The 144,179-nt window shown below is 38.9% G+C and overlaps 5 protein-coding genes and 2 long non-coding RNA genes across 12 annotated transcripts; 4 read left to right on the top strand and 3 right to left on the bottom strand.

The window, feature by feature from the left end:
• Positions 1–27,052: 27,052 nt before the first annotated feature.
• LOC115926606 lies at positions 27,053–40,925 on the bottom strand. Of its 3 annotated transcripts, XR_004065157.1 has the most exons (5): positions 40,069–40,919; positions 37,348–37,472; positions 32,470–32,507; positions 30,467–30,651; positions 27,053–28,943 (listed from the first exon to the last, which is right to left on the bottom strand). It is a non-coding gene; the product is annotated as an uncharacterized LOC115926606 (long non-coding RNA). The 3 variants fall into 3 exon arrangements; XR_004065156.1 differs by lacking the exon at positions 27,053–28,943 and having other exon boundaries at positions 29,151–30,651; positions 40,069–40,925; XR_004065158.1 differs by lacking the exons at positions 27,053–28,943; positions 37,348–37,472; positions 40,069–40,919 and adding an exon at positions 36,386–36,420 and having other exon boundaries at positions 29,151–30,651.
• A 14,670-nt stretch (positions 40,926–55,595) lies between these two features.
• Positions 55,596–61,380, top strand: LOC115918815 (probable peptide chain release factor C12orf65 homolog, mitochondrial; the record flags this gene model as incomplete). The annotated part of the gene is made up of 3 exons (XM_030991468.1): positions 55,596–55,711; positions 59,051–59,384; positions 59,841–61,380. Coding segments are annotated over 3 exons (708 nt in total), but the record flags the coding sequence as incomplete, so codon positions are not given.
• Positions 61,381–62,291: 911 nt separating this feature from the next.
• Positions 62,292–77,741, bottom strand: LOC590648 (cyclin-dependent kinase 2-associated protein 1). 3 transcript variants are annotated; one of them, XM_790245.5, is made up of 5 exons: positions 77,658–77,741; positions 71,320–71,746; positions 69,976–70,011; positions 67,988–68,149; positions 62,292–67,041 (listed from the first exon to the last, which is right to left on the bottom strand). In XM_790245.5, the coding sequence occupies exons 1-5, from the start codon at positions 77,658–77,660 to the stop codon at positions 66,974–66,976; spliced, it is 696 nt and encodes a 231-aa protein (XP_795338.1). In that variant the 5' UTR covers positions 77,661–77,741; the 3' UTR covers positions 62,292–66,973. The 3 variants fall into 3 exon arrangements, with proteins under 3 accessions (XP_795338.1, XP_011662478.1, XP_003728157.1); XM_011664176.2 differs by lacking the exon at positions 69,976–70,011 and having other exon boundaries at positions 71,353–71,746; XM_003728109.3 differs by lacking the exon at positions 69,976–70,011 and having other exon boundaries at positions 77,658–77,740.
• Positions 77,742–79,880: 2,139 nt separating this feature from the next.
• LOC100893775 (nudix hydrolase 8-like) lies at positions 79,881–87,037 on the top strand. The gene is made up of 7 exons (XM_011664177.2): positions 79,881–79,984; positions 81,239–81,413; positions 81,666–81,757; positions 83,218–83,323; positions 83,985–84,089; positions 84,849–85,051; positions 85,843–87,037. Exons 2-7 carry the CDS (start codon positions 81,287–81,289, stop codon positions 86,083–86,085), a joined length of 876 nt encoding a protein of 291 aa, XP_011662479.2. The 5' UTR covers positions 79,881–79,984; positions 81,239–81,286; the 3' UTR covers positions 86,086–87,037.
• A 794-nt stretch (positions 87,038–87,831) lies between these two features.
• On the bottom strand, positions 87,832–91,034 carry LOC115926605. The gene is made up of 4 exons (XR_004065154.1): positions 90,954–91,034; positions 90,349–90,498; positions 88,326–88,427; positions 87,832–88,053 (listed from the first exon to the last, which is right to left on the bottom strand). It is a non-coding gene; the product is annotated as an uncharacterized LOC115926605 (long non-coding RNA).
• Positions 91,035–99,837: 8,803 nt separating this feature from the next.
• LOC115918813 (xanthine dehydrogenase/oxidase-like) lies at positions 99,838–133,458 on the top strand. 2 transcript variants are annotated; one of them, XM_030991464.1, is made up of 31 exons: positions 99,838–99,991; positions 101,694–101,751; positions 104,429–104,525; positions 105,366–105,474; positions 105,944–106,132; positions 106,713–106,778; positions 107,043–107,111; positions 107,466–107,607; positions 108,134–108,378; positions 108,952–109,048; positions 109,950–110,059; positions 111,169–111,353; positions 111,706–111,871; positions 112,268–112,363; positions 113,175–113,292; positions 113,754–113,805; positions 114,597–114,714; positions 115,488–115,610; positions 118,617–118,844; positions 120,293–120,423; positions 120,850–121,024; positions 122,003–122,194; positions 123,077–123,225; positions 124,192–124,276; positions 125,230–125,325; positions 125,986–126,114; positions 127,027–127,101; positions 127,482–127,534; positions 128,821–129,001; positions 129,991–130,182; positions 131,161–133,458. In XM_030991464.1, exons 1-31 carry the CDS (start codon positions 99,953–99,955, stop codon positions 131,329–131,331), a joined length of 3,936 nt encoding a protein of 1,311 aa, XP_030847324.1. In that variant the 5' UTR covers positions 99,838–99,952; the 3' UTR covers positions 131,332–133,458. The 2 variants fall into 2 exon arrangements, with proteins under 2 accessions (XP_030847324.1, XP_030847325.1); XM_030991465.1 differs by lacking the exons at positions 101,694–101,751; positions 104,429–104,525 and having other exon boundaries at positions 99,858–99,991.
• Positions 133,459–136,460: 3,002 nt separating this feature from the next.
• Positions 136,461–138,661, top strand: LOC115918814. The gene is made up of 2 exons (XM_030991466.1): positions 136,461–136,572; positions 137,543–138,661. The coding sequence occupies exon 2, from the start codon at positions 137,613–137,615 to the stop codon at positions 138,537–138,539; it is 927 nt and encodes a 308-aa protein (XP_030847326.1). The 5' UTR covers positions 136,461–136,572; positions 137,543–137,612; the 3' UTR covers positions 138,540–138,661.
• Positions 138,662–144,179: the final 5,518 nt, after the last annotated feature.

Below are 144,179 nucleotides of genomic sequence, written 5' to 3'. Positions count from 1 at the left end.
CTGGAATGAGCATGTGTCAGAGCTCGTAAATTGCAGGGTAAAAGTTATTATGAATTTTGGAAAGAAATTAAATGTGTTAATAATAGTAAAGCGCCTCTTCCAACTAATATTGAAGGTATCTCTGGTGATGAAAAAATAAGTGAATTGTGGTGTAGCCATTATAAGGTTGTTTAATTGTGTACAGAGTACGGTGCAGGATGTTACTAATGTTGACTTTGATGTAAATATGGTTATCTCTCCTGAGGAGGTTAAAGAAGCTATTAGAAAATTAGATGACAATAAGTCATGTGGTCTTGATAACAGCTCAACATTTAAAGTGTGCAAGTCCGAAACTCATGCCCTTGCTTGCAATGTGCATTTCCGGATTTTTTGATTCATGGTATCTTACCAGATAGTATGATTTCCGTTGTTTTGGTGCCGGTGTGACCGCGTAGAATGTTACCCGCACCGATCGTCCGCCTATTAGAGATCGATCGAGAGCGGACGATCGGTGCGGATTTTATCCGCGCAGAATGTCCGTGTCGGACATTCCGTGCGCGCCTCAAATGTCCGACGGACAATCTGTGCGGAAGAGGTCTCGCACCAATAGTCCGCCTGCCGCACCGAATGTCCGTACTCTAGTCAATACAAGTATAAATATATGAAACGACTGGATAACCCATATTCAGCTTTGCCAGCTAGCTAGGGATGACACTACAGGTCTTCTCGGCGCGGATCAAGGGGGGGGGGGGAGGGCCTTGACCCCCAACCGCCAACAAAAAATGAAGAGAGAGAGAGGGAGAAGGTAAAGCGGAGAGTAAGGGAAAGGAAGAAGAGGAAGAAGAAAAGAAAAGGGGGGAACAAAGGAGATCGGGGGCGAAAGGCCTTCGCCACCCCCCCCCCCCCCCCTCAGCAAAAGAGAGAGAGAGAGAGAGAGAGAGAGAGAGAGAGAGAGAGAAGGAAGGAAAATAAGAGACAAAGGGAAAGGAAGAAGAAGAAGAAAAAGGGGAAAGAAGAAGATCGGGGGGGGCGAAAGGGCTTTGCCTCCCAGGCTGTTGCCCCCCCCCCCCCCCCCAGCAAAAAGAAAGAGAGAAGGAAGAGAAGGGAAAGAAAAAGGGGAAAAGACGAGATAAAGGGAAGAAAAGAAAAGAAGGAAGATATCAGTTGCAGTTTACCCGCCAACAAGTTGGGGATTGGGGGGGGGGGCAAATGGCCCTTGTCCCCCCCCCCCCTTCTACAGCAAACTTAAAAGAGAGAGAAAAGAAGAGAAGGGGAAGGGGAAAAAAAGAAAGGTACGGAGATCAATTGTGATTTTTCCCACCAACGCGGTGTGGATCGGGGGCGAAAGGCCTTCGCCTGCCCTCCCCTGGCCCCTCAGCAAACAAAAAGAGAGAGAGAGAGAGAGAAGGAAGGAAAAGAAGGGAAAGGGAAAGAAGAGAGAAGAGGAAAGGAAGAAGAAAAGAAAAAGGGGTCCGACAGGGCCTTGCCGCCCATGCTGTTGCCTCCCCCCCCCCCCCCCCCGCAAAACAAGAGAAGGAAGGAAAGGGAAAGAAACAAAAGAAGAAAAGAAAAGAAGGGATATCAGTTGCAATTTTCCTGCAAACAAGATGTGGATCGCGGAGAAAGGCCTTTCCCTCTGCCCCCCCCCCCCTCCCCGACCACCCCCACCCCCTCCCCGCCAAAAAAAAAAGAGAGAAAGAATGGAAAGGGAAAGAGGAGAGCCAAAATGGAACACAAAAGAGGAAGAAGAAAAGAAAAGGGTGAAAAGAGGCAGAGATCAGTTGCGATTAATCCCACTAACATCGTGTGGATCGGGGGGAGGGGGCGAAAGGCCCCTGCCTCCCTCAGCAAACTTAAATGAGAGAGAGAGAGAGCGAAGTAAGGGAAGGGAAAGGGGAGGGGGAAAGAGGAAGAAGAAAGGTAGGGGAGATCAGTTGCAATTTGTCCCGATTTGTACCCCTACCCCCCCCCCCCCCCCCCTCAGCAAAGAGAGAGAGAGAGAGAGAGAGAGAGAGAGAGAGAGAGAAGGAGAAGGGAGGTGAAAGGGAAAGAGGAGAGAAAGGGACAGGGAGCAAGAAGCGCAAAAATGATCATGCATTAAATTTTGCATGTACATGTAAGTGTATCATTAATATCATTCGTATTGTTTAATTACATCTTGTGAAATAGTATGCATTCAAGCTTTTGGGATTTGTTGTTGGTGTATTTGTATGAAAGAAAGCATTTTGAGCTTGTAATGCACATGTTGCAATTTCAGGTGCAACTTAGCGTTCAAATATGGGTTACGCACGGCCAGGCATTAGTGTAGGAAATCTTCAAATGTTAATCAGGTATATGACTAAATTACTTGTCTGTTGCCTTACGAAAAAAATTATATCTAGTCAGGCCTGAATTGAGTCGCAAAAAAATCATTGTGTTAAAAGGAAAAAAACATATTTGAAGACATTCGAAATTCCCAAATAACCAATACGATTGGAGAGCGAGTACTCGTTTTGTTTTTCTTCAAACATTACTCAACTATAAATAGCTGGCCCGGATACTTGAGCCTCTCACAAAACGCAAGTATAGGCCTGATGTGTCGTCAGGGGCGTCGCTAGACCTTTTTCAGTGGGGGGGGGGGGGGGGGGTGGTATAGAGGCCAACGATTACCGACAAAACAAGCCACCAATTACCGACAAAATTAAATGTCCCAATATCTACAAATGTAACCCTATAAACCCGAGGCCAAAGGCTAAATTGTTATGCGCAAATGGTCATTTTCGTCGACGACATAAATATACAAATTATTTCGTCAACTTAGTAAGCATCATAGCTTTATATTTTAATGCAGGCGCGTAGGTAGGATCTTATTTAAGGGAGGGGCGGTATTGGGCAAGCGAATCACTTAAAGAGCACGCAAAGCGCTCCCTAGGTGGGGTAGGGGGTGGGTGAAAGGCCTCCCGCGCGAAGCGCGGTAGCTTAGACGTTTCATTAAATTATTATGAAAAGAAGACGATTTGTTGTACCGTTCTCGACTCTTAATCCTTGTCTGAATTCAGTTTCCCCGTCCCACGCGAAGCGCGGAAGCTTAGACGTTTCATTAAGATATTATAGAAAGAAGACGATTTGTTGTATACCGTTCTCTATACTCTTAACCCTAAGTGTCTGAATTCAGTTTTCCCCCTCTCGCGCGAAGCGCGGGAGCTTCGACGTTTCATTAAATTATTAGAAAAAGAAGACGATTCATTGTACCGACTCTAAATCATTGTGTGAATTTTCAAAAATGTTTCTTTGTCCGATAAAAAGTCACAGTTCGAAGGGGAAAAAATTGCTGGCCGACCGACATAAAAAAAATCCCACCGGCTTCAACCTCACACCCCCCCCCCCCCCTTTAGCGACGCCCCTGAATGTAGGGTGGCCTGAGCGGGTAGGCGTGGTTCTAAACTTACAGAGACACTTTGATAAAGACACCCTTATTTCATGATTGCGTGTGTTGAACTGCCCTGGGCTTTACAACTTTAAACCTCCAGGGTTTATTTTGCATAAATAGGTATTTACATGTTCATTTATATAATAAAAGGAAATAATGAATATTCAAATATCATAGGTAGCAAATAAAGGATGACTAACAGAGGAATGACAACAAACAGATAGGAGAGGATGATCAAGCATAATGATGTGCACCAATCTATAAATGTGAATTACTAAGTAGCCTGTTCACACTACAGCTCTACAGTAACAAAGCATTTGTAGCCTTAATTTTAAGCAGTTGAAGAAATTAATAAAAGTAGGCCTACTTGAAGAAATCGTTAAATTGTAAGATATTCAGTTTATTTTTATTAAGTAAGACAAAGTACTAGGTGTTAAAATAACACACATTTAACACCTTTGGAAAAAATAATACCCCAGGAACGTGAAAAACAAAACTTTTATTGTAATGCCTATAAACGGACATATTTAAAAACTGAAATGTGGCACCACCCAAAAAATATACTTCTTTAATTTGCACCTGTAAATAAATTCTTTGTTCCTCGTCTATGTCATCGCGGCGAAAAATTTCAGACTTTTCTTCTTTTGAGGTGCACATGCAGCCTCAGACAAATGTGCCAAAGAAGTTTTGTCTTCTTGTGTTCCTGGAAACAAAGTTTTGGGCAATATTTTTCAAGTCCAGTTTATCTGTACGAGATTTATATATGAGTAATATTAAGCTTTGGTTGAGCTTTCTTTGGGTCATTGTACTTATCAGATAAGTTTTGACCCCTTTCAAGACAGAGAATGTTCTCTCGCAAGTTGCCGTTGTAACCGGGATGGTAAGGTAAATGAGAAGAAGAATGTGTACTTCTGAGAATGATCTCTTTTTAGATTGGACCGTTGTTGAAAATCTCACAGATTGTTTTAATGTATTTGATAGGTTTCCTCTCATCGTCATACACGTCTTGGAGGTTTGTTAGCTGCCGAGTTAATGCTACAAAGTCAATATCTCCGGCATACACTTCCCTCAACTCATCAGCACGAACAAAATATTGGGGAGGGGGGGGGGGGGCTCATGATAACCGAGCCCGGCCGAAATATTGGGGGGGGGGGGCTCAATGATATCTGAGCCCCTCAATATATATTTTTTTTTGGGGGGGGGGGGCTGTGCCCCCAAGCACCCCCGGTTCCTAAGCCTATGTACAGGTCAATGAAGTCTACTTTTTTAAACTTAAAGGGATTGGGTGACTTTGTCTCAGGTTCTGAAACAAAATCCTGGAATGATAGTTAGGGCTAGTTCTGATCGGAAAACGACCCAAATATCGGAGTATGGCTAGCTGCCCCAGGGCCTTGTCCTATATACGGATCAGGGAAAAAATACTTTAAAAATTTCGGGGGCTACTTGTATGACTTTCGGGGGCTCTTTTTGGCATTTCGGGGGCTGATTCACCCCGAGCCCCCTGATACGGATAAGTGAGCGCCTTGATTGGTCCACTTCTAACTCGTGTTTTTAGCCCTTCTTTCTTTTCTTTTTCCTTTCCTTTCTTTTTCTTTCCTTTCCTTTCTTTTTTTTTCAAAGAGGGGGGGGGGCGGGTCCGTCGCCCCCCGTATGTCCGCGCCTGAGTGACACCCACATAAACTAACCTTATTTATTACCGAACAAAAATAAAGAAAGAGCCCCTCGACACCATAGGTCTAAGTAATCAGCCAGTTGCTACCCCCCCCCCCCCCCACCAAAATAAACTTTAAAAGTGAATTTTTTGTTCTAATTTGATGCCAGTGATTTACAGATGCTGCTGAAACGGTCTAATTTTCCGGGATTTTTCCACACTTTTTAGTAAATTATACTTTTTATGCGTTTGTGGGAGAATGACAAATTTCAAAATTTACAGTCAGGCAAGAAATGTGCTTATTTACTATTTAGAGGCCTACTACGGCGGGCTTGGGGGCTCGAGCCCCCCCCCCCCCCCCCCACACACACACTTTTGAAAAAGTATATTAAAGAGAATTAAATAGAAAGAAATAGAAAAGAAAGTATGCTCATGTGACCGTAATTAAATGCCCATACCCCTGTGCTTCCGGGGGCTCTGCCCCCTGGACCCCACCTTGGGACCTAAGGCTGGCTCCTGGATGCTAATCTGACCTTAATTTTAATGCCTAAAACCCCTGCGCTTCCGGGGACTTCGCCCCTTGGACCATACGCCAATTAGTGACCTGCCAGTGTTATGAATAAGGTATTAAAATATGCTCATCTGACCGTAATTAAATGCCCCTACCCCCTGAGCATCCGCCAATTTGTGCTACGCTCTACCTTATCTTAAATACTCTAGCCTCCCCCACTCACTTTCAACCCCATTTGTAATCACTTTTATTTCCCATTTAACTCCTTCATTAAACCTCGAAACGCCCCCAAATACTTGGAGCTGGGCCTGTATCACGAGTATATACTAGTAGTGAGTTGGTTGATGTCCGAAGCCACGTACAAACGTATAATCGATTACAACAGTTGTGGGGCCGATATCACGAGTATGCCTTCATAAAACAAAGGTTTTAAAGAAAATATTCACATCTACTTTCAAAAGGACTGGCCCATTTGCTTTAAAAAAATTGTAGAGTTATTATTATGTAATTTCTAGAAAAAATGTCAACCACATCATTTACAATGAGTCTAAATACATTGATTTGCCGAGTTGCTTCCTTTTATCAAATATACACGTAAAACAATGGGGGGGACAAAATGTGTGGATAGCAAACCGCACGGATCGTCCGAGGCGAGCAGAAAACCCGCATATTATGTCCGACGGACAAACGAAACTGGTAGGACAAACGGCGCGGTCACACCGGCCGACCGACATAATCCATCTCACCGACTTCAAACTTCTGCATTGATATAGTACACGAGGATCGAGTAAGAATACCGACACAGCGGACCCTTTCTTGCCCCCTCAACGTGGTGACTCCACCCAACATCCCTCTCTCTCTCTCTCTCTCTCTCTCTCTCTTACTCTCACCCCTCTTCTCCCAGGCTCTGAACCCCCCTCTCTCTCTCTCTCCTCTCTTTCATCCCCCGTTTCTCTCGTTTCCCTTTTACCTTCTTTTTTCATTTCCTTTTCTCCCTTTTTTTTTTCTTCTCCTTTCCCTCTCTCCTTCCTCTTTTTCTTTTTTCTCTTTCTTTCTTCTCTTCTCTTTCCTTTCTGTCCTTTCTTTTTCTTTTATTCTTTTCTTTTCTTTCCCTTTCCTTCTCATTTTCCCCCACAGCAGAGCAATTTTACCGACAATATCCTAACAGGTGAGGGTGCGTGTCTCATCCCCCCCCCCACACCCCCCTTTAGCGACGCACCTGGTTGTTATCACAATATTCCTTTTAAATAAAAGAAAGGCAATTCCTCATGCTTTCGCACCTCTCTTCTATCTTCATTTACTTCTCTTTCATTTTTCCCGTTCTCCTTTAACTCAAATTTTTTTTCTCTTTCCCCCTTTTTTTCCATCTTTTTCTTTTGTTCTTCTTGTGCTTTTTTTTTTTTTTTTTTTTTTTTTTTGGGGGGGGGGGGCTACACGCCTGACAAGAGGGAGCTTATATTATGCACACTGCAAAATTGCGTGCCCCCCCCCCGCCCTTTTCCCGGCAAAAAAACACCTTCTTATAATATCATCTCCCTTTCTTTCTTTTTCATTTCTCATTATTTTCCTCCTCCCTCCCCCCCCCCTTTTCCCTCCTCCGTCTCCTTCTCCTTTCTTCCTTTTCCACTTTTTCTCTCCTCTCGCTTCTCTTTCTTCCTTTCCTCCTCCTTTTCCTCCTCTCCCCTTTTCTCTCTTCCCTCTTTTCTTCTTCTTTCTCTCTTCCCTTTTGTTTTTTCCCCTCCTTTTTCTTTCCCACTCCTTTTTCTCCCTTTGTCTTTTTTCCCTCCTTTTTCTCTCCCTCCCTTTTCTCCCTTTTTTGTACCGGGGGGGGGGGCACGTGCCCCCTGTGCCCCCCTGCATCCACCACTGAGAATGATTTCAAAAAGTACACACAAACCTCACAGGTTTCATTGTTCATGTTATTTTGTCTGATCCGAGCTCTAGCTGATATAGGTTCATTTGGGTAGGCTATGCCCCCCCCCCCCTCCCCGATCTACACCTTGTTGGCGGGAAAAATCGCAACTGATCCCCCTACCTTTCTTATTTCTCTTTTTTTTCCCCTTTCTCTCCTCTTTTCCTTTCCTTTCCCTTCCTTCTCTCTGTTTTAAGTTTGATGAGGGGAGGCAAGGGCCTTCCGACCCCTTCCGATCTACACGTTTTTGGCGGGATTAATCGCAACTGTTCCCCCTTCACTTCACCCTTTTCTTTTCTTTTCTTCTTTCTGTTTTTGTTCCTTTTAGCTTTCCTCTTTCCCTCCCCCTCCCTCCCCCCTTGTTTTTTTCGGGGGGGGGGGGCAGGAGGGGGGGGGCGGGGGCAGAGAGGGGGGAGGCAAGGGCAACTTGTTGGCGTGAAAATAACAACTGATATCCCCCTTCTTTTCTTCTCTTCTTCCTCTTTTTTCCTTCCCTTTATCTCCTCTTTTTCTTTCCCTTTCCTACCTTCTCTCTTATTTTTTGACGGAGGGAGTGGGGGGGGGGTAGGTAACAGCTGGGGGAGGCAAGGCCCTTTCGCCCCCCCCCCCCGATCTTCTTCTTTTCCCCCTTTTTCTTTTTTTATTCCTCTTCTTTCTTTCCCTTTCTCTCCTCTTTCCCTTTCCCTTCTCTCTTTTTATCTCTTGTTTGCGGGGGGGGGCGCTGCCCCCTAGATCCGCGCCTGCTTACACATGCAAACCTCTCTCTGCATATGATATTTCAGTCGACCCATCCATTTCTTTTTTATCTAAAATTACTTACTGGCCTCTGTCATGACTGTTTTTTTCCTGCTCTTATCACTGATACAGTAGGAACTTAAAAATGAATACCTTTTGTAGTCTTGTTGGACAGAAATCCACAAGGCCATTAGGCAATTACCTGATCAATATGCTAATTAGGTTAATTATGCTAGCAAGGCTAATTATTTTTCATTCAACATGAATTACCTCTGAGATAAATATTGGTTGTCATAACGAAAATACACATAAAAAAATTGTCATTCCCGATTTTTCTGGATAAAACTAGACCTATATCAATATATGCAAATATGTTAATTAGGCTAATTGTACTACGTCTAAATAGAATATCTTCTCATGAATGAATGTGTTGTCTTTAAAAAGTGATTTACAATGTTGCATTGCACCATTTTCAGGCTTTCTAGATAAACAATGAGAATGAAGTACACATGAATCAGCTCATTATGCTAATCAGCTACTTAAGACGATAATAAATCAATTGTAATATGAACTGAATATTAGCCTTCCTCTCATCACGGTCTTGGGTGGTTGACTTTCAAATCATGTTATCAAAATTTGTTCCTGTGTTGCCCATTCATAGAAGACATATTTCATTTCTCAACATTATATTTATGCATGTGAGGGGAAAGGAAACTTAGCCCTTTGACCTTCAGCCATCTTCTCGCAATGTTACTGATCAGAATGTGGAGGTGTAGTACTACTATGCATAGCTTGCGACTCACTCTCCTACATAGGGTCTCTATTTTAACATCCTATCCAAGGTACAGGGTGTTTTCCACTGTAACATCATGTTCATATAGGGACAATAAGTGTCTATTTTCCATTCTCATAAGTGCCCTTTTAAATTTTTAGTAAATGCCCCTTTTTACTTTTGATATTAAGTGCCCCCTTCGCCTCTGATAATTGCCCTATTCAAATCTGGGAGGTGCCGCTTTTACTTTGACAAGTGCCCCTTTGCCTTTGTAAGAAGCGCCCTTCCCCTTTTAAATTTGATAAGAGCACCGTATATTTTACATGTGCCCCTTCCCTTCCTGATAAGTGCTCTTTTCATCTCTGATGAATGTCCCTTAGTAGCTCTGATAACTGCCCCTTTTCTTTTTAATTCATCCTCTTTTTCCTCCTTATAAGTCCCCCTTCTCATTATTACCCCTTTTCATCACAGATAGGGGCCCCTTTTAATTCAACATGTGCCTCTTTTTCTATTTAATAAGAGCCACTTCCACCCCTTCTCATAAAAGCCCCATTTCACCTCTGATAAATGCCCCGATTAAAATCTGATCGGTGCCCCTTTTCTTTCAACTAATGCACATTTTCCTTTATTCTCTTAAGTGCCCCTTTTCACCTCTGATAATTTCCCTTTTAACAATAATACGTGCCCTTTTACTTTCTAACAAGGGACCTATCCATCCCCTTTAAAATGCTCCCTTTCACCTCTTAAAAATGCCCCTATCAAAATTTGATCGGTGCCCATTTTCCGTCGACAAATTCCCAATTCCCATTTTCATAAGTGCAAGAAGTGCCCAATTATCACCTCTGTTAATTGCCCTGTGTACTTTGACACTGCTCCTTTTCTTTCCTAATAAGTGTCTTATCCCTTATTCAATTGTTACCCACTATTTCTGTATTGTTTGACGTTTTTCATCTGTTTTTACCTTTTGTAATTATTGTGCAGTGATTTTTTTTAATGATTATTGTTATCATGATGTATGTACGAACAAGAGAGAAAGAAAGTGTCCCCTATTAATGTGCCCCTAATTTCAAGCGACTAAGAGCGATTTTCCCCAAAAGCTCTCTCGCTCGCATTCATAGATGATATTATATATTATGTTACTTATGACATCTTATGAATTTAGACGGAAAAAACTCATCCTGATGGGGGTGTAAAAGACATTTTTTCGCACTGCGACCTCACAAATCTTGTTTCCATCCCAATACCTCTCCGGACAGTAACTAGGCTTATGGTCTGGTCCAACTACGTTTGTTTTCGGTGTTCTGAAAGTTTCAGAAAATCAAGATTGTTAATCAATATGAGTATTCTGATGTATGATAATTCCTGTGAAAACAAAAAACTTTAAAACTCTGGAGATGTCATCTATTGAAATGTCCCTCTCAATGTGTCTCAATTTTCTCTGTATGTTTTTTTTCATTTGCTCTCTCTCTCTCTCTCCCCCCTTCTCTCAATCTCACAATTGAACTCTGTTCCCTCTCCTTTCAATTTGCTTCCCTCTCGCTTTATGGCTCTCTACTCTGTTTCCGCTCCCTTTCTAACTCTATAATTGTGTTTTATTTTTATTCGAAATGTCAAAATTAAAAAAAGCATTCCCAAAATATTGGTAATTTTACTTGTTTTGTAAATAGTCTATGTGTATTTTGAAATTTTATAATGAAGTCCCTCTGAAGAGGTAAAGAGAAAAAAAAACCTCTATAACTGTGTTGCAGCATGCATGCACCCTTGCAATGTTAATGCAAAAAAGGGATTTGTTCGTATTTCAGCAAATATTTATTTTGCTCTTGAAAATAATAAGATGTGAGACCATTTGATAACATCTTTTATTTTGAATTATTCAATCAATCAACAGAATCATAAGGCCTAAAATATGAGCTCTTTTTCCAATTCAATTGTTCGTTACACGCAATCAATAGGCATAAAACACGAGCTTTTTTTTTATAACATTTCATTTTCAATTTAAAGCCATAAAAAAGCTCATTTTATAACACTTATTTTCAATTCAATCATTCATTGAGCAAAATCAATAGGCGTAAAATATGAGCTCATTTGTTAACATTTCATTTTCAATTCAATCATTACACAGTCACACAATCTATAGGCATAAAGCACGAACTCATTTGATTACATTTTGTATCCAATTAAATCACTCTCAACTTCTAGGAAATTTTTGAAATGTCAACAATTATGCTAACTGATAGTACATGATAGTACATACATGGAAGTCTGAAATAAGAAGGAAAGTAGACATCAAAACCGTGTGAACTTAACATTTGTGAAAATGACCTGGAATATAACAGATTCATATGCTTCAAGCCTTTTTTTTTTACACATCTTTCAAACAAATGTGTTTGTTTTAAAGATTGTATGACAGCTGGAATCCAACATGATGATTTAAGCGAAAGTCATACATATTTCATTGTGATTTTAATTTTGACAGAAAATAATGTATCAGACTTCAAAGGTTAAGGAACATTATTAAACATGACACTAATTTAACAATCCATAGATAAGTAATTGGCAGCCTTAATTGTCATATCAATGTAGATTCCACTCATTCCACATTATGTCACACCAAGGAGTTATAACACTCCTTGGTTATACAGTATGCATTCATCTCAAGAACAGTAAATAAATAGTATCATATTGTAAGCTCGGATTTGATTCAATTCAAGACTTTATTCCAGACTCAGCTGCAAGGGCAGAGGTCCATATAACATATTTACATGTAGATATTACAATTCACAATCATAACGTGACTCTTTTTCGCATTATATTTAACATCATTGTCTTAAACATTTAGCAAGCTCTGTGAACCTGCAGTTGATGGACTAAAACTAACAAGATCATCAGCAAATAATAAATGATTTACTTTGGTACTACCAACAAAACAGCCAGTACCACAGTTATTAAATTTTACATATAAATCATCCATATAAAGTATGTATTATCTTAATAACAGTACATAAATAACACTACATAAAGAGTATCATATTGTAAGGTTTTGGTACAATATACAGCATGTATTCGTCTCAATAACACTACATAAATAGTATAATTTGTAAGGTTTGAGTGACACATATTATTTCCTTTCATACATCTCGTGGGCAATTTATTACTAAAATTATCCTATTGTAATGTTTGGAGTATGAACACAATATGATTGGATGGGGAACAGAGTGATATATAATTATAAAGACTACATGACAAGAAAACATATACAACACATGGGCAATGTATCATACGGAACATATTTATTGTCAGGTTTGATTTATACATGTTCTATGAATACTTTCTAAACTAATGTGAAAAGCATTTAGTACATAGAAAATCACATTGTAAGGTTTGAGTTATATATCGAATATAACATTCATTCATCTTTCATACTGTGTTACTGAAAATATAACATTACTAAGGATTGAGTTTCAAATATAAAAGTTTCATACATCTCAGGAGCAATGTGTTACACAGGAATATTGTAAGGTGAGCAATGTATCATAAAGAAGTGGCAACAAATACATCACATAAACAATGTATCATAAAGTAGTGGCAACAAATACATCACATGAACAAGGTATCATAAAGAAGTGGCAACAAATACATCACGTAAAACAATGTATCATAAAGAAGTGGCAACAAATACATCACATAAACAATGTGTCATAAAGAAGTGCAAACATATACATCACATAAACAATATATCATAAAGAAGTGGCAACAAATACATCACATAAACAATGTGTCATAAAGAAGTGGAAACATATACATCACATAAACAATGTATCATAAAGAAGTGGCAACAAATACATCACATGAACGATGTCTCATAAAAAAGTGGCAACAAATACATCACATGAACAATGTATCATAAAGAAGTGGCAACAAATACATCACATAAACAATGTATCAAAAAGAAGTGGCAACAAATACATCACATGAACAATGTATCATAAGGAAGTGGAAAATATACATCACATGAGCAATGTATTTTAAGGAATCAGAAAAATATACATCACATGAGCAATGTATTATAAGGACTCAGAAAAATATACATCACATAAGCAACGTATTATAAGGAAGTGGAAACATACATCACATGACTATTGTATTATAAGGTATTGGAAAAATAAACATCACATAAGCAATGTATCATAAGGAAGTGGAAACATATACATCACATGACTATTGTATTATAAGGTATTGGAAAAATATACATCACATGAGGAATGTATGATACGGAACAACATATTTATTGTAAGGTATGTAGGTATGTACGTATACACAATATCAAAGAGGAGGGGCAAAGTGACTTGAATTGTAGGAAAAAAGATGTGGAGGAAGTGGCAACAAATACAACACATGAACAATGTATCATAATGAAGTGGAAAAATATACATCACATGAACAATGTATTATAAGGAATCGGAAAAATATACATCACATGAGCAATGTATTATAAGGACTCAGAAAAATATACATCACATGCACGCAATGCATTATAAGGAATCGGAAAAATATACATCACATGAGCAATGTATTATAAGGAATCGGAAAAATATACATCACATGAGCAATGTATTGTAAGGACTCAGAAAAATATACATCACATGCACGCAATGCATTATAAGGAATCGGAAACATATACATCACATGAGGAATGTATGATACGGAACAACATATTTATTGTAAGGTATGTAGGTATGTACGTATACACAATATCAATGAGAAGGGGCAAAGTGACTTTAATTGTAGGAAAAAAGATGTGGAGGAAGTGGCAACAAATACAACACATGAACAATGTATCATAATGAAGTGGAAAAATATACATCACATGAGGAATGTATTGTAAGGAATCAGAAAAATATACATAACATGAGCAATGTATTATAAGGAATCGGTATAAAGAGCAGTTTGGAGAGGAAGGAGGAGTACAAACATATCTAGGACTTTATTTCTCCATCAAGAGCTTGGTTAGAAGGGCAAAGGACATATCACTGCAAGTATTCCACCATATAAAGAGCAGTTTGGAGAGGAAGGAGGAGTACAAACATATCTAGGACTTTATTTCTCCATCAAGAGCTTGGTTAGAAGTGCAAAGGACATATCACTGCAAGTATTCCACGATATAAAGAGCAGTTCGGAGAGGAAGGAGGAGTACAAACATATCTAGGACTTTATTTCTCCATCAAGAGCTTGGTTAGAAGGGCAAAGGACATATCACTGCAAGTATTCCACCATATAAAGAGCAGTTTGGAGAGGAAGGAGGAGTACAAACATATCTAGGACTTTATTTCTCCATCAAGAGCTTGGTTAGAAGGGCAAAGGACATATCACTGCAAGTATTCCACCATATAAAGAGCAGTTTGGAGAGGAAGGAGGAGTACAAACATATCTAGGACTTTATTTCTCCATCAAGAGCTTGGTTAGAAGTGCAAAGGACATATCACTGCAAGTATTCCACCATATAAAGAGCAGTTTGGAGAGGAAGGAGGAGTACAAACATATCTAGGACTTTATTTCTCCATCAAGAGCTTGGTTAGAAGTGCAAAGGACATATCACTGCAAGTATTCCACCATATAAAGAGCAGTTTGGAGAGGAAGGAGGAGTACAAACATATCTAGGACTTTATTTCTCCATCAAGAGCTTGGTTAGAAGGGCAAAGGACATATCACTGCAAGTATTCCACGATATAAAGAGCAGTTTGGAGAGGAAGGAGGAGTACAAACATATCTAGGACTTTATTTCTCCATCAAGAGCTTGGTTAGAAGGGCAAAGGACATATCACTGCAAGTATTCCACCATATAAAGAGCAGTTTGGAGAGGAAGGAGGAGTACAAACATATCTAGGACTTTATTTCTCCATCAAGAGCTTGGTTAGAAGTGCAAAGGACATATCACTGCAAGTATTCCACGATATAAAGAGCAGTTCGGAGAGGAAGGAGGAGTACAAACATATCTAGGACTTTATTTCTCCATCAAGAGCTTGGTTAGAAGGGCAAAGGACATATCACTGCAAGTATTCCACCATATAAAGAGCAGTTTGGAGAGGAAGGAGGAGTACAAACATATCTAGGACTTTATTTCTCCATCAAGAGCTTGGTTAGGAGGGCGAAGGAAATATTACTGCAAGTATTCCACCATATGGAGAGCAGTTTGACCCTATTTCTCCATCACGAGCATGGTTATGGGGCGTTCACACATAAAATCCGGGGCCCTTATGGTCAGTAAAACAGACATTTTGGGAATTTCTCTCGTACAGTTCCTATGGTGCTAGGATATTTCTCACCAGCCGTAAGGGTGTTGTGGTGCTGAATTGGCTGCTCCCAATTCTCCTGGCGTTTTAATCTGACCGTTAGGGCGTAGAAGGCTCGAAAAGGGCCTGTGGGCCCCTCAGGCTTTATTCTGTCAATTCTTAATGTAGAATGCAGCTTTCAATACAGGAGACGTAGATGTCAGAGGACACGTAGTTCAGTGCACCGCACGGCACCCAGTCGGGCGCCTTGAAGACCCTGGCTGGGCCCCGGGAGCCATGGGGTGCATCTGTTCATGGGACGGAGCCTGTAAGCTTACTGGCCGGCATCCGGCCGGCACCATTATGGGAGCCTTGCATTTTCACTCGACCAATGTTCACCGGGCACCTCCTTGGGGCCGCAGAATATGTGACCACACATGCCGTAGAAATGAAAATCAGAAGAATCCAGTATAGTCTATAAGATCCAAAGCAAGCTGCCGGGTAGGGAAAAGTCATATGGGGTCAGGTGCAAATTTATGACCTAGGCATAAAGAGGGCCACGAACATATCACTGCAAGTATTCAGCCATATAGAGAGCAGTTAAAAGAGGAAGGATTGAGGAGTATAAACATTTGGAACATACAGAACATATACAGGGGGTGAACATTCTCGACAATATTTGTTCCCCACCTGTGATAGAAATGGGAAAGGGAAGTGGGGTCAAAAAACAATGTATCCCATAATCACTAGCCATTGTTGAATGAATAGGGGAACTAAGGCATGTAATACAATCTGTGCTCCTAACGTTGCCCACTTGCGACAGAAATAAAGGAGGAATACGTCATACAATTTTCATTCCTTTACTATGTGGAAAGAGCAGCCAAGGAATGAATCACACAATTTCATTCCTTCACTACTGTTGTTGGACAGGGCAGAAGAATATATCATATAACCTTTTTCCCACTATAATAATGGAAAGAGGAGAACATCACAAAAACTTTATCAGCTCACTGCTGATGGAAATTAGAGCCTATCACAATCTTTATTCCACCATTGTGAACAGAGCAGAGGAACACATCAAACAATTTTTATTCCTCCAATGTTGCTGAAAGGTAGATCAGAGGAACGCATCACACAATGTTTATTCCTCCAATGTTGCTGAAAGAGCAGAGGAACGCATCACGCAATTTGTATTCCTCCAATGTTGATGGAAAGACTAACGCTTCATCCAATTTTTATTCCTCCAATGTTGCTAATAGAGCAGAGGAACGCATCACACAATTTTCATTCCTCTGCTGTTGATGGTTAAGATGGGAGAAGCACATCATACGATTTTTATTCCTCCATTGTTGGTGGAAAGAACAGACGAATGCACCACACAATCTTAAATCCCCCACTGTCGATGCAAAGAGGCCAAGAATGCATCATACATTTTTTTTTATCTTTACCCTGTTGATGAAAAGGGCAAGGAACGCATCACACAATCTTTATTCCCCACTTTTGATGTAAAGAGCATTGGAACTCATCACAAAATTTTCCTTTCTCCACTGTTAATGCAAAGAGAGGAGGAATCCAAGCATACAATTGTTATTTCTCCATTGTTGCAGAAAGAGCAGATCAAGGAATGCATCACACAATCTATATTTAGGAAGAGGGGAGGAAAGCACAACAACGTTTTACTTCCTCAACCGTTGATAGAAAGAGGGCAGGAATATATCACACAATTTTTATTTCTCCATTGGTGGTGGAGGGGTAGACGAACGCATCATACAATTTTTTTTCCTCCATTTTTTATGTAAAGGGGGAGGAATGCATCATATAATCTTTATTCTTTCTCTGCTGAAAAACTGGAGGAACATACAACACAATCTTTATTCCCCCACTGTGAACAGAGCAGAGAAAGACATCATACAATTTTTATAACTCCTTTGTGGCTGAAAGAGCAGAGGAATGCATCACACAATTTGAATTTTCATTCCTTACGTGTTGCGGAACGAGCAGAGGAACGCATCTCACAATCTTTATTCTCCCAATTTTTGTTGGAAGGGGGGAAGAATGCATCACATAATCTTTATTCTTTCTCTGCTCAAAGAGTGGAGAAACATACAACACAATCTTTATTTCCCCACTGTGAACAGGGTAGAGGAACACATCAAACAATTTTTATTCCTCCAATGTTGCTGAAAGAGCAGAGGAATGCATCACACAATTTTTATTCCTCCAATGTTGCCGAAAGAGCAGAGGAATATAGCACACAATTTTTATTTCTCCAATGTTAATGGAAAGACTAACGCTTCATCCAATTTTTATTCCTCCACTATTGCTGAAAGAGCAGAGGAACGCATCACACAAATTGTATTCCTCCAATGTTGCTAATAGAGCAGAGGAACGCATCATACAATTTTCATTCCTCTGCTGTTGATGGTTAAGATGGGAGACGCGCATCATACAATTTTTATTTCTCCATTGTTGGTGGAAAGAACAGACGAATGCACCACAAAATCTTAAATCCCCACTGTTGATGCAAAGAGTCCAAGAATGCTTCATACATTTTTTGTTTACATCTTTACTCTGTTGATGGAAAGATAGGAGGAACATATCACACAAACTTTATTATTATTATACAATTTTATTTGTATTCCTCCTCCATAGATGAAAAGAGCAAGGAACGCATCACACAATCTTTATTCCCCACCTTTGATGTGAAGAGCATCGGAACGCATCACAAAATTTTCCTTTCTCCACTGTTAATGCAAAGAGAGAAGGAATCCAAGCATACAATTTTTATTTCTCCATTGTTGAAGAAAGAGCAGATCAAGGAATGCATCACACAATCTATATTTAGGAAGAGGGGAGGAACGCACCACAACATTTTACTTCCTCAACCGTTGAGAGAAAGAAGGCAGGAATATATCACACAATTTTTATTCCTCTATCGTTGGTGAAAAGAGTAGACCAACGCATCATACAATTTTTATTCACCCATTTTTTTATGTGACGGGGGAGGAATGCATCATATAATCTTTATTATTTTTCTACTGAAAGAGTTGTTACATACAACACAATCTTTATTCCCCCGCTGTGAACAGGGCAGAGAAACACATCATACAATTTTTATAACTCCTTTGTGGCTGAAAAAGCAGAGGAATGCATCACACAATTTGAATTTTCATTCCTCACGTGTTGCGGAACGAGCAGAGGAACGCATCTCACAATCTTTATTCTCCCATTTTTTGATGGAAGGGGGGAAGAATGCATCACATAATCTTTATTCTTTCTCTGTTCAAAGAGTGGAGAAACATACAACACAATCTTTATTTCCCCACTGTGAACAGGGTAGAGGAACACATCAAACAATTTTTATTCCTCCAATGTTGCTGAAAGAGCAGAGGAATGCATCACACAATCTTATTCCTCCAATGTTGCTGAAAGAGCAGAGGAATGCATCACACAATTTTTATTCCTTTCAATGTTGCTGAAAGAGCAGAGGAACGCATCACACAATTTTTATTCCTCCAATGTTGCGAAAAGAGCAGAGGAATATATCACACAATTTTTATTTCTCCAATGTTAATGGAAAGACTAACGCTTCATCCAATTTTTATTCCTCCAATGTTGCTGAAAGAGCAGAGGAACGCATCATGATTTTTTTGTATTCCTCCAATGTTGCTGAAAAAGCAGAGGAACGCATCACACAAATTTTATTCCTCCAATGTTGCGAAAAGAGCAGAGGAACATATTACATAATTTTTATTTCTCCACTGTTAATGGAAAGACTAATGCTTCATCCAATTTTTATTCCTCCAATGTTGCTGAAAGAGCAGAGAAACGCATCACACAAATTGTATTCCTCCAATGTTGCTGAAAGAGCAGAGGAACGATCACACAAATTGTATTCCTCCAATGTTGCTAATAGAGCAGAGGAACGCATCACACAATTTTCATTCCTCTGCTAGCTGTTGATGGTTAAGATGGGAGAAGCGCATCATACAATTTTTATTTCTCCATTGTTGGTGGAAAGAACAGACGAATGCACCACAAAATCTTAAATCCCCCACTGTTGATGCAAAGAGGCCAAGAATGCATCATACAATTTTTTTTTATCTTTACCCTGTTGATGGAAAGATAGGAGGAACTTATCACACAAACTTTATTATTATTATACAATTTTATTTGTATTCCTCCTCCATAGATGAAAAGAGCAAGGAACGCATCACACAATCTTTATTCCCCACCTTTGATGTGAAGAGCATCGGAACGCATCACAAAATTTTCCTTTCTCCACTGTTAATGCAAAGAGAGAAGGAATCCAAGCATACAATTTTTATTTCTCAATTGTTGCAGAAATAGCAATCTCCACTTTTGATGGGAAGAGGCTAGGGGAGGGACACATCACAACATTTTCTTCCACTCCGCTGTTGAATGAAAGCAGGGAAGAACGCATCATACAGTTTTCATTCCGCTACTGATGAAGGAGTGGAGGAGCATATCAAACAAATTATATTACTTCACTGTTAATTGAAAGAGCACGGGAATGTATTACAATCTTTATTCCTCCATTGTTGCATGAAGAGCAGAAGAACGCATCACACAATCTTTAGTACGTTCAACATTTGTTAAGGGAAAAAGGGTGGAACGCATCATAATAATGATGGGAAGAGGGGAGGAACACATTACAATTTATTATTCCTCCGCTGTTGATGGAAAGAGAGGAGGAACGCATCATACAATTTTCCTCCCTCCACTGTTGGCGGAAAGAGCAAACTAATATATCTCAATCTTTTTTCCCCCATTTTTTATGTGAAGGGGGATCACATCACAAAATCTTTATTCTTTCTCTGCTGAAAGAGTGGAGGAACATACAACACAATCTTTATTCCCCAACTGTTAACAGGGCAGAGGAACACATCATACATTTTATATTCCTCCATTGTTGACAGAAAGAGCAGAGGAACGCATTGTACAACTTATATTCCCATACTCTTGATGGAAAGAGTAGTAATGCATCATATAATCTTTATTCCGTCACCGATGATGTAAAGAGCAGAGTAACATATCACAAATTTGTTGTTCCTCCATTGTTAGTGGAAAGAGCAGAGGAATGCATCATACAATCATTATTCTTTCCATGTAGATGGAAAGAGAGCATATTACACAGTTTGTATTTATCCACTAGTACAGGGAGAGGAGGAATACATCACACAATCTTTATTTCCCAACTGTTGGCACAGAGAGAGAGAGAGAGAGGAGGGAATGCCACACACAATTTTTTTCTTCAACATATTCCTCCATTGTTGATGCATGGATATGCCCCTGTGTACATTTCAGACTCATTGCTTATTTATCACCCTCAAACTAATTTGCAATCATGCAGGTAAATACCTGCTTGAGAGTCCACGAACATGCTCTCTTCTAGGTGATCAATCTTTTACTGCCTCTGCATCAAGATTGCGGAATGGTCTTCCCAAATCCTTCGGTCTTGTCACCAGTTATTCACTGTTAGAACACAACTAAAGACATACCTATTTCGGATTGCTTACAATTATAGTCACTGCTTTTTTGTCTTTCCCAGTTAGAATCATGAACAGACATTTTTGGTAGTTTTTCAGTCTCATCAGTGCCTTTGATTAGGCAACTAGATATTGGCGCTTTATAAATTCCTGGATTAGATTGATGCAAAGAGGAGAGAAATGCACCACACAATCTTTAGTCCCCGACTGTTAATGGAAATAGTGGAAGAAGCATCACACAATCCGGGATGAAGGGGAACAAATCATTGCAAAGACAGGTATACATTTTCTTGTCACCATACAATTTCACAGATTATAAGAATAATAATAACAACGAATGAAGAGATTGAGGAAGGATTAACGTAATGACATTACAAGGATTCACAACAGCAGAGTGAGGAGAGAGAAAACTCTGGTTTTAGGACTGGACTATGCTTGATTCACAACCAAGTTGGTGCTTTTTGCAATCGGTCTATTTGGAAAACTCCAATTGTAAACATTGGCAAGAAGGAAACATGAAACTTTTCAAAAAAAATTTATCACGGAAGGCCGGTGGATGAAAAACAAAACATTGAATCAGTAATCTTTGCTGCCATGGCAATGTTTGGGAATGGGCAATGACGAGAAACATAGGGGAGCGATGGCATAGTTGAAAGAGTGAGCAATGGTAATGGAATAATTTTGCTATTCTCCAAGATGTATGAAGGAGAAGGACGATGGATTGCAAAACCCAGCAATTGTTTACGTAATTGCAAGTGGAAGGTTTGGAGTACGTGTACAATGAAGTGTCAATAGGGTAGTAGTAGGGTGATCCTCAGTTCAAAACAAAGTTAATGCACTGAAGCCCTTTCAAAAGGTTCATAGCCATGCAATATTTCTTTGGTGGAAGAAAAATATACATGTACTGTATGTATATGTAACATTGCATATCACCGCGATTGTATCGGTGGTGGATGGGAAGAGAACCTTGCAGGGATAAGAGGAGAGGAGTTGGTTACATAACGAGGACATAGAAGCGGCATGGCTTCCAAGAGGAGTGAAAGCCTACTTCTGGCCTTGGAGGTTTGTAATGCACCGAAGGAGGAGGAGGTTATGTAAGACCTCGAAGGAGGAGGAGGCTCTGTAAGGCCTCGGAAGAGGAGGAGGAGGCTCTGTTAGTCCTCGAAGGAGGAGGAGGAGACTCTGTAAGGCCTCGAAGGAGGAGGAGACTCTGCAAGGACTCTGAGGAGGAGGAGGCTCTGTAATGCCTCGGAGGAGGAGGAGGCTCTGTAAGGCCTCGGAGGAGGAGGCTCTGGAAGGCCTCGGAGGAGAAGGAGGCTCTGAAAGGCCTCGGAGGAGGAGGAGGAGGCTCTGTAAGGCCTCGGAGGAGGAGGAGGAGGCTCTGGAAGGCCTCGGAGGAGGAGGAGGCTCTGTAAGGCCTCGGAGGAGGAGGAGAAGACTCTGTAAGCCCTCGGAGGAGGAGGAGGCTCTGTAAGGCCTCGGAGGAGGAGGAGGAGACTCTGTTAGTCCTCGAAGGAGGAGGAGGAGACTCTGTAAGGCCTCGAAGGAGGAGGAGACTCTGCAAGGACTCTGAGGAGGAGGAGGCTCTGTAATGCCTCGGAGGAGGAGGAGGCTCTGTAAGGCCTCGGAGGAGGAGGCTCTGGAAGGCCTCAGAGGAGGAGGAGGAGGCTCTGAAAGGCCTCGGAGGAGGGGGAGGAGGCTCTGGAAGGCCTCGGAGGAGGAGGAGGCTCTGTAAGGCCTCGGAGGAGGAGGAGACTCTGTAAGCCCTCGGAGGAGGAGGAGGCTCTGTAAGGCCTCGGAGGAGGAGGAGACTCTGTAAGCCCTTGGAGGAGGAGGAGGCTCTGAAAGGCCTTGGAGGAGGAGGAGGCTCTGTTAGTCCTCTAAGGAGGAGGAGGAGACTCTGTAAGGCCTCGAAGGAGGAGGAGACTCTGCAAGGCCTCGGAGGAGGAGGAGGCTCTGTAATGCCTTGGAGGAGGAGGAGGCTCTGTAAGGCCTCGAAGGAGGAGGAGGAGACTCTGTAAGGCCTCGGAGGAGGAGGAGGCTCTGGAAGGCCTCGGAGGAGGAGGAGGAAGCTCTGTTAGTCCTCGAAGGAGGAGGAGGAGACTCTATAAGGCCTCAAAGGAGGAGGAGACCCTGCCAGGCCTCCGAGGAGGAGGAGGAAGAGGCTCTGTCAGGCCTCGGAGGAGGAGGAGGCTCCGGAAGGCCTCGTCGGAGGAGGAGGAGGCTCCTGAAGGCCTCCAAGGAGGAGGAGGAGGCTCTGGAAGGCCTGGGAGGAGGAGGAGGAGGAGGCTCCGGAAGGCCTGGGAGGAGGATGAGGAGGCACCGGAAGGCCTCGGAAGTGGAGGAGGAAGCTCCGGAAGGCCTCGGAGGAGGCTCCAGAAGGCCGAGGAGGAGGAGTCTCCGGAAGGCCTCGGAGGAGGAGGAGAAGGAGTCTCCGGAAGGCCGAGGAGGAGGAGTCTCCGGAAGACCGAGGAGGAGGAGGAGGAGTCTCCGGAAGGCCGAGGAGGACGAGGAGTCTCCGGAAGGCCGAGGAGGAGGAGGAGTCTCCAGAAGGCCGAGGAGGAGGAGGAGGAGTCTCCGGAAGGCCGAGGAGGAGAAGTCTCCGGAAGGCCGAGGAGGAGAAGGAGGAGTCTCCGGAAGGTCGAGGAGGAGGAGGAGAAGGGGTCTCCGGAAGGCCGAGGAGGAGTCTCCGGAAGGCCGAGGAGGAGCTGGAGTCTCCGGAAGGCCAAGGAGGAGGAGGAGGAGTCTCCGGAAGGCCGAGGAGGAGGAGGAGGAGTCTCCGGAAGGCCGAGGAGGAGGAGGAGGAGTCTCCGGAAGGCCAGGAGGAGGAGGAGTCTCCAGAAGGCCGAGGAGGAGGAGGAGGAGTCTCCGGAAGGCCGAGGAGGAGAAGTCTCCGGAAGGCCGAGGAGGAGGAGGAGGAGTCTCCGGAAGACCGAGGAGGAGGAGGAGTCTCCGGAAGGCCGAGGAGGAGGAGGAGGAGAAGGGGTCTCCGGAAGGCCGAGGAGGAGGAGGAGGAGTCTCCGGAAGGCCGAGGAGGAGGAGGAGGAGTCTCCGAAAGGCCGAGGAGGAGGAGGAGGAGGAGGAGTCTCCGGAAGGCCGAGGAGGAGGAGGAGTCTCCGGAAGGCCAGGAGGAGGAGGAGTCTCCGGAAGGCCGAGGAGGAGGAGGAGGAGTCTCCGGAAGGCCGAGGAGGAGGAGGAGGAGTCTCCGGAAGGCTGAGGAGGAGGAGGAGGAGTCTCCGGAAGGCCTCTATGGAGGAGGAGGCTTTTTAATGCTGTTGTTTATAAAATAGTTTTTTTTAATTTCAAATAGAGGAGATTGAAAAATGGCTATTCTAATCTTGAGGGAGGGGTGTAACAAATGATGAAGTTGGAAAGATGGGGTTCCTATCAAGAGGCTAAAATGACATACATCTCTCATACTGGTAGTTAGATTGCACTCACCCATCTGTTCCTAATGTTCTGTCCCCTAGGAATGCCTCTCCCATAAGAGTGATCCATGATCCAATGATGCAGTCAGAAGTCTCTGCTTGAATCCATCAACATCTCTCCTGAATCCTGCTTGACATCTAAACTGATCAGACTCAAACAACAAGTTAGACACTGAATAGATGATGCAGGTTTCAAAGAGCCAACTAGGATGGACAGTCATCTTTCATTAGCATTTAATTGCCATCAATGCACCATTTTCTCTTTCCCTAAAATAACCAAAATGTTTCCATACCCCCGTGTAACACCCAAAACCCCCTGTTACCCCCATGTTACCCCTGCTACCCCCGTGTTACCCCCAATACCGTTTTTACCCCCCAATACCACATGTTACCCCCAATACCCCTGTGTAACCTCAATACCCTAGCCCTCAATCCCCCTGTTACCCCCATGTTACTCCTATGTTACAACCAATCCCCATGTTACCCCCAATGCCCCTGTTACCCCCATGTTACCCCAATCCCCGTTACCCCCATGTTACTCCTATGTTACAACCAATCCCCATGTTACCCCCAATGCCCCTGTTACCCCCATGTTACTCCAATCCCCCTGTTACCCCCATGTTACCCCAATCACCCTGTTACCCCCATGTTACCCAAATACCCCCTGTTACCCCCCCCCCCCACGTTACTCCATGTCACCCCCTTGTTACCCCAGTCCCCCAGTTACCCCCTTCCATAACACAAACCCATCACATGTTTGACAAGTCTGATTACTAAAACCTTGGGAGAATTGTGTTTGGATATATACAAATTACTTTAATGCTATGTCTGAGAAAATACTTGTATGGTTGGGAATATCTACTATTTGAAGAAAAAGATTAGCATATATAAGAGAGAAAAGATGAAAGGATGGATGGAAATAACCTAGATGGAAATGAAAATATATTATAAACAGAAATCAGACCCCACCCAGCCCCCCCCCCCCCAAAAAAAAAACACAACAACAACATGATCTTCTAAATGAATACCTCCAAGAAGGGAACATTGATCTATTTCTAACTCTAGTGACTATTGTTCCAATTTTGTTTCAAATTTTTGTTGATAAAAAAAAAATATGTATATCAATTATAGCACTTTCTGTAGATATAATAGCACAACACAATCACTATTATTGTGCACTACACAATGTATGCACCATCTCTGCTCCCTTGGGAGTGTTTGATATGCATGACAGAAAGGAGCTCCATGTATGTTAAAGAGCTAGTGCTATTAAAATATTCCATCTTATAATTATTATCATCATTGCTGTTTATGAGGAGGCGCGATAGCTCTGTTGGGCCGAGCAGTGCATGGTCTCGTAATCTGGTGACCCGGGTTCAAAATCAATTTGATGCGCTAAAGTGCCCTCTGGTATTGGTAAGGCATTAACCCTCATTACCAGGTCCCTCGGAGTGGACCTAAAGCCGTCAGTCCTCTGGTTGCTTACTAACAAGCATTTATGCTTTCTTAGCAGTCAGGTAAAATAACCACCACTGAACTAAATTATGCGCACACTGGTGAGGGGTAATCAAAACATTACATTTGGTGTAGTCCACATATAGCTGGCTACTACTTGGCATGGGTGAAATTACCTCATGCCAGTTGCATGCTGTACAGCCAAATTTGGAAGTACTGTAATGTCAATGACCATTCCTTATTCTTTTCTGCAAGTCAAACTTGATTGGGGTAAAACACTTAATCTATGTAGCTTTGCAGGAAGGTGTTTCTGGCATGAAGGTGTTTCTGGCATGCAGGCATGCGGCCATGTTTGCTTTGAACAGGCAACCTCATCCAAATTGATGAAGCATTCTATATAGCATCTTTGAAACCTCAGAAAGATGCTTATAATCATCACCTCTCAAATTCCAGAAAGAAGTTTTTTCCTGAAACAATATGGGACCTAGCTCTTAATCAACATCATTTGGATATTAAGATCTGATTCTTAATCAGCAAAGTAAACATTAACCTCAATTTGGGGTTATGCCCTGCCAGTCATAAGATTGTCTAGTCATACAGATGAAAGGTTACAGGGTACGCTGGTCCTAACTGTCATTATTCATAAAAATGTGTTAAGAATTCAAATAATTTATCCTTGAAACTAATCACAAAATTGTCCTTCCAGAGAACATCAAGGAATTTTCCCACAAAAATCAGCAAAGTCTGAATGAGAAAAAAACCTGAGAATATTCCTGAGTGAAATAGCTGTGAGTCAAGAACATGGGAGTATTATGTGAATCAGAGGTCAAATAATCTCTCAGACAATGCATAATTGCACTGTCTTCTAAAACTCCTGTTTTACTTCAGAGACTAGACAAAGACAAGAAAGTTTTGTTTTTGCAAAAACAGTAGGAGCTGTAAAAATGCTGACCTAGATGACAATGACGGTCGATGTACGTATCATACATAATATTCATCACAATGAAGTTGGAATGATGTGGCAGGAGAGTCAGTCACATTGATGTGATTAAAAAATGACAAGAAGGAATTACTGTGCTTCTAATAGCTCCCATTTATTATTATTATTATCATTAAGTATTTTGCGTCACCTGTGCCTGGGAGGCGAAAAGCGAACTGAATCACTGTAACCCTCGGATCTCTCCTCCTGGTATAACCGATTGGGGTGTGCAGGTGGATCACTACACCGGGGTTTTCCCCTACTCTTATACGAATAGTGCAGTGGGTTCTTAACGTGCAAAGGTGGTGATTCTCCTCTACACAGGGGCTCCATTTAACGTCCTATCTGAGGGACAGAGTGTTTTCCACTTAACACAGCAACAATGGGAGGGGCACGTTAACACACAATGCAGGCTTCAGTCATCCGCCTGGGTTGGATTTGAACCCAAGATCTTTGGTTCGACAGGCAGACACTGTACCGACTGAGCCAACTCGCCTCCTTGGGGGAACATATCAAGCATATATGACCCATCCTATTTTGAAGCTTTTGTCAGAATAACATATATATTTCAGTCAAGCATTATGAACAAATTGAAATTAATATTAAAAAAATTGCAATGTGGATGCTTTTGATAGAGGAAGAAAAAGTGGGAGTTCTATCTATTAAATGCCATTTCTGTTGGCATAAATCATTGCAATAGAAAAGGCAGTGGTTTCAGACTGGTCTCCTAGCATACATGCATTACAGATTGTTGGTATCAATGACCACTAAACATCATGTACAACAATGTCCTTTGGCAAGACATTGATCTACATTTGCCACACTCAGCCCATGTGATGTAAATGGGTACCTGGAAGGAATTAATTCCTTGAAATGCTAGAGCGTTGTAATGGCAGCCGTGCTAAAGCCAGGGTAATAGTCTCCCTCTGTGCCTTAGAATAGTTTACTAGATTGATGGCGCATAACAAATGCTGTAGTATTATTATACCAGCTCAGGGTAAACTGAAAGTTCAGACATGACGTCAGACGTGATTTACAAGGTGCAACTAAATGACAGCCATACTTCTGATATGATTCTGATATACTCCATCATCGCTTGGCATCAAATACTCAAGCATGAATTGCCCTGAACTGATGAGGTAGCCAAGATTACCATGACAACTGGTACCAATAATAATGATAATTCTTGATAAAGATTTATACATGTATATCAATACAGTCAAATTCATCATCCCTCTTTCATCAAGAGTAAAAAAAATGATGGTGAACTCTTCTAAGATGTTCTACATGTATATGTTACATCTTATAAAGGAGGTGTGGCAAAACTTGGAGGATAGCTGAATATGAAAATGCTACATCTTTGTGCAAACCAGACTGCATAAAGCAATTGCTTTCATGCCAATCTGGGCTACAGTTCCCACCGCTCCGGGATGGGAGGTCAAACGGAGGGCCAGTACACGAAGGAGCCTTTCTCATGAATTTGTACATGACTTTGTCCATGACTTTGTCCATGACTCTCTGCATTTTGAATCAAGGGTACACATGTAATGCCCTCTATGATTTGGATTCCTTCCACATAGTGACTTAGACACTCTGAAACCAATTAAAAATCCTCTGTGGAATGGAGGAACCAGTAGGGAATTTGGATCAATCTGCCCTTGTTTGGGATATTTATTTTGATCATGGACTTTATTATCATTTTATCCCGTTTTGCTTATTTTCTTAGGTTTAGTTTCTGCCTATATACAAATTGCATTGTTAGAATATAGAATGTTGAATTACAATTATATCAAGAAATGTAGGAATGAAATGTAGAAATGAAATGTAGGAATGACATGACATGAAATGAAATGGTCTGACCTTTGTCATTATAACTAGTCTGGAAAATAGGTAAGAACTTCAACCCCCTCCTATCTTACCCATCATGTTTTACTAATCCTGCTAAACTGTGTCCAATGTGTAATCTATATATTCTAAATATTTCTTATAATTTTGTTCAATTGATAGAGGAAATGTGATCCCATTAAACCCTCCTGTTTTAACTCTCTTCCAATCGTGTCCAATGTGTAATATATAAATCCCAAATAATTTTTTTTTGTACCACTGATAGAGAAAATGTCATTGCATTTGCAGGCATTAATGCTACATAAAAGTATGACTTCCTTACCTCCCGTTGACTCTAAGAACCTGCTTATCATCTACCCAGTGCCAACCTGTTGCGTGAATCATCACAGTTCAGGTGTCAGGTAGGACCCAGAAGAGTAGTTGGTGACTTCAAACACAGACTTCTTTCTGCATCATCATCACATGGATCACACCATGGAAGAGACAACCTTGGAGGAGCAGAAACATGAGGAAGAGATGGGTTTGTGCAATCCTTCTACCAGCAAAGACATGTGTGACCCCTTGGTCTCTAGATAGGATAGGGGTGAGAGAGGGAACGAGGAGGTGTGCCATACGATTGGAAGGGATGAAGGGGGAGGGGGGTCTGGTATGGGAGGAGCAGGAGAGTGTGGTTAGGGAGAGGTTATGGGATCATGTTCTTGTAAAGGCACTATATAAATACCAATATGTATGTATGTACAGGTGTATGTATGAATGTATGTATTCATTATAAAGAAAAGAAAAGTTATGGGAGGAATATAAGAATCATGTTCTTGTAAAGGCACTATAGAAATACCAATATGTATGTATGTACAGGTGTATGTATGAATGTATGTATTCATTATAAAGAAAAGAAAAGTTATGGGAGGAATATAAGAATCATGTTCTTGTAAAGGCACTATATAAATACCAATATGTATGTATGTACAGGTGTATGTATGAATGTATGTATTCATTATAAAGAAAAGAAAAGGGCCCATTGGGTAGCCAATAATGGCTGCACTTGTGAATCCACATGTATTATGCAAAAGGGGAAAAAGAATTTAAAGCATGAGGCTCTCTAGAAAAAAAATTAAAGTATAGTCACTTTGCCCATATTCATTTCACCAAAAAAGTGTAAAACGATATGTTTCTAATGATTAAAGTTAAACAAATCATGGGATATAAAAATTAAGTTTCCATTACAATGTGTGAGTCAGTTAAAGTAACACAAAAAAAAGTTAAACAAAACCCAGCAGTAGACATGTCCATGCTTTATCCCATCACTGTAAGCTCCCATTTTTTTTACATTTCTTTTATTTTGATATTTTTTTGTATTTTCTGTTAATATCCCACAATGTATAATAATAATAAATCAGTGAAAGGCTATCCATGGTGTTTCCCACAGATAGGGCCAGTATTCCATCACAACGTTTATTGAAATGAGGTCTTGCACATATACTTTTTTTTTATAAAGACAACATTTCAATAAATACTCATTCAGTCATCACAAAAAGGATGTGAAATAATGATATATACATACAATATATACTGTTAAACAAATGATGGGAACAGTTAACATTGCAAGAGAAAAAAAATGTGTGAGTGTATATAATGATTAATGAAGTATAACAAGCAAAAAGTGAACTATAGGATATTGGAAAATATTTTTTTTTTAACCTAATGCACACTTTGCTAAATATGAAAAAGTTCTCTCTTCAATAAAAAAAGAGATACACTGTACATAAACGTGCACCATGTAGTATCAGAGATGCATATATATAAATATGCATGTATATGGAATACTGGCCCCTAAGAAGACACTTGACCCATGCCAAGTTATACCAAAAAAATCATAACAGTGAATATGAAGGAGGCTAGAGCACGGTCCGGAGGCTACGGCCAAGAGGTCATAGTGTAAAAGAACTAAAAAAATCTGTGGGAAACACCATGAATAAACAACATTATCAAATAGAATGAAACGTAAGCTTACATAATAATGATGAATGCTGAGATGAAGTAGTTCTATGTTGATGGTGATGTTGGTGATGGCGACTATGATGACTGGATATGTAGATGTCTGTGTAGATGGCGAAGATGTGTAGATGAAGGTGTAGTGGCGAAGAAGAAGACTGGAGATGACGAGAGGAAAGACTGGAAAAGCTCACGATTCAGACGCTGTGAAAGATAAGACATAATTGGAATCAAATTTCAATTCAATACTTTTGACATACTGTACATTTTCTGTTTATACAGTGCGTCCCAGAAAAAACGAAACCGAGAAGTATCGATGTTCTATCATAACTTAATCACAACTATAATTAATGAATGATACATATTTGGAAAGCTTAGGGTCTCCTCTCTCATGTGATGCTACTCAGATGATGCATATTTCACGCATGAGTGATTAAAAGCAATTTGAAGGAAGGAAACCAAAAAGACATTTGGCGGGCAGTATCTGAATTTCGAAGAAAAAATCACATTTCTAGAAAGTTGAGTTTCTGCCCTTTCATATGACACCTCAATCAGGAAAAATGAGCCAGGAATGACAAAGTTCTGTTTGTTTAAAGTAGTTGTTTTCATAATTTTATTAAACGAATTCGTTTTCACTGGCTGCCTGCCGTATCAATAAACGAAATTAACAAAAGACTTAACTCCGTTTCGTTGACAATCAGCCGTAGACGAGAGTCTTCATGCATGGCTGATTGTCAACAAAACGGAGTTAAGTCTTTTGTCAAATCTGCTTTTTGCTACGGCAGGCAACCAGTGAAAACGAATTCGTTTGTTAAAATTATGAAAATGTAAGGGCTACTTTAAACAAACAGAACTTAGTTATTTTTCGCTAATTTTTCCTGATTGAGGTGTCATATGAAAGGGCAGAAACTCAACTTTCTAGAAATGTGAATTTTTCTTCGAAATTCAGATACCGCCCGCCAAATGTCTTTTTGGTTTCCTTCCTTCCTTCAAATTGCTTTTAATCACTCATGCGTGAAATATGCATCTTCTGAGTAGCATCAACTGAAAGAGGAGACTCTAAGCTTTCCAAATATGTATCATTCATTAATTATGGTTGTGATTAAGTTATGATAAAACATTGATACTTCTCGGTTTCGTTTTTTCTGGGACGCACTGTATAAACAGAAAAAAGTCATAGTAAAGTTATACCAGTAGGTAGATTATATGATTATTTAATGTAATTTCATGAATCACAACCTTTCTATTACATGTACATGTAGTTTTTATAGAATATTATACAAGTTTTGACCCCAAAACACCCACATTCTCTCAATATCTACATTAAAGATAAAGACTAGTTATGGTCATGCGATTGCATTGTGAAAGAAACGTTGTGGAATCGATCAGAAAAGGTTGATCATCTAGCATATATGTGTACTGCAAGGTTCTGGAATCATCAAACTGATAAGAAATTTGGCCCAGTCTTCGTAAAGTTACAAGCACTGTACACAGAAAGATGTATATGGGACTACGCACACGTGCACGACACATGCGTTTATCTCTCACAGTCCAATAGATAAACTAATTTACCAAATATATCAATTAGTAGGCGGTTTCCCGGCAATTTTTTTATTATCATGTATTATTCAAAACATATTCTTTCACATGATTGGTAATAAAGAGCTTCCATTTCATTTTTTGAAATTGGGGCATTTCCAATACTGGTCTTTATCTTTAACAGAATCCCTGACCCTGTCTAAAAGCTGCATTACAATGATTTCAAGTTAACAGTTGTTAATCAAGCCTTGTAAAATCAAGAATATTGGGCTATTTTAAGAGAAATTGTTCCACATTGGAATTGGAATTAAAAGAATGAGAGAGCTCGTAAATCTTTTTTCACTTCTACCCCAATTCAGTCTTCTCTCATGTTCCTGAAGCTATCAATAAATTAAATTCAATCATCTTCAGACTATTATCCCTTTTACAATAAAATGACAAGCTGATTGTTTTAGTTTAAGCATGATGGAGAGATTTACTCACGTGACCACCGGATCATATGGCAGCCTGTTGTATGAGATCTGTATAAATAAAAAGAGATATAAGTAACATGTGATATTTGAATCTATATCAAACATATTTATGAAAAGTTAGTGTGCAATCAGTAGCATATGTAGCTAAGGCATCTGGGCATGAACCCCAAAATTGTATGTTGCCCCAGGTGCCCCCCCCCCCCCCATTTGAAATTTTGAAATTTTGTAAGATCGCAATATAACATAATTATCATAATGCGAAGGAAAACTTCAATTCAATTTGATAAATTTTAATTGACAAAAAAACACATTTAATTAAGACATTAAACAGAAAGTAAATATAAAATGGACCGATCATATACAAAGTAGCTAGCATTTGATTAGATAACAAATAAAGTTTCAAGGTGTTTATTGTAATTATTTTTCCACTGTTCTCCGAGTCAATGATGTTGTGTACCATACCATAACAAAAATCAAAGAGCATTGTACCGCTAGAAATCATGCACATGCAAGGAAGGACGGTATTAAATAAAACCAACATTTTTCATAAAATTTTGCAAAATGTAAATGTAAATATTTATAATTTTCTAAATAAATATTTATCAGTTGTTCCTCAAAATTGTCAATTTCACTTGTCACTTTATAAATTCTCATTTTATTTCTACTCATCAAAAATATCAGGGTGGATTTTCCCATTTTATTTCCGTAAGCTTCAATTAGTTTCTGATATTGATGATTGTTCCAAAGAGACTATGTCAGGCTCCACTGACTGCCTCTACACAGAGACTGAAGTCTTGATTGTACTGGTTAGTGAGGGGAGGTTACGCAATGCAGTTTCTGTGTGATTGCCGATATCATTGTGCGCAGTAGCTTCAAGAGAATTACATAATGTACTTGTAGGTTACGTGAAATTAAGTCCTTATATTTTGATGTTTTACAAATATTTTGGATGTAATTTTATAGAACAGTATTTGAAAATAAGATCTACTTTCTTTCCAATCATTATTTTTTTTCTAAATCAAGCTACATTTAAGTCTAGAAAAACATAAAGCAAACTTGTCACCGGATTCTGGCAAAAAGTGCGGCAAGGTTACCCTTTATGTATGGGGATCAGTTTTATTACACACTTCCGGATCGATCCCCATACCAGACAATCATTTCTGTCCACTTATATTTAGACTATAAATTTTTGTCTCTTTTTGTTCGTTAGCCTCTAATTTGGGTAAGGTCGGCTCCTCTCTTTAATTTTCGGTCTACTTTACATTGATCGAGTTCAGAATTTTCAGATCAAAACAAAATCAACACAGCTATTAATCACACATAGGTGCATTACTATCCTGGCTGTGTAGTAAAAGCTGTGCTTTTGATTCTCAACATTTTAAACACCACTGTACAAAACTCAACTGATTTCACTCAAAATTGGTACTTTAGTGACAATTGATGACATGACTGTGTAGAGTCTATGCAATAATGTGTGGTGTGTATATTTGTGTATAGGTATAATAATACCCGCCTCACAGCAAGCATGCAGTGCTAGAGGTCAATACACATTAGCATCGACTCTCTTAGACTGAAGTACGGCCTATGCCGTACTAGTGGAACAAATGGTTCGGTTCGGCAGGACCGCGATGAATGAGATATGCAACAAGATTTTCACTCTTTACATCCTCATAAATGCACTTTTGCTGCAATATTACAATAGGCTAATAAAACTATAAAAAATAACAAACAAATATGGCTTTGACTTACGATAGCTTGCTCATTTATATCCTAAATTAAAGGTAATACAAAGTTTTGGTATGGGGTCATGAATTTGGTTCAAATGAACATATTAGAAGCATATGCAATCCTACAATATACAGTGATCATTGTCGCGGTCGAAATCAAGTCTAAAATAATAAAATTGTAAATAATAAACTCTTTATGTTGTATACTGTAGCTCCCTCTCAAGGTCAAGATATTAATAAAACTATAAAACGATGTTTCTTGACCAAAATCGACCGATTAGCTATTCCCATTTGAAAATTATATATCACAACTACATATTCTGAGATTTTCATAGTCGCAGCTACCATTGTACGGCCGTAGGCGCTATTTGAAATTTATCACAATTTACCGGGAGCATCAGTAAATTTTTATATTTGATTTTTCTCGAAGGCAGAAGTGTTTTAGGGGCTAAATTTTCTAGTGCTTATAATACATCCACATAGGCATCCAAATACATCAAAATTGTAAAGAATCACTATCCACCCAATTTTTAAAAATTCCCAAAACTTTGTATTACCTTTAATGATTAATCCGAGAAAGTCTCATAGTCGACATGATTCGTTGTCATCCATCTTTAACGGTTTTAATTAATGAATATTATTTTTTTCTTTTCGAACGTCCAATAGCTACGTACTAGTCAACCTAGTGATATATGAATATTCATAAACCCAATACGAAACGAGTGCTCTGATTGGCCATTCGCTTTGTTTTGGTAGGTACGACCCGGAAATATATCGGCCGGGTGATGTCATAGATTACTAATTTGAATGGATGAACGGTACGTTTCACGGTTCGGAGAAAAAAATTGGAAAAATCATATAAGTAAGTCCAAAAATTTCGCATTTGTATGATAGGTCAATTATTATTACTTAGTGTAAATAGGAGTACAATACATAGATCTATAGACCCTAGACCTACTTAATTTATATCTGATTTATAAATCAGAAAATCTAAATCTAAATAGTGAAAATCATATCACCATAATTAGGTGGCAGCTGGATTGGCCAGATTACCCCCACGGTACGAGATCTCTGGGTTACCGTCTGTATATGGGGAATGTCAACAAATGTCAGTTTTATTAAAGAAATGACCCATATCAGACGGTTATTTCTGTCTACGACTCTCTACGCTTTGCTTAGACCGAATTTTCCGTCTCTTTCGTTCGTTAGCCTCTTATTGGGGTAGGGTCGGCTCTCTCTTTAGAGACGGAAGCCGTTTATACACATGTCCTTGCTAACGCCACGGCCAGTCCTGGTCGTAGCGTTTTGCCCCCAAAATCCCCCAAAATGTCATTTTACCTCGAGCATGTTATATTGTAAATTAGGCCTAGGCTATAATAAATCAGTTCCACTTACCAACTTGACTGAAATAATCAGTTTAATAGTCCCTTTTTAGGAAATTATGGGTCAAAATCGGAATCCATGTTGAAAAAGATTTTCAAAATAGATTTCGATTTTGACCCATAATTTCCTAAAAAGGGACTATTAAACTGATTATTTCAGTCAAGTTGGTAAGTGGAACTGATTTATTATAGCCTAGGCCTAATTTACAATATAACATGCTCGAGGTAAAATGACATTTTGGGGGATTTTGGGGCAAAACGCTACGACCAGGACTGGCCGTGGCGTTAGCAAGGACATGTGTATAAACGGCTTCCGTCTCTAAAGAGAGAGCCGACCCTACCCCAATAAGAGGCTAACGAACGAAAGAGACGGAAAATTCGGTCTACGCTTTGCTGGAGTGGCTTGCTCCTAATCATGAACAGTCAACATCTTTTTTAATTATCATTAATAGCCGAGGATGTAGTCATTTAAGTATAGTCTCTGCTTTCCAGTTTCATACGCCCAAAATAGATCTAGACCTATAAAAAGGCTATAGGGGGCCTACATAAATTATCATGAGCTAAAAAGTAATACTTACTAGGGAACAGGCCTAGCCTAACAAAAAGTTGAACGTATGGGGCTTATCTAAACTTAACTTAGAGAGAGTATCGTCATTGCACGAAGATCATTTCATTCGCTCTGTGATATTTAGACCAATCGAGACAATCACTGTTAACATTATCATTTTAATACATACTATTACAACAAAATTCATAGTAAATTACAATAGACATCATCATAATCTCAGCTTCCAAGCACTAGTATTCAATAACTCACCGCAAGCACAGCAGACACAGTTTGCTGGGCCTGCAAATATGCGCATGCTCATATCCCAAAACAAAATAGAGCTTGTAATAGGCCATTTTCGTAATGTAACCAAATTTAATGCATAAGTCTTTGTAAAGTGCCTCAATACAAATTATTTTATTCACCTGATAAGAATAATAATATTTCGATACAAATAATCCGAACTGCATACATTAGTTGTTGCCAGGTTGGACAAACATTATGGTATGAAATAATTTGTATTGAGGCACTTCACAAAGACGTATGCATTAAATTTGGTTACATTACGAAACTGGCCTATTGACTTTTGACACCCTCTGACAATGTAAAAGGTTACGTAATAATTCAAGATTTTTTTTTCAAATTGGAATAAATCAAAGAAGATGGACACATGCAATGATGCATGATCATTTCCAAGTGTTGGTGCACTCCGCATTCAGTGCGCTACTTTTGTTGTTATTGAATAATATTCAAAATACCCAGTGCATATTTTCTAGTTTGGTGTCTTCTGTATTAAATAATGCCATTATATTAAAAGTGTCTTATAAACGGCCTCCCGGCTAGCTGTTGGGAGAATTTTCGGCAAGGGGGTGGGATCGGACTACATATTTTCCAATCAACATTGCCGTTAAATACACTTCGAGCAAATTAAGCAAACACGAATAGTAGCTATATAATATAGGCCTAATTTTGTTATTATAAATTGAAAAATTTGGGGTCGTTTGCAGTTGGTTACATCTATTTACATAAAAGGTTGTTGATAAACAAGATAAACGGTGAAGAAGAAACAAAAATTGGTCATAAATCCCCGAGTTAACATCCAGGTTATTTGAAGAAAACTGATTTGCGTTCATCCCGCACTCCCCCCCCCCCCCAAAAAAAAAACCCACCATAAACACAACTGTAATGAAATCGATGACATGTCCACCATTTAGATTAATGATTATACTTACAATGTTGCATGCAGTAATCATGCAATGCGTAGCCGAAAACGAATATGCCATTGCGTTTGCATTGAGCGGCTTTCAGCGTCAATGCAGTACAGCGACGAGGTCGGCGATCGATGAAAGCTTCCATTCTGTTTAGAGAATAAATCAAACATTATAATTCGTATGTCATCATCATTTATCAAGTCGCTCTGAGAGAAAACATAATTAGCAAGAGATCAATGTAGGCCTTTATATACTCAGTGACATAATTATATTGTAAACATATCAAAATGAACAACAAAACGTTTTTTCTTTAAAAGTTGAGCTGAATATATATAACGAATAATTTAGTAATTGACTAAAATAAATAATCTATCTAATTAATTTTTACTTATACACGGTACACTGCAAATTTGTTATGTAACGACTTTACACAACATTGGGTGGTAACCCAGGGGTTGTCTTAAGTTGTGTATACAAAAATACACAACTTTACACTGCAAATTCGTTATGTAAAGTAGTGTATTTTTTTTTACACAACTTAACACTGAACCACGCAATAAAGTGGTTACACAACGAATTTGTAGTGTGGTCTTCCATGATGCCTCGTTTGGTAACAGCAAAATGCAATGACAATCATGAATATAAATCCATAATATCATAACAAAATAAAACACAGAATAAATCATAATGCATGAATACAATTTGTTGGTATCCTTGTAATAAATGTGGACTTTTTAAACAAAAAATACTGTTGCATATATTTGTAATATCGTATTACATGTATTTATGGTAATCTGTTCTTAAATCAAGTGAAATATAATCTTAACTTTTTATACATTTTTTGAATAGCCTCATAAAGTTGTTTCTGAAGCTCATAATTTTTTATAAGCAAAGTAAAAAGACAATCTTGGCTCAACATATAGACTCACATGCACTTGAGATACCAAAAGTTCTATAATATAAAACTTTGGGTATCTCAAGTGTGGATATGCAAATATTACAAGATTGAATTCCTTGTTAGGTAATAAATTTCCGTTGATTTGAATTAAAATAGCATTTGAATATACAAGCTAAATACTAATGAACATATCAATATATTTTAAACTGATAACAAATGATGTCATTGATTTAATTTGAAAAACTTCATGTTATCCTACATTATGATAACTATGAAGCAAATTCCATCAGGATGAATATGAAAACTGCATGTGCAGTTGGATTGTAAACGCATCACGAAACAATGGTGTGATCAGGCGCGTACGCAGGATTTTTTCAAGGGGGGGGGGGGGGGGGGGTTTAACATTTATAAATCGGGCCGAAAATTTCGCAACGACTCAGCCAGCCGCTGAATAAGCGGGGGGGGGGGGGGGGGGGGTAAGAGGACATTTTTTTTTTTTTGGTACCCAAAAAATCGCAACGACTCAGCCGACCGCTGCATAAGCGGGGGGGGGGGGGGGGGGGGGGGGGGGGGGGGGGGGGGGGGGGATGGGGGGTAAGAGGACACTTTTTTTTTTTTGGCCTCGAAATTTGAAAATTTGACATTTGGCTCCGTTGGGGGGGGGGGGGGGGGGGTAAGGTCACCTTTTTAGGTCAGCCATGGGAATAATTTTTTTTTTATAATTTAAAAAAAAATCAAAGGGGGGGGGGGTTTAGGGGGTGATGGGGGGGGGGGTTTACACACATAAAAATACCAAAGGGGGGGGTTAACCCCCCCCCCCCTGTGTACGCGCCTGGGTGTGATTAACACAAGATAAATGCTTTGAAATATAATGAGAAATAAAAGTAAGAGTTCAAGGAATAGAATCCTCTCGGCATTCTTCTGTGTGCCCATGTCTTGAGCCATAATGCATGCATGGTCGTACAGAGAATTTTTTTATGTTGGGGACCGGGGTAAAATTCAATGAATTATTGAAAATTGATTGCATTTTTCTTTGGGTTTTTTTATTTGTGGGAACTGCCCCCTACCCTAGCCCCCGCTGCGTACAGTCGTGGTTCAGTGGCAAAGCAATGGCATCGTAACTGTGAGGCCCCAGGATCAAATCCGTGTCGATGTGCCATATTAGTGCCTTTTGTGGGGCATTAATCCTCATTACTGTCATTTATGACTTAAGGGCGTAGGTCCCCTAGTTGATAAGCATAGTAGCATACACATGCTTTAGCATTCACGCAAAATAAACACTGGCAAATTATTAGTCAATAAAATCTGAGAATGTGTACTATTATCTAGATTTATTAGGAATGAATCATTGTCAAAATAATTCCATAAATTGAGGTAAAAAAAAAATATTCCAACTAGATGAGCGACAGTGTAGTATTCCCATTACAAAACAAATGTAGAGCTGCACTCCTATCATCGGTTTTCTTCCTTTAAAAATATGATACCTGATCTGCTCAAGAAAGTCAGCAGAGTCTCACATTTTGGCGGGACCTTCAACAGAACGGGATAATTGTTTTCATGTTTAAAGGGCATTTCAATGCTTGCAAAATCTATAATTATGCGTGTTTAGTAAAAACAATAAGAAAATCAGTGTTCTGATTAAAACAAAAGGATGGGACAAACAATAAGAAGATGTCTCTCGAAAACGCTTTTGAGAACAATTGGGGGTATAATTATGTCCACCTTTCCCAACCTAATGATGCTCTTGGTCTATTCAAATGTTTATAAACATTTCCAATCCTTTGATTAAAACTTTCACTACTGTACTTTAAAAAAAGATAGATAAAAAATGTTCTAAAACTTACGCGGCATCGTCGGCGAAGTTTCTCCGATGTTGGTGGCATATTCTTGTTGGGTGCCTTGTCTTCCTTTTACATCTGTGCCCCTTCTGCGTGTTGCACAAACATCGCAATGCCGCTGGCATTACTCGTGGCATGATGATCTGGAGAAGGGGATGAAGAAACATTAACAACACATTATTAATACATAAATAAAGTATAGACCTCAAATAAGGTTGATGATTATGTTCGATGTGGTCTCTCATTCTATTATTCTAAAGAAACTAATTTGTTCATGTTGGTTTTGATGATTCAAGTTTACGCTTTTTTCATGTGTATCTAACTCCGTCTGAGAATATCATATTTTTTCAGTCAACGGTAATAGTTTGTTAGATTACAGTCACTTGCAGGAGAAGTACAATGGGTCCCTTGCTATTTACTATTTATCATTTTGTATAAATGATATCTCAAATGCTATACAGTTTAGTATCATTCCACTGTAATACTGATTTTAATACAATTGAGTATGTTTACGTCTCTATGGAGATTTAAAATGGATTTCTAAGCGGATGACGCGCAATGAATTCTTGTCGAATCCTAAGAATTGTGAATTAATTTTCGCTGCAAGGCTTTATAATATAAAGCCTTCACTTTTCCAACCTCATCTTGATTACGGCTCTGTTGTGTGGTTAATGCATGAACAAATTTAGTTCATGTGATGTGTGTTCCACAAAATCGAGCACTTTGCAATTTATTACGAGTTGAACGTAGGTATATTACTGTTTTATTTATTTTTTATGTTGCATGGATGCCTCCCATTACTAATTTGTTCTAAATTTTCTACTATAAGACAAGTAAATATTCTCTTCGCAATTATGACTGTAAACATTTATCTTGAATAAAAAATAATGTGACCTTTTTAAGTATAAGAGTATAGTTTTAGACATTTCAATCCATTACATTGTGATATTAACCGATGAATAGACAACCTTGTTCACGTCTTTGTTAACTTAATCAGCTCTATCTATTTTTTGTTCACTGGGGGGGGGGGGGGGGGGCTGGGTTCAAATGGTAAGTCTCATAGTTTTCTCGATAATTTTCATTTGTTTTGTCAATTATATGTCATTAGTTGTTTGTTTAATAATGCACATGGGCTCCCTGAAAAGTGGTCTATTTTGCCGGGCTGATTGTGAGCCTGATTTTACAGTGTTTATATACATACATGACAAAATAATAGTTAACCGATTCTTTAAAGATATTACTCCTTGCTTCGACTGTGGGAGAATACAATGTTACTCACGAACTATAATTTTTGTTATTTTCAACTGATTTCACAGATTTTCAAATTCATAGCCTCACTCAGAATTTAAAAGGAATACTGGAATACAACAAAACAGTTGTCAGAGGGCCTTAGGTAGCATGTTTACATCCAACATTCAAGGGTTCTGAAAAGTATTCCCATTCTGAATCGTACGTAAACATTGTCTAAAAAGAAATACTATACAAATTGAAGATACATACCGAAGTAATGTGTACGAAAAAAGTCTGATATAGCGATGGCTGAAACAAATGAAAGAGAGAGTAATAAATGATCAAATAAAAAATTCATTCATAGGCCTATCACTTACATTATAGACGCTCTATAGTGCAAATGATGAAACCACATAAACGCGCTAACTCAAAAATACAAAATGATTAAGGATAGGGCATAACAAAGGGAAGATTACAGTTGATTGTAGTCCTAATTGAACAGATAGGTTTTAATATTCTTTGAGAATGCTTCTACGTATTACGGCAGAACCATTTATTTGACAATATTCCTGTTAGTTCACTAACCAGGTTTTCAAAAAAAACTTCGGTATCGGATAGTCAATGTATTATAGCACAATGATGGAAAAGCTGATGGGGTCGATAAATAGAATTCCTTTCCTTCTAAATTTTATCCTACTAGGGTATCTCCTAAACGGTTTGCTTTAGAAACCATATATACATGTTGTTTAGAATTTAATTGTATATATATCCTTAACGAATCATTACAGTTGTTTTTTCCTTAATTAACCTTGAAACTTGAAACAAATTAAGAGAACTTTCATAAAAAAAGAAAAGAAAAGGAACATTATCGTGGTTATATTCAAAGGGAAAACAAATTTGAATATACAAATAAATAACTATATTCTTTCATAACTTTCAAAACAACTTAAGAAAATGAAAACTTGATTTGTCCATAAATACACCATGATTGGCTAAAAAAATAAAAGTTACAATATTGTTTTTTACAATATTATTGATATCATGCCCCTCATCTTTGTAGAACTAAAATATCCATGAAAATTGGTTCAAGTAGTCTTTATTGAGCAATTGGGAAGTAAAAGTTCACTATCTAAAAATCAGGTTATCCATTATGAGTATTTGTATACATCGAAATTATAAAAAGTACAAAAGCAAGTCTGTAATATAATATGATAGACCATTACAATCATAGCATTATTTTACAACTTCTATTCCACTTTGGACCGATATCCACGTATTTGACGATTTAACTGCACATGACCGGTTTACGTTACTATTACGTTTTAGTTGTGAAGAAGAATAGTCTAGGTGTGGTCAACAGGCGCGTACGCAGGGGGGGGGGGGGGTGGGGGTTGTAATATGTTTACTGTAAAGAAAACGAAAATCTTCATCCTATTTATCAGTCAAGTTATAATAATTACATATATTCACTATTTTTTGCATGGAGATCCTTGTTTCTTATGGATAATAATAATTGAAGTCATATACATATATTTACACGAATTAAATTAACATAATATGTCGGTGATTTGTTTGAATAAATAATGAGACCAAATAATGTATCTAGTTCTCTGTTTCCAAGTTACTTCCATGAAAGAGATATGCATTCAATTACAAAAGGACCTCGTATAAAATTAAATGTTTACATTGTCCGCTGAATCAATCGTAATTATCACAATGAAAGAAACAAGAGCATGATAAAGCTTTTAGTCGTCTTGCTTCTATCAGAGCTTTAAAAATAATCAATAAGGAGTTACACATTCACATTCCGAAGATTACGTGACAAATCATTACGTATCGTTGCATGCACACGGACATCTCCAATCACGCATAATCATTCATTGAGAGACAGATAACAACTTGATCATTATTTCTATTCATTACGATAAAACAACTGAATGAGGATATGTCTCATTATCTCGTAACGACATTCTTAAGAGTCTTGGTTGAAATAATCTAAATCAAAGTTCATACACAAGCATATTGGCAATATGGCGATAAGCAGTTTTGTTAACATAATATATCACAATAGAGAACATCATTACAAGATCATATTTTGATCAAATACAAACATACATGCATAATGTTAAAATAAAAGTTCGTCTTTATACCAGCAACCTAGCAACAACCTGACAGTATTTTATGATAAAATAAGTTCTCGATTAATAATATATCTCTCCTACATAACACCAGTACTGTGATAGCATACACACGTGCATAATATTATGCTATTAGAAAAAGTAGAGAAGATAATAATATATGTACTTACCAAATACGAAGCGAAAAGGGAACTGAAGACAACGCGCGAATTCGGGGGTCCAGCAGTATCTTGATCGCTCCATTGTCCCTATTCATACAATTAAATCTATTATCATGATTTCAAAGACTTTCACATACTTGGCGTTTAAACATGTTAATCGTTTCTAAGCTGTGAGACTGAACTCGTATATATTCATTCTTGGTCTATATCAATTAACGACACTCTTCTCATAATGTGCATCGTCACCAGTCTCGTCCATAGTTTGGAAGAACTATTCTATGGTTGTTAACCATCGGAGCATGTAGCCATGGTAATACAATTCGCTAACCATGTGACGACGAGAAGAGAAGATGGGTGAATTCCCTGTTCATAACTAAGCCAAAGTCAGAGCATCTATTGATAGACAACCAGCTATTGTGTATTGTGCAAGGTTGAAAAAGTAGAACGGGTGAATGTCGTTCATAATTATGAACATTGCATAATGAATGAATGGAAGCGCTTTAATACGTTCCTTAATAAAAAAAAAAACTTTAAATTCGAGCGAGCGTAGAGAGCGAGTTTTAGATGAAATTTTAGAAAAAATTGCTTTCAGCCGCTTTAAATTGGGGGCTCTGAGGCTCTGAGGAATCCATTGTTTTGGGGATGATGATGAATTATAAAAACATCTTTTCATAGCATTAACGGTTATTGTGTCTCTTAATGTTTTAATGTGAATGAGATTTGGCAATGTTAATGCTGTTGCCGTCGAACACACCTTCATTGGTTACCTTGCCATTCTGTGAAGTTCAAAGGTCATGGGGTTTAAGGTATAATAGGTTCAAATATGCTTCTTTTATAGCAGATGAGTAGATTAGCCTACCCAGGCGCGCCGGAAGCACTTTGGGATTGGGAGGTGGGGGGGGGGGGGGCAAACGTTACATTGGGCTCGCCTTTCAGAGGCAGTGGCGTAATGAGCAAAAGAGTTTGGGGGCAGAAAAATCTGTACCACCACTCTTACATATTAAATGCAGGCCCCGTGGCAGTGGAACGTTTTTAAAAGTAACGATCAGGAAGAGCATATATATTCGATGTTAGTGTCGTCAATCCCTGGCTGGGAGACGGTCACCTGTGAATGATGAACCTACCGGGCCCTGCCCCTTAAATTGTAGGTGAACGGAACGCCCAGTCAGATTTCTATTTTTTTTTAAATTTGTATTGAATTGTAATTTAAATTTGTTTTTATTTGTATTGCTTAGTCGATGTTAGTGTTGTTAATTCCTGGCTGGAAGATGGTGATCAGTGAATGATGAACCTACCGGGCCCTGCCCCTTAAATTGTAGGTGAACGGCACCCCCAGTCAGATTTCTAATGCGTTTTAAATTTGTATTGCTTAGTCGATGTTAGTGTTGTTAATTCCTGGCTATTTTTAGGCTAGGAGATGGTGACCTGTGAATGATTAACCTACCGGGCCCTAGTGAAAGGCACGCCCACTCAGATTTATATTTTTTTAATTATTTGTATAGCTTAGTCGATGATAGTGTTGTTAATCACTGGCTGTAAATAAAGAACTTACCGGGCCCTGCCCCTTGAACTGTAGGTGAACGGCATGCCCAGTCAGATTTTTTTTAAACAATTATTTGTATTGCTTAGTCGATGTAGCCTTTATGTTGTTAATTCCTGGCTGAGAAAATCTGTATTCCGTTAGATCACAGTGATACCAACGGAATACAGATTTCCTACAATATTTACTTGTACATTTAGGAAGATATTATGCGAGGGAGCGTAGCAACCGAGCAAAAAGTTTTTTCGCATTTGTATTAGTCTAAACGCTGCACTCTTAGGCCCTCCAGAGCCTAAAAGTGTGTTAAAGTCTTTAGTCAGTATTTGCTATACATTTTTAGGGCACTTTTCAAATTTTCCGGTGGGGCGACGATCCCCCCTAAATCCCGCCCATACCCCCTAGGGAATAATTTGTTGGACATCAAATCTCTTTCACATACACTCTCTCTCAAGGATAATTTTATGGAACAAAGGGTTGTCTTGGGAATTACTAAATCTATCTTAACGGATGTGGTCTAGGGGCCCGCATTAGGAGCCCTGATGGGTTGCCAGGGCAGAGCTTCCCATTTTTTTAATTTTTTTTTTTTTTTTTTGGGGGGGGGGGTCCAGGGGTGGAACCCCCTCACGTTCTAGAGTTTAAAAAAAAAATGAAAATCAAGATGGCCGTCACGAACGATAGAAATGGTAATTTCTCCTTGAAATTCACACGACCTCTATCATTTCATTTTGTTGAAATAAAATTTATTTCAAATTCATAGTACAAACTCAGTTGGCGGATCCAGGAATTTCTAACGGGGGGGGGGGGGCACAAAATCGCATGGGGTGAAATATAATGTAAAACGGCGGAGCGACCAAGCAGGGGTGGGTCTGGGAAAACCACATTAGGCGCATTTTCAGGCACTTCCTGGAGTAATATGACGTTAAATTCCGCGCAAAGCGCAGAAGCTATGACGTTCATTTAATTATAAGAGAAAGAAGACGATTTCTTGTACCGTTCTCTACTCTTAATCCTTGTCTGAATTCAGTTTCCCCCTCCCGTGCGATGCGCAAAAGCTTTGACGTTTCATTAAATTATTGCTCTCAATCCTTGTCTAAAATCAGTTTCTCCCCTCCCGCGCGAAGCAGCTTTTACGTTTCATTAAATTATTAGAGAGAAAAGAGACGATTCGTTGCACCGTTCTCTACTCTTAATCTTCGTCTGAATTTAGTTTTTCCCCTCGCCGTGAGGTTTCATTAAATTATTAGAGGAAGAAGACGATTTGTTGTACTGTTTTCGTTTCTTAATCCTTGTCTGTATTCAGTTTACCCCCTCCCGCCCGAAGCGTGGAAGCTTTGACGTTTCATTGTCTGAATTCTCAAAAAGGTTTCTTTGTCCGATAAAAAGTCACAGTTCGTAAGAAAAGAAAATTTGCCGGTGTGACCGCGTAGAATGTTACCCGCACCGATCGTCCGCCTATTAGAGATCGATCGAGAGCGGACGATCGGTGCGGATTTTATCCGCGCAGAATGTCCGTGTCGGACATTCCGTGCGCGCCTCAAATGTCCGACGGACAATCTGTGCGGAAGAGGTCTCGCACCAATAGTCCGCCTGCCGCACCGAATGTCCGTACTCTAGTCCACACGTATACATATTCAATACAAGTATAAATATATGAAACGACTGGATAACCCATATTCAGCTTTGCCAGCTAGCTAGGGATGACACTACAGGTCTTCCCGGCGCGGATCAGGGGGGGGGGGGGGAGGGCCTTGACCCCCAACCGCCAACAAAAAATGAAGAGAGAGAGAGGGAAAAGGTAAAGCGGAGAGTAAGGGAAAGGAAGAAGAGGAAGAAGAAAAGAAAAGGGGGGAACAAAGGAGATCGGGGGCGAAAGGCCTTCGCCAACCCCCCCCCCCCCTCAGCAAAAGAGAGAGAGAGAGAGAGAGAAGGAAGGAAAATAAGGGAAAGGGAAAGAAGAGACAAAGGGAAAGGAAGAAGAAGAAGAAAAAGGGGAAAGAAGAAGATCGGGGGGGGGGGACGAAAGGGCTTTGCCTCCCAGGCTGTTGCCCCCCCCCCCCCCAGGAAAAAGAAAGAGAGAAGGAAGAGAAGGGAAAGAAAAAAGGGAAAAGACGAGATAAAGGGAAGAAAAGAAAAGAAGGAAGATATCAGTTGCAGTTTACCCGCCAACAAGTTGGGGATTGGGGGGGGGGGCAAATGGCCCTTGTCCCCCCCCCCTTCTACAGCAAACTTAAAAGAGAGAGAAAAGAAGAGAAGGGGAAGGGGGAAAAAAAAAGGTACGGAGATCAATTGTGATTTTTTCCCACCAACGCGGTGTGGATCGGGGGCGAAAGGCCTTCGCCTGCCCTCCCCTGGCCCCTCAGCAAACAAAAAGAGAGAGAGAGAGAGAGAAGGAAGGAAAAGAAGGGAAAGGGAAAGAAGAGAGAAGAGGAAAGGAAGAAGAAAAGAAAAAGGGGTCCGACAGGGCCTTGCCGCCCATGCTGTTGCCTCCCCCCCCCCCCCCCCCCCCGCAAAACAAGAGAGAAGGAAGGAAACAAACAAACAAAAGAAGAAAAGAAAAGAAGGGATATCAGTTGCAATTTTCCTGCAAACAAGATGTGGATCGCGGAGAAAGGCCTTTCCCTCTGCCCCCCCCCCCTCCCCGACCACCCCCAACCCCACCCCCTCCCCGCCAAAAAAAAAAAGTGAGAAAGAATGGAAAGGGAAAGAGGAGAGCCAAAATGGAACACAAAAGAGGAAGAAGAAAAGAAAAGGGTGAAAAGAGGCAGAGATCAGTTGCGATTAATCCCACTAACATCGTGTGGATCGGGGGGAGGGGGCGAAAGGCCCCTGCCTCCCTCAGCAAACTTAAATGAGAGAGAGAGAGAGAGAGCGAAGTAAGGGAAGGGAAAGGGGGGGGGAGAGGAAGAAGAAAGGTAGGGGAGATCAGTTGCAATTTGTCCCGATTTGTACCCCTCCCCCCCCCCCCCTCAGCAAGAGAGAGAGAGAGAGAGAGAGAGAGAGAGAGAAGGAGAAGGGAGGTGAAAGGGAAAGAGGAGAGAAAGGAACAGAAAACAAAGAGGAAGAAAAGAAAAGGAATTAAGGAAGATCAGTTGCGATTTTCATTGGTTCTTCTATCATCATTGTACAACTATCATTGTACAAATGTATTTATAACATTTATTTATTCCTGTTTGATAACAAAAATATGAATATAAACTCACAACAGCAACAAAATTAAATGTAGAAGGAAACTATCTTGCTGGGAGCAAGAAGCGCAAAAATGATCATGCATTTGCATGTACATGTAAGTGTATCATTAATATCATTCATATTGTTTAATTACATCTTGTGAAATAGTATGCATTCAAGCTTTTGGAATTTTTTTGTTGGTGTATTTGTATGAAAGAAAGCATTTTGAGCTTGTAATGCACATGTTGCAATTTCAGGTGCAACTTAGTGTTCAAATATGGGTTACGCACGGCCAGGCATTAGCGTAGGAAATCTTCAAATGTTAATCAGGTATATGACTAAATTACTTGTCTGTTGCCTAACGAAAAAAATTATATCTAGTCAGGCCTGAATTGAGTCGCAAAACAATCATTGTGTTAAAAGGAAAAAAACATATTTGATGACATTCGAAATTCCCAAATAACCAATACGATTGGAGAGCGAGTACTCGTTTTGTTTTTCTTCAAAAATTACTCAACTATAAATAGCTGGCCCGGATACTTGAGCCTCTCACAAAACGCAAGTATAGGCCTGATGTGTCGTCAGGGGCGTCGCTAGACCTTTTTCAGTGGGGGGGAGGGGGGGGGGGTGGTATAGAGGCCAACGATTACCGACAAAACAAGCCACCAATTACCGACAAAATTAAATGTCCCAATATCTACAAATGTAACACTATAAACCCGAGGCCAAAGGCTAAATTGTTATGCGCAAATGGTCATTTTCGTCGACGACATAAATATACAAATTATTTCGTCAACTTAGTAAGCATCATAGCTATATATTTTAATGCAGGCGCGTAGGTAGGATCTTATTTAAGGGAGGGGCGGTATTGGGCAAGCGAATCACTTAAAGAGCACGCGAAACACTCCCTAGGTGGGGTAGGGGTGGGTGAAAGGCCTCCCGCGCGAAGCGCGGTAGCTTAGACGTTTCATTAAATTATTATGAAAAGAAGACGATTTGTTGTACCGTTCTCGACTCTTAATCCTTGTCTGAATTCAGTTTCCCCGTCCCACGCGAAGCGCGGAAGCTTAGACGTTTCATTAAATTATTATAGAAAGAAGACGATTTGTTGTATACCGTTCTCTATACTCTTAACCCTAAGTGTCTGAATTCAGTTTTCCCCCTCTCGCGCGAAGCGCAGGAGCTTCGACGTTTCATTAAATTATTAGAAAAAGAAGACGATTCATTGTACCGACTCTAAATCATTGTGTGAATTTTCAAAAATGTTTCTTTGTCCGATAAAAAGTCACAGTTGGAAGGGGAAAAAATTGCTGGCCGACCGACATAAAAAAAATCCCACCGGCTTCAACCTCACACCCCCCCCCCCCTTTAGCGACGCCCCTGAATGTAGGGTGGCCTGAGCGGGTAGGCGTGGTTCTAAACTTACAGAGACACTTTGATAAAGACACCCTTATTTCATGATTGCGTGTGTTGAACTGCCCTGGGCTTTACAACTTTAAACCTCCAGGGTTTATTTTGCATAAATAGGTATTTACATGTTCATTTATATAATAAAAGGAAATAATGAATATTCAAATATCATAGGTAGCAAATAAAGGATGACTAACAGAGGAATGACAACAAACAGATAGGAGAGGATGATCAAGCATAATGATGTGCACCAATCTATAAATGTGAATTACTAAGTAGCCTGTTCACACTACAGCTCTACAGTAACAAAGCATTTGTAGCCTTAATTTTAAGCAGTTGAAGAAATTAATAAAAGTAGGCCTACTTGAAGAAATCGTTAAATTGTAAGATATTCAGTTTATTTTTATTAAGTAAGACAAAGTACTAGGTGTTAAAATAACACACATTTAACACCTTTGGAAAAAATAATACCCCAGGAACGTGAAAAACAAAACTTTTATTGTAATGCCTATAAACGGACATATTTAAAAACTGAAATGTGGCACCACCCAAAAAAATATACTTCTTTAATTTGCACCTGTAAATAAATTCTTTGTTCCTCGTCTATGTCATCGCGGCGAAAAATTTCAGACTTTTCTTCTTTTGAGGTGCACATGCAGCCTCAGACAAATGTGCCAAAGAAGTTTTGTCTTCTTGTGTTCCTGGAAACAAAGTTTTGGGCAATATTTTTCAAGTCCAGTTTATCTGTACGAGATTTATATATGAGTAATATTAAGCTTTGGTTGAGCTTTCTTTGGGTCATTGTACTTATCAGATAAGTTTTGATCCCTTTCAAGACAGAGAATGTTCTCTCGCAAGTTGCCGTTGTAACCGGGATGGTAAGGTAAATGAGAAGAAGAATGTGTACCTCTGAGAATGATCTCTTATAGATTGGACTGTTGTTGAAAATCTCACAGATTGTTTTAATGTATTTGATAGGTTTCCTCTCATCGTTGTTGTTGTTGTTGGTAAATGTTTTGTGGCGTTCATTCATATTGAATATATACGCCATAAATATCTTCAAATTTATAAGAAAATCAGTTATAGTCTTTATTAGAAAAATGAGAATAAAGATTTGTAATGAAATAATTAATTAATAAGTAACGCAATTTATTGGGAGTCTCTGGATGGTTTTCAACTTCGTGTTTCTGCTTTGTTAAAGTTTAATCTGGTCAGCCCGGTTTCGATTGCATGGAACCTAGCTTTGCTCGATTTGAAACAGGCTCTCATCGTCATACACGTCTTGGAGGTTTGTTAGCTGCCGAGTTAATGCTACAAAGTCAATATCTCCGGCATACACTTCCCTCAACTCATCAGCATGAACAAAATATTGGGGAGGGGGGGGGGGGCTCATGATAACCGAGCCCGGCCGAAATATTTGTGGGGGGGGGGGGGGGGCTCAATGATATCTGAGCCCCCCAATATATATTTTTTTTTGGGGGGGGGCTGTGCCCCCCAAGCACCCCCCGGTTCCTAAGCCTATGTACAGGTCAATGAAGTCTACTTTTTGAAACTTAAAGGGATTGGGTGACTTTGTCTCAGGTTCTGAAACAAAATCCTGGAATGATAGTTAGGGCTAGTTCTGATCGGAAAACGACCCAAATATCGGAGTATGGCTAGCTGCCCCAGGGCCTTGTCCTATATACGGATCAGGGAAAAAATACTTTAAAAATTTCGGGGGCTACTTGTATGACTTTCGGGGACTCTTTTTGGCATTTCGGGAGCTGATTCACCCCGAGCCCCCGTGTATTTTCCCCTGATACGGATAAGTGAGCGCCTTGATCGGTCCACTTCTAACTCGTGTTTTTAGCCCTTCTTTCTTTTCTTTTTCCTTTCCTTTCTTTTTCTTTCCTTTCCTTTTTTTTTCAAAGAGGGGGGGGGGGGGCGGGTCCGTCGCCCCCGTATGTCCGCGCCTGAGTGACACTCACATAAACTAACCTTATTTATTACCGAACAAAAATAAAGAAAGAGCCCCTCGACACCATAGGTCTAAGTAATCAGCCAGTTGCTACCCCCCCCCCCCCCCCCCACCACCAAAATAAACTTTAAAAGTGAATTTTTTGTTCTAATTTGATGCCAGTGATTTACAGATGCTGCTGAAACGGTCTAATTTTCCGGGATTTTTCCACACTTTTTAGTAAATTTTACTTTTTATGCGTTTGTGGGAGAATGACAAATTTCAAAATTTACAGTCAGGCAAGAAATGTGCTTATTTACTATTTAGAGGCCTACTACGGCGGGCTTGGCCCCCCCCCCCCCCCGCCAACACACACTTTTGAAAAAGTATATTAAAGAGAATTAGATAAAAAGAAATAGAAAAGAAAGTATGCTCATGTGACCGTAATTAAATGCCCATACCCCTGTGCTTCCGGGGGCTTTGCCCCCTGGACCCCACCTTGGGACCTAAGGCTGGCCCCTGGATGCTAATCTGACCTTAATTTTAAAGCCTAAAACCCCTGCGCTTCCGGGGACTCCGCCCCTTGGACCATACGCCAATTAGTGACCTGCCAGTGTTATGAATAAGGTATTAAAATATGCTCATCTGACCGTAATTAAATGCCCCTACCCCTGAGCATCCGCCAATTTGTGCTACGCTCTACCTTATCTTAAATACTCTAGCCTCCCCCACTCACTTTCAACCCCATTTGTAATCACTTTTATTTCCCATTTAACTCCTTCATTAAACCTCGAAACGCCCCCAATACAAATACTTGGAGCTGGGCCTGTATCACGAGTATATACTAGTAGTGAGTTGGTTGATGTACGAAGCCACGTACAAAAGTATAATCGATTACAACAGTTGTGGGGCCGATATCACGAGTATGCCTTCATAAAATAAAGGTTTTAAAGAAAATATTCACATCTACTTTCAAAAGGACTGGCCCATTTGCTTTAAAAAATTGTAGAGTTATTATTCTGTAATTTCTAGAAAAAATGTCAACCACATCACTTACAATGAGTCTAAATACATTGATTTGCCGAGTTGCTTCCTTTTATCAAATATACACGTAAAACAATGGGGGGACAAAATGTGCGGATAGCAAACCGCACGGATCGTCCCTCGGACGATCCGTGCGAGTCACGGACGATCCGTGCGAGCAGAAAACCCGCATATTATGTCCGACGGACAAACGAAACTGGTAGGACAAACGGCGCGGTCACACCGGTCATTAAAAATAAAGCTGGTCGCATTACTAGTAAGGACAACTATAGACCTATAGCATTGGCTAGTGTCCTGTCCAAAGTGCTGGAAAAGATATTGCTTGGTAGGTTGGAGATGTATATTCTTACTAAAGATAACCAGTTCGGTTTTAAAGCCAAACATGGCACTGACATGTGTATATTTGCTCTGAAGGAAATTATTGCAAGTTATCGTAGCAGAAATTCTTCCTTGTTTCTTTGTTTTCTTGATGCTTCCAAAGCTTTTGATCGGGTAAATCATGAAAAGCTGTTTACGAAAATGGCTGATAGAGGTATTCCTAAGTACCTGATTAGGATACTCGTGTTTTGGTATACCCATCAAACAATGATGGCTAGATGGGGAAGTAGTGTGTGTGTGTCTGAACCATTCCATGTCAGTAATGGAGTTAGACAGGGAGGTATTCTTTCTCCCTTTCTCTTTAACCTGTACATGGATGGTCTATCCGACAATTTGAATGCTTGTAAAAAAGGCTGTGTAGTTGGCAGTATAGTAGTCAATCATTTAATGTATGCAGATGACCTCGTTATTATTAGCCCGTCAACTGCTGGGTTGCAGAGTTTGCTCAAGATTTGTTCTGATTATGGATATGATAATGATGTCAAATATAATGCAAAAAAGAGTCATGTTATGATAATTAGATGTAAGGAACACCGTAGATTGGTATTCCCGGATTTTTATTTATGTGGAGTAAACTCAATGTATGTACAGAGGTCATGTATCTTGGTCATTTTTTTACTGAGGACCTTTGTGATGATAAAGATATTAGTCGACAGTGTCTTAAATTATATGCTCAAGGTAATATGCTCGTTAGGAAATTTCATATGTATTCTCCGGATGTAAAGGTGGCATTATTTAGGGCATACTGTATACACCTTTGTACACTGCGAATCTGTGGAGTAATTTTAAAAAGAGCAGTTTGCACAGGCTTACTGTGGCCTATAATGATGCCATGAGAATGCTTCTTAGGGTACCTAGATACTTTAGTGCTAGTCAAATGTTTGCTGATTTGAATGTTCCAGTCTGTTCGGCTGTATTACGAAATCTCATGTATAAGTTCATCCGGAGAGTAGATGTCTCTGAGAATGGTATTGTAAAGGTATTAGTGAACCCCACGTATAGTTGCCTTAGGTACACATCGGGCCTCTGGAAATTTTGGCTTAATAGCCTGCTTACACCTCGGAATTGATCATATCTTGCATGATGTTACCAAGGATTATCCAGCCTCTTATGGTTGCAGTATATAGTCCTTAGTCCTTGTTGCTTGTTATAATACACTGTCGCTCATAAAGGTGGAATATTTTAGTTTTACCCCAATTTATGGAATTATTTTAAAAATCATTTAAAAATAATATATACAGATAACAGTATCCATTCTCAGATTTTATTGAATAATAATTTGCCAATGTGTGCTTTGCTGGACTGCTAAAGCATGTGTATGATACTATGCTTATTAACTAAGGGACCTACGCCCTCCGAAGTCATAAATGACAGTAATGAGGATTAATGCCCCACAAAACGGCACTAAAATAGCACATCGACACGGTTTTGATCCTGGGGTCTCACAGATACGAGGCCATTGTTTTGTCACTGAACCATGACTGTACGCAGCGGGGGCTAGGGTAGAGGGCAGTTTCCATAAATAAAATAAAAAACAGAAAATGCAATAAATTTTCAATAATTTTTTGCATTTTACCCCGGTCCCCAACATAAACAAATCCTCTGGACGGCCATGCATTATGGCTCAAGGCATGGGCAAACAGAAGATTTTTTTATGTTGGGAACCGGGGTAAAATGCAATAAATTATTGAAAATTTATTGCATTTTCTGTTTTTTTTTAATTTATGTAAACTGCCCCCTACCCTAGCCCCCGCTGCGTACAGTCATAGTTTAGTGACAAAGCAATGGCCTCGTAACTGTGAGGCCCCAGGATCAACACCGTGTCGATGTGCTATATTAGTGCCCTTTTGTGGGGCATTATTCCTCATTACTGTCATTTATGACTTAAGGGCATAGGTCCCCTAGTTGATAAGCATAGAAGCATATAGTTGCTTTAGCAGTCACGCAAAACACACATTGGCAAATTATTATTCAATAAAATCTGAGAATGTATACTATTATCTAGATCTATTATTTTTAAATTATTTTTAAAATAATTCCATAAATTGGGATTTAAAAAAATATTTCACCTTTATGAGCGACAGTGTATCTAGTTATCTATTATTAGTATATTAATTGTTCTAGTTAGTGAGCAGAGATTGTTACAATTAAGTTACAACTTCACTTTGTTATACATATATTTATTCTAATATTGCAGTTACAGGTACAGCTTAGAGTTAGATTGCTATATAGGCCTTCTGTTATCAATTTTACAGATACAGGTTACATGTTACAGTTACATTATACGTAGTATAGTTTTAGTTTGTTATATTCTTTAGTATTTGTACAATTTGTTGTTATTATACTCATCATGTATACTCCGCTAAATTATCCATGTAACATATGTTTTATGGACCACTGCCTTGTGCAGCTGAGTCTGAAATAAAGTTCTGAATTGAAATTGAATTACTTGAAATTCGATGGTCTTACCCTAACTTTCGACCAATCACCACTTAGCTAAGCAGGCATTCCCATTTCCAGTGAGCTGAGCTGACTCACTGACACTAGGTATAGATCTCGGGACGGCCGACGGATGCAATCAAAACGAAAATCTCCTAAACAAAGCTCAATGTGACGCTCACAGATTTACATCAACGGTCCAAAGGTAAGCTAAAATCATCTCTATTGATTATAGGTCCTTAGAGTATCCTTAAGTCGTCTGGTGTTAGTGATTTTCAAATATCTTTTTGTCGGATTCGGTGCTTGGTCCCACCTCTTCATATTTGTGTCACCGGTATGGATCTCAAGACTCCACAATTGCACCACCTCGACTCCACACAGACATACCAGCTGCATTACTATCCTGGCTGTGCTATTAATGATACTTAACATTTCAAACACCACTGTACAAAACTCAACTGATTTCACTAAAAAAAATCAGTACTTTAGTGACATTTGATGACACCTAGATCTAGAAGTCTAATCTAAATTAGCAGTAAAATTTAAAAAAAAAAACTTAGAATCTAGACTAGATCTAGACCCTAGGTCTAGATTCTAGATCTAGGTCTAGGTCTAGACCGAATTTTCCATCTCTTTCGTTCGTTAGCCTCTTGGGGTAGGGTCGGCCGGCTCTCTCTTTAGAGACGGAAACCGTCTATACACATTCCCTTGATAACGCCACGGCCATTTCAGGTCGTAGCGTTTTGCCCCCAAAATCCCCCAAAATGTCATTTTACCTCGTGCATATCCAAATGTAAATTAGGTCTAGGCCTAGGCTATAATACATCGGTTCCACTTACTAACTTGATTGAAATAATCCGTTTAATGGTCCCTTTTAAGGAAATTATGGGTCAAAATCGACATCCATGTTGAAAATCTTGCAAGCCGTGTTAAACTCTCGCTGCCGGAGTCATCTAAATCAATCTCATCCCTTCTAGTCTACGCCGAAGGCAAAATGATTATGAAGGAAAAACTGTGCGCCATCTACACGTTCGTAATGGCGTTATCACAGTTTTTCCTTCATAATCATTTTGCCTTCGGCGTAGACTAGAAGGGATGAGATTGATTTGGATGACTCCGGCAGCGAGAGTTTAACACGGCTTGCAAGATTTTCAACATGGATGTCGATTTTGACCCATAATTTCCTTAAAAGGGACCATTAAACGGATTATTTCAATCAAGTTAGTAAGTGGAACCGATGTATTATAGCCTAGGCCTAATTTACATTTGTAAAAATGGTAAAATGACATTTTGGGGGATTTTGGGGGCAAAACGCTACGACCTGAAATGGCCGTGGCGTTATCAAGGGAATGTGTATAGACGGTTTCCGTCTCTAAAGAGAGAGCCGGCCGACCCTACCCCAATAAGAGGCTAACGAACGAAAGAGACGGTAAATTCGGTCTAGTCTAGGTCTAGACCGATGTTAGAAAGAATAATTTAAAAATTCAAATTGTAAGTCTAGATCTACTGTCATGTCATAGCCTAGTCTACTTGGCGTATATTCTCATCCTTTCATTACTCAGATAATGACTCACAGATTACATAAATATCAAACTTTATGGGAAAGCTTGCCAGACCGGAAAACTTGCCAGACCGACCAAGCCAGCTTTTATTCGAATTGTATCTTGTTGAACAATCATGAACAATCTTATTATATAATTTTGAACATCAAAATAATTTCAATTTTTAAGCTCATTCTTGATTTAAAAATATCAAATGTATATATTGTTAACATTGCATAATTTCAATCTCAATCGTCAACGTTCACACCTAAGTATATACTGACGTTGTATAGAACAGTGCAAAATATTAAATTTGATCTGCTTTGATCCCTAACCTGCATGGGGCTTTGCCTTTTTGTCCCACGCCCGGACCGATTCCTGAGGTTGAAAAAACCAGAGATAAACTAAATAAGGCAAATGCTCTGGAAAAACCTAATGGCAAATCGTCCCCATAAAAATGATTTACCGGTATTTGAATCTCTATACCACCAACAAAATGAACACCAAACAATTGTTCTGTATTAAAAGTTTCAATTAAAATTTGTGTCGTGTATCTAGTGTCTGACAAAGCTAGAATGGCTACCACACCCATTTTCCTCTCTTATTATGCCTTTCTGAACATTCCTTTACCTCTCAATACAATAACTTTCACCTTCCTAAGTTATTCAAACCATCCCGCCTCGCGGGATCGTGGCGTCTCGCCACTCATATTACGTAATCATTAAACGGATCCGCACATACAACATTTTCCTGCTATACGTTGTACCGCAGGAAAATACAATTACAGCCGCGTCAGCATGATTGTGTGCATTTGTGTATTATGTGTGTATTGACTATTCCTGTTAGCAAATGCTGCCTAGACCTAGTAACATAGTGCAGTGCTAGTATAGAGGTCAATATGCATTAGCATTGACTCTCTTTTGCTGCATGCCTCGACTCCATGTTTTCTACTCAATCTGCTCAAACGGCGGGCCGGGGCTGGGGAAGCGAATAATACTATCGTAAATCGAATATCTTCAATATAATTATGCAGTCTCTGCTGAAGCCCTGACGCAAGCTTTTTTCATGTGAGTTACTGTGTGTGGTGTGGCCATTCAGTGAAACTTAAGTGAAAGGCCTTCCTAATTTGTTGTAAAAAATAAGGAAGTTCTGACAATTCAACAAATTAAGTTACTTTGTTTAATAATAATACTAGCACTGTAAACATGGTTTTAATTATTTATTATTATTTTTATTATTATCATAATCATTATTTTTATTATCGTTATTGTTATTATCATTATTGTTATTATTATTACTAGACTTCTAGTAGTAATAGTATTTTTGTTGTTATTATAATTACAAAATAACTATCATTGTTATTAATATTATTATTATTGTTTTTGTTATAAATTGTTATTATTATTATGTATTTCATCTCTTACAGATATATCTCACTCTGGAATGTGTCCAGCTGAAGGATCTCATATTAATTGTTGAGAGTGGATGATCTCAAACCTTGTCATTCCCAGCCTCTAAACGTCTCATGGCAAAATGGTCATCTGTAGATTTGGAGGACTTTCACCAAACTCTTATACAACATTTAATTTGGCCAGTAATTTCTCAAAGTGGAAGGTTTGGGAAGCCATGTCGTATGCCACTGTCTCTGAAATAAGATTTTCTTGTGCATCTAGTGTTTCCAGCCAATTTATTCATGTTGATGTTACAAGCAGAACTTTAGGCAAGAAATGGATGAGGAAAAAGAGAAATTTACCTGAGGAGCAATTTAAACCACCAGTTAGTGTCTTTCCAAAATACAAGAGTTTATCTTACTGTCCATCAGGAGGAATAACCAACTCTGGCAGACCCAAATATGATTTGAGGAACACTTCTTGTGTATTCAGGCCAACGATAAGTCAGACTTATGGAAATCCACTTTTGACTAGCTTTAGGGCATGTGTATTTTATAAATATGGAGAAACATTCAGATCTTTTTTTAATAAAGGAGGAATATCGGATTACAGTGCATTTCAGATTAGGAACTTTCACCAACTTCCATCCTTAAGTTGGCAACCTTGTGCTGGCATTTCAAAGACAGGAGCATATCAATACACAGCTACACAAAGTGGTCATCTCCCTTTAGAAAGAGTGTCCAGTGGGCCAGCTGCAGTACGCTGTAAATCCACAACCACGACAAGGGACAAGCTCCGTGCAAGGATCCGGAGCAAGCTCCCTGATCTCAAGGAGGAGGAGCTGGAGGAGCAGTTTGTAAGGGGGTCTGGACCAGGAGGCCAGGCCACCAACAAGACCAGTAACTGTGTGGTCCTGAAACATATCCCAACCGGACTTGTTGTCAAGGTAACAGGATCCATTAAACTTAACCACGTCTCTGTATTATAAGAACCGCCAGTTTATGGTAGTCTGGCATTTTTACTACTTTCCTACAAAGAGGATCATATTAAAGATGAAATTGTGTAGGAAGGCCATCCGTCTATAATGACCACTTTACTTATCCCTTGAATAACAGATTTACTGTATGTTTCTTTAACATCCAGTGTCATAGACGTGGGCAAGGTACCGGTATGTATTGTGAGGGGGGATTTTGGTGATCTGTTTATAGTCATACCCATCCCCTTCCCTCCCCTTTTAACATTTTGATAGTGATAACAGCATGTGCAACAACAAAAAAGATACAATTTATTTAGGTTGGGTATTATCTTTATCCATCAGTGCCATAGAATCATCTTTTAAAAAAATTTTTTTTTTAAACATTGTATAATTGTTATCATCTTTTGCATCTGCTTGTTTTTGAAGTGTCATCAGACGAGATCTCAGAGTGAAAACCAGAAGATTGCCCGTCTCTTGATGAAAGAGAGGCTGGATCAGCATCTCCATGCCGACCAGAGCGCCATCTCTCAATACCAACAGACCATGAACAAGAAGCGAGAGGAGAAGAAACGAAAGACGCGACTGAAACTTGAAAAGCTGAAGGCACTACGATCGAGTGTAGATGATGAGGAGGAGGAGTCAAGTGGTAATGGAAATCAAGATGTTACAGACAAAGATATGTGAGACTTCCCTTCAATAGAGTAAAGAAATAGAACCATTGAAGGCTTGATTGCAATAAGAGAGATTTTCATACAAGAGGTAGATTTTCAAACTAGCTAAGGCATATTTGGCATAATTCATATAAGGCATAATTTTATTGTTTACTTGTCACCACAAGATAAATAAAATTAAATAAGATAGCCAAAATTTATTCTTTTATGAGAAAGTTATGAATTTGAAAGTTATGATCACAATAGGTATGGACTCTTCAAATTGGCTAAATGGGTAATGTCTCTGTGATGTAGTTAGTAGCAGACAACGTTCCCGTTTGTTCCAACACAAATATATGATTTAGGAAGGTCTTATCGTTTTAGAGGACCTATAATGAATAATATATTTTTATTAGTGCCTCAAGGGAGAAGGCACTGTACACGGCAAACAGGAGAGTTATCCGCGACTATTTTACAATGCACTGACCAAACTGCCAGTTTGAGATTTGCACAGACTTGCTGATCTCATATTTCAGACAGCCATAACTTTCTTATTATTGGTCTGATTTATTTCAAAACTTTGCCATTCAGTTTATCTTATTTTTCTGCTTTCAAAGAAATGAAATTATTACTAGGGTTGGATTGTCCTTTAATTGTCCTGTTATTGTCCTGTAATCAACATAGGAGGGAGCTATTGCATTTGTAATATGTAGTTACGTATTAGTTTTTTCATATGACTCTGTATTTGTTGATGGCTTAGAGAAAAGTATGGACAATGGTATTTTCTCATCTTATGATGACTCTGATAACACTTGTAGCGTTTTGACCCTATTTGAAAATTGCTGGGTATGCTCGTCTTTAAAGGTTCTAGGCAAAACACAATTGACATTGGCTTGCCCGTTCTGCTGCATATGAATGAGATTATTTGTATTTTTTACTTTCAAAATGAGCAATATGATTTCATTCAAGTCTAACATTAGACTTTGCTGAAATATTATCGGATTTGTTTCCTTTTTTCACAAATAAGAGAGGCTTTTAATTTACTTCAATTGTTTGTATGGAATCCTATACAGGAAATGGTTTATGAAGAAATATAGATTGATTTGTTTTAAATTGACCTATATGACACTGCTCTGCCTTCTAATCATGACAGTTTCCATTGACTACATATGAAGAGATATGTGCATTATAAAATAAACAATTGTGCATCATTGACCAACATTGCAGTTTAGCTTCTAGTCCTGAAAGTGCCTTACAGCAGTCTGAACATTGAACAAGTGTGTCAGAGGCAAAGCTTCTGATGATGATGATGATGATGATGTTGGAAAATAAATTGAAAACAAACAAAATAGAGAGAAAATGTCTTTATTTCTGATCCGATTATACATGTATACGTTGTATATACTGCTTATTCTTTTCTGTATGTACATGTAAATAATAATAATATTAATAGTGAACATTTATAAGGCGCCATGTCTGTCAAATATGACACTCCTGGCGTAGTATTAATGACTTTCAACTAAACCAACTCCTGAAGTGTATCTCATCTGATCAATTCTGTTTACTTACAACTTTTTCCCCTCCATTTTCATTTAGGCATTTACAAAGCATGTTCACATATGCTGTGGTAAATGGCAGCAATTTATGCATAATGCACTTTACATTTTTGTTTCTGCTAACATATAGAAAAGTGGAAAAGGAACTTTGGTGTGTGCAGCACTATTTTAGCCCCCACTTATTTAGAAAACAAAAACAGTTTTGGTAAACTATGAGATATATGTGAACAAGCCTTTAGACCGTTTATCCAATTCTCACTGTTCCCCCCCCCCCCTTCCCTCATCTCTTTTTGTCTATTAACTCCACTTCTTCATCTCTCTCTCTTTCTTAATACGTGTGTACATTGCTCTTCTTATGCTTTCATCTCTTGCTTACCGTCCCGTGTTTGTATCTCTGTCTGTCTTTATGCCACCCTTTTTCTCATCAAATGCTTCTTACTTTCTTTTTTTTCCCTTTCTCCCCTACATACATGTATTTGATCTCTCCATCATCTCCATCTCCAGTCTCTCTCTCTCTCTCTCTCTCTCTCTCTCTCTATTTCTTTCTCTTTATCTCCCCCCTCTCTCTCTCTCGCTTTCTCTCTCACTCATCCTTGGTACCTTTAACTACAGTTAAAATTCAATTATTTCATTGAGACAGTCACATTACAAAGCTGATAGTAACAAAAGAGTATTCTATCAAATATTAATGTTGTTTTAATAGCAACTATACAGAGCTTACACAGTAGCAAAGGACTTATTCATCCAGAAAATACACATGAAACAAGAATGCACATTGATATTTACATATTATACAAAAATATGTTTATAAGGAGATTTAAATTCAAATAAGAGATGTCAAATTGCTGCAACTTATATTCTTTATGGCGAGCTTTCTCGTAACATTGATAAATGATGACTACCTGATCTTACCAAGATCACCCCCTTAGTACATTTATCCAGGCCTCTACACAAGCCAGACCACAAAAACGTGTAGCATTCCTTTCTCTCTTTCTGCCCTTCTCATCATCTCTCCTTTTTTGTTCCCCTTTTCTATTTTTCCTTCCTTGATTCCTTCTTCTTTCCATCTTTCTCTCCTCTTCCTCTCTCAGTTTGCATTTCGACAAGAGAAAATGTTTTTTTTATAAGAAGACCTCAAAAAGAACATAAGAAATTCCACCCTTAAAGCCCCTTCTTCTCATAAGCCACAAAAGAGAATGAAAAAGTTGAGGGGCATCCTTTTAAAAACAGTCCTCAAACTCGTCTTGCGGGAAGAAAAAAAAAGTGAAGAGTCATGCCACCTCCCCTCTGACATGGCATCTCATGCCGCCTATTGTCTGGATCCACCACAGTTGTCAAAACCCATTGTCGATTTAATTGGTTCGGTGGGAGGAAGCGCCAACTTACCAAGGTTTGTCGTATCTCCCTCGAGGCAGGAAACCCTTAATAGATTACATTTTGTTCAGAAGAGACTTTCTTTTCTCTTCCCTCCCCCCCCCCCCCCAAAAAAAAAAAAAAATCTCTATCAAGAGGATTATTCACATGTGCATGTAATGGCGAGCCAACAAAAAAGTATTTGAGTTGGGTCATTCAAATACTGGATAATTGTGTGATTATTTGAAAGTGAGATAAGAGGCTATTTATGTATTCAATCGCGCCCAATTCTTTTCCCTTGAATCCCCGATGATGAATTTAAAACATTCACCTGTTGTGTAAGATTCCTAGGGATGGAATTCATCTTGCATATATTAGTTTGGACTGTGTAGGGCCTTTCTTTTGCAAGAGTTATGATATTGAAGGATTTTTTTATATTATTAAGAATGTATCAAGTTTGGATATATTCAGTAAATTTAAACAAAACCAGTTTCCTGCTTATCACACTCAAGATCACCAAACATCTTCAAAACTATTGAGATTGGTTTCACTTTAAAATAGTCCTCTTTGAAATAACTACCAACTTGAGCTATAACGATTCTCAAATTCATGAAAGGACGATTTCAGACCCGCATGACTTTGATTATCCATTAATGAAAGGAGAGATGGAGAGAAGGTTGGAACGTGTTGGAACATAAAAGAACAACCCATGACTCAGGTTTAGTACCGTTCTTTCTCAAACAGGTGGATGCCAAAACACATTTACTTCTCAAGCCTCAAGATTTGTACAGATTCACTAGTGACTAATTTGGTTCTCTTTTCTATCCAGTAATCTCGTTAACAGACGATTCAACTGATTTGGCAACACTGGAAATTAAAAGTTCTTGCGCATGTGTCAGGTCTGGGAATTTCTTGTGATGTTAAGTGATTTGGAATAAGTGCAGATGACGAAGCAAATCTCCAGCATTGCGACTACTCCGAAATGCAACATCAATTGATATAATTACATTTGGATTCCATGAAAGACAAAGGTTTGAAGGATTAGATATAATCTTTATCACCTTGGATTGTTCCTGGATTCTCCCACCTAATACGGGACTGATTCGAATTACCAGCTCACATGAATGCAATATCTGAGTACATATATTAGAGGTTATGAGCCGTTTCAACTTTCTATGACCAAAATAAAATGTCTTGTGGGAGTGGTGAGATCACAAGGACACTGGCTTGATAGTTACAAGGTCCTATTACTTGTATTTGTGTGTTCTGCAACAAAGGGGCATACATGCAGCTAGAGCATTTTAGATAATGAGGAGGGGGGGGGGGTGGGGGGACACTAGCAGACAAGTTTTGCATCTTTTGATTTACAAACGAGGGTGAAAAAAGTTATTTGCTAACAATTATGGATTTGTGAAATCACTCTAGGGGTGTTGGAATATTGGATCAGTCATCTATAAAAGTCACCTTCATGCTGTTCATGAGAATGCAACATTCTCTTCTATTCCATAACCAACGAATACATGAAAACTCCTCATAAACATAAACTCCTCTTTCAATAATATCTCAAGGGACATACTGTACAGTATTGCTTGAAATAAAGTAGACACCCTAACACCAAGTCACACAAAGTTCTATGGAATAATGCATGCAGTCACATGTGACACGGTGTGAGAGTGGTGTGAGATTATCTACTTTATTTTAAGAAATACTGTACATTTCACAAACATATAAATATTGATAAAGACACTGACATTTAGTTGTCAAGAAATTACAGCTTTATGTACATAACAAATATCAATTTTAACAAAATAGGAAAGTCCCCCATTTTTACATTTTATGTGCAAGGAAGGAAAATATGAATTGTAGTACTTATTCTTTTCTGATTCAACCTTTCTCCCATCAGATACATCCATAAAATTAAACTAATTACCTATGCTAAATCTCTGAATGCTACCCACTATAATCCAATGGTTTGAAGTCATCCAATGAAACAATTCAACCAGAAAAGAAATGCTACATTCTATATAACCTAACGATTATGAAATTACTCCTCCCAAACATGTTTTACTAGAAAATGATTTACTATAAAGCATTACTGTCCTAAGAAATTGTCACTATACGCCACTATACGTCAATAAATACATTACAACATTTAAAAAAAGACAAATTATTCAATTTCAATAAAAAAAGAAATCCTATGGACTGTAAGGGGGGGGGGGGGGGGGGGACAAACTTACAGGAGCTGGGAAATGAAATTCCAGGCACAAGGCCTAAAAAAATTCTGCATGAAATATGAACTTGGCATCATGAAGAATAACAAGTGGATTTGGCCATAACATGCCTACTCTCGACACCTGTTTAAAATAGTACATTTTATGAAAAAGTAAAACAGAAAGAGAAGCTGATGATGGGATTCAAAGGGAAAATGGTATAATAAATGCAGAATATAGAAATGTACTTTGGATTTGTCAAGGAAAGTAGAAAATATATTACAAAAGGGTGAAAACTGAAAACAATGAAAGGAAGCTGATAAGAAGGTGTCTGATCTATTAACAACAATTATGGTGATCATCAGCACCGTTCTGTAGATTAATTTCTCTCAAAGAACAAGGTGTGCACTCATGCCTGCAATTTTATATACATGAACATGCATCCGAATATGCCACAACCTTTCAAAGGACAGAATCTTTTCAAACAATTCATCTGCTGAGAGCCAGAAGGGCATTAATTTATATATTTTAAAACAGAGTTAATGCCTTTCTGGCTCTCAAGAGACTATCTTTTCTTCTTGGAACTGAACCCTCTTTAACTCTGTTCATCCCATTCCTTTAAGTTTAAGATCCACAGACAGAGAAATTCCAATAATTGTGTTAAAGAATTTTGATGCATAGCATCCTGCTACTCATTTTCTTCCCAGGAATGGACATTAAATGTTGCAATTAAAGCGTTGACTGGCAAGGCTCCATAAACACCTGGGGGGCCTGGATATGTGGGACTTTGCCAATAGTGTGTCAGTGTTCGGTCCTAACAAGTCGACCAGCTTTTCGCAAGCATCTTGGCTTGAACTCAAAATGGACAATCGCTCCACATTTCAACATGTCTGTAGCTTCACTGACATACCAATTATCTCCTGTACTTAATGTCTGCAGGCAATTGACTGGCATACCAGAAAGTACAGCTCATTACAAAACAAGTCAAACCACATAAGGAGTTACATGCACAAGCATATTGCTCTTCAATGCAATATTTTTCCTTTCCAGTAAAACTCTTGCGTTGAACATTTTTCCCCAGAAACAATTACATCAAGGTTTATCTACACCATTCTTGCCAAGAAAGTGTAACATTCAGACACATTGTTTGAGCAGGGCTAGAATCCCAAGAGATTTATTCAAAGGTCAATTGGGGTCTAGGTTGCATGATTAACATTTTCATGTATATTTTACAACAGAATTAATCCAAAATGTATCATTACACCTTGAATGATTCATTCATGATTCATTCATGGGGTGGGAGGGGGGTATTTTTCAAACTGTTAAACTTTTAAGAAATTGTTACAGGCAATTCAATACCTTAGAAATGTCAGTTCATCTGTTGGAAAATTCCTATACATTGGAAACAAGACAACTGTCACTCAAAAATGTCAATACTTTATTACGTCAGAAGAAGGCAACTTTGCAACTTTGCTAAATGAACTGAAATGCTGACTTTCTTAATGTTAAACATAGAAAACAATTTAGCATTTCATTTACAGCAGAACATAAAGTAACAAACCTTGGTATAAAAATACATCCACCTTCAGCATATCAATTGCCTTATTTCATCCAACACTATGTTTGGGTTGGTCCCACATACTTAGCTAAGTGGGGTTTTCTAGACGATATTACATGTTCATACAGCACCAGTTCATATAGCATGCAGGATAAGGTTTAACCTTGGTCAGCTCTGACTCTTGAGTGTGTTTTGAGTCAAGTTGGCATGGAATGTTCTCACGGGCGGATAATCATGTTCTTGCACTGCGTTCAGTCTCGGCTAAACACTCTCTGACAAGGGCCTTAGCATGTGTGATACCTGGGTAGGATTGATAAAATGGATATAAAGTGTTCACATTACAATTTAGTTATTATGCTGTCATCGTCATTATCATCATCAGTTGCTCTGGATTCACAATGAAAATGTAACAAAGCACAATTAGAAAACTATATCATATCAAATCAGGTATGAAGGCAAGACAATAAGCTAAACATTCAGTTGTCACAATCATCTTTACTTGCAAAAATACCTCTATGGTTTATCATTTGTCACCAGCACTATCAAAGATTCCTTATGTTATAAAGATTGCAAGGTCAAATTTGTTTGCTCTGAGAAAGGTGTTTGGCCAAATAAGCGGCTGTACAAGCATTATTATGAGCTACAAGATCCTGATGGACAGTGAAAATATGAAAAACTATCTTGTGACATCAGTTTTCAATGTTAGGTACATTCTCCAAAAAGAACGTCATTGTCTGTATCCCATGCTAAGTAAAACCTGCTTCAGCTGATACCACTTTTTTTGTTGATGTTTCCCTTGAACAGTGTCTCCTGAATAATATTTCACATAAAAACCTGAACTTAACCTGTTAAAACAGTGAAACCTGCACAAAAAGACCGCCTAAGGGAGACAAGAAAAGTGGCCTTTATAGGCAGATGCTCTTTATGTATTATAGGTTCCTTTATTACAGGTTTCAATGACAAACCATTTTCTGGGGAAACAAAAATGTGGTCTTTATAGACAGGTGGTCTTCCTATACAGGTGGTTGCTACAGCAGGTTTGACTTTAACTTGCTCATTCCAGATACTCCAGCCCCAAGTGCTTTCAGACTTTATAGTATTCAAAGGGTTGGGTAACCTTTAAATAAAAACCACCTGCCTACAGGGCTACTTTTCTTTCAGTGGTATTTCTATACAGGTTTGACTGTACAATCTCCAGACATTAATCCAATTCAAGATCTCGCAAATGTTGGTACATCCACATTACCTCGTCTTAACCTCTCCGTGGCTGTTCTGCTGCCGGCATACGTAGGTCTGATATCCCTGCCCATGTCCTCAATGACTGCTAGCAGCTCGGCATACTTGCTCTGCGGTGCTGAAGGCCTCTGCTGTTGAAGCTGCTGGATCACTGCTGCTGCATTGAGGGTTCCTTCAGAAATGGGAATTATACAAAGATTACAATGTATGATTTCAAGGGACCTGTTTCACAAAGCCTTTTTTCAATGACTAATGAAAAATATCAGTGACAAATCTGCTGATAACCAATCAGAAGCAAGGATTTCAGTAGCTTATAACAACAACTGTCGTTTGTCACTGATGAAAAGTTTTGTGAAACACCCCCAGTTGTACAATACATGCTTCTCCAACAACTGCTCCACTGTCAATTTCCTATGCTAAACGAATTTTTCCTGGGTAGCACTTGACATATCCAACTCCCCCCTTATTATTTTCCTTATCCCCCTATCCCTTCTTGGGACATGAACTGATATTTAATCTTACATGGATGCTTTATAAGAAGGTGCATACAGGTGGATAATACAGTTTTGTGAAATTGATGATTTTTTCTTTTCAAAGGGCATTGGTCTAGAGCATTTGCAGACCACACTAGCTAACCACTGATTTATTACATACACATGTATACTTGGAGAAGATCTATCCTAAAAAGTGTTATTTTGAGATCTACACTGTACCATGTATAAAAAAAAATACACAGGGGCTCAGGGAGAAATAGCCCCCGAAATCCCTAAAAGAGTTCAATATAAAACAAATTTTAGGATGTTATTTTCATGCAGGCAAGGTTGAAAAGTAGCCCCCGAAAAATAAATATTAATTCTTTCCCTGATTAACCCAATGGTTAAAGTGACGAGAGAGGTACTTTGATTTGAGCAAACAAAATGTCTAAAGGGCTTTACAATGATTTGTTTTTGTCTGAATCTACTTAAAGCCATATAGAGTAGGCCTAATATGGAGACCCTACAATCTCACTAAGATATGAAAACATCTCTCAATTACCCTTGAAACGCTAGCGACGTACAGTGTACATAATATCAAAATAGCGAACTGATCATTAACAGATCTTAAGAGATACATTAATTTATCTATTACTAAAACAGGAGAGCCACTAAGAGATAAGATATTTAGCAGGTAGACTTGTTAAACTAATGGATTTAATTTAAACGATCAAAATAAACTTAACATTATCCCTGAAGTAGAAAGATTATCGGTTCAAATGAATGATTTCATGTACGTTATCCAAATCCTGTAGATTTCCTCCAAATTCAGAGGAAGGGATACACAAAAAATCTTTGCCTTTGCAAAAGAAGGAACATGGTACAAACAGAACCAATGACTTTTCTCTCTCTCTCTCTCTCTCTCTCTCTCTCTCCCTCTCTCTCTCTCTCCCTCCCTCTCTCTCTCTCTCTCTCTCTCTCTCTCTCTCTCTCTCAGAATGTACTCCAAGACACAGGAAACAGGATATCTGCAATTTCCAAGAACATCCTGGATTATAACTGGATTCTTTCAACACCTTTCATTTGATCTTGTTTTGCTTTCATTTTCTTTATCTGTGTACGATGAGTGCTTTTTCAGCATGATGGTCATGATACTTGATGGATATTACATTATAGTCATTCTTTGAGAAGCAACATTGATATCACAGACATGATCCTTCACATGTTACCAAACAACAAATTTCTAGTCGAGTTAAAAATATATGACAACAAAAGGTCTCAACCACAGTATACCCCCAACCCCCCCCCCCCCCCTCCTTCCAATTTGTGCAATCTGTACTTTGTGAAACCCAAATGGTGAAGTTACACCTAAAGCCGTCAGTCCTCTGGTTGCTTGTAACTCACACACAAGCATTTATGCTTTCTTAGCAGTCAGGTAAAATAACCACCACTAAAACCACTAACCACCACTAAATTCTAATTGATTGAAATTGGACCTCTGAAAGAAAAATATAAAACAACTCACCACTGAAAAAAGGCCTTCTATCTGTTCTTGTACTGCCTATCATGTAATTATCAGAAAGTGAAAACTAGTGCTCTTAGACATGAATAGAAAATAATAATAACAATAATAATAATAAATACTTATAAACCGCACTTATCTAATAACTTACTCAAGGCGCTATAAAAAACAAAATACACAAATGAGGCTCAAATCCAAATTTTTCATGATTTTTAGCTACACATGTGACTAAAAATGGCTCATGGCATGGAGTGTCAAATGAAAAGGTTAGATGTCATTACTTTCATGCTCAGTGACATATTTCTTGGATTATGACGAATCAGTGACATTTATAAACTCCTAAACGACATCTTGGATGCTGCAAAGACTGCCTTTTACAATTATGGATAGGATTTTCATGCTACATAATGTAAAGGTAGACAATCACATACAGTGTAGCTGACATGCTTGCAAATCTTTCAAGAGGGAGATACATATAATGGCATAATATTTCTTAACCTCTTTTCATGAAATGATTGTGACCACATTGGTTTATTCTTTATAGATAAAGTTTATATCTTCTTACAAACATTGTTGATCAATAAAAGAGTCATACAGATTGACCAGTGAAGTTCTGAGAAGATTTACACTTTATATATCAAGAATAAACCATATTGTAACAATCATTTAAAGGAAGTACAAAAAAATATATTCCAATTTTATGGACGACAATAATACATGTATGAAGTGAATTCATATGTTACTTATGAAGATTACATGTGTAATGCTATAGAATCATGCAAATGTAACATACCATGCTCTTCTTTTTAACAAATGAGAATAATGACAAATGACTTTAAAATGTGATGCAGGGAATGGACTAAATAAGGAATTGTTTAGCAACATTTTCTGGCTGATGGTAGCGGGATGATTTGAAAGAAAACATTGATCTATAGACTTTCTCCATCGACAGAGTTTTACAAAAACCTTAACTGCAATTGAATTTGTTTAAACAAATTTACATTTATAGAACTGGATGAGACAAAAACCTTTACGACTTTTACGTTTAACAATTAATGTTTAGACTTATATATCACATGTATTTGAATTAATAAAAAGGGTTATATAACATTCTGATAATAATTGATCAAATCCAATATTAAAATAAAAAAAATTGTAGAAATCTTTCACCTGTAGACTAATTAACACTTTCATCATTTCATGAGTTTGTGTGTGTCTAAAAAAAACAATACTAATGAAAGAGAACGATGATGATCACATAAAAAGTGAATGGTATGAATTGTACAGAATAATGTCAACATAATGGAAGGGAAGCAAATAAAAGGTGAACAAGCAGAACATAAATACCTTTGCTTTTGGACGCATGCACATGAGTCCTACCTCCAGCATATGCTGGTTGAGCCGAAGACGAATGACCCTGCTTGACCATCAGGTTCGTGGGCATCTCCTGGGCTTGGATCATCTGAGGATTACCCCCTCCTCCTCCACTGCTGCTGCCCCCTCCTCCCATATGCATGGCCTGCCCGCCGCTCATGATGCGTCCCCCGGCCCCCGCAGAGGACACGTTCATAGGAGTCGCTGCCATCTTGGACGAGTACGTTGACGAGGACGATGACGACGGTCCAGGGATGCTAGGGACCACTAGGATGACCGGCTTCTTGTCGATCTCAGTCATGAAATGTTGTGCCCCGCCCTGCTGCTGCTGTTGATGAAGGTGTTGCTGCTGTTGGAGGTGATGGTGCTGTTGCTGCAAGTCCAGGAGCTCTAGCTGATCCTGTGGCGGATAGAGCGAGAAGGGGTAGTGATGATACATCTTATGCGACAATTGCTACGGGCAGGATTATCTTTATCTAACAAAGTGTTATTTCCGTCACGCCGCGAGAAGATCCCTCTTTTGTGGCCCCCTTTGAGTAAACTTGGCGACTTAATTGTTGACTATAATTAGAACTGCCCTCCTGGTGGTGCTCTCTGCGCTGGAGGCCTACTGCGTCTTGACTAGCTCTTGGAAACTATGAATGTGACTGAGACACATGATGTAGCTAGGGTAGGGGATATCACTTGCACACTCCACGAGTGCTGCTGCTTCTTTTAGTGATGCACACAAATGTGGTTTGGTGAGTCATGACCAGCACTCATCACGTCAATCAAGACCTAGGAATATTTCTATGTCTGGGGAATATTTGAGCCACTTGTTTAAACAAGCTGTACAGTTTGTGTTACCTCCACACAACAGGACATGCATATTAAGTGTACCCTTGTTTGCCCATCCCCGCCCCCTTCCCGTATAGTTATTTCTCTCATGACTATTTTATATTCTCCGTTCTTTCATTTCTACTATATGCACCAGTATGCTCTCCTTTCCTTCCTAATATTCTTCCTCATGCATTCCCTTCTCTTCCTGTATTTTTTTTCTTCTATTCCCATTATTCCCTTTCTCTCTCACACATACTACATGTATTTCCAAATACACCTCTCCCTCTCCCTCTCCCTTTATATCTCTCTTCCTCACTCTCTCCCTTCCTCATTCCCAACCCCTCTCTCCGTCTTTCTTCTCTTTCCTACTTCTCCCTCCTCCTCTCACTTCCCCTTTCACTCTCTAACCTATCCCTGCTATGTCCCTCTCTCTGCCAACCTCTCTATCTTATAAATGCGTCTTCTTTACACTTGCACACCTGTCTTTACATGCAGAATTCTCTAAATAATCATGTTAAAACTTACGTATACAAATAAATAGCGTTTTACATGAATTAGAGAAGAAGAAAAAAAATTGAGAGACAGAGAATGCTCAAAGGTGTGCTTTCAAAACTTAAGCAGATGGGTTAAAAGAGAAGAGAAGAGAAGAGGAGAGGAGACAAAAAAGAAGAGGAGAAAATAACAAAATAGAAGAGAAGAGGAGAGGAGACAAAAAAGAGGAGAGGAGACAAAAAAGAAGAGGAGACAAGGGAGAAGAGAAAAGAACAAAAGAGAAGAGAAGAGGAGAGAAGAGGAGAGAAGAGAAGAGAAGAGAAGAGAAGAAGAGAGAAGAGGAGAGGAGAGGAGAGGAGAGAAGAGGAGAAAAGAGAAGAAGAGAGAAGAGAAGAGGAGAGAAGAGAAAAGAGGAAAGGAGAAGAGAAGAGAAGAGGAAAGGAGAGGAGACAAGGGAAGAGAAGACAAGAGTAAAGAAAAGAAGAGAAGAGAAAAAAAGAGAGAAAAGAAGAGAAAAGAAGAGAAGAGAAGAGAAGAGAGAAGAGAAAAGAATTGAAAAAGTAGAGAAGAGAAAAGAAGAGAAAAGAGAAATAAAAAAAATAAAAAAAACAGTGTAGTAGAAAGCAGTCACTAGAAAAATAGCTCTAATGAACAATGTCCTATTTGAAATAGTGAGCCAGTAACACATTTCTTCATTTTCCCCTAATTCTACTTCCATCCATCAAACTCATTTTTGGCCTACATATGTTATACATATACATGTACATATGCCACTACCCACCAGAAGATGGCAGTCTTCAATATGCTACCCATAAATGATTAATTCTTTATTTCTATACTTTATGAATTGAGTTGTATTTTTATGTCTACAACATGCCTACATTCTAAACATTTAAAATTAAAAGAATTAACACGGTACATGTAACATATCTTATACTTACAGATGAACTTGAGGATCTGGTTAATATAGAAAACAAACTCTCACAGAATCAAATGTAACTTACACTGAATGTTCAAGATTACAAATAAATGACATGTGCCAAACAATTTTGGGTGAAAATGTATACCGGTAGTAGCCGAGTAATGAGCATTGAAAGATAAGGTGCTTAACAAAGGTGCAAAGGGGAGTTGTGGTTTTATCGAAGATGATGCCCAGTAAGTTTTTGCGCGTTAGTTTTTATTTCACTGGTTCAAACAACCTACTCTACGGCAGGATAAGCAATCCTGAATAAATAACAGCAATTTTCTCTCAAAGTACAATTCTCATACCAGAGTTGAAGGTTAGCTTTAAAGGCATCGTTTAACAATGTTAAATCCAAGAAGCATGGTTCTACGTGTTATCAGTGTCTTTGATATGGTGTAATATTGAAGCCCTAAAAAAATTGCGCTTCAAAATGATCATGAAGTGCCCCCAAAAAGTAAAAATCTTTGAGTCCCCAATAGACTGTAGTTATGAAAACCGTTAGGAAAACGCAAAATTTGATTTCGATTTCCAATCATAAATATCTTAAATGATAATCAGACACGCGATCGGCTTGTAAAAGTCATGGGTTTCCTGACTGACCTAAAGGTTTATAATTATCATTGCAGCTAAATTGCTAAATCCACGATTTTGTTTCAGAATCGGAGACAAAGTTACCCAATCTCTTTAAGGTCTGAGATATTTTAGTCTTGAAAGATTGGGAACTCTTACTTTAAATCAAGTTACATTCATTGAGAGGTAAGATGTCGGTCTGGCATCTACAGTATAAAATTTCCCCACCTTCAGAATGATAAGGGACTAGGTCCGAGTCATCACAGGTTTTGCCGAACCCGGGTTTGACTTGAAAATTTCAGGCGGGGACCGGGTGCCCGAAATTTTCACCACTGCACTGACACTAAAAATCGTGTGCATGCAGCGGCGGGTGTTAGACTAAGTTGCTGTTCTAATAATGCGACGGAAAAGACAGATAGATATTGTTTCAGTTGACGGTAGGTGTTTTTATCACTCAAAATTGAGGCTGCAAGAAAGGAATCATGCTTTGTGCGTGGTACCGAGTGCGTTCAGAAACGGAAGTGGAAATATGACCCACTGAAGACTGTTGAGCAAGTTAAGAAAGTCCCACACACAAGACTAAAATGTTGATCAGACTATTACAATTAAATCGTAATACTAATAGGCATTAATTTAATTGCCAAAATATATCCACAACATAATGGTTTACCTTTGATATTTTGATGAATGAAAATAATTTAAAACCCTTGAAATAACATCGAAGTGCCTTCCGTTCGTCCCCAAATATGTGTGTATAACGGCAAGCTGAAGTTAAGAGTCAAGTTTTGTTTACATCATGCACCGTCATCCGAGCTGATCGTAACATTAAGCATTAAACCAATTAAAAAACATCACGTAAGACTTTAACCAATTCAACAAAATTACCGTAAAACAATTATTTGCTCTGACAAATAATACTATAGATATTCATAATGTCTTACAAAAATAATGATATTTCATGAGTTACCTACTCAGAATCGAGTTCAGCTAGCCATCATTTTTAAACGAGACGTAATTGTCATGCAGCGCAGTAGACCGTAGGTGGCAGTATGCAGAGAGAGAGAAAAAATGCGGGGGCCTGAGATCAGGTGATATTTGCGTGCCTATCACATGATTTTTTTTCCTCTCGGCGATCTATAGACTACTGCGCTGCATAACAATTACGTCTCATTTCAAAATTATTTGTCAAAGCAAATAATGATTTTACGGTAATTTTGTTGAATTGGAGTCCCTTGAAGTCTTAATTGGTCTTTTTTTTTTTCTTTAATTGGTTTAATGCTTGCTCGGATGACGGTGTAGGGATGTAAGCAAAACATGACTCGTAACTTCAGCTTGCCATTATACACGCATTTATAGAACGAACGAAAAGCACTTCGATGGGCTTTAAATTATTTTGCTTCATCAAAATATCAAGGGTAAACCATTATGTTGTGGATATATTTTGACAATTAAATTAATGTCTATTATTAGTATTACGATTTAATTGTAATAGTCTGATCAACATTTTAGTCTTGTGTGTGGTACTCTTGCTCATTTTTCGGTGGGTCATATGTCAACTTCCTTTTCTGAACGCACTCGGTACCACGAAGTGTGATTCCTTTCTTGCAGCCTCCTTTCTTACAGCCTTGCAGCGATAAAAACATGTACCGTCAACTGAAATAATATCCATTTATTTCTAAAGCAAATTTATGTAATTAAATTGAAATATAAGTTTGTGAATTGCATATTTGTAGTTCTTAAAAAGGGAACCAACACCTTCATACTAAGTTACTTTTATTGTAAAGTTTAAGATATTTGAAAAATTTCAGTGAAAATCGGGCAAGGAATAAGGAAATTAGAGCTTTTTGAAATGACTAGTCACTAGAGGGCGGTATTCAATTTGATGACATCATCTGGGGACAACTCTCCATGCCTTTTGTACATCAAATTTAATGTTTTTCCTTCTTTCTTGTGATTGAGATAATCTACTCCCCTGAAAGCAAGATATAGATAACCCTAACCCTATTCTACTTCTACTTGAAGTCGGATCAAGAACACAAACAAATCAAAGAAAAAAAAAAATTGTGAAAAATGGTAAAAATTAAATATCTAACTTGATTCTTAAGGTGGATTAATTTAAATCTCGGAATGACCTCAGCTATAGTACAGTTGCGCTCAAGGATTGCGCCTGTTCTTTTTGGCGCTTGTTCAGAAATGTATCTAAAATTTGACCCGTATTACTCCGGCATAATGTCTCAGATCCTCATTACAGTAGATAACTTTCCACAGGCTCGCGCCCGCCCGCAACCCAGCATCGGTATCGGTATGTACTTGTATTCTGCAGCGGTTTGCCGTGAAACCTGAGAAAAAGTGTATACTAATATCATTGTTTTTCCGAAAAATACTCCAAAAATAACAAGAAAATTGACACGAAACAGGTAATAAACTTATCAACTTTTAAGTCATGATCTTTATTTGGACATTTAATGAATATTTACTTCATTTTGGGTATGTTTTAGGAAGGAATCTCCACGCCAGAGTTACGGGTCAAATTTTGGATACGTTTCTGAACAAGCAGCTTTCTTTTAAACCACACATAGATCTAGACCGAAAGCTTCAGTCTCTGATATCTACGGTGGTTTAGCTGAGATTGCATCTGGCTCCTCTGACCGCCTCTATATGTCAACAAGAAATGACCCATATCAGACGGTTATTTCTGTCTAATCTAGATCTACCTCGTCACCTATGTCTATAGGCTATAATCTACAGCTACATCTTCCATTTATCTACATATAACTAACTTACATCTAACATTACAACTTTAAAAGTACGAAGATACACTGACAACGTATTGACCTGTACCTCGATAGAAGAAGAGGAAGAAGAAGAAGAAGAAGAAGAAGAAGAAGAAGAAGAAGAAGAAGAAGAACTGAAAATAATCTGAATGAAGAAACTGATGAATTTAAACCACCCTATTTTACTTCATTTGTATTTCATAATTTTGTAGGCCTAATTGAAATAGTGAAATAGATCTACACATCAACAATAGTCAAATTCAAAAGACAAAATCAACAAAAAGCCTTCATTGATATGTGTGTTTTACTTCATACGTGCTTCACCTCATCATTCGTGGATTTACATGATGTAGGTCTAACTGAACTGTTAACAATCAGACAACAAAAACTAAAAAGGTTTGGGATTTGATAGCGCGACGCGATCGCAAGCATCGGTGTCACCGCATCGGTATTTGAGCGTACACGCCGCCTTGTCTAGTGGGAGCGGAACTGACCCTGGAGGCCTGAAGAATGTCGTGTGGAGTACTTGGCTTGCGAGAACGAAATCGTGCAACGAAAGTGGACCAAAATGCACAAATAATGTCATGAAGTTACTTCAAAATGAAAAATAGATATATTATAAAGATTACATAGAATATCATAAACTATAAGTTTAAGTTATCATCATTTTTGTAGAAATAAAACATTCTCACCATGCACAGTCGCGTCTAGATTAAGTCCGTCAGCCAGATCAGAAAATACACCTAACCGGTATGGTGCTAAATTATAATTGCAACACAAAGAAATATCCGGTGCTAAAAGTGCAAAGTGCTAATTCTTGCGGCGCCGATTAAACCGCCGACGGAAGGGGGGGGGGGGGGGGGGGGGGGGGGGGGGGGGATAACGTTTTCTTAGAAGACAAAAAATGTGGCACCGGGACTCCGGGATTTTAAAGGGGGTTCCCCAAGGCAAAAATAAATAGATCCTCACGTTTAGGATGCCTTTTTTCTTTATAAAAGAACACAAATATATAAAGCGCTAAATTATACATAACATTATCTTTGTCAAGGATATTGTTTAATTGGCCACCGCCTCCTTTCTACTATTCAGAAAAAAGCATCCTCCCCCCTCCCTACATCTAAAATTTTCACTTTTTCTGAATTTTGAAATTTTCTTAGTCAGTGGACTAAAAGGATACAAATCACGTGTTGAATAATTATACCTCGGCCAGTTATATTCAGCATGGCGATCATCTTGGGAATAAAAGCAAAATTTTGTTTATTTTTTTTATTTATGTGTTTATTAAGAAATCAAATCATAACATATACAAACTTTCCAAAAAAATACAAATGCATAAAAGCAAAAAATTGAAAAGTAGTCAACAGTAATGCCCTGCCTCCTCTTTTGTGTAAATTGGCCTAATCAAGAGAATGGAACGTATAACGGGAGAGTTTCCTTCCGGGGGACTCACATATTAGGACATATGGAGGTGTGCCGCTCTAATGGGTAACTTTTTCACAACAAATCCCTAAACATGGCATATGGATCCCACTTTTGACAAAAATATCATTAAAAATGAGTCTGTTTTTTCAAAATTTTCAGGTGTAATATGCTATGCAAACAACAACAAAAAACGAAAACTGTGAAAAATCGGTCTTTTATTGAGAAAAATGCCCTAATTGTCCCCTAATAATGGGTAGGGGTTTCGAGGCTTGAGTGGCACACCCCGTCCAAACTAAATCTGAATACCCCCATTCCTCCCCCCCCCCCCCCCCCCCCCAGGGTTTCAGTGCTATCCCAGGGCACCGTACGTTCTTGCAGTGACGAATTAAGAGGGCGGGGTGAGAAGTGCACCGGCCGGGCGGCACTTTAAGGAGGTGTACACACGAAAAAGAGAGGGGGCGCTTAAAACATCCAACAGAGAAAGTGGGAAAAGGAATGAAGAAGAAAAAAAAATCACGATCCTGAAAGATTATTATGGCCCATTATGACAGGGTTATTTTTTTCAAATACAATTCAAGCGAGGTTTATGCGAAAAATATCAAAACCTCTCTCATTTTTCTCCCTTTGTTGTGCCAGGATCTAGTAAGTGAGTGTCCCAATATAAAATTTAATTACATTTTATAAAAAGTCACGGTTACTACTTTATCCTCCAGAGATGTTGAGCTGCATTCGGCATTATACATCGAACCCCGAATAGGCCGATTCTTGGCAAAGGGAAGCCCGAAAATCCTCAAATTCGGCAAGAGTGTTTTTTTTTTTTTTTTTTTTTTTTTTTTTTTTTTGGGGGGGGGGGGGCAATAATGCGGGCAATAATGGGGGGTGTAAACGGACACCTTTTTTAGGGGGGGGGTCCAAATAAAAATCGCAACGACTCAGCCAGCCGAAAAGTCGCTCGGGGGGGGGGGGGGGGTAAGAGGACACTTTTTTTTTGTCTCGAAATTTGAAAATTTGACATTTTGTTCCGTGGGGGGGGGGGGGGGGGGGGTAAGGTCAGCCATTGGCATAATTTTTTTTTTTTTTATATTAAAAAAAAAAAATCAAAAGGGGAGGGTTCTGAAAAAACATACACAAAAAAAAGACTCAAGGGGGGGAGGGTGTTGGGGGTTACCCCTGATTAGACCATTCAAAGTACAATGCTGTCAACGATTACATAATCCCATGTTGTTGTTGTTTTAGTTTTAATAGGCGAGCCCATTTTGTCATAGTCTAATTTTAAGGCGTTTTCATATTACTGATCATTCGACAACGATTGTATATGCAGAATTTGACAAATATGAACAAATATTTATCATAATACCTATAAAATATAAACATGACATTTAAGTCTTCATGAGCTTCAAAATGTATTCTGATCTGGTGTTTTTTCATATATTATTTTCTCTACTTATGCTTGAACAAGACTAGTTTTCTGTGTCAGCTCAGATATTGACATCTCATGCATCTGTCATCTGTCTTTGGTCTTGGAGAAAAGCATCCACCCCTTCCTTCAAGATAGTTGCTACCGATGCCTAGGCTGGGGATCCTATAACTTAATTAAGTAAGTCTTCTGTTTATTTGTACTCAAGCGGGGATGAATAATAATACCAAAGACCCCCTTCTAGTTCTAGACCTAGTTCTAGTTTTCTACATATTTTGTTTTCAGTTTCACTCTGCAGTGCAGAGCTGAGCCAGATGGCGCGGCGCAGCTCAGCCTGCGCTGCTGTAGTGTAGTCTGTAGAGTCTATGCAACTTGCAAGGAATGCAATAAAAAATGAAATTACATGATTGTGAATGAGTGTCGTGAATGTGAGGGGTTGTCTTACTTTAATTTTCTAGGGCTAAGGAATTGTTCTCTACAGTACAATGATTCTGTTGGTCTCTGGGATTTCACTCAACTTGAGTTGGACTAGGCCTAGACCTAGTCTAACTCTAAGCCAGTTTAACGAAAAGAAAAGAATGTTTGATCATGTTGATAGTAGACTACTAAGTCCAAGACCATAGAGTAGGCGTTGTGGCGCGCGCCTGTAATCCAGCTAAAAGTGGAAGTTACAAACTGATTCAGCCGAGAACGCAGGTTCGAAACTGAGTCACGTCTTTCGGATGGTGACGTTTAAAGGTCGGTCCCCAGACTTAAATATTCAGATCTGATTGATACAAGTCTGTAAAAACCCAATACACACACACACACACACGACCACTAGGGTTCACATCTATCGATTTGGTTACTCCTGTTTTGTCACTCCTGATAAGTAATATCCTACAAATATACACTGCATGAAGTCTATGCGTAAACGGTATGAGCCTCGTACCCTGATTATAGTCATGACATTAGGGCTAAAATTAAAAAAAGTATAAGGTCCTTAGGAATTTTCCCGCATAGACCCTGGGTCTAATTATAGTCTAGACATACAATTCTACAAATTAATTGGGAGAAAATAAAAAAAAGATCATTGTAATACTTACTTTTGAATATTTTCAAAGTATTTGACTATTTGTCATAGTTACATCAAGTTAAATTGATTTTATTTAAATGCTAGTTAGGTGTCATCAATTGTCACTAAGTAAAGTACAGATTTTGAGTGAATTCTTGTGAGTTTTGTATAGTGGTGTTTTGAAATGTTGAGAATCAATAGAGGTCATAGACTTTTCAACAATTATACTAATGCCTCCTTGAGTGCTTTTTCCCAATAGGCAAAAAGCGCTATTTGTTTACCTTGCTCATGCTATTTGATCTATTATTTCAATATCAATATTGTTTTCTTTATTTTTTGTACTCATGGATCTCCATTTTTCTTTTTGCATGTCTCTTTAGGTTCATCATTGTCTGATAATTCTGAGATTGATCTGGTCTTCTTTAGCGATGGAAGAGCTAGAGGAAAATGGTCCCAAAATCTTTACAGGCTGCACTGATGTGTTTTGTGGAATCACCGTGGCAACAGACAAACAAAATTGGAGTACTTTAGATGAATTCAAAATGATGTTGAGAGGTAATGTAAATCACAGAGTTTCCTGTATTTTATCAACAGAATATGCAGAAAAGTTGCAAAAAACCTCCATGCTCACTTTTGGTTTCAAAATTTTGGAGAAAGAAAAAAAAATCAGAAAATTGCACATTTAAATTATTGGTCTTCCTCAGAAGTAATGAATGAACAAGAATTAAATTGTATTTTAGTACAGACTTAGGCTCTAGAGAATGATGAATATCAATGTGACAAACTTTTTATTTTCCTGTTTATTAGATTCACTCGATCACTGGAAGAAGACTTCCATAAGAGGTATCTGGATCAAAGTACCGTTGCACCAAGCTGACCTTGTGGGAATTATTGCCAAGGTACATGTATGACCTGTTTCTGTTTCGGTTGCGTCAGTATACTCAGGGTTAACTGTACTTCACCAACCTAGGGCATTGTTTCATGAAACCATTTTAACTCTATGTCCTTCAGCATCCCTATGAAATGCACTTGATAAAATTAGAATGGGATGTTCATAGAATTTGACATATGAAGGGTTTAATAAACTGGCCCTGAATTTCTCTTCACTGGTTTATTTCATGTAGCAGCATGCCAATGGACAGATACATTTATTACCTTTCAAGAGCTTGTTATTAAACTACAGTGGCACTCTGACCTTATTAAAGTCACTGAGTAGTCGGCTCTCATGGGGAATTCGACACCGTTCGGGTGTTTACCCAATAACAGGTGTTGTCAATCACCAGGGTTAGCCTTGAGTTTTATGACCATTGGACCTTATGTAATGCTTTGATTTGCCCGAAGACTCTCGAGCTCTCCGAGAGAATAGGGGGTAATTCTTGACTGGACTATGGGTTTGCTGTGTGCAAATTTGTACCCCCATGAATGGTGTTTCCACCAAGTCTGGTGTCAGCGAATTATGGCCTTCTGCACATGGAAACTGGCGATCCGCTCCCTTTAAACACTATTCTTTCATTTTGTTGTTGTATTTGCAAGTTGAAATTAAAGAATTTGTATGAATTAATTCTGAGTGCTTACTATTACATTGACTTTGAGTACTGGTATATGGTTGCTACCTTGCATTTTTCTTGTCGTAAGTTGATTGAACACTGCTTTTTTTTTTTTTTTCTTCTTTCTGTTTTTATTGTTTTTTCTGAAAAATTAACAGAGTAAAAGCAGCAATATAAAATATAATATCATCTTAAAACTACATGATTGAACACTGCTTTAGTATGCCCAAAAGCACTGCCACACTGACTACCGGAGGTTGCTAATCCCATACAAATTCACTGCAGAAGACATTTCATTCATATTCATAATCAAGTCTGCACATAAGTCTTGCTATGTCAGGCAAGCTACGAGGTTGTCAAGAACAACTTTTGTTGTAGAAAGAATGCATACTGTCTGAAAAAGTATGTAAACTGGTTTATTGCACCTACTTATAATATGAGATTTTTTTAAGGAGAGATGTGCATACATGTACATTGTTCATGTAGGAACATATGTGTCGGTTTTCAACTTCTCATTGCTATCACGTTTTTACATTTATTTGCTTAGTACTGCTATTCAGTTGCTTTAATTTGGATGTTATCGGAAAGGTGTTAATTGCACGATGCACATCACTCGAAGTTTGCGCTTGGATAGGGCAATCAAAAGTAGCTTTAAATACAGAGAAATTACGTTAAAGCTTATTGCTTAATTCCTTGAAAAGATGATTGAGAAAAGCTACTCTGTTAAGTCTCTTTCACCATCATTTGATTATTCTTTTGACCTGCACCAAACATTGCTTTGCTTGCTTGGCCCTTTGTTCCCTGTACCCTAGCTTGGCTTTGTGTTCCATCATGCTCAACCCAATTATGTGATGATGACAAGATGGCTTCCAGAAGATGAACCCAACATGATACCAGGCTTTGCTACTCATTACATAGGTAAATGCACTGACGTACAGTCAAACCTCTCTATAGAGCCTAGAGGGCACACAGGAGAAAGTATATTGGGTGGTATACATATCTGTAGAGTTATACCTGTCTACAAAGTCCACTCAAAGGAACTAAAGTGGGTGATAACCTAATGTGTAGTATTGAGCTTGCCTGTAAAGGCCATCCAAGAAAGGTTATGAAGCAACTGAAGAATATTGCTTTTTTATAGAGGCTGCCAATATAAACTTTAGATGGATTAACATCAAATATGGAAATCGCAACGGTTGAAAATAAAATAGTTAAATGCCCCAATTTTGTTTTTAATATTTGCTGGCATTAGAAGCAACAAATGTTGCTGTCAAGGGAAATCATTTTAAGGGAATAGCAGGAGTGGTGATTGTTTATTATGTATATTCCCATCTTGCTTGGAGAGTACCATGACAAATTAAGAATGTTTTGTTAGAATAGATTATTATTGCAATATTGCGATCAAGATAACTAACCTAGTAGTGAAAAAGAAACTCTATTATCGCCACTGATGGTCATGATGATGGTCATGATGATGTTTTGTCTTTAAAAAACCTGGATGGAGATATGTTGAGTTTCATATATTATGGCTCAAGAAATGGTCTTTTGGCAGTTAAGTCTTTCATTTTAATTTGCTTTGCAGGTGTTGGTGGCTTCGTATTGAATGAGAAGAATGAGCTGCTAGTCATTCAGGAGTTGTATGCAGGAAAAGGGAGATGGAAACTCCCAGGGGGAGCCGTTGACCCAAGTAAGTACACTAAGAAAATAATTGTACTTATTAAAGAGAAGGTTGAGTTCTGGGAAGAGGTGAAAACTAATTTATGAGCGGTATCATTGTATTACGCAAGTGTGGAAGAACATCAGATAAAAAATGTTCCCTGAAAAGCATGTTTCATCAAATGCCTTAATATTTTAAATATGGCATGTAACATCATAAAAATTGGGACAGATTTTTATGCCACAAGTACGTGTAGTCCCATATATACATCTTTCTGTGTACAGTGCTTGTTACTTTACCAAGACTGGGCCAAGTTTCTTATCATTTTGATGATTCCAGAACCTTGCAGTACACCCCAATACTTTTATGCTAGATGATCAACCTTTTCTGATCGATTCCACAATGTTTCTTTCACAATGCAATCGCATGACCAGAACTCAACTTTGTCTTTAAAACTGAGTGTTGTAGTTCACTTGATAACGGATGACTCGCTGGCTCTGAACTGCCAATATGTTGCACATCGGGCATTGGAGCCATTGTGAAAAAAATGCTGATTTATCTGAAAAGAGGTTAGTGATTGCTCTAGATGTAATGTCAAGAATCTTCAGGAGGATACTCCAAGTATTATATTCCATATTGGAAAGTTTTTTTAAAATTACAATTATCAAACATACTGATTTAACCCCTAGAAGTCACAATATTTTCCCGTTGAGTGAAATAATGAGGTAATACAAATATTCAAAAGTACATAATCTTGCAGTAACACCTCTCACTTCTATCTTTTCCCAGAGGAAGATCTACCAGATGCTGTTTGTCGTGAGGTTCTGGAAGAGACGGGGATCTCTGCGAAATTCAAGTCCATTGGCTGTTTCCGTCACTTGCATAAGTTTCGCTTTGGTCGATCTGATATCTACTTTGTATGCCACTTACAACCACTGACCTCAGAAATCAACATGGACCCCAGAGAAATAGCAGCGTGCAGATGGATGCCTGTAAGTTGTTTATTTACCGTATTCATTTTCAGTTAAATGTTAATTTGGTTTCGCAATGGAATCACTCAAACATGAAACCCTGTAAGTTGGTTGTAGAATTTGATTCAAATCTTGAATTCGGCATTAATTTTCGTTCGGGAAATTTCAAGATGAAACACTATGTTTAAGTAGCAGTATATGTGCCTGTCTATGAAACCATAAACAGAGCTGCCAGCCATTCCTCCATATTACGGTATTACGTTTTTTCTTCATAAAATACTTTTTTTTTTTTCTTTTTCTTTTTCTTTACCGCACATCAAACAACTGCGCCAAAATGTTGATTTGATCACAAATTCAATAGAAAACTAAGTTTAAAACATACTTGAAAACACACTTGAAGAGAAAAATATTCTCAAAAAGAATGAAATGCCGATAATACAAATAACCCCCCCAAAAACCTGCTAGTAAGGAGAAGAAAAAAAGCATAAGGAATAGACATTTCTGCATTGGAAGTGTGTCGCGCATGGTTTTAATAAGTTTTGTTTTAATGAATTCCTTTTTTTTGCCTGAAATTCCTTTTTTTGCCATCAGGGTTCCTTTTTTTGGTCGCACAAGGTTGGCAGCTCTGCATAAAGCCTGTAGCAATTATGGTGTATCGCTTTGGGGAAACATTATTCATGAGACTGTACTGATAGGTTGTGCTATCAAAAATCAAATTATGATAGTGGCTTTAGACCATTTTATACCATTTGTGTCTACAATGTGATTAAGCTTAATCTTAAAAGGGCTTTGCTTCCTTTTCACAACCACAGATCGAGGAGTATTTGGTGCACCCAGATGTCCACGAAGCCAACAGGTACTTTGCCAGGCAATGTCTTGCTGTAATATCTAAAGACTCTAAGGTGAATCTCCGGCCTGAGGAAAGCAACAATAGTCTGGTATACTCTATTCTTCCAAAATCTGTAGCCACGTCACTGGAAACTTCATCATCAGGGGTTGCAGATGGAGAAAACTTGAGTGATGATCTGGAGAAAATGGCGCTAAAGAACAGTTGATGATTGCCAAAAGGATTCAGGTTATCTGATCAAGGAATACTATTCAGTATTCATCCAGTGGTAAATGTACTTATTCCTACAGTACATTTCATTTTTATGACCAGTTAGAAATCCTCATTTTATATGTATTTTACAAATATGACAGGTTGTATGACATTTGAGCAATAAGAATTTTCTGATCGCTCACCTGTCGAGGGTAGGGTAAATGAAGTGCAATTTGCCATTTTGGGCTAACAATAAATAGCCATTTTTAATCCAGTGTATAAGGACAGCTCAGGTAAAGTGAAACAGCAGCCTTAAAAACACAGACGGCCTTTATATAATGGCTCCCCTCAGTATGATGGTTCAATGTTCTCTATCTTAACCTGTAGTACACTTCTACTTTTCAATGTTCATGGCCAGTCGCACGCAGCCATTTAAAAAAAATACTATCAGAATCAGAAATGCTTAAGTTTGTTGAGTAGCAAATGTATGGCAAGCTAAAGTGGAAAGATTGATGTTTAACAATGGCATGTCAAGGGATTCTTGTAAATACAAGTATCCTACAAATATTTGTCTTTAGAACTCCTATGCTCTATAGCACTAACCTGTATTTTCATTCTTGTAATTTCTGCATTGTACCTATAGAGAGCAATACTATTTGATCTGTTGTCAGTTGGTCTCCCATGACATCCTTGGTCTTTCCATTATGAAGTTTTGTCTTTCCTTCTTAGGTCCCTTAATGCCTGGCTTAAATGCTTCTGCACATGCTCAACACAATCTTTCTTGGTAATTCTACTTCATTGCCATATGGCTTTCTGTTAATCACTACTGCGGGCAGGAGGTTTTACAAGGTTATATTATTCACCTTCTCTCCACACATCACACATTAATGCTCAAAACCAATAAAAATCACAAAAATGCACCAACATTATAATAATAATAATAATATTAATACATGAGATTTATACAGCACCATTATCCATTTTAATTAAATGCTCAAATTATCACACAAAAACAAAACAAAATGAACCAAAACTACAGAAGATGTGTAGTGCCTATGATCTGATCTTTCTAATTTAACGCCATGTTGAATACTGCATTAGTCTTGTCTTGAAGAATACCAGGTATAACATATTTACATCTTGTCATAGTGTAATAGTGTAATGCTTAAAACTCTTTATTTGCTATAGACTTTTGCATGGTACGTCCTACCTGCAACCACAACCTGATCGTTGTAAAAAAACAATGACGACATCACTGTTAAGTGATGAAAGCTCTTGAGGTGTTTGATTGACCGACCACTTCCTTAGCTTGTAATAGGTTCCATCTGGTGCAACACCACCTTGTGCATCTGGCTATGGCTCGCTCTTTCATACAGTGTAAATAAAATGTCCTCCTGAAAGGAATGTTGCTGAAAACGCTCCTGGTGTTGATTGTAAGCGGAGAAATCACGGAACAGGTGATTTTACTTAAAGTGAGTGGATGTACACCACATGATGAAAGTTTACGGAAAACGTAGCTAGTTAAATTTAAGTTATTCAAATGTTTTGAAATGACATTTTATAATCACAAAGTGAGTAAACTCACCAGAATTTATGCTTGAGAATCCTTGTTATTTGAGAAGAGAAGTAGCATGCAAAGATGTGAAATTGACGAGTTTTCTAGGAAGGATTCAGGAGCATTCGTTCACGCTCCTCGATTCACGTACGGAAGCACTTCCTTTCTATGAAGTTGGAGTAACTCATGCCACTTCATTTCAGTAGCAGCCCTGTCTGACATTGTATTGCAAATGTTCCCCAATATATGTCTTCCTGTCGGGCTGACCTCGTTTGCTATTTCATCTATATCCGACAGTACTTCCTTGAAGGTTGCCAATGTATATGTTCCACCGTTTAAATCATAGCCAAACAATATGAAGAGTATGGGACGCCGTGGTGAAGTTCAAAGATGTTTATTCGTTTTTTAATAAATAAAAAACGGAAACCCCTGCATTGTACAGAAGATGAAACAAAAGCATCATAAGTACAATAATCACATTATAAAATCATGCAAGTCATCAATATTGATTGTGATTAGATTTCTGTAGACAAATGCAGTTTTCATAAGTTCAGTTCATACACATTGAAATGCAAATAACAAACCAAGAAATAAATACATAGTATTCAATATTATCTGTAAATACATGTATAGATATTAAACAGTCATGACTCCGATCAATATTATTGAATACATAACACAAATATTCCTACGCAACTCACCCTAGACTAAGTGTCACACGGGTAAGGAAAATACTACGTCATCGTCTGTTGTAGCCTAGCTTTGTAGCGTGGTGTGTATAAAGACACCTTACACCTCAGCGGCTAAAGTAGGAAAAAAACATGAAAAATCAATTATATACTATGGACAGTATTTGTTGTAAAATCCACATGATATATAAACCGAGTCTGATACTTACAGACTACTCATCAATACCGTAAAAAACTCAACAGAAGAATAAATTTAACATGCCTCGGTACGTTTCCTTCGTACAGTGAATAAAACATCTCATTACATAATATACAATAATTGAATCGACTCGTTTATTACGACATCATAAACACTGGTAGCAAAGTAAAACTCAATAGCATCAAATATATTCAATTATCTCATACCTGTATAAATGGTGCAACACAAACAGGCTACATTGACGGCTTTATACTTAAGCGTGTCGGATGGTGTAAAGTGAAACAACCAGCTTCGCTTAAAGCAAGTGAAGGAATGTCTGTTATATTAAATGCCCATCAGGGCCTTGCCTGACATAGCGCACGTCCGGAAGGACTACTTTTCGATCATGAATGCACATCCTTCTGAACTAAGTATAATAATCAGTTTTAGGAAAAGAACAATAAAACATACGTGAGAAAATATCATAATTTCATTATGGTACATTTAACTTAATCTACAAACAATTTATAGATAAATAATCAAGGGACTACTTTGTCCTTAATGTAAGTACACCAGACCCACGTGACCATTAGAGTCATTAGGCTTCGGGTCTGACACGTATGTTTAAATTAGACACACCCAATATACTGTACGGTGTGCTTAAATGAAAAACCAAGTTTTGAAAAGCTAAAAACGAGTTTGGTAACTACATATTCACTGCTGACTTCGTGGCAATATCTCTCAACCCTAAAACATAATACTTTCTCTCATCATCTGTAATGTGATAACCCATCACTTTCTCGCCAAACTTCGAAGTCTCATCTGAGTACAGAGTTGTATTTGCTTTACTTCCCAATTCCATGTCAATTTGCTTCTGTGCAAGGTAAAGCCTTTGTACATTCATGTTCTCGATCGTAGATTTTGGCGGCAGTCTTGTGCATTTTTTCCCTGTTAGTTGTTCAGTCACAGTACTGATGCATGGGGACACCTTCGACACAGCAACATGATTGTCTAGGAGATGGTAAAGGCAATGGCTTAGGGCTGTATTAAAGCAGTTTTTCTCTTTATCGTAAGTTTGAATTTCATCTTTTTCTTTCAGTTTTTCATGCAGAATTTTGTTGCAATGTTTGAGCTGCACAAGTTCCTCCTGCATTTTGTTCACCTTCTCCTCCATAACTCCCAAGCTCTCTTCACATTCATGATGATTGATCCTCTCCTCCAGAGTCCAGGTGGGTGTTTCACAAAGATCCTAAGTTGAACTTATCTCTAAGTTGGACTTAACAATTATGGAAAGCCATTAGCATCTTTGAAAATATTTTGTAAAAGTTATTTTAAAAAGCATTAAATGTTGATTCAAATCATTTATATTTTGTATTATTAAGGAGATTTCATGCTCTTGATGTTTAATTTATGAAAAGTCTAAAACACCTGAATTTTTTATTTGAATATATTTTATTTAAAGGCTACAAATGGCTCTCCATAATTTTTAAGTCCAACTTAGAGTTAAGTTTGACTTAGGATCTTTGTGAAACACCCCCCCCCCCCCCTGCTTCGTTTTCTTTGATAGTCCTCCCTATCCTTACTTCGCTCAAGTTCAACTTTTCTCTTCAGGGATGTTTGTTTCTCATACTCTAGATCTTGTTTAGATGATTTTAATGCATCTTTATTTTGTTTCACCTTTTTCGCTCAATTCCTGGGCAGTTTTCTCAAAACTGCAAACCTTATGCTTCAGGCATATTCCTCTAGTAGTCCTATGAGGCACTCGTCTTGAAGGATTTATGCCAGGGAACATAAACTCTTCTTTCAAGAAATCCTCGTAGGCACTTGATCTACTTTTATTCTTGAGAAGTCTTTTACCCTTTTCTTTGAGCCTTGTCAATGACCTCCTCAACACTTCCGTAGATCCGCTGTACTCTTGATTCAAAGACTGTACGTGACATGCTGTTACAAGCGCTGTTCGCTCCTTCAGAAAATCAAGAATTTCTTGATTCTAGATGCGTGCTTGATCTATTGTATTATTTGATTGTATTAAAAAGAGATGGAAGGGGGAAGAAAGATTCATTATTAATTTTGTTAATTATTTACATGGAGACATGTTTATAATTATGATAACATGATAACGTTGATGAAAATGTTTATATAAAATCGTTTAAATCCTGCCTCCGCCATCTTCCTGGTCATCACCTCATAAACCGTCTTAGCACGTCTACACACAACAAGCATTTCAATCAGATGCTCCTGCTTCTTCCACAGACTAATGAGGAATTTCACCTCTTTATAGGCCCAATGCCCACCTTTCTGAGACCTTACCTCTTCCATGGTCAGATGGTGGTTCCGAACTCAAGGCCGGCAAGGCAAAGAGTTTGGGGCCGGGAAATTTTAATTGTAAGCCTTTGTCTTGCTATATACAATACCTATACCAATTGTGAATTATAGCAAGTCAGAATTGGATTTATACTTACACTTATAACTATAGATCTGAGATGGTAGCACCTCATTGGCGATCGAGGCCGAGAGCGTGAGCCAGTCAGACTTTGTTTACTAAAGCTATCTCACTAGCTGCATGCATCAGAACGTAAATTGAGCGGTAGGCGGTATTCGTACGATAGAGTGCACTAGTTGAGTACAGTCTGTTTTTTGAGTGGTGGGTCCTCTTCAGCAGTAGCTCCTTCTCCCTCAGATACACACCTTGTATCTGCAGATGAAAATATTAACTATTTTATTTAGCACTCTTTGCATCTTGCATGGCTGCCAAGCATGACTGCTCTGCAGGGAGTGGAAAAAGAGAACTTACAGCTTCATGGAAAGATCATTGACCTTGAAGTGATTTAGCCCATATTTGAACTTGACCTAGGCCTTCTAAAGAAACACCTGTGGTATACATTTGGTGATCCAATGTTTGTTATCACAATGGAGTCTTTTTTACCTTCCTGTGACCCAGAGTTGCCAATTCAATTATTTATTTTCAACTAGGCAACGTGTTCTTCCGTCTTGGGTTTCGAGTCAAATTCTACACTGATTCGCACTGTGGGAATGCTTATGCAACGATACCATTTCCACTTCCTAGTCTAAGATGTTGGGTTGCATATTGCTGGTATCTACAATTAGTGACCTGGCATTACTTTTGAGTCCTGGAAGGGAGACAGAAACTCTTGCCAATTATTCTCAATCCATCTCGTGTCTCTTTGCTGATACATCTTTGTTCTCGTTCAAGTGCAGACAGGTTGGGTGATTCAGCAATTGCCTTCTCCCAGTCGGATAGGTACTTCAAGAAAACGTCTCTCAACCACTAAAATTTAAATTTGAAAAATTGATTTCAAAACATTTAACAGAATAACAGAAAGTTTGAGTAAGGCCATAGTGAACTTATTAATACCACATGATAGGGTGAGAATAAGGGAAAATAAAGTGAATTATTTTTGGAGGGAGAACTTTTGAAGCCTGTGTGAAAACTCTAAAATCGCTTTGCATTGAACTCTTTGTAAATTCAGGGTTTTCTTTTGAGGGCAGAACGCCCATAGCCGCCTTATTTCTTTTTGCACTGGAATAACTTTATATGGCCACAAACATTTTTGGATGTTTTATGTATAAACAATGTGTAATTTTATAAAAAACATATTGAGTAAAATGAATAAAACTGCCAGTGCCTAGAATTATACTTCTGTTACCGCTCCCTCGATTGGGGTTCAATTCATCTCCCAGCAGGCGTAACTTAGCCTGGATGGTTTCCTCCACCTCTTTCAGTTTTGTCTGACGGTTGGAGATAGATGCCTTGGACGGCTTCTTCCTGGTGTGCTTCTTCCCTACTGACTTCTGCAACATGTTGCTGCAGGGAGGTCAGCGTTGCAGCTCCTGTCTCTTCAACTTCTCCTATTTCTTTCACCTTCTTCTGAACGTGCTGCACCAGGAACTTCTTTGCCTTTCATCTGTTTCGCTTGAGGGGATGGCTAAGAAGGAACACACTTTGAAAAATCCTCCTACTGTCAGACCGAACAGCTTCCCCTCGATCTCGAACTGTAATTTTTCGATGACATCCATATTGCTCATTTGGTGGAACAGTTTAGCGAATTTTCTGTTACCTCAGCACTCTTTGTCGAAGTTAGGTCAGATCATCTTCCTTCCTGGATGCTTCTTGGCCTATATCTGCACGCTATCTTTCCAACGAACAGCCTATATCAGTCATTCCGACGAATCACATTTCAGTGTCAATCGCATCTTGGTATACGATAATCATGCCAGGACTCTAGCTTGAAGTATGAGTAGACAGCTGGATTGCAAGAAACCATTCAATCAGCTGTCCTGGCAAGGTCGCCAAAATATTACCGCTCCCTCTATGGGAGGGCGTTAAAACTGAAAATTGAAATGAAAAGAGAGAACAATGGTCAGTCAATGTGTATGGGCATCAGCAACAATGATGACAACCTAGGCTGACCACTGAGCTCGGGGAATTTTGGGTTGATACATTATAACTGGGGGTGTGATGTATTCACACTTGAGGGGTTAAAATAATGCACTGAAAATGTGTAGTAGATACAGTAGATACCAAAATTTGTAAGGGTGCCCTATTTTGAAGGGGCCTCACACAACTTTATATACATCATACCTCAAATCTGCTATCATCAACATCACGATAGGGCAAGAGGTTGGGATTTCTCTTCCGTTTGCCTTCTGATGCAGTGGACACGTTCAGACAATGGAAGAACTTGTTGAACATTTCAACAAACTGCCTAGTTCCATCGGTAGAGGTATCCCCAGTGTTGTCACTCTTGAGTTTCAGTGTGTTTGCAACCTATTTGCTCAACACCTGGAGAATAATTAAACAAGCATGTACAAACATAAACAATTACAGTGAAAAAACATGTGACAATGAAGTTGATTGACATAAACATGGGATGCAGGTCCAGCTTGTATTTCTCTATTTTCATGTACACTAACATTTCCACAGGTATTTTTGCTTAATTTGAAGAAAAAGATTAAATAAGACACTGCAAGTGTTGCAAGTTCCTACTTTTGCGGTTGAAGCCAGAATTCTCCAGGATTCAGGTTGTTGCGTGCTGTTTCAAACAGATGTGGAACATCGCAGAAGAAGTAGATCTTTCTGTCCTCATCAGCAGGGCTTATGGTGTAATAACCATGAACATCATCAGTGCATAAAGTGCTGTTTTCAACAGATGTGGAACATCGCAGAAGAAGTAGATCTTTCTGTCCTCATCAGCTGGGTTTATGGTGTAATAGCCATGAACATCATCAGTGCATATCCTTAAAAAATGTCCTGTTACACGATGCCCCATCTGCCACCACAACTCATACCTTTAGCCCCGCTGTCTCGATGGCCAACACCGTTTTCATAACACAGTCATAGATTTCCCCGCTGTGTAGGGATGTAGTGGGTATAAGGGCTACAGCTTGCACGTGGGAGAAAACAAGCCACGAAACATGATCATGAATGCATGGCTTGCAAGTTCATCGGTGTCCCCTTTTGGTGCTTCTCAAATGCTCGCAACTCGTTATTTATGCTGCCTACATCTACAAAACCAACGAGTTCCCCAGTCGAAGAAGAAGAGTACACTATGCCTGACTTAGTCTTCCTTTCATCACAGATGAGTGATAAATTGCTTTGGAACTCTTGCTTCAAATTCATCTCTTTGATAGTTTGTTGTATCGAACGTGAAGGACTCCTGTTTTCGCTTGTGTGTAATGTGTATATTTTGTAAGTGTTCCTATTGCAGGTAATATAAGAAACTTACTGTCTTTGATAAGTTTGTATGCTGCGGGGGACTTGCTGTGCACAGCAATTGCCCATCAAATAACCAATGGATGTCATCACATCTGTCTCCTGTTGGAGGACTTCAATGCCTTTGTCTGCTCCTCCCACAACAGCTTCTGTGCTGATTTATCAACAAGATTCTCTTCAATCAACCCCGCTGCATCTTTCACAATCTTTTCAATCTCTTTTGTGTCTCCACCTGGCACACTCTCCTCTCTGAATATTGTCCTTATTTTGTCCTGAAGTCTCCTCTGGCTACTTACCTTTATTGTGTCCTTCTGTATGTTCCTTGCTCTGGAGATTAATTGCTTTTTGGACAGAGATTGCAATTTTGCCTTTGAAGAAACATGTGCTTTTATAGGTGAAGACGACCTATTCCGATTCTTCATGGATATCAAGTCGCTCCTCTGGATGGAACACACGCTGCATTTATCGTTGTCCTCGGCCACAAGTTTACAATTAATGCTGCGGACTGTTTCCTCTGAGTGGGTATCAACTATGTACCCTCTGATGTTTTTGTTTTTCAGAAAGTCAACAAAGTCCTTGTTCCCAACACAACCCTTGGACCCAGCTACAGATTTCACAAGTCCTTTGACAGATTCTTCATCCAGAACAATGGGGATACTACGCAGAATATATGTTGAAGGTGCAACTTTCTTGCCCACAAACACAACTTCCCATGTCCAGTCCTAGAATATGATGATGCTTTTGGGAACGTAGACATTGTGCTCCTTCACAATGACTGAGAAGATCAAGATCCAATCATGTTGCTTGCTCAATGACAGCCCATACTCGTCTGCTGCTTCTATCCCTGCTTTCTCAACATTTGGGGTAGGAGCAATCCCATCCTCCTCTTTATACATCTCACATATGTCATCGTGCTGCTTGAAATCTCTCAAAGGAATGTTGACCGTAAACACCTTCTTCTTCTGTTTCAAAAGTTTGAAACATGCCAGCTTCCTTTCACATGTAAGGCAAATGAAGTATCGATATGAAGTGCCTCGTGGATAGTCCTTTCAAACGCTTCCTTGTATGAATTCCTGTTATCAGCTATTGCAGTCTTTGTTTCGCAGAGCCGGCAATACTGTTCCAGGAGCTCTCCGTGCTTAGATGCCATCGTCAATCTGTTTTTAGCACACACACCAAAAGGGAAATGGTTAATATAATTCCATCTTGATTGTATTATTAGAAATGGTACAGAAGAAGTTAAACAAATATTTCTTGGACACAAAACCTACAATAGATATAAATTATTATTGTTTAAATAAGATGACACCAATCATTGCCAAGTAAAATATAAATATTATTTATTAAATTAACCAAATTTGATTTCACTGGTGCGAAGCTGAAATACATGTAGATGTTCACATTCATATTCAGGTGTTATGAATTATAATACAAGACATGAGTCAATCACAATATCTAACTTCATACTGACATTTGCTTCATGAAGGTCTCCAATACTGCTGCTGTAGTTCTGTCCTTAAATTCAAGGTTTAAAACCACAAGCTCAACTTTTCTTTTTTTTCCAGCCTTCATGTGAACCTATGAAATATGCATGATATTTGATTAATTGATGTGCTCTCCTTTGGCTAGCCATACATTTTCTTCCTCTTGCAAAATCTGATCCTCATGCACTTTGAAAGCTAATAGAAGTTAAAAGGTCAAAGGTCATAGTATTAAGAAGTATATAGCATAGAAATGATAAATACATGTACTGTATACAAGTTCAGGCTCACATCTTTCATCAGGAAGTTTTCTGTATTTTGATGAATTTTTGATAGTCAGCAAGTGCTTAGTTAAGATTATACACAGGTTTTGCAGGGTGCTGTACAGATTTATCCAGTATATCTAATTAATATCAGGTAGGATACCAAAGATATTTAGTTAACTAGATTTTATGAAAAGATGTGGATTCTGAAAAATATTTTTTAAAAATACAAGCATGGTTTAACTGTCAGTATTTTTTGTTGGTGTAATGTAAAAATATAAAAGATAATATTACAATGTTAGTATTTACAGAAGAATGCTTCCTTAATATTTGTGTAGTGTGTGCTTTACAGTGCTAAATGTAAGTAGAGTTGGGAAATATTTCAAATGCATCCCTGTTTATCAATATCAACAAGCATATTGAATTATTAACCATACAATTATCATTCCTTCAGGTTTTTATATATTCTATAATGGTGTACAATGTGTGAACACTGGATTTCTAAGACATATTCATCACTGTAAAGAATACAATAATTGATGTAAATTATTTGAAATTTTGAATATACTTAATATATTTCATATATTAATTTTGATTCTCTTGCCAAGAGAAATAGAGAGAGAGAGAGAGAGAGAGAGAGAGAGAGGGGAGAGAGAGGGGAGAGAGAGAGAGGGAGAGAGAGAGAGAGGGAGAGAGAGAGAGGGAGAGAGGTTTTTTTTTTGGGGGGGGGGGTTGAAGGAGGGATAGAGAAGACAAGACATGAGTTATATTAGATGAAAGACAGAAATAAACAAAAATACATGTATATAAATAGTCCATTGTGCTATACAGTACTGGTATTCTTTTTGTTGTTATATTGTTCATTTATATTGTTAGCTATACCTGTTAGGAAGAGTTTCTTATTTCAGTCCCATTTTGTGTACCGGTATATCATAATTAAAGGGATCGTTTAACAATGTTAAATCTGAGATACACGGCCCTACGTGTTATCAGTGTCTGTGATATGGTGTAATATTGAAGCCCTAAAAAAATTGTGCTTCAAAATGATCAAGAAGTGCCTCAAAAAAGTAAAAAATCTTTGAGTGACCGGTTTTACCATACTCGTTTTCCCCAATAGACTGTAGTGTTATGAAAACCGTCAGGCGAACGGTTTTCAAAATTTGTAATTCCAATCATAAATATCTTGATAATCAGACTGGCGATCGGCTTGTAAAAGTCATGGGGCTCCTGACTGACCTAAAGGTTTATAATTTTCATTGCATCATGAGCTAAATCCAGAATTTTATTTCAGAATCTGAGACAAAGTTACCGGATCCCTTTAAATTTATTGAATTCAGTAGTTAAAACAAACTCCATTTATGCAGATAATTATGTTATAAGACCAACACACTCCTTGGTTCTATAAGACATACTTTTACTTACCGGTACATCTAATATGCAGTCAACACCTTCATTATTCATACTCCTTTTGAATTTGAGTTTTGTGTGTGTTTTCTTAACTCAAGAACTAAAGGTTGACTTGTTAAATGGGCCATTGATGAATACTTTAAAGATGTAAGCTTTTTCAAGAAACATAAATTGAGACAAATAAGTTTTCCACATACTTTAAAAAAAAAATTTGTTACGGTTTGAATAATTTTGCTGGTAACTGTAGTATGTGTTTGTTCATTCATGTATATGATATTTTATCTGATTGGGGGATATTCCTTCATTATATATCTGTGCCATTTCTAGCATGTATGCATGTGATATATCAATAAATCGTCGCTGTTTTCACGAAGTGACGGTAGTGAAAAAAAATTGCATTCACTTTGCGTTACGATTTTCCTCACTACCGTCACTTCGTGAAAACAAGGACGAAATGAATGTTGTTTATACCAAGTCACTATACAATGTGTTGTTTTTCATCTTTAGCAAATGTCCAGACTGTGACATTATGGTATTGTTGTTGTTGTTTTGTTGCTTTTTTTGGGGTGGGGGGGGGGGGGGGGGGTTGACAGAAAAAAATATATGGAATGTTTGTTTCAATTTAGCTGCCGGATTTTGGCTCTATCTGAGAAGCATCCCTTTAATTTTATATTTGTTTATGTGCGGCAGCTAGCTGCTAGCTCTTTTTTTCTTCACACTTACTTACTTGTGTGATTTTGAAAAGTCAATTAACACATGCATGCAGCTTGCTCGTATCACTGAAGTATCCTGCAATATTTGAGAACAGAGCTAGCTAGAGAGATCCAGAGTAAAAGAAAGAGCTATATGGGGCTCACGTATCATATGAACGAAAAATAATCAAACTGTTGAAATAATTGTAACTTTGTGGAACAGTGATTGTGGTGGATGCATAGAGGAGAGATATGGGCAGTGAAGGAAGAATACATGAAGCTGCAGGGACAAGTGCCCAAGAGCTGTGAGAGTATATATAGTAACTAGAAGGGATAGTGGGATGGAAGATCTTAAGAAGCAGGGATCAAAAAGAAAATTAGAGAAAGCAATTACTTTGACCGTTCAGACATGAGAATGCTGCAGATGTAATATGGAACAAGTGAGAAAGAGAGAATGTTCAAAGTAAGATAATTATCAATGAAGATGAAAGTGGAGTTAGATAAAGAATGGTATTGAGAAGACCACCTCCCACCACCATGATTGCCTCCCTTAGAACATTCCCAGTAGGTGTCAGCTAGGATGTATCCCCATGCCTACACGTATATAGGATTTGATTATTTTGCCTTCACCCTGAACAGCCCCACCCCCTTGGATTAATCATAGAGCTAGAGATTAGAGAGATAAAGAGAGAGGGGAGGATAACATGGAATATGTACACATATATACAAATGTTGCCTCCCAGCCCCCCCCCCCCCCCCCTCGAAAAAAAAGTGTGGGGGGGGGGGTCGAGAGAAATAAATATCTTGTATATATATATTACAGTTGTATGATGCACGAGTCAGCAAAGGTGAGGTATTCATAATGTCATTTTCAAACAGTTTCCAAATATGCAAACCCTAACCCTGACATACTTCTTTCATAATTAGTTTGAAACGGACAGGCTCTTTTCCTGGGGAGGGGAGGGAAGGGGGGGGGCAGTGCTCTCGAGGGTAACATATGCTAGTATACATTCAGCTATCAATTTTCATTTTAAAACCTTATTTCATGTTTTCTTTAATTTTACTGTAAATAATTATGACAATATTAGTATCCAGAATTATGCCATTTTCTTATCAAAACAATAGAACATGAATTGAATTGAATTGGTGCGAGTCTGTCGACCCCGGTGGGGTCACTCAATGTGACTTCCGGACCGCATGACCGTTACCAAAATCGCGGAAAAAGGGGTCAATTTCAAGCAATGTCCGCGGACAAAATATTCCTCGAAATTAAGAAAATAGGGGGGCACATGTGTCCCCGAAATTGATAAATAGGGGTCAGGAAAAGGGAAAAGAGAAAACCGGGAAGGGAAAAGAGAAAACGGGGAAGAAAAATTCTCGGAGCCGAGTCTTGTCCTTGAAATATGGTAAAATAGGGGTAAATTTGCGAAAGTGTCCTTACAATCTTATAAATAGGGGTATTCCAAAGTACGATTTTGTCCTTGTTTTGACGTAAAAAAGGGGGTTAAATTTCACAAAATGTCCTTGAAATTGACCGCAAAAGGGGGTTATATGCATTGGTGGTAACGGTCATACGTGTCACTCTTTGCAGGGGAGTGACCCCACCGGGCTGTCGACACGGTAACGGTATTCTAGGCTCCCAGGCACGTCTGATCCACAAAATAAGTACCGCTAGCTGATCTCCAGCTGATCGAACCAGCCCTGGCCCCGCCCCCTGCCCGGCGGCGCCGCAACGCGCCGTACGTCATTTGTAAACAGTGCTCTTTGTACATGCACACATGCACGTACTACACGGGTTGATTCTGACACACTAGTGACTTCTGCCGAAGCAAGAAGAGCTAATTCATACCTTCAGGACAGGCCAGCGAGATTTCTTTCCCGAAAATGCCTGACAAGTTAATCTTCTTCTGCAATGGTAAAAAGGTAAATGTTTCACTTAATATGCATTCTATTAAATTAGTAGTTCTAGCATGGCATTCACCACTGCTTTTAACACGCGTTTCAAAGGATGTCTGTGAACTTGAAACGCTGCAGCTGCTCAGGCCCAGGCGCTAGCCCATGCAGCTCGATCAGCCAGGCCAGCCAGGGGACCAGCCGGCAGCCAAGGCAAGCAAGGCCAGGTCAAGACGTGTTCTAATTTGGAAGGCATGTTAGCACGCTATGTATGCACATTCTTGCGAACAAAATTAAGAATAACATAGGGGTGGATATGGAAGCCACAATATATTTTGTTAAAAACTTAAAATATGATTTATTATTTTTTTTTGGGGGGGGGGGGGGGGCCGGGGGGGGGGGGGGGGGGGGTGGGGGCTAGAAATTGCAAAGCCAAAGGCAAGAGTGTAAGCATTTATGATTTTGTATTTTGTTGACAAAATATGTATCATCTCATTCAGACCTTTCATTTCAATTGATATAATTTTCATTATGAGTTAGTCTATATAGGCCTAGACTAAAATTGTTTATACAAATTTATATTGCATATCATAACATGTCTGGCTCAATGAAACTAGTGTGATTTACTCTGGATATAAATTCTAGCGGTTAATTATTAACTTATCTTTCAAAGTTTTTGTAAAAACCTTGAATCTGTGAATTGAAACACTTTTTCTTGATTAAACATATATCAGGCCCGTAACTAGGGGAGGGGGACGCACAACCCAATATAGCGGCAAGAATTCTTAAAAGAAAAACAATGAAGAAGAAAAAGAGAACAAAACGTTTTGGTGTTCGAAATTGTAAATTAAACTTGATTTTCAGACGGAAAAATGTAGCTGGGAGAGGGGATCGACACCCCCTCCCCACCCCCCCCCCCCCCCCCACCCCCCCCCCCCCCCCCCCCCCCCCCCCCCCCCCCCCCCTCCCCATGTCTGCACAAACTCCTCCACTGAAATCCTACGGGCTTGATTGCGTTGTTGATCACGTCACTCAAAGAAAATAAATGATCAGATAATTTAATAATGATGAATACATACAGTAAGTCTTTTTTTTTATGTCTTAATTTTTATAAGTTGAGCAGTTTGAGTGGAAAACACATTGTATTTGTACATGGGTAATTCCATGGGGTTGGGGCAATTTTTGTGACACGTGTGACTACGTCTCCAATCAACCATGTTTGCTCAAATTAATTTAGTCGTGCATGGATCATGCAGTTAATGTAAGAATTAGGGGTCTAAACATTCAATGTCTAAAACGTTTGTGTATCTTCCTGTTTAGCTGTCTTGCAAAGTGGTGTAAACTAAAATCATTGTCAACAAGACTACCGGTACGGATGATGTTTTATTTCTGAATTTATTGACCCAAAACAATTTGAACTTTAGTTTGTACTTTGTACTTTGTAGTCACACCCAGGTTTACATGTTTGCCGAAATCTCTGAACAGGGATCTAGAATGAAGAAAAAATAAAATTCTGCTTCGTAATCATTACTGCAACAAGCCTCAGTCAAGGGTCTATATTTCCTTAGATAAAAACTAGAATGATATTTCTTTTTCATAACAAAGATATTTCTGCATTTGAAGAAAAAACCTAGTTCAACTTTACATCATAACATAGGCTAAGTGTTCATTTTGTATTTTCTGATAGAATCACATAGTTAATGTCGATCGATGCTATCTTTTTTTCTTCCAGATCATCGAAAAAGATGCAGACCCAGATACTACTCTAGATGTCTATCTTCGAACAAAGTGTATCCTTTAATATGTACATACCTGTAGGCTGTATTACCTAAATCGATCTATTTAGTTAACAAATTTAAAACAAAACTTGTAGAAGTTATCAAAGCATACAGCTATTTGAGGATATCTTAAATTTGGGATATTTGCATGCTAAATTACTTTCAGAACCATATGAAAATGCTATCACCTTTTTAAGTTGACCATATGCTTTCATTGACTTGTAAAGAATAAAAGAATGTGGAACTAATAGGTTAGCAACAGGTTTTATATTTCACAAAGGCCAGGTTTTAGGTTAATTTCAAAGTATTAAGTATACACCCATTTCATGATGTCTTTAATTTGATTTGATTTGAGGGGGGGGGGGGGGGGGAGGTAAAAGTCTTTTCCAGTGGAAAGTAGTATTTCTGGAATTTTCTTTGAGGATATATGTATTGGGGGGGGGGGGATGCGAGGGACGAGGGAGCATAGTGAACGAGAGTGGCAAAGATGACGGAAGTGACTACCCCCTCACTGGTTTTTGAGGTTATGTTGTATCGAAAAAATACATTCCGTAGCAAAAAAACAAGCAATATACTGTTTTCACATATCACTTTTACTTTGCGGTTAGTTAGTGTGCAGTCCGAAGGGTTGTAAATAGTTAGTAGGGAGCTTGGGCATGGATGGGAATTCTATTTCCCACTTTAAGCCTGAAGTCTTTCGTCTACGGCTGATTGTCAACGAATCGGAGTTGAGTCTTGTGATAATTCCATTTGTTGCTACGGCAGGCAGCCAGTGAAAACGAATTTGTTTAATAAAATTATGGAAATGCAAGCACTACTTTACTCAAACAGAACTTTGTTATTCCTAGCTCATTCTTTCTAAGCTTGCAAATATGTGTCATTTATCAATTATAAATGTAATTAAGTTATGATTAAACATCAATAATTCTTGGTTTCGTTTTTTCTGGGACGCACTGTAGTGATTTTTCTACTTTTTTTTGCATTTTCCAACATCTCTGACACTGTTTGCTTTTCTGCCTGAAGAACTCTGTTCAGTTCATGAAGGGGACCTGTGATTTATTGCTACAGAGAGCGCTAGATAGCTCACCCCAGATTTACATGTACAGTAAGACCATCATCTAGATCCCTCGCTTTGCCGTCGCCAGTCTCCTGGCCAAACTCTAACAAGCTCTTTAAAATTGCTCCATAGTTGGAAGGCACAGAAGGTACGGCTGCATGTCTGTATAGCCATCTTGTTGGACACAGCGGTTTTATGGTGGTAGAAGCAGCAGGGACAGAATCTCCACATACATGCTAGAAAATAGCTTGTTGTATTCCCACTTCTCTTGTAGAAGTTTCGCAGATCTTGTTCTAGTTGAAATGCATCAGTGAGAGATGCATATATGCTTGGCATGCATGTTGAGATACCAAGTTCACACAATGTGCTGCACAGTGATGGTGGAGACAAAGTGGATATTCCGCCCGCAGAATTGTTTGACATCCATTGAATTTCCCGGCCATGTTGGCGGCTCCATTATAGGCTTGTCCCCTCAAACATGTAAGGTCAACTCCAAGTCGTAGTAAGGCTTCCTTTACTGTACTTGCCAAAGCAGCTCCTGTTGTCTCCTGCTGCTCGTAGAATCCTACAAAGTCCTCATGCACTTCAAGATTTTGATCAACATGTCGAATGCATACTGATTCTTGTTCTTTCATTTTTATATCCCGGGTTCTATCAAGAAATACTGTGTATTGTTGAGAGTCCTTGATGTCCGTGATGATAGCCTGGAGGATGTATGGGAGAAGATATTCTGGATCTCCTCAATACATTTGTGTGATGTGAACATCGTTGACCGCCGAAGCCACTGTCTCAGTTCAGGATCTAATTCTGCTTGCATCGAGTGACCGTTGCAGATTTTCTTCTCTATCTGCATGCCCACGGAAGGGTATTCCTTCTCGCAACAAGTACCTCACTGCCTGAACAAAATACAAGAAAACTTTTCCTGTTCAGTTCTTGTTGTTTACAATTTTGCTTGCTGAGTAGTAGTGCCACGTTCACTCCTTCATCTTGCTGAGAAATCTTGAATACTGCTTGCCTAAGAAATATTGAGGCTTGATGATTCAACGCTCTGTTCCAGTTCCTGAATCCAGTTGTAGTAAATGTTAACTCACATCTCTCAGTCTTCATCAGACCTTGCTCGATAGCACTTGAGCATTGAAAGCAAATGACTCCTTGTAATTGTGAAGAAAAGTGTAACCATGGAAACTAATTATACCAGTACTTTGGGAAATACAACTTTTTTGTTAACAAAATAAAAAAATATGTAGAGATAAGGTTAACGGTTTAGATTTTATTCATAAAGTAGTAATGTTATTGCTAATTTGGACGATGTACGGACTGTGCGGCAAAATAATGGTCAGAAGTTTGGATATTTGTGTTCCGTTATAAATATCCAATCCTGCCCTTCTGCTGGGCCATTCAATCATTTTAGAGTTGTCAATATGGTAGTGATACCTAGCACAGAAAGGCCTATATTTACTATGGCTTTTTCATGACAGAGTAATTCATAATAAACATTGAAAAGGTGGAACCTTACATTAGTTCTGCAAGCTCTGATTATCTGATGTGTTTTATTGTGTTTTGTTCCAGTAAAAGTAAGAGTATAAATAAGAGTGAAAATATGAAGCAGTTTCCTTAACGATGTGAGTCCAGTAAAGCTACATGGAACGAAGCAAGCGTGTGGTGTAGGGGCATGCGGGGCATGTACTGTCATGCTTTCATATGTCCATCCTCAGACGAAAGCTATACGGTGAGGACTGACAACATTGCTGATGGACATTGATGATTGTCCACATGAAAAATTACTCTCTCGCAACCACCTCCTATCTCTCTGTCCCCACCCCTCCCACCCCATCTCTCTCTCTACCTCTACCTCTCCTCCCCCCTCTCTCTCTCTCTCTCTCTCTCTTACACACACACACACACTCTCTCTCTCTCTCTCTCTCTCTCTCTCTCTCTCTCTCTCTCTCTCTCTATGTATACATGTATAGGGGTTCAGAGCTATCCTGTTATCAGGGAAATCCTAAAAAATGTGTTTCCCTTTTTTTCCAGTCACTGAAAAATCAGGGAATTTAGATAAAGAAATCACTAAAATGCATGGAAATGGTATATTGATCAAACATTAAAATGTGCTTAGCTCAAAATAACATTCATTTCCTTATGATATATATATTCTTTTTGCACTTTAACTATATCTCATCAATTCTATCAAATTCAACTCAAGTTTTGTATGAAAACATAGGTTTGCTGCCATTTGGCTGAAATTGCGATACTTCACAAAGTCTCTCTGAAATTCAACTTAAGTTTATGAAGACATGTTTGCTGCCATTCGGCTGAAATTGCGATACTTTACAAATAACATAAAACAGGCATACCGGTAGGTTACAAGGTACACGTGTGCAATTCCAATGAATATAGATTGGCATACTTTATAGAGTCAAGAAGCCAATCAACATCATTATAATGTTACATGAAATTTATTATACAAAGCCTTGTTTACAATACTGCATGATTAAAGAAAATGGGTTAAAAATTGCACAAAGTCTGCTCATAATCAAGTTCTTTCTTCTCTTTCATTTGATTGATGCAGCCATGAAGCAGTTGTCTCCTGCCTGACGCCCATCTGTCTCCTTCACGGCAAAGCAATCACTACTGTAGAGGGTATTGGAAGCACTAGAGATAGGCTTCATGTAGTTCAGGTACTTATGGAAGAGCATAAGCCCAAAGGGTACCCAATCATAAACAAATATTGTAATATGTATTAGTTTGTTCAGGGTTCCATGTTGCTGTACTTATTTCAAATAAGAACTTCAAATATTACTGCTATAAAGAAGATATACATATATAAAAATCCAATTGCTACTTTTGCGTACAAATCCGTAAACTTGAGTGTGAATGTCAAGTTTTATGTATTATAAAGTTCTGTTTACTTGTAATTTTTACGATCAACTTCATTTAAACAATCATGTACCTTGTATTGAATAATGTCTTTAAACTTGTCTGTCGAGGCAATCCAAAGGAAACAGTGGTCACTAGATACAGATGACCTCTCTAGACAGATTCTACATCATATCTATCTTTCTTCTTTCTATCTTTTTGTCTGGAGAGAGAGAAAGAGAGAAAAGATATGAAAGAGAATTCTGGTCATTATGTTGCCTCCTTCTGTAGGAGCGTCTTGCCAAGAGCCATGGTTCTCAGTGTGGTTTCTGCAGTCCTGGGATGGTCATGTCCATGTACACCCTGCTACGTAACAATCCCAAGCCACACGTCAAGGATATCCTCAGGCACCTGGAAGGCAACCTGTGTCGCTGCACCGGATATAGACCTATCCTTGATGGATTTAAGTCCTTCTGCGGGGTAAGCTGACCAAGGGATGTACAGGAGGGGGTTGTAGTTGGTATTCATTCTGTTTATGATGAATTATTGGATGTTTAATTCATTGATTTGTATCCTTCTGCGGATAAGCTGAAAGAGTTGGATATTGGTGGTTTAAAATAATTATAATGTGATGCTTTATTGCTTGTTAAATTCATGGATCTAAGTCCTTCTGCTTTATTAATTGATAAAGGGATGTACAGGAGAGGGTGGTAGTTGGGGTGAGTACTGTACTATCAATTACTCAAAGTAACTTTCCAATTCTACAATGTTCTTGCAAAAGGATAGATTTTTAGTAAATGGTAAATAAGTTACTTTTAGCCTTCAGTGACAAAAGATTATGACATTCATTCTATTTACAGTGTATTCTTGTGTTTGAATGTAAGCATTGGAGGTCAGGAAATTTTTACTTTGGTGATTGAAATTAAGTTAATTAAAATCTACAACTATATCAGATTTGTTATCTTTGTCTTTTTTTTTCATCTCGCAAAATCTTTCAATGTATTATTGCATGATTGAATGATATCAAACTACAACTTGATGAATTTGTGTTATATTTCAGAAGGAGGATTGCTGCCAGCGAACAGGTAGCTCATGTCAGTCAGAGCCGGATTATCAGCCTATGAGTGTGAGTACACAGATATCATTTCTGATAACATTAAGTCAAGAAGGCTAACTCATCCACTATTTCATGATTAATGATAATGTATTTTGATTACTGACATTAGTATGGAAATTAGCCATGAATATTCAATATTTTCCTGAGAATGTATGTTACTTACGAGGCACACAAAAATATTATCTGTATAATATCAATGGAATTATATTACTCTCATTCATTGCATGTTCCTTTCACAAACTATGCAACCAAACTCTATATTTCTTTTTACAGATGGTGAATGATGAAGATTGGAAACCTTATGATCCTTCTCAAGAACCAATATTTCCTCCTGAACTTCTAGTAAGATTCAAAGTGTATGCTATTTATGTTCTGTGAAGAAATATAAAGATGATGCTGTTTATTTTCTATGTCTTTGCATTATTTTTCAGTGTCTTGATGTTTGGTCTGTTTCAAGCTTCTACATAGCAAAAGTACTGAAATCTTAAAAGTAGTTGGTAACATATTTGACAATAGAGCTTGGACTTGCCATGTGCTGCTTAGAAAACTGTAATCATGTACGAAATGAAAATAGAAATGAAAATGAAAATTGAATTGGAGATTTCGAAATTGAATTCAGAATTGAAGCTTGCATGAAATCAGGGCAGAATACAATATCTCTTTAAGATTTATCTTTCTCTCTCCTACCTCACACAGACCAATGCTGAAGAATACAATCAGACAGTGATCTTTCGGAGGGGTCAATCCACATGGGTCGTGACGTCAACATTGGAAGAACTGCTTCAACTCTTAGCGGACAACTCACAGGCGCAGCTCACCATGGGGAGCACCATTATGAGTAGGTCATTTATCTTGGTTATAATGTGTTCCAAATGAAGAATGGGACCGTCTAATATGACAACGTAGCCGGAAATCTCTAATAAATCTAAGAACAAAACCATTTCCACTCTTCAACAATTGTGCAAACTCCAGCTCAGTTGTCTACACAGTGCATGCATCTGTCTTGATGAAATGTAGTTTAAATCATAAAGTGATCTGAAATAATATGTAAACTTTGGTGACTTCTGACTTTTATTCAGTAAATTAAGCTCTTTTGGCTCTTTAACGCTTGAATTTAATTCATCTTAATCAGTCATTAATTTTCTTGTACTCAACCAATATTATGTGATCTGATGGCTCAACCCACGGGCAAGCCAACAACAGATTAGATTAGATTTTATTGAACGATTTTAGTTGAGTTAGTTGAGTTAGTATTGGTTTTAAAAAAAGAAGTTTTGAGCCAATGAATCACACATGTCATTGAAAGGATGGGAGGACTGCATCAATGTCAAAGCAATGACAGTTTCTATCTCATTCCCCACCAGGTACGCTCAAGTACGAAGGAGATCACTTCCCTCTTCTTGTCTCACCTGGAAGAGGAGTCACAGAACTGACCCAGGTCACAACCTCTGACACAGGGGTCACCTTTGGGTCAGGGGTCAGCGTGTCTCATTTTGAAGAGCATCTCAGGGGGATGGTAGAGAGGTTGCCGGAGCACCAGACTCGGTCTGCCAGAGCTATAACTGACATGCTTGGTCAGTGGGCAGGGCAACAGATTCGCAACATGGCTGTGAGTTCACCTTTAACCTTTTAACCCAGCCCTTTTGTTATTGATCCTTCATTAAGTTCATATCAATGGAATGTGGTGGATGGCTAATACCTGTTCATATATCCATAAAAAGATAAAGTACGTATTTTTCCTCCTTTGAAACGTATTGGACACAACTTAATTTATGTTTCCCATATGCATTTAAATACCAACTGATCTAATATCCTGTTATGTTAGGGTTTTGCATATATATAACAGCTTAACATGTCAAGATGTGGGCACATACTGCAAACATTGTACAACCAGTACTTGCCAATATAACATCATATGACATCTTTATATCCTAATAATCAGGGTGAAATCGGAACAATTTTTTTGTTTTACTTCATATTCTTTCTTAGTGATGAAGCACACTCTTTTTAACATTTGATGTATCATGATTAGAGCTAACAAAAAAAGACCTGCATCATTCTGAGAGACAAAAAGTTTTGGAAAACCTCATTTCCAATGTTTGCTCCTATAACCCACTATACTCCTACTCACCCTGTTTTATTGTTCTTACATACTTCTATCACATTCAAATTTTCCACTCAGAGTATTGGTGGGAGTATAGCAGGTGCAAGTGGGATGTTGGATCTGTGTATCATCCTCATGGCAACCAAGACAACCATCACTCTTGTAAAAGCTGGAGGTATGATCAGGATACCGTTTCTAGCTTTTTTCGTCTGTATATTTTGATAATGTAGCCAGTAATCCAACAGTTTGCTATGGTTACAATTCCCCAGGCTTTTTATCATCAAAAGTTTAGGGTTAGGGTTGCAAGTTGGTATTAGGTTAAGTTTAGTTAGGGTTAGGAATAGTTTTATGTCCAGGGTGGAAGTTCAGAATTTGGTTGGTGTGGGAAATTACTGTGGAATGATTGTCGCAGGTGAAAGTGTAACCTGCTTTAGTGGCCCCCTGTATAGAAAGGGTTGTATAACACAATCTCTGGCAACACTTACTCTGGGCCATCATTGTACCCCTAACCCTGGACTTAACCTAATATCCAAATTGCAACCCTTTCCCTATCCCTTTATCTTTGATGATACAGAGCCCAGGCCTTTGTCACAAGTGCAAATGCCAAAATAGTGGCCACCTGTATAGAAAGATCACCTGCCTATACAGACCATATTTTGTTTCCCTTGTGTCTTCTTCCTCTTCATAGTCTTTCCTCATCAGCAGATGATAATTGTTGAATGTTAGTATCAATTACTGGTACAGCACATATTTTATTCATCTCATGACTATTATTTATAGGCTTACCACAACTAAGATCAGGCAAAACATCACGAAAATAATACCTAGGTTGCTACTTTATGTTCTTTTTTCCATTACACATAATATACTGGTATGTTTATATTTAAAAACGTTAAGAAAATGAATAAATACCTTGGACTTGTTTGACCACTGTAAGGTCCTACCTTGCTAACATTACTCTGGGCCATTATCGTACACTAACCAAAATCGTAATATTAATATTAACTGTGCCTGAGTGCCGTACAACCATTGTAACCTTGAATGTAACATTTAAGCTCTCTACCTCTGCCTTACAGGAGCCAGAAGAACCCTTCCTCTGGACAAGGATTTCTACCCAGAGCCCAACAAGTCAGTCCTGGCCAGAGATGAGATTATTGAATCATTACATATACCTTTCACAGGACAGGCAAGTGTTATGTTAAAATATTCCAATTTGTTATGAACTATTTATGATTTATAGGACAAGTTTTCATAAAACTGCTTTTATATAACTTTGATTCTGTTTTTTGTTATATCTCCTTGCTAGCAGTGCTGTAAATCACATTTTCATTTTCTTTTGTCTCATTTGTCTTGTAGTCAAATTAAACAAATCATGATAATGTGTTTTAAATTTATGAGACCTAATGATGAGACCTAATATAAACTAAATGATATTTACAGTGCAACTTTTCATTCATTTTCAATTGTACTTGGTCACATATGCCACACAAAATACACAATAGAGGCAAGTATAGCCAACAGTCAAAATGATCAAATATGTGTGTGTAAAACTTGGGATTTTACTGATGTATATCAATCAGATATGAATATTTATATTTGGGAACCGACCTTAAACATCACCAATCGAAAAACATGACCCGTTCCTAACCATCATCTGTCAGAGTCAATTTTGGGGCGGAGATAGATAGGTGACCAAGTGAATGTATGGCTAGACCAACTTGTATCTCATCTGTGTTTGAGTGTGTAATTGGGTTTTAACATGTGTATCAATCATGTTCAATAAGGTACATCTTGGGACCGATCGAACCGATCTTAAATGTCACAAATGAAAGAGTGACTCTGTTTTGAACCAGGGTCTTTCAGAGTCGTAGTGAAGACAAAGAAAGAGGCTGTACAGCTAGACCAGTTCACATCTCCCTGAATTTTAAGCTCCAAATGTGCATCAAATATGAACTTTGTTTGCTTTTATTGTGTCCCTTTCACTGTAAGTACAAAAGGAGCTATTGATTCAACAACAAAAAACAAAAAAAACCTTTATCCTGAATATGTGATGCAATAGTCAATAGCAAATTATTACATGAACTTTTTAGAATATTAGTAGTATTAGTACATAGTATATGTGATATTGTATCTTCACCAGCACAAGAGCACATGTATTAAGAGCAGCATGTACCAGTTCATTCCTTGTCTTAATAGACAGACATAAGAAAGTAGCGTTCATCTTTATGTTATAATGTCCATGTATGTACTATTACACACTTTCTCTTCATGCTGTATCGTTATTTTTGTCAACAGAATGATTACTTCTTTTCTCATAAAGTGGCCGAGCGTCGTGACAACTCTCGTGCATCAATCAGCTGTGGGTTCAGGGTGACCTTTGAACCCGAAGGTCAAAAGGTCGAGGATCTTTGTCTGGTGTTTGGTGCTATTGATGACAATCCGTTTGTAGCTCAAAAGACATGCAATAGTCTGATCGGACAGTAAGTATCTTTACTTTTTTTAACATTGTTATTCAATTGTATTACAAAACGTAATACTTACTTATCAATATTTAATATTTGAAGAGTGCATTTTCCATTTTCCTATCATTTATCGAAACTGTCAAAATTCTTGGTAGTTGGACATCTCAAAAGCTTAGTACATGTATCTCTTTTGATATGTTTTCAAGTTTCTGTGTATCATTTATCTGTATTTAGAGTTGTAAGGACATTAAAAAAAATTCCCTTCAAACATGCATTATGTACAAATAAACCAGTTCTGCATCCACTTTCAAGTGATTCAACCTTTTAATTAGGAATCATCTTCTTTTCTATCCCTCACCATCCTTTCCAGACCATGGAACCAAAGTTTTCTGCAGGATGCGATCCAGTCGGTTACCATGGAGATTACACCAATACCTCATCCTCATGAGATTTCAGCAGAGTACAGGAAGAGTGGTATGGTGACATGTCTTCTCAGGTTCTATGTTCAAGTCTCCCAACGCATCGACAACAAGCAGGTATGCAATTTGAAATTTGGTAATTTGGCCTTTTATTTGGTAAAACTAGACAGAGAGGGAGAGATTGATGTAAAATGATAATGTAATTGTTAAACTTTGACAGATCATGCGAAGTTAAAGGTGATTTGACTTAGTCAGTGAAGTACGAATTACTCATCAATATGTATTTAGATTCTGAGAACAATACATCCCTGTCAATTAACAAGAACAACAACAAAAATCAAGATTTAGTATGCCGCAAGAAGATATGATATCAACAAGAATTCCATTTACACTGCAGTACAAGTAAAAGTACTTCAAATTAGTTCTTGCTTCCTGCAGTCTTTAAAAGGCTACATAGACACTTAATTTAAGCGAAAATTAATGGTACTATTGTTTTCCTTCACTTGTATCCAGGCCTTGACTGGTCCTTTCACCCATGGTCAGTTATCAGATCCTAGCATACCTGCATCCTACAATGGGGAAGGCCCAGTCAGTACACAGATCTATCAGGTAACACTTCTGTTGGTTTTGTTTTGTGCTGGATAGATTCTGCGCCTTTTTGTATAGATTCTGTGCTGTAATAGCAAAAAGGGTATCCTTAATCATTTGTATATACAATTAAACCTGTCATAAAAACAGCTCTAGGGAAACAAGGAAAGTGGCCTTTATAGGCAGGTGATCTTTATGTGCAGGTTCCTTTAGTGCAGGTTCAATGAGAAACCATATTCAAGGGAAAGAGGAAAAAAAAGTCTTTTTATACAGGTTTGACTGTAATATATTTTAGATTTTAATTTGGAGTAATTTTTAATCACTTAACAAGATGAATAACTATCATAGAAATTTGTTAAGCACACATAGAGGACAGGGTTCTGTAGTTGAATGCATGCTAGAGTGTTTCGTTATGGTAGAAGTTGTTCATTTTGATAATCGATTACCTTCCCTCAGGGCACAAGTGGAGGTTCTGATCAGGTTTAAAATCCACAATGTCTTTGTTACAAAACTTGGTTACACAGCTGCTGTTCTGAGCTTGAATGGGGAGTGCAGAAGGAGAGAGATATACAAGATATGTGTAGTAGAAGTTTTCAGTGTACATAAAGGCACAAGTGCGCTAACTTCTTTGAATCCCGGAATCCATTGTAACATAACCACTGTCCCAGGGTTATGCTTTTTCTCTTAATATGATAAAAAAGGAATGGTGGAGCAGAGATTTACAGTAGGGTTACATTAGTGTATCTCTTGTTTTTATGGATGTAGCATATTTTCCAATTAAGCTCTTTAAGATACATTGACAGTCATCATATGTTTCTTACTTTCCCACCAGCCCCCGCCCATAGACCAGCCGGATGCTGATCCCCTAGGTAGACCCATTGTCCATCGGGCAGCTCTTCAGCAGTGTTCTGGGGAGGCGGTCTTCTGTGATGATATACCCGTACAAGAAGGTAGGAATCTGGAGTTGTTTTCTGTAATTATCTTATGCTTATTTCAGGGACGAATATTTTGATTGTAATGGCTCAACTAAATTTAAGATGCATCATTGGGTAATGTCTGCACATTCATGGCTGCTTGCGCTGAAGACATAGCATTTAACACTAATGAAAATTTGCTTTTTTTAATTTGTCAAGACAAGTAGAATTATTATTGTAATATTTTAGTTTTAGTTTTATGTGTATTTATTTCCAGGAATACAACAATTAAACATCAATCATAAAAAAATCAGAGAACAGTGTTGTACATAAATAGATACCAAGAACAAATACATGTACCTGAGGAATGTCTAAAGTAATTTTTGGAATTTACGTTTTAGAGCTCATTTCCTTATTGCTTGTTGTTTAAAAAAGAAAAAAGAAGAAAAGAAGAAAACAGACACTAGAGAAGAGTTGAAATATTCTTTTATCCACAGGTGAGCTGTACATGGCTTTGGTTGTCAGTTCAAGAGCCCATGCAAAGATTGTGTAAGTCTATGTCTTTTACAACATAGTGAATGAAGTGTGGTATATCGTACCTGTACATTTATATCAAATATCATAATCAATTAAAGACAATTTCAGTAGCCTTGCCTCAACTATTGAGCTGTGCAAACATTACAATGACGTGTTACATAATTCAAATAGGGTTTCTATTGGATGTATATTTACAGTAGGGTATTAAAATTGCCCTTAAAGGTAATACACAGTCTTGGTATGGGGTCATGAATTTGGTTCAAATGAATATATTGAAAGCAAATGCGATCCTACAATATTTAGTGATCGTTGTCGCGATTAATCGAGTCTAAAGTTATGAAATTGTAAATAATACACTCTTTATGTTGTATAGCTCCCTCTCAAGGTCAAGATATTAATTAAGTTACAAAACAATGTTTCTTGACTAAATCGACCAAATATGCTATTCCCGTTTGGAAATTATATATCACAACTACATATTCTGAGATTTTCATGGTCACAGCTACCATTGTACGGCCATAGGCGCTATTTGAAATTCATCAAAATTTACCGGGAGCACCGGTAAATTTTTATATTCAATTTCTCTCGAAAGCAGAAGTGTTTAAGGGCTCAATTTTCTAGTGCTTATAATATATCCAAGGGGCATCCAAATATATCAATCTTTGCAGTCATGTTATACTAACATCTACCGGTATATTTCATATCATGCGGTAATTGACAAACTATATTTTGTGCTACTATACTGCCTCAGGAGCGTGTGTCGCGTATTCACCTGTCATTCATTTGCATTCTATTCCATTCAGCTGTGTGGATGCAAGCAAGGCCCTTGCTCTAGAAGGGGTAGAAGCGTACGTGAGCCACAAAGATATTCCAGGAGATAAGTGTATCGTTGAAGGGTATGAAGTCTTCGCAACAGAGGAGGTGAGATTGAATTGGTTTGATTCAATTAGCTGCTGTGCATTTCATGCTAATAGGAGATAAAATGTATTGGAATGGAGTTATTTGTAAACCAGAGACTTTATACATATTAAAATTTGTATCACAACTGACTTAATTGCGATTTGCGAAAGTTTCTTCTTGTAAAACTGCTGTTATTTACAAAATTGCGAAAGTTTCTGATTTTACAGCAATGACTTGAAGAGATCTAAATCAAATAAAGAGTGAATTATATGGAAGTAATTGGAATAGGATTTTAGGATGACTACATCTTGACTACCACCCTCTGTACAATTACTACCTTCTCACAGGAAAGTTAACCCCAATCACCTCCAAACAATTAGATATTGAATGTTGGTTGGTTACTTTGTTTGTTTTACCTGATTGTTAAGTAAGCGTGTGTGTACTCGTAAGTAAGCAACCAGCGGACCGACAGCTTTAAGTCCTCACCGAGGGACTTGGTAATGAGGATCAATGCCTTACTAAAGGGCACTGGCACATCAACTTGGTTTCGAACCCGGAACCTCCAGGTTACAAGACCACTGCTCTACCACTGAGCTATCATGCCTCTGTTTTATTGTGAATTTCTCGATAAATTATAATTATACTTTTGAAAGTGCATGGAAACAAAAATTATTCATGAAGCATTTTCATTACTTTGAGAGTATTTTGTCTACATTGCAGACTATGGCACGAGATCTGTAGATATTTTGGGTCACATGAACCATATGCTAACTACAAAATGTTTCTTTTGATAGGTCCACTGTGTTGGTCAGTGCATCGGTGCCATTGTAGCTACCTCACACCGTCTCGCCAACAAGGCTGCCAAGCTGGTTGAAGTCCAGTATGAAGACCTACAGCCGGTCATCTTGACCATTCAGGTAAGATGAGGTCAACACCTTAGGTCACTTTGATCCAAATATAGTGCTGGAGGAAATGCTCTGACATTTGCTCCGGCAACAGTTACTCTGACTTTTTTACATCAAAGATATAGGGTTAGGGTAAGGGCTGCAATGAGATATTAAGTTATGTTTAAGGATACCATCATAGGGTAAGGGTTAGGGTATAATGTTTGGTACAGATATGAAGTCAAAAATTTGAATAGTGTAGGATATTGAACTTAAGCAATTTTTGCTAGAGCATGTATCATACAACTGCTGGAGTCACAAACCCCAATATATTTGGTGTGGAAAGTAAATGTATATATTTATATCATTCTTAATTTTCCTATCTTATGTCAGACATTCACTGAAAAAGTGATAATAATAAGCACTATCTGAAGAGCTGTACCATGCTTGATCAATGTTTATTATCTCCCATCAAGTCAACTTCTTATCCTAGTTTTAGTGAGGCTTCGGACAATACCTTAACCTGCTTCAGGATGCAATGAACCAGCAGTATAGTAGTGTGTAGGACTAATTGGTGTACTCCTCTCTACGCTGGTAACAGGGCTCAAATTAATTTTTTGTCCACGGGGCTCTTCCCCCCCCCCCCCCCAAAAAAAGAGCCCCCGTGAGCCTTCTCACGGGGGCTCTTTTAGTACTGACGGGGCTCTTTTTTATACAAATATCCATTGAATTGGTACCTATGATACTCCTCAATTATTTGCTATTTCATCATTATCATTCCAATCAGCATTTTCCCTCTTACAAATTTACAAGCTACATAGCTGTTACTGGCCTGTGTATATAATATATACGCATACAACACTGATCTTTATGATGTCTTTAACGTGACATATCTTCTTCTCCCCTTGCAAACGAGAAAGAAAACAAGGTCATTAAAAGGGATTAAGCGACAAATAATGATTGTGATTCAAATTGATGCGAATATTTGTTTGAATAAGCACTGCTATTCACCCGAATCTTCTTTGTAAAAACAACTTTTACAAATCTCAGTCATGCTTACTGAGTTGAGACGTTCCATTCAATGTAAAATACTCATTAAAGAATACACTTCTCCTAATCTGAAAGTGATCTTACAACACAGTGGCAGATTTGCATGGCTGAGATTTGTAAAAGTCGTTTTTACAAAGAAGATTCTGGTGAAAAGCATTGCTTATTCAAAAAAAATCCTTGCATCAATTTGAATCACAATGATTATTTGTCGCATGATCCTTTTATTAAATAACCTTGTTTTCTTTTTTGTTTGCAGGGGAAAAGAAGCTATGTCACGTTAAGAAATCATAAAGATCAGTTGTATTATGCGTATATACATTATGATACCAGAACAAATGTTGATTATCAGAATGTCATTTTGGAATACCTCTAAACAAATACCACATTGTCTTTAGCCCGTATCAGTATTAGTATCATGCAATATAAAGCTATTATTCTTTATTTAATTCAGTATAATGCTTTTCCTCAAAAATAGTTTTGCCATTTTGTTAGGGTTGAGACGCTAAGAAATGGTTTCAAATGTACATTACACGAACCCTGAACCATTGCAAAATGATGGTGGTTCTCTCTCTCTCTCTTTACTTTAATCATGCATTATCAACTACATATAAAGCAGCAACCAAAAACTTAGGGTTATCTGAGATAGGTGAAAGTAAGAGTTAAAAAGAAAGTCATGCTAAAACGGCGCTTCACTCCCCCCCCCCCCCCATGAAAAAAATAAAATAGATTAGTAGTCCTCCTCTCCAGCACCACCCCCCCCCCCCCCCCCCCCCCCGCTTTAATATCACATTTTCACTTGGCAGCCCAAGGGGGCCGGGGTGGGAGGAGGGGGGTTAAACCCCTAACCCCCCCCCCCCCCCCCCCCCCCCCCCCGTAGATCTGCCCATGTTACCATATCATTCCACGACATCTTGGTCTTCCTCTTCTTCTCAATAGGGACTTTTAGATTTGCGTGGACGTGGACGTGTTACGTCCTTTTAAGGCACTGGCAGTCACATGTCACGTCCTTTTAAGCACTGGCACTGCCTTAAAAGGAGGTCACACGTTTCAGTCCACGTTCCCATCGTGCAAATCTAAAGGTCCCTAATATTGATTTACTGGTCGAGGTTCATTATTTGCTATTCATTTGAAATCACCAGATTTCAGCGGGTTAACGCTTTCACAACGAAAAACTTCTCCATGACCATGTTTCTGCCCTTGCGCGATCGCCTCCAGCTCCAGCAGACATAGCGCGGCAGCGTGCACACGTACCGCTACTAAGGGCGCAGTAGGCCTATAACCACTGCTGACGGCGGCACTGCACTGTGAGCTGAATCGGTAATAATAGGCCTACTCATAGAACGAGAAATCTTGCACGCTAATCTAAATTCCATTTCATTTGAAAATTGAAACTCAATATCGTGTTAAAGTTATACCAGAAAAGAAAATCTTTATATTATAATTCCACGGGGGCGATTTTTTATTTTGCAATCGCCCCCGTGAGCAACCTGACGGGGGCGATTATGTAGCTCACGGGGGCGAATCGCCCACCGCCCCCGTGTATTTTGAGCGCTGGCTGGTAATACCTCAGTCACACTTCCAAACAACTCCAAACTGAGTGAATCTTAGCTGTATGAGGTACTGCTAGTTCTCATGCAGTCTGTTGTCAGTCTGGTGTTGGTCTTGTCAGTGTGACTTGGATGTAACTCTAATGAATCTCTACCATTGCAGAGGTTTTTAGTCCAGGCAAGGCTTTAAACCATTCCTTTTTTTCCAATTCAATTTAATTCAATTTATTTCTGTTTCTAACAAAACATTGCAAATCAATTATAATCATTTACAATAATTTAGGAATTCATATTGGAAACAGAGGGGTCCTTAACCCGTTCCAGGATGTAGTGAAGTGATGATGCATAGGACTAATCGCATATAGGACTAATTGGCCATTCTTATTCCATCTTTGAGGTATAGTATAATGCTAATACTTAAACCGTACCTTACCAAATTCAGGATGCGATCAAAGAAGATGCCATCTTCCGCGGACCCGACATCGACTCTGAGTTCCACCATGGTGACCTGGAGGGGAGCTTCCAGCAGTCTGAGGGGATCCTGGAAGGCACCTTTGATGTGGGAGGCCAGGAGCACTTCTACATGGAGACTCAGATGTGTGTTGTGAGACCCGGTGAAGACGATGAAATGACCATCCATGCCTCTGCCCAAGCTATTACAAACGTGCAGGTAATGATTACTTGTATGCCTCCGACCTCCAAAGGCTGTACCGGAAGTATTAGTTTTAATGTTTGTTACCCTCACATGCTCGTAAGAAACTATGAAACTATTGTAGTATATTATTATGTAATGTATGTCTTAACCCATTTCCGGTGGGAACGGGGTGGATTCTGTATTAAGCCTATGGGAATTAAAGAATTCAGTGGTTAACGTGTTATATGTGAAGTTATGGTGACCCTATCACAGACCTCATGGTTTTAGGGTATCTCACCTTCTTCCTCATTTCATTCAAAAGCGAATATTGATGTTATCATAATTTCATACCAGACAGAAATGAATGTGTTTTTAATTTGAATTTGAATTTAATATCCCCACTCCCCTTCTTCAGTAGATGAATGAAGGAGATATAGGAGAATTGAGGAGGAGAAATAAGAATGGTGATCAGCAGAAAATGTTATAAGGAGAACAAGCAGCTGCAATGAGAACAATTTTCAAGGGAAAGAGCATTGAGTAGATGTTTGTTCTACATTGCCTGTTCATCTATCACATGTATTCATGAATACAGAGCTTGTAAGCTAGGTGTGTGGAAAGAAAATACATGACTAGACCTGGACTGGAAAACTGAAATTGGCTTATTATTTCCAGTAGTCGGACCAGACTGTAAGCAGCATCCTAGAACTGGACCAGAAACCTTTTAACAGACAGTTTGTGGTTTCCCGTCTTGTGTGACCCTCCCCTGCACTTTATGAGATATGCAAAAGGTTGTATGACACATGGTCTGAAAACGTTTGCTCGGCTATTATTTTCCTACATTTACAAAGTTCTTAACTTCGAACCTGGACCAAACGCTATAACTAAATCTAACCCAAAACCTGCACCTTAATAATAATAATAATAATAGCTCGTTCTTATATAGCGCTTTTCAGGACCGGAGGCCCTCACAAAGCGCTTTACAGATAAGTATATTATTACCTTACCTACAATCTAATTTGCAACCGTATCCTCAACCTTCCATCTTTCTCAAAATAATGCCTGGAGCACCTTTTAACCCTTTGCCAACAGGAACCACATGGTCCATGTATATAAACCTGTGAGAATGAGAGTAATCAGTATTCAAAGGGTTAAAATATTATCATTTTGAAACGAGTCACTGCTTGTGTAGAGGTGTTGTGGTCTAGTGGATACGTCGCTGGACTGTTGATCACAAGGTCCGCGGTTCGAGTCCCGCCATCGCACTAATGTCCTTTAGCAAGACACTGATCTACATTTGCCACACTCCACCGAGGTGAAGTAAATGGGTACCTGGTAGGAATTTATTCCTTGAAATGCTAGAGCGCCGTATGGAAGCTGTGCTAAAGCCAGGGTAATAATGGGGAGCGTCGGGAGGGTCAAATCTGACTGACATGAGCGCTAAACAAGAACCCACTATTGTTATTATTATTATTATTATTAACCAGAATGCTGTTGCGAGAGTTCTTGGTGTCCCTCGTAATCGCATCGCTGTTCAGGCCAAGAGGATCGGGGGGGCCTTTGGAGGAAAAGAAGAGTTCCTCACCCACAATGCTGCATGTGCTGTAGCTGCCAAAATGTGAGTACTACACTGTGTATGTTTTCTGTTCAGAGTCCAAAGGCTTTAACGCTGTTGTCAACCCCCTTCATACTTTCAAAAGATACTATGTTTTTTGTTCGAAAGTCAATACTTGCGTGGGTACTGTGTTCTGGCAACAATTGCTCTGTTGTTAGTTTCTTACACAGGAGGTATTTCTAACTTTAACCCCAAAGTCACCATGATACATTACGTAACCCTAACCCTTACCCTCACCCAATCCTAAATTTTATGTTACTCGCCGATCGCAAGACCAACCTGCTCACAAACCTGTGCAATGCTCATTTTAAGAAAAAAGTTAAAATACTCCCGATCACTATTTTCCAAATTAAATTTGTTCTAGGGTATCTCCAACTTTGTTTGTTTCTCCATCTTCATAGAAACATACATATTTGTTCCTGTTTACAGGTTGGGCCGATCCGTGCGCATCCGATTAGACCGCTCCACAGACATGCTGATGTCAGGTGGACGCCATCCATTCCACGCAAAGTATCGCGTCGGTTACCGTAGCGATGGCCGTATCCTGGCTCTGGATGCAGATCTCTATGCTAATGGAGGCTATCGTAATGAGTCTACTACTTGGGTAATATACTTTTGACTTAAAGGGTACCATCACCAAACAATTTTTTTTGCTCTGTATGTTTAAGGTTTCTTGTATCCAAGTACATTAATCAAAATATGAGTTTTACACATTACTGTTGTTGAAAGTTTAGAGATGTTAGGGGTTTCATGTCGCTATATAATAATCAAAGTATAAAATATAACTTTTCTATAAGGCGAGGCGTCAAAAATATCGATACCAGCAGGCTGCCGCCTCACGTATTGGCGCATCGAGGCTGCAATTACGGCCGAAGCCTGGCTGGGGCAATTATTTTCCACTTATTAGCCCAGCTGGCTTGCGCCAGGCTGGGATCTGAGGCTTGGTTTCCATTCGAAAGGCGGCAGCCGGCGCATGCTTTTGAATGCCATTTCCTACCGCCAGCGGTAGCCGGCTGAGCTAATTTAAAAAATGCAGCCAGGACGCACAAGTGCAGTTAGCTGCCGCTGGCTGGTATATTTATTTTTGACGCCTCGCCTAAAGAGTTATTGTAAGTTTAGTAGGAGGTTTCTCGGCAAAATGTGTATCACCACGTATTAGTTAAAAACATGTTCTTTGACATGATTGGTAAGACTGAGCTTCTTTTGAGAGGGGGGCATTTCCAAAACTGGTCTTTACCTTAAACGGTGGAGTACTATTATGGTATGTTAGTATTTGAGTATTAGTATTTTAATGGATATTTTGTGATAAGAATTTTTAAAATCCAGTTCCGCTCATGGAAATACCTGCACTAGAAGATTTTTCAAATTTGATTCTTGAATGAATCTTTTTACTTTCTGTGCAACATATTTCTATGTTAAACAGCACCTAGTACAAAATGCTTCACCAGTATTCCCAGCTATACAATTCAGAAGAATCTTTGTCAAGTTGAAGAACACAGTATGTTAAAAACATGAGTTATTCACTTATACTGGCAACTCTTGATATTGGTGCCTTCCATCTCCATATTTCTCATACTTTCAGGTTGTGCGCCAAAGTATGCTTGTATTTGAGGGTTTTTACAGCTTCCCTGGTTTCCGAGTGAAAGGCCACTGCTGTCGAACAAACATGCCGTCTAACACAGCTATGAGGGGCTTTGGTGCCCCACAGTCATTGGCTATCATGGAGCAGATCTTGTCAGAAGTAGCGATTGCGACGGGTGTCTCGTCGAGGAAGGTAAGCCCATGTAGCCTTTTTTTTAACCCATCAAGGAGATGAGTTTTCCAACAGGGTACAGTCAAACCTGCTTTAGTGACCACCTGTCTATAAAGACCACATTTTTTGTTTCCCTTGAAAAAGGTTTCTCATTGAAAAATGTAATAAAGGAACCTGTCTACAAAGACCACTTTTGTGTTTCCCTTGGGCAGTCACTATAGACAGGTTTGACTGTACCAGTAAATTATCTGCTTTGCTTCTCCAAATTGACAACAACAAATTGTTCTGTCGCTTATTCAAAAACATTGTGTATTTATAGTGAGCCTTTATTATCAAATGCAGCAAAATGTTGCCAATTTACACATTTTACCATATGTATGTGTTGCTAAGAAAAGATTGAAATGCTCATTTTCCCTAGACATTAACATTAATAAGCATCAATTCTATTACAACAGAAAGGAGCTTGATTTAAGCAGAATAGAGAGGAAACCTCTAGACCGATCCTAAGCTTGATTTCAAAGCAGTTATAAGGGACTTTGACTACCCTCAAGGAATAGCTATCATCATTTCCACCAATGAATGTTGTAGAATCTATGAAATTGCTGAATAATTAGCCATGACTCCTGATTGATAATGACTAGAGTATCGAGTAATACGTTCTGTTGGAGACGTACAATGCTATTCAAACTATCTATACAAAATATATAAAACCACAAATGAATGACATTATATTGGCCCTAAGAAATCCATTATGAATTAAAGTATCTTTGTGTACTACAGTTGTATTCTGATCAAGGATTCAAATCCTCTCTTCTTCAATACAGTCTCCTTTTAATTTGTCATAAACCATTCTTGTCATGAGAAAAACAATTTTCTCACAATTTTTTTCATCTCGCTCACAAGGTGCAAGAGCTCAACTTCAAACCTGATGGAGCGTTGATGATAGAGGGCGCGAATCCCATGGAAATGGACATCTTTAAGGAATGCTGGGATAGGTGTCTCCAACTGAGTGACTATGAGAAAAGACTGAATGCAGTGGAGCAGTTCAATAGGTGACTGTGCTCTCCATAATTCACTCAGATGCTCTCGCGCTGAATAAACTTGAGTAATTCAAATACTTTGGGTTTCAAACCTGACCACAAAACAGGCTCATGTAGTTTTTTGACTTTTTTAGCTTTTTTGCCTATTAAAAGTATGCTTCTATTTATTGTATGTAGTATGAATACTCAATCTTCAAACACAGAACTCAATTGATTAGGAATAATTAAGTAATTAACAGTAGACGAGTAGTGGAGAAAATTATCATTGAGGAGAGGTTTTTTGTACAGCTTGCTTTCAGTTTCTTACTTTGACTTTGTCAGTGCTGCAGCTCTGTGTCAAGGATTGCAAACATCTGAAGTTTTTCATGACTGATTAAAGGGATCCGGTAACTTTGTCTCAGATTCTGAAATAAAATTCTGGATTTAGCTCATGATGCAATGATAATTATAAACCTTTAGGTCAGTCAGGAACCCCATGACTTTTACAAGCCAATCGCCTGTCTGATTATCAAGATATTTATTATTGGAATTACAAATTTTGAAAACACTACAGTCTATTGGGGAAAACGAGTATGGTAAAACCGGTCACTCAAAGATTTTTACTTTTTTGAGGCACTTCTTGATCATTTTTTAGGGCTTCAATATTACACCATATCACAGACACTGATAACATGTAGGGCCGTGTATCTCATATTTACCACTGTTAAACGATCCCTTTAAGGCCTTGTTCAGATAGGATGCAGCAACACCAAGGAATGTCTTAAAAATGACTTGAAGTGTTGTACTTGTCACATTTCCATATCTTTAAAGAGCTTGGTGAATATGCGAAGGACCTTTGTTGTGGGCAGTTGGCATTCATATACCCATAACAAAATCTGTGGGATTTTTTTGTAATGAGGCAGTTTACCGCGCTATATCTCAACAAGCCTGAATTCTTCCATCACTCCATCCATGTATCACTTTTTCAATTCATTTCAGGGTGAATACTTGGAAGAAGCGCGGTCTTTCCATCGTCCCCACCAAACATGGAATCGGAATATTTGGTCTTATGAGCCTCAATCAGGTGGGTTGTTGATTTTTTTGTATACCGTATTTGCCGGCGATAAGGCTGCACCGCCACATAGGCCACACCCCCGATTTTGACATTTAAAAAAAAGGTGGGATTCGATCTCTTGCGAACACATGTGGATTGGGACTCGTAACCAGGGCCTTAGACCGCTCGGCTATCCCGACTCTAATGCCATCAATGCAGTTTTCTCTGATGTATACATTGAAATGGAATGAAAATGGCGACTTGGCGTGCTGGATGCTTCACGGCAGCTCCTTTAAACGGGCCCTTCTTTTACTTTTGCAATGCATTGGCACGAACTTAGATCAAGATCTATCGGCAGATGTTGTTTTTGGAAGATTATTTTCGTCTTCATGTCAACAATGCAAGATAAAATTGTCGGTAAGATGTGTGGAAATGTCCTGTACCATAGTGGTATAGTTATTGTACCTTTCGTAGTCCCATATGTGCAAATTCGTGCTGGTTTTGACTTACTTTTTTTTTTTTTTTACTCTTTCGCCGTAAACGCCGCACCCCGACTTTTTGATATTTTCTCTTCCAAAAATGCTGCAGCGTTTACGCCAGCAAATACGGTACCCATGCTAGCAATTTTGGCATCAGACAGTGATGGTAACAAAGGGTGGGGAAATAGTCAATTTTATCATTATATTAAAACACTGGCTGGTCTACTATTACTACAGTGTTAGTTTCATGCTAACAATTCACAACAATTTCTTTAAAAAGGTTTTAACAAAATGAAGCTTCCCTTTGAAACACCAGGCGAGTTTGCAGTTCCATGGTGACTTTATAAGTCTCATTCATAAAGTTAAGCATACACACAAAGCATCTACAGAGGGCTACATTACATAATCGTGACACCTACAGTAAGTCGTACTATCACCCAATGTTGCTGAGTACTCATAATTGGTATACGGTAATTGGCAATACATTTAATTCATGTTACACAGGGAGCAGCCCTGGTTCACATTTACACCGACGGATCGGTCTTGGTCAACCATGCCGGCATTGAGATGGGGCAGGGCCTCTACACTAAACTTATCCAGGTATGTAGTCAGGTGTTTTTTTTGGGGGGGGCTGATACTTCTGTTGTATTTCCAGCCTCATAAGGGGACCCATATGTTTGATATGCTGGCTCCTGCTTCTCTTTACCTTGTTTTTTTCTTTCCATTCAATATCTGGTTTTCTTTGCACTCTCGTATGATATTACCTCCATTCCAGAATCAAGGTGACTGTCATAGATGTTAATCAAAATTCTCTTGTTCTCTCGGTGCATTCAAGACCAAATTCATCATGAATTTTCTTCAAGTCACCTTCATTCCAAGAAATGTCTAAGAAACTATTATAGAAGAGTGTTAAACTTGCTAGGTTGTACTACACATACTCAGGCAGCATTTGCTCTGCAGCAAATACCCTACAGTAAACTACTTCCTAACTTCAGTCCTGAACCGAACACTACACCCAACCCTAACCCTAAACCTAACCTGAAACCCAATAATCACAATCCTGTATTTTTAATGAAATATAGCCCAGAGAATTGTAGCCGGGCAAATGTGGCAGCATTACTTTTTGGGCAGATCCATTGTGAATTGTTACACAGCAATTGTTACACAACAAATTAACAGGCAGTTTTTCTCAGGATCATAATACCAAGCCATCATGGACAAAACACTAATTGATCAGTTATTTTGATGTTTGACCTTGAGGTTGCAAGCAGAGCGCTAGATGTACCTGTGAGTAAGATTCATACCAGTCCTACAGCTGTGGATAAGGTGCCTAATACAACAGTAACAGGTGGAAGCACTGGCACCGATTTACATGGTACTGCTGTTAAGGTAAATATGTAAACTTTACTAGTTCTCCTTTCTCTCATCATTCTTTAGCATTTCTTACTCATCGCTTCTCACCTTTGCCATTCTCTATCTCTCTCACCCTCTTTCCCCATCCTTTCTCTCACATTTTTCTCTCTCCTCACATTAGCCCCTTTTCTCCATCCTTCTTCCCATTTTTTTTCTCTCTCTCTCTCTCTTTCTCTGTATCATCTCTTTTTACCTTCTGTCCTGTCTTGAAATCAACATCTTAAACTTTTTTTTGTAATGCCCTCTAACCATTAATACTGGGATTAAAGATTATTTTGTATTAATTGTTATGTATTAAAAAAATTTATGATGCAAATGCTTCTTTGGGCTTTACAGTTGTTATTATCATTATGCCAGTTTACTGTATTTCAAACCTACACACCTGTACAAGTGTTTGAAGAAGAATTTTTTTCTTCTAAAGGATGTTTATTTGTGCATTGAAGATGATCAAAATGCTTCTAAGAAATGCTCTACTTGTCCTGTTTACCCTACACACAGGCTTATTGAAGGGCAATCAAACCATGTAATCATTCATTTGTATGAAAGCAGAGAAATAAGAGAAATCAAAGGGTGAAAGTTTGAAACAAATCTGACCAATAATAAGAAAGTTATGAGGGTCAGAAATTGTGGGATTACTGAATGTATGCGAATAGCAATTTGGTCATTTGATTGTGAAATATTCACAGACTGCTCTCCTACTTCGTGACAGTGACGCCAACAATTCAGCCAATTTGAAGTGCCTATACATATAGTGATTACAAATTTGAAAAATTCATAACTTTCTCATTTTGGGTCAAATATCATTCAAAATTTGATTGATCTGCTTCTCTGATTATTTTAGATTAGTTTACTACAAAGGTTTGATTTCCCTTCTATTCCTCATTTTAGATAGCCTGCGATATCTTAAAGGAGCGCCTTGAGCCATACCAAACAGCCAACCCTAAAGGTACATGGGAAGATTGGGTAAGGAACTTTTTCTCTTATACTTATGATTATTAGAATTCAAGTGAGACTCTTTAATCCCCCATAATATCAGAAAAGAAATGAACTTACACCCCCACCCCCCCCCCCCCCCCCATATAGTTGTTCAACTGGATTAAAGAAAGTGGAGCATACAGAGTGATGTTTTTAGTATAGTACACCACTTTGAAACTCAAATCATGCAAGTGCAGATTAAAAATTTTGATGATTGGACCCCTGTATTGATTTAATTGTAAATGTAGGTTATTTTACATTCTTTACAAGTTTGATTTATATAAATTATCATTGATCTTAATTGTGAGGGATCAAGTTTCCAGTAAATCACAAGTAAAGTTTTATTGATTTTGTATTCCTCTTTACAGGTCAGTGCAGCCTATAATGATCGAGTTAGCCTGTCCACTACAGGCTTTTACAAGTAAGTCCATTCTTCTTCTTCTTCTTCTGGCAATCTTCAAAGGGCTAGATGCAACATATCACAAAGATGCCCTAAAGATTCCAAGCGGTGCAGGGTAGATAAAATAATTTTTAGCGTACACTACATTTGCTGGAAGGCTAGTTGGAGATTAATAGAAGAACTCATATGCTGAAACCCCATCAAACTATAACCTTCTCTCCTTGACAAGATTAGTACATGTAAGCCTAGATTTAATGTTACAGGAGTCAATGTTGAATCAAAGCTTAAAAGAGAAGGTTGAGTCCTTGAAAAAGGTGAAAAATAATTTTTGAGCGTTATCATTGTATTATGCAAGTGTGGAAGAACATCAGGTAAAAAATGTTCCCTGAAAAGTATGGCTCTTCAAATGCCTCAATATTCTAAATATGGCCTAGCTGTAACATCATAAAAGTCAGGACAGAGTTTCATGCCACATGTTCGTGTAGTCCCATATACCAGTACATCTTTCTGTGTACAGTGCTTGTAACTGTACCAAAACTGGGCCAAATTTCTCATCATTTTGATGATTCCAGAACCTTGCAGTACACACCAATACTTATATGCCAGATGTTCAACCATTTCTGATCGATTCCACAACCTTTCTTTCATAATGCAATCGCATGACCAGAACTCAACTTTATCTTTAACCTGAATTCCAACTTGAAGACATGGCTGTTTCAATAGTAAACAAGCCTTTGTGCATTCTTCAATTTGTCTCCCAAGTATCTACTTTACAAGGTAAAAATTTACCTTTGAATAAAAAAATTATTGCTCGACAGAGGAAAATGGCCCTATGTGAGCTCTTGATTCACCTGTATTTATCCTTGTGGAACTCAGAATAAAATTTCTAGATAGACTGTTCCATACAGATGTTGGTTGTTGTAGTTGTTGTTGATGGTAGTGGTGATGTTGGTTTTGTAGTTGTTGATGGATGTGGTTTTGTTGGTTTTGTAGTTGTTGTTGATGGTAGTGGTTTTGTTGGTTTTGTAGTTGTTGATAATGGTAGTGGTGATGTTGGTTTTGTAGTTGTTGATGATGGTAGTGGTGATGTTGGTTTTGTAGTTGTTGATGATGGTAGTGGTGATGTTGGTTTTGTAGTTGTTGTTGATGGTAGTGGTGATGTTGGTTTTGTAGTTGTTGATGGATGTGGTTTTGTTGGTTTTGTAATTCTTGATGGTGGTGGTTATGTAGTTGTTGTTAATGATGTTGGTTTATAAAGCTGTTGTCTTTGTAAATCTACTCTTTTCACCACTCTTCCCATTGTCTAGGAGGCCTTTCTCACCCTTTGACTGGAGTACCCTGACCGGTAACCCATACTTCTACTTCACCATGGGGGCCGGTGTGTCGGAGGTGGAGATTGACTGCCTCACCGGAGAGCATCAGTTACTACGAACCGATATCGTCATGGACGTTGGCAAAAGCATCAACCCAGCCATAGACATAGGCCAGGTAGGGATGCACTTGTAATTGTGAATTTTAGTTAAAAGTCCTGCAACAGAAATGAGTTCAGATTAATCACAAGTAATGATAGTGGAACATAAGATTTGTATGCAAGTATATTTGTATATTTTTATTTGTAATAAATGAGTTTCTCCAGTTTTACCTGGAAGCCCAATACCACCTTTAAGCCTCGTTTAGAACTTCAGATATGAAGCGGCAAAACCGTGGCGGTTTATTAATGATGACACAATTTGTAATTACGCTTCACATTTCTCTATCTTATAATACAGAGATTAGTGAACATGGGCGAGTCCTTTGTTGAGAGCATTTGCCATTCATTTAACATGTGAAGAAGAAAAAGTGATTTTTTTTCTGCAGTTTACTGTGCCTTATTTTTATGAGCCTTTAAGATGCATATCAGACAATAGAGCAGATGGGGGTTAAGGAATGGGTTCTCCCAGATTAATCTACAAGTATTATTTACGACGAAGCATGGAATCACAAAATACACAAAACAAACGATTAATTCTGGGGAGTTCTGGATTTTGCTTATAGCTTTTAGCTCTAGGTTTAAATACAAATACAGATATCCGCTTTTTAAAATGAATATCTGCCGCATTGAAAGTCATATGTATATTAATTTTTTTGTTTTTACCGGTAAATATTTGATTAAATGCAATACACTAACTTCAACTCTTCACGTAATGTAAATATGTATCGGTATGTTATGTTGAATTCAAAACACACGGACAAGCACAAGAATGGACTTTCTTATACTTCTGTCAATTCGTCCCTATTTTCACGAAGTGACGGTAGTGAATAAAAATCGCATTCACTTTGTGTTACGATTTTCCTCACTACCGTCACTTCGTGAAAATAGGGACGAATTGTTATTGGTTTATATTGAGTAAAGTCCAGACTATTAGTCAAGCTAGACTGTGCCCTATAATTTGATGACATCTATGTGATCTCTTTCTTCATCTCTCTCTCTATAAAAGATTGAAGGAGGCTTCCTCCAGGGCTATGGCTACTTCACCATGGAGGAGAAAAGATTCAACCAAGAGGGCGCCCTAACCACCGACAGCCCTGACTCCTACAAGATCCCATCAGCTAAGGACATTCCAAAGGAGTTCAACGTGACCCTCCTGAGAAACATGCGCACCCCTGAAGATCATCTCTACTCCTCTAAGGTAAAACAAACAAAAAACTTGGCAGCAGGATGCAAAAGCAAGTTTGGGTCAACTTTTGAAACTGTTTAGTTTTGATTGCTGGAATAATAATATAACTGTTAAAGGTTAAGACCAGTTTTGGAAACGCCCCCCTCTCAAAAAATGAAATGGAAGCTCTTATTACCAATCATGTGAAAGAATATGTTTTGACTAATACGTGATGATACAAATTTATCCGAGAAGCCGCCTACTAATTGATATATTTGGTAAATTATTATATCTATTTGGACCTGATAGATATTGCGCATGTGTCGCGGAATCCTATATATATCTTTCTGTGTACATTGCTTGTAACTTTACCAAGACTGGGCCAAATTTCTTATCATTTTGATGATTCCAGAACCTTGCAGTACACACCAATACTTATATGCTAGATGATCAACCTTTTCTGATCGATTCCACAACGTTTCTTTCATAATGCAATAGTAACATGACCAGAGTTGAGCTTTATCTTCAACAACATGAATAATATGCATACTGATATTTTTTGTGTAGATGTATTCAAAGAGTTGATAGGATGTGCCTTTCTTGAAATGCACATCCATCTTCCTAGCATCCATGTTCTCTATTCTGCTTGGCACGTGATGATTTACTGAGTCCATTTTAAAGTCGGGTCAGGAAAGGGATGAAATTTCATTTCAATCTCGTCACTGGAACAGACACTTTGTCCATGAGATGACTGCCAGACTCATCTAGGCTTAGGAAATATTCTGTGTACTTAGATGAATATTGAAATTGATAGTAATGGAGATTTTAAAGTAGGCAGAGAAATGTTTCCCCAAAACCTCTTGCTGGTTTCTGCAATACTGAATTTCAGTGATGAGCTTTCATTAAACTCTTAATTATTTCCAACTACAAGTTGCCTTGTTTTAATCCCTTGGGAATGACAGGTATCTGAAGACAATGGATTAATAAGTAAATTCTACTTTCTATTTACAGGGTATCGGAGAACCGCCGTTCTTCATTGGGGCTTCTGTATTTTTTGCCATCAAGCACGCCCTCACGAGTTCTCGCTCTGACAATGGCTTGGGTGGTGTCTTCAAGTTCAACGCACCAGCCACTGTCCAGAATGTACGCATGACATGCGGTGATCTGAAGACGGAAGAATAATTTGTGGTGGAGGGAGGATATGTGAAATTACTTTTGTAATGCAAGTTTAAGTAGAGCTTGTGATACATGTTGGCAGAAATACCTTGGACAGGTTTGAATGTGGAATAAAAGGTGGTGTGTGATTGATGTATGCACTATAGGGAACCTACTACCATTATTATAGCATTACTTTCCTTATTATAAAGGCAAGGTAACCTTAAAAGTCATTTTTATTTTCCTTATTCCATGTAGAAAATATGAAATGTGACAGTCATGTAAAATGTACCGTTCTTGAAATGATGTTACACTTCCATTCAAGTAATGACAAAGATTGCTTTCTATTTCCACAATCTTAGTGTTTGCATAATTTTGCTTGCATTATTCTGTCTAAAATGTCTTCCCAATTCAAAGTCAGCTTATGTCAATATACTCGGTACTTATTCATATGCAGTATATATGTATTAAAGTTCAGAATATTATTTCTAAAAATATTAATGGGGTAAATGCAATCATGAAGTGATTACTGGTGCTTTTTTCTTTCGTCAAACTTTTAGGTTTGGGCATCAGCTGCTTCTTCTGCAGCTTGATTGTAAAGAAACAAGATGAAGTTTATGTAATCACAGGCTACCAATAATATGGAAATATAATTTTTTTTTGAAGAACTTTTAAAGAAGAATTGCTCATTCAATGACAATTGGTGTGGGGCTTCGCATCTTATTTTACATATTTTTTTCTTTCTTGTTGATGAAAAGTAATTTATGTTGTATTACTGCTGTTTTTCTTTGTTTGGGGGAGAGGGGGGGGGGGGTGTTGTTTTGTGTGTTTTTTTTTTTAATTTCTTTTTTGAGGTGACATGATTTCACAAAATTTATCCTAATTATGTTATAATTAAGTAATTTATCTTCTTATTTTTCTTTTTTTTAAAGTTTACTGGATTTTAGAATATGAGGATTCATGACCACTTCACAGAGTGAACCTTGACAAACTGTTTTGAATAAATCGCTGAATTAATGAAAAAGACTAAGCAAATCTGTTTGCAACCGTCCTTGCAGTGTGTAATGTACAACTTACATTATGTTGGTGAATATACAAACTACATGCTGCATGTATATTGACTATACCTAACTGATCATTTCTGCATATCTTCAGTGGATTTCTATGTGTGAAACACATTGGACATTGTAGATGTTCTTGAAATGTAAACAGAATAGGAAATGAGAGCATTGTGTAAAAGTAAGAATGCAGGACTGTATTGAAATATAACTGGTATATATAATATAGTGATAAAATGTGCTATTATTAGTAATATTATTATCATTTTTATTTTTAATATAATTGATATTAGTGCTAACTGGCACTGCCTGTAAGAAAATAATTTCTGCTATTTGTACTTAATCTTTGTCATTATGATCTCATTGCTTTAATTATTACATGGTATTACCTATTTTGTTTCCTGTAATTTTGAAGTTTGCTTTTACTATTGTACAAATCCTGTAATTCGGCTTTCGAGCCCCGATTGATTTTTATTTCACTAAACCATTACTACTACATCACTATTATTAATATCAGTATTATTATTATCGTTATTATTGTTATCATTGTTATTATCCAAATTCCAAGTCATACAAGATATAGTTTTACTTTTTCAACCATATTTGCAGTAATTTGATAGTATATTTTGGTAATTGCCAAGTGCCAAATTCTTTCAAGAGACTCAGATATAGGACCTATTTTTAAGAATGTTGCCAAGTTTTCAAGGTCCAATATCAGAGGCAAAATTGTCAGTGACAAATTATTTTTCTTCTAATATTGTAACCTCTGTTATTCTTACTATTACAAATATGTACAGTACCTATGGAAAATAAAAAAAATTGCTGCTGCTTTGAAATATAAAATGTAATGCATGAATTAAGACAAGTTGAATGGATTTATGGTAATGTATCTTAATTTGCAGAGAATATATCACATGCAAAATACTAAGACATATTGTATAGATTTATCTTAATGTATTTTAATTTGCAGAGACTATATCAAAATTAGATTTTGCTGTGACATATATATGTGTTTCATTATTAAGATGCTGATAATGATGATGTAAACGTTATCTGGAAGTAACATCAATAAAGGGTATACTGATACATTTTGAATGTATTAAGGATCTTCTTTGTCATTATTTTTTTCTACAGCCTTCATAATTAAAAAAAATTAGTTGAATTGAATGAAATAATCAGTTAAGTATGTTGACATTGGACAAATGTAACCAGATTTTGAAGGAAAATGTGTTTTGATTTGATGTGTTTTAATTTGACATTTTTATAATTTAAAATTACAACTCACATTGAACTGACAATTGTATAATATAAAGTGAATGCCAAGCCTGGTCCCTCAACTTGGACTGTACAGTATATAACTGCGACATTCAGTTGAAAGTCAGAGCCGGCGGAGCGACTTCCAAAGTGGGGGGGGGGGGGGGCACTCACAAAAAAGGGCACTTTCTGGGGGAAAGGGCACCTTCAAAGGGAAATCTCAAAGGCGAAACTATACAATACTTATCGAAAGAGTTAAGACACTTATTAGAAAAGAAAAGAAGCATGTGTCAAAGTACAAAGGCTAATTATCAAGGTGAAAATGGGGCACTGTTTACACCTAAAAAAAAAGAGGCACGCACCAGGGATGAAAAGGGATTTTATGCGAATGGGAAATGGGAATTCGTCGACGAAAAAGAGGCACCCATCAGATTTTGATAGGGGCATTTATAAGAAGTGAAAAGGGGCATTTATGAACAAGGGAAGGTTCATTATTAGAAAGGAAAAAGGAGCACATATCATTTTTGAAATGGTAATAATCAGAGGTGAAAAGGGGCACTGGCCATACATGAAAAGAGGCACTTATTGAAATGAAAAAGGGACACTAATGATAAAGGGAAATGTGCATTTGTTGAAAGAAAAGGGGCACCGATCAGATTATAATATGGGCATTATCGGAGGCAGGGGCGTACGCAGGATTTTTTCAAGGGGGGGGGGGTTTAAAATCTGGCCCAAAATATTTTGCTCCCGAAAATTTGAAAATCGCGCCGGCCGAAAAGTCGCTCAGTGGGGGGGGGGTAAGCGGACACTTTTTTTTTTTTTTGGTAGTCCAAAAAAAATTTGCAAAGACTCAGCCAACCGAAAAGTCGCTCAGTGGGGGGGGGGGGGGGGGGGGGGGGGGGGGGGGGGGGGGGGGGGGGGGGGGGGGGGGGGGGGGGGGGGGGGGGGGGGGGGGGGGGTAAGCGGAGACTTTTTTTTTTTTTTGGTCTCGAAATTTGAAAATTTGACATTTTTTCGTTGGGGGGGGGGGTAAGGTCACTTTACGTTAGCCGTGGGCATAATTTTTTTTTTTTTTTTTTTTTATAAAAAAAAAAAAAAAAAAAAAAAAAAAAGGGGGGGGGGGGTTTTAGTTTTTTTTAGGGGGGTTTACATACATAAAAAATACCAAAGGGGGGTTTGAACCCCCAAACCCCCCCCCCTGCGTACGCCCCTGATCGGAGGGGAAAGGGGGCTTTTGTGGGAAGAGGTGAGTGACTTTTATTACAAAGAAAAGAGGCACATGTTGAAATAAACGGGGCACTCGTCAAAGATGAAAAGGTAAAATTATAAGAAGGGGAAGGGGCACTTAAAAGAAGGAAAATATTCATTTATTAGGAAGGAAAAGGGGGACGTGTCAAAATAAAAGGGGCACTTTTGGGGTACTTAAAAAAGAGAGGGCACTGTGCCCCCTCCTGCCCCCCGGGAGCGCCGCCTCTGCGACAGGCGCAGCTCGCTGACGACTAATATAGTTTTTATTTGGATGCTGAAAAAATAAGCACCTGGAAAGGGACCTACACTGTACATTGGAGTGCCACATGCATGCCTAAATAGCTTTGTTCTAAATTCCAAAATACTCGCACATAAAATTGGTAAAGTCCTGAAAATTACACATACCCTTTTAGAGAGCCCCTTGTTAACTTAGACCTAACGAGATAGTACACAATGGGAAAGTTTGTTTGTACTTTGATTGTACTTGTTCAATGCAATCCTAGAATACTGACATTACGGGTCAAGGAGAAAAAAGAATTGACTTTGTTCTAAATTGTATTATGATCGCACATAAAATGGCAAAGTCCTGAAAATCGCACACCCTCTTTTGGAGAGCTCGTTGATAACCGGGAAATAACGAGATAGTAAACAATATGAAGGATTGTTTGTACTTTGATTGAACCTGTTCAATGCAATTCTAGAATACTGACAATATGGGTCAGGGACAGGGGCGTAGACAACGGGGGGGATGAGGGGGATGCATCCCCCCACCTCACAAGGTGGGGGGATGGCATGTACAATCATCCCCCAGGTTTTGGGGAATGATATTTGCTTACTTAACAAGTCATAATGATGATAATAATAGTAATAATAATAATGATAACAATTATAATATTAATAATAATAATAATTTTGATGATGATAATAATAATCCTCATCATTATTGTGTTTATTGTTATTAGCCGCATTCACACGGTGAAAGCCAATTCAGACGGTAAAAAAAGAAAATCTTACAAGTATTTTGTGGTTATCTTGTGGTTTGGAAACCACAAGATAACCACAAGATTAAACTGGCGCGGATCTACGGGGGGGGGGGGGGTTAGGGGTTTAAACCCCCCCCCCCCTTTGGGCGGCCCAAAAAAAACAAACAAAAAAAAAGGGGGAAAAAAAAAAAAAAAAAAAAAAAAAAAAAAAGAACGCACGCTGGAGAGAAACCCTTTCAAGTGCAAATATTGTGAGAAGATATTCAACTCATCTGGTAACTTAACCAAACACATGATAACTCTGGATATAACTATGTATTTAACTGTTACTTGATTTAAAAAGACGTTATCATGCACTGCTTTTTATGGTCTCCATTGTGTTAATAGATGCCAGGAAAACATCACTTACGGGGTTCAAATAAACACCCCCCAAAAAATCGGCCCGCCGCTTCGCGGCTCGTGGACGATGCTCCGCATCGTTATTATTTTGGTCAACCCCCCTTAGCAAAAAGCTAGATCCGCCCCTGAGTCATCCCCCCAGGTGTACGAACCTGTCTACGCCACTGGTCAGGGAAGTAAAAATGGACTTTGTTCTCCTTCTTTTATATTTTGCAGTCATATGAATTACATGTGCAGCTCTGCATCAGAACAGGGAGGTGAGACGTATACATGAGATTGATAAGAACAATTTTAATCTGGAGTGGAAACAAAAGTTATCAATTAAGGTAAGCCATATCAATTTGCTTTTAACTCGGAAACAATGATTGTCGGGATTTTGATGTATTTCATAAGGAATAGGCCCTACCGGTAGGTTGGTTAGATTAAAGACTACAATATCGCAGTGATGAATGGATGGATCGTTACCTTTTAAGCCATTGCTTATATATGACACTGTAAAATACACTTCGGTTTTGTCGAGACGACAAAACTACTGCATCAATGTAATTATATTTAAGGTTGTGATCTGTATAATGTTAACAAGCTAACCGAAGAAAATACACATTATTAAAATAATGTTTGCATATACTGAATAGAAAAACTAGGGCCGGCTCATGAATGCGTCGTTGATGATTATGATGATTATGTAACGCGCAGCTAGCATGGCTAAGGGTCTGTCAAAGCTTTTACAGGTTGTGTCAAAACAGAGTCTACTTTGTCACTTTAACAAAGTAATTTCCGTGTCTTGAGTGAAGCCTAAGCGAGCTCCACAATGTCTGTGTCTAAATATAGGGTGTATATTCTTTTTATGGCACATGCAAATGAACTCTAAGTTCAGACCATATTATTATGCACTATACGTCACAAACAATCAATTGCAAATCCCGCAAATCAAGCGTACGTAAGTCCTGCGACTAATTGCAAATTTGCAATTGTTCGCAACTCAACTTTCTTGCAACGCCCCATTAGTAAAAGAAAGAGAGAGGCAAAGAGAGAGAGAGAGAGAGAGAGAGAGGGCATACAAGTCAGATGTAGTTAATTAAATTGTTAAAACTTTAATCTTAACAAAATCCTAGGAAATAAGGAGACTAATGGGGAGTTGCAACAAATGCAAGCGATTGCAAATATCAGTTGCAAATTTTGCAACTTGCAATCAATGATATCCCAACCCTTCTTGCAACGCCCCATAGAGTTTGTGCATGCAAACTAGAGCCAATTAATAGAAGTTTTCTGATCTTGTATTACACCTATTTTCAGATTTGCCCAGCTGTTCCACCAACCTCAACTAATCTGAGCCTCCTAATTGCTGGCTCATTTAATCTCCAAGATGTCAGACGAAGTTTCCATGACAACCGATGAGGCGCTCATCTTCTTGCGAGATGTTCTTGGTATGGAGACTACGAAAGACCAAATTCACAATAATCGGATAGCTTTCTTGGACGAACTGACAATGGCATGGATCCATCACATTCCCTTCCAGTCCATCAGGGCAATCTCTGTGCCCCACCCCGAACGTCATCTCCCATCTTTCGCCGAGATCAAGAAGGATCTGTTCTCTAAGATTGGCGGTCTCTGCTATGATCACTCTCTGAGTACCTTGGCCGTCCTCCGCGCCCTGGGTTTCGACGTCTCATTGGTGACGTGCGATGTCAGCTTCCAAGACAGCCACGCCCTGGTTCTCGTCCACAACGCTTCCTCTCAAGGCAGCATCCATATGGTGGATGTTGGAACTGGATACCCAACGTTCAAGGCCATACCGTTCGATTTTGAGCTCGTGTCCCCCGAGTACCATCATTCCTATCTCCGCTACCGGTTCATCCGCGAAGGCGACCTCATCATCCGTCAACACCATGCCGATACCGATCCCAGAGCTTCCCTGTGGCCAGACAGAGTCAAGGATGGCTGGTATTCCTTCATCTACATCCATTACGACAAGCCGCAGAAGATCTCCTACTTCGATAGGGTCATGACAACACTCTACACAGAGAAATTATCCACCCCACCGTATCTTACAAGCCCTCGGTGCATGACCTGGCCTAAAGGTCGATTCATCTGCATTAAAGACACGACTTTATTGGTTGAAAAAGAAGAGGGACGGGTTGAAAAATCTTATCTTAAGTCACTAGATGATATCGTTGCTGCGTATAAGAATTACTTCCCGCAATTCCCTGAAGAGATTGTGAAAGCGGCTATGAATGACGCATGGGTTGATCTTGACTTCTCAAAGATACTACCAGCCACTGGACATGCCTAGTCCATTTGATTTATACTTAGGTTCGTTACCTTCATTCTCAACTGAAATATTCCTCTTCATGAGAATATTGTGATGAGCAGACCCTTTTTTTTCTTCAATCGATCAGTTATTAACTTTGGGGGATTTTTTTTTTCTTCTCTCTTTGCCTCTTAGAAGTGTTTATTCAATATTCAAACAATAACATATTTTTGCTTACAATTTAGCAAAACAATGGAACATCAATAATACACAAATTATTTGTTCAAATATAACTAATTAAATTCGCAGGAAATTTCATATTTTGCACTTGTAATGTTCGTTTATTTTTATTATGTTAGTCATTTCTCTCTTAAATAAATATATCGAATTCAAATCTCTATTTTCATACCCATACTTATTACGAAAAATAATCATTTTATAAATAGACCAAAAAGCAATCGTCATTATCAAATCGATTTCGGTTTGCGAATTCATTTTGAGTAATAAAACGATATCTATCTCTATTTTAAGATTAAAAGCATGTAAAACTAAATCCTTTATATATTCAAAGAAGATTTCGTTTGCCTTCATTTGGGGGATGTTAATTGTCGGGTTCCATCGATCCTTTGAATAAGTATTATTCTGTTTTTCACGATGGTTCAAGGATTATATTTCTAAATGTCGTCGATTAAAGTCATTATTGCTGCAAAGATTTCAAAGTCAATCACCATGTGATAAGACAAAACATTTCCAACTAAAATCATACTACGTGTCCTATCTCTAATGAACGGGTGAAAGATGTGGTGATAGGACAAGGCACAGAGAGAGAGAGAGAGAGAGATAGAGGAAGAGGAAGAGAGAGAGAGAGAGAGATAGAGAGAGAGAGATAGAGAGAGAGAGAGAGAGAGAAAGAGAGAGTGGTTGAAGGCAAAGTGAAAAGTGGATACGACATCCCATTATATTCTTAGTATATTTTTTTACATTTGGCATATCATTTACTAAGTACCATTAGTGCCCTCCCCATCCCTTCCTCATGGCACAAGTACCTGCCCCTAAATACACGCTACGCCAATGATCTTCATTACCATAGATTTGTTTTTATATAAAGGGGCAGATCCAAGATATTTTATAAAATGGTTGGGAGATAACTTTTAGAAGGGGTAATCAGATTATTTCTGAAAATTAATGAGAGATAAGTAAAGATTCATTATATATTTAATCAATTTATGCATATCATCAGGCGCGGATCCACGGGGGGAGGGATGCTCGACCCCCTGGCAAAAAAAAAAATTACGAAAAAAGACGGGCCCCTCACCCCTGGCAAACAAAAATGTTTAACAAAAGTTGGTAACTACAATTTAAACATTTTACTTTTTTTATTACGGTAGGGAGGGGGTGTTGAGTGGGGAAAAAATATTATATTTTTTTATGAAAAGTGACTACTTTCGTGAGCATACATTATCTGTCTCATCGTGGGTTTTACAATTTCGTACAAATAGATCTTAGATCTGTTGTTAGGGATGATTTACTGACGCGGGAGGGGGTAGGCGGTGGGGCACAGTGCCCTCCTCAACATTTCTAAGTACTCCCAAAGTACCCATTTTTACGTAGGAAAAGAGCCCTTATTACTTTGCAAAAGTGCCCCTTCCCCCTTTCACCTCTCACTGCCCCTTTTTATTTTGACACTTGCCCCTTTACCTTCGACAAATTCCTATTTCTTCGTTCCAATAAGTATCCATTTGAATTCTCATAAGTGCCCTGTTTAATCTCTAGTTAGTGCCCCTTTTCATGTACGAGAAGTGCCCTTATAATTTTTGATAAGTGCTCTTTTCATTTTTGAGGAGTGCCCCTTTTCTCTTCTGATAACTGCCCCTTTTATTTTGACACGTGCCCCTTTTCCTTTCTAATAAAAGCTATTTTTCTTTCTTATAAGTGCCCCTTTTATTTTAGCATGTGCCTCTTTTTCTTTTTGATAAGAACCTCTTCCCCCTTCTCATAAAAGCCCCCTTTCACCTCTGATAGTATCCTTTATCATAAGCGCCCCTTTTTCATTCTCATAAGTGCCCCTTTTCACCTCTGATAATTTTCCTTTTAACAATGACGTGTACCCTTTTCCCTTTCTAATAGGGGACCTATCCTCTTTTCATAAATGCCCCTTTCACCTTTTATAAATGCCTCTATCAGTATTTGGTGGGTGCCTCTTTTCTGTGACAAACACCCATTTCCCATTCTCATAAGTGCCTTTTTCATCTCTGTAAGTGCCTCCTTTCAGTTGTAAAAAGTGACCCATTTTCATCTGTGATAATTTTCCTTTGTACTTTGACACCTGTTCCTTATGAGATAATTATATGTTACTTATCAAAGGTATTTTCAGTCTTCCGTTATGAGAATGTGCTCATAACCCCATCAGGATTGGGGTTTTGTCTCTTTATTAGATGTACTTTTTTCGAACTGCGACTTCACAAATTCAAACAAACACACCCAGCTGCAATGAATGATGCTTAATCAATATCTTGTATAATGTGAAAAGAGAATCAAATATTGAAATCATCCCTGATAATGTAATCACAATGAGGGGCATTATTATACTAAAGTTTAAAAGAATGTATATTTTCGCTTTGAGATTTCCCTTTGTAGGTGCCCTTTTTCTGAAAGTTCACTTTTCGTTGCTGCCCTTTCACTTTGGAAGTCGCTCCGCCACCCCTGGGCCGGTATTCAATTCAATACTTAGAATTAGTACGAAATTTACTAAGTAAATTACTAAGCTAAGAACTGTATTTATCTCTATAGATAGAGAAAGGAAAGTAAACACAAAAAGAGGGAGAAAGGAAAAGCGAGAGAGAGAGGAAAATGGATAGGGAAGAGGGAAAATAATGAGAAAATGAACTCCTAGAGGTAGAGAGGAGTTAGAAGTAGGATGAAATGAGGAGAAATAGGGTGGATGGAGGAGAGGTAAGGTGGAAGGAGGAGAGGTAAGAGGGAAGGAGGAGAGGAAGGGTGAATGGAGGAGAGATAGGTACGTGGGGGGTAGGTTTGATGGAGGGGTGGTAGAGGTTGGGGTGGAGGGAGGAGAGATAGGTACGTGGGGGGGGGGGGGGGGGTAGGTTGGATGGAGGGGTGGTAGAGGTAAGGTGGATGGAGGAGAGGTAGGGTGGATGGAGGGTTGGTAGAGGTAGGGTGGATGGAGGAGAGATGGGTACGTGGGGGTAAGTTGGATTTAGGGGTGGTAGAGGTAGGGTGGAAGGAGGAGAGGTAGGTAGATGGAGGGTAGTAGAGGTAGGGTGGATGGAGGAGAGATGTGTACGTTGGGGGTAGGTTGGATGGACGGGTGGTAGAGGTAGGGCGGAAGGAGGAGCGGTAGGGTGGATGGAGGGGTGGTAGAGCGGGGATGGATGGAGGAGAGATGGGTACGTGGGGGTAGGTTTGATGGAGGGGTGGTAGAGGTTGGGGTGGAAGGAGGAGAGGTAGGGTGGATGGAGAAGAGATGGGTAGGTGGGGGTAGGCTGCATGGAGGGGTGGTAGAGGCAGGGTGGAAGGAGGAGAGGTAGTTTGGATGGAGCGGTGGTAGAGGTAGGGTGGATGAAGGAGAGATGGGTACGCGGGGGTAGGTTGGATGGAGGGGTGGTAGAAGTAGGGTGAAAGGAGGAGAGGTAGGGTGGATTGAGGAAAGATGGGTACGTGGGGGGTAGGTTGGATGGAGGGGTGGTAAATGTAGGGTGGAAAAAGGACAGGTAGGGTAGATGGAGGGGTGGTAGAGGTTGGGGTGGATGGAGGGGTAATAGAGGTAGGGTAGAAGGAGGATAGAGGTAGGGTAGAAGGAGGAGGAGAGAGGTAGGGTGGATGGAGAAGTGGTAGGGTGGATAGAGGAGAGATGGGTACGTGGGGGTAGGTAGGATGGAGGGGTGGTAGAGGTAGGGTGGATGGAGGGGTCGTAGAGGTAGGGTGGATGGAGGAGAGGTAGAGTGGAGGGGAGGTAGAGGTTGGGGTTGGGGTTGATGGTAGGGTAGAAGGAGGAGTGAGGTAGGGTGGATGGAGAAGAGGTTGGGTGGATGGAGAGGTGGTAGAGGGGGGATGCATGGAGGAGAGATGGGTACGTGGGGGTAGGTTGGATGGAGGGGTGGTAGAGGTTGGGGTGGATGGAGGGTAATAGGGTAGGGTAGAAGGAGGAGAGTGGTAGGGTGGATGGAGAAGAGGTAGGGTGGATGGAGGAGAGATGAGTACGTGAGGGGTAGGTTGGATGGAGGGGTGGTAGAGGTAGGGTGGATGGAGGAGAGGTAGGGTGGATGGAGGGGTCGAAGAGGTAGGGTGGATTGAGGAGAGATAGGTACGTAGGGGTAAGTTGGGTGGAGGGGGGGGGTAGAGGTTGGGGTGGATGGAGGGGAGGTAGAGGTTGGGGTGGATGGAGGGAGGTAGAGGTTGGGGTGGATGGAGGGGTAATAGAGATAGGGTGGATGGAGGGGGTTGATGGAGGAGAGATAGGGTGGAGGGGAGGTACAGGTAATGTGGAAGAAGGAGAGGTAGGGTGGATGGAGGAGAGGTAGAGTGGAGGGAGGAGAGTAAGGAGGAAGGAGGACAGGTAGGGTGGATGGAGGACAGGTAGGGTGGATGGAGGACAGGTAGGGTGGATGGAGGAGAGGTAGGGTGGATGGAGGAGAGGTAGAGTGGAGGGGAGGCGGTAGAGGTTGGGTGGAAGGAGGAGAGGTAGGGTGGATGGAGGACAGGTAGGGTGGATGGAGGAGAGGTAGAGTGGAGGGGAGGCGGTAGAGGTTGGGTGGAAGGAGGAGAGGTAGGGTGGATGGAGGAGAGGTAGGGTGGATGGAGGAGAGGTAGGGTGATGGAGGAGAGTCAGGGTGGATGGAGGGGATGAAGGGGTAGGGTGGATGGAGGAGGGGTAGGGTGGATGGAGGAGAGGAAGGGTGGATGGAGGAGAGGTAGGGTGGATGGAGGAGAGGTAGGGTGGATGGAGGAGAGGTAGGGTGGATGGAGGAGAGTCAGGGTGGATGGAGGGGATGAAGGGGTAGGGTGGATGGAGGAGGGGTAGGGTGGATGGAGGAGAGGAAGGGTGGATGGAGGACAGGTAGGGTGGATGGAGGACAGGTAGGGTGGATGGAGGAGAGGTAGAGTGGAGGGGAGGCGGTAGAGGTTGGGTGGAAGGAGGAGAGGTAGGGTGGATGGAGGAGAGGTAGGGTGGATGGAGGAGAGTCAGGGTGGATGGAGGGGATGAAGGGGTAGGGTGGATGGAGGAGGGGTAGGGTGGATGGAGGAGAGGAAGGGTGGATGGAGGAGAGGTAGGGTGGATGGAGGAGAGGTAGGGTAGATGGAGGAGAGTTAGGGTGGATGGAGGGGATGAAGGGGTAGGGTGGATGGAGGAGGGGTAGGGTGGATGGAGGAGAGGAAGGGTAGATGGAGGAGAGGTAGGGTGGATGGAGGAGAGGTAGGGTGGATGGAGGAGAGTTAGGGTGGATGGAGGGGATGTAGAGGTAGGGTGGATGGAGGAGGGGTAGGGTGGGTGGAGGAGGGGTAGGGTGGGTGGAGGGGAGGTAGGGTGGATGGAGGAGAGTTAGGGTGGATGGAGGGGATGTAGAGGTAGGGTGGGTGGAGGAGGGGTAGGGTGGGTGGAGGGGAGGTAGGGTGGATGGAGGGGATGTAGAGGTAGGGTGGGTGAAGGAGGGGTAGGGTGGG

This window comes from Strongylocentrotus purpuratus, unplaced genomic scaffold, assembly GCF_000002235.5.
Source record: "Strongylocentrotus purpuratus isolate Spur 01 unplaced genomic scaffold, Spur_5.0 spur5_scaffold_2, whole genome shotgun sequence".
NCBI classification, from domain to species: domain Eukaryota; kingdom Metazoa; phylum Echinodermata; class Echinoidea; order Camarodonta; family Strongylocentrotidae; genus Strongylocentrotus; species Strongylocentrotus purpuratus.
The sequence above is the reverse complement of the archived record's forward strand: the minus strand, read 5'-3'. Positions and strand labels throughout refer to the sequence as shown.

Excerpts from the sequence above, each read along its gene's own strand:
- LOC590648 (XM_790245.5), bottom strand. Across the intron at positions 68,150-69,975 it reads TAGAAGGCCTTTTTTCAGTG|GAACCCTCAATGCAGCAGCA; the intron begins GTGAGTTGTTTT and ends CCATTTCTGAAG. Across the intron at positions 67,042-67,987 it reads CACGGAGAGGTTAAGACGAG|GTATCACACATGCTAAGGCC; the intron begins GTAATGTGGATG and ends AATCCTACCCAG.
- LOC100893775 (XM_011664177.2), top strand. The coding sequence starts at position 81,287 with ATGGAAGAGCTAGAGGAAAATGGTCCCAAAATCTTTACAGGCTGCACT. Across the intron at positions 81,414-81,665 it reads ATTCAAAATGATGTTGAGAG|ATTCACTCGATCACTGGAAG; the intron begins GTAATGTAAATC and ends CCTGTTTATTAG. Across the intron at positions 84,090-84,848 it reads AGGGGGAGCCGTTGACCCAA|AGGAAGATCTACCAGATGCT; the intron begins GTAAGTACACTA and ends ATCTTTTCCCAG.
- LOC115918813 (XM_030991464.1), top strand. The coding sequence starts at position 99,953 with ATGCCTGACAAGTTAATCTTCTTCTGCAATGGTAAAAAG. Across the intron at positions 109,049-109,949 it reads CACTCTTGTAAAAGCTGGAG|GAGCCAGAAGAACCCTTCCT; the intron begins GTATGATCAGGA and ends TCTGCCTTACAG. Across the intron at positions 129,002-129,990 it reads CAGCCATAGACATAGGCCAG|ATTGAAGGAGGCTTCCTCCA; the intron begins GTAGGGATGCAC and ends TCTCTATAAAAG.
- LOC115918814 (XM_030991466.1), top strand. The coding sequence starts at position 137,613 with ATGTCAGACGAAGTTTCCATGACAACCGATGAGGCGCTCATCTTCTTG.